This window comes from Chelonia mydas, chromosome 3 (genome assembly GCF_015237465.2).
Source record: "Chelonia mydas isolate rCheMyd1 chromosome 3, rCheMyd1.pri.v2, whole genome shotgun sequence".
NCBI classification, from domain to species: Eukaryota; Metazoa; Chordata; order Testudines; family Cheloniidae; genus Chelonia; species Chelonia mydas.
The window spans coordinates 153,213,371-153,357,549 of record NC_057851.1 but is presented as its reverse complement, the minus strand read 5'-3'; the positions used below and the strand labels follow the sequence as shown (position 1 = coordinate 153,357,549).

General features: G+C 41.9%; 4 protein-coding genes and 1 long non-coding RNA gene across 16 annotated transcripts in view; 3 read left to right on the top strand and 2 right to left on the bottom strand.

The window, feature by feature from the left end:
• The first annotated feature begins 6,704 nt into the window (after window positions 1–6,704).
• Window positions 6,705–19,273, top strand: SRP9 (signal recognition particle 9). The gene is made up of 3 exons (XM_007071711.4): window positions 6,705–6,875; window positions 13,385–13,453; window positions 17,476–19,273. Exons 1-3 carry the CDS (start codon window positions 6,804–6,806, stop codon window positions 17,593–17,595), a joined length of 261 nt encoding a protein of 86 aa, XP_007071773.1. The 5' UTR covers window positions 6,705–6,803; the 3' UTR covers window positions 17,596–19,273.
• Window positions 19,274–33,931: 14,658 nt separating this feature from the next.
• Window positions 33,932–78,702, top strand: EPHX1 (epoxide hydrolase 1). 4 transcript variants are annotated; one of them, XM_043543571.1, is made up of 11 exons: window positions 33,988–34,192; window positions 35,595–35,674; window positions 37,782–37,856; window positions 60,707–60,903; window positions 64,077–64,257; window positions 66,292–66,519; window positions 67,756–67,885; window positions 68,702–68,916; window positions 72,893–73,001; window positions 74,342–74,467; window positions 77,955–78,702. In XM_043543571.1, the coding sequence occupies exons 4-11, from the start codon at window positions 60,718–60,720 to the stop codon at window positions 78,178–78,180; spliced, it is 1,401 nt and encodes a 466-aa protein (XP_043399506.1). In that variant the 5' UTR covers window positions 33,988–34,192; window positions 35,595–35,674; window positions 37,782–37,856; window positions 60,707–60,717; the 3' UTR covers window positions 78,181–78,702. The 4 variants fall into 4 exon arrangements, with proteins under 4 accessions (XP_037751561.1, XP_043399506.1, XP_043399507.1 ...); XM_037895633.2 differs by lacking the exon at window positions 37,782–37,856 and having other exon boundaries at window positions 33,932–34,192; XM_043543572.1 differs by lacking the exons at window positions 35,595–35,674; window positions 37,782–37,856 and adding an exon at window positions 59,319–59,580.
• On the bottom strand, window positions 72,882–77,961 carry LOC122465171. The gene is made up of 2 exons (XR_006289797.1): window positions 76,668–77,961; window positions 72,882–75,914 (listed from the first exon to the last, which is right to left on the bottom strand). It is a non-coding gene; the product is annotated as an uncharacterized LOC122465171 (long non-coding RNA).
• Window positions 78,703–88,806: 10,104 nt separating the features above from the next.
• Window positions 88,807–128,174, bottom strand: TMEM63A (transmembrane protein 63A). 9 transcript variants are annotated; one of them, XM_037895630.2, is made up of 26 exons: window positions 127,869–128,012; window positions 125,808–126,052; window positions 124,607–124,699; window positions 123,699–123,977; window positions 122,682–122,876; window positions 117,148–117,227; window positions 115,708–115,768; window positions 114,130–114,167; window positions 112,559–112,701; window positions 110,780–110,831; window positions 109,298–109,406; window positions 108,795–108,865; window positions 108,225–108,305; window positions 106,941–107,064; window positions 106,443–106,576; window positions 103,732–103,869; window positions 99,674–99,827; window positions 98,520–98,626; window positions 96,996–97,082; window positions 96,232–96,294; window positions 95,127–95,289; window positions 93,961–94,066; window positions 92,669–92,836; window positions 91,054–91,169; window positions 90,572–90,631; window positions 88,807–89,891 (listed from the first exon to the last, which is right to left on the bottom strand). In XM_037895630.2, the coding sequence occupies exons 5-26, from the start codon at window positions 122,862–122,864 to the stop codon at window positions 89,739–89,741; spliced, it is 2,391 nt and encodes a 796-aa protein (XP_037751558.1). In that variant the 5' UTR covers window positions 122,865–122,876; window positions 123,699–123,977; window positions 124,607–124,699; window positions 125,808–126,052; window positions 127,869–128,012; the 3' UTR covers window positions 88,807–89,738. The 9 variants fall into 9 exon arrangements, with proteins under 9 accessions (XP_037751558.1, XP_037751556.1, XP_043399500.1 ...); XM_037895628.2 differs by lacking the exon at window positions 125,808–126,052 and having other exon boundaries at window positions 127,869–128,016; XM_043543565.1 differs by lacking the exon at window positions 124,607–124,699 and having other exon boundaries at window positions 125,796–126,052.
• Window positions 128,175–141,416: 13,242 nt separating this feature from the next.
• Window positions 141,417–144,179, top strand: part of LOC102933989 (left-right determination factor 2) — a 10,185-nt gene continuing 7,422 nt past the window's right edge. The window contains exon 1 of the mRNA XM_007071708.3: window positions 141,417–141,488. The gene's annotated coding sequence lies outside the window, so the exon portion shown is untranslated. The remainder of the gene's footprint in view (window positions 141,489–144,179) is intronic.

Here is a 144,179-nt window from a genome sequence, read left to right as displayed (position 1 = left end):
GCCTGTAACAATTCTATTACACTATGTATTTTATGTAAGAGATGGTCTATGCCAGAGGTCCCCAATCTGTGGGGCATGGCCCTCTACGAGGGCATGGAGGAATGTACAGGGGGGCATGGCTGGGGCCTGGGCCAGCCCCCACCGGGGGCGGGGAGGGAGTGCCCCCCAGCTCCAACTGCCAGCCTCGGCCCCTTTACTCCTGTCTGCGTCCCCCTTCTCCTGGAGCCATGGCCCTGCTCCTGGCCCCAGCTCTGGAGGTGTGTGTGGTGGGAGGGCATGGACCAGGGTAAGGAGGGGTGCACAAGGTAAAAAGTTTGGGGGACGGGGATCTATGCACTATGAATATGCCTACACTGGAACTGGAAAATGTGAATTCCAGCTCAAGGGGAAATACCTGCACCAGTGCTTATCGTGCTGTCACACTAAGAACAGCAGTGTAGCTGTAGTGGTGAGAGCACCAGGAGCAGCTAGCATCCCTGAGTACTATTGCAGCTGAGACCATAGCTATGTACTGGGGCAGCTATTCTCTCTTGCCAGTCACGTCATGGCAGATACACTTCTATTTTTAGCATGCTAGCTTGATCAGAGCTAGTGCTGGTATGTCTCCTTAAGCTGGAATTTACTCCTTCCAGCTTCAGTGTACACATACCTTATAAAGTGAAACAACCCCTTGAGTGGACACAGTTATACCTATATAAAGTAACTTACGCTACACCCACATAAGCATTTTTTTACTGGTATAACAGTGTCCACGCCTGGGCGTTGTGCCGCTTTACTACATCAGTTTCTAGTTTAATATAGCTCTAGTGGTACAAAGGTGTAGACCAGCCCTAAGTCACTACTGTCAAGTAAAAGCCTCTCTTCTATTTATGGAGTAATGTCAGAGATCAAAGCATCTCCCATTTACGCAAGCTGATGATCTGGCCTATCCTCTGTAAGCTCAGAAATTCCACTGAATGGTGATATGAAATCTACAAGTAATTAATACTAACGATATTGGACTGCTTGCAAAGCGGCACAATTGCTGCTTCGTGAGCTGGCAGCCAGATGCTGTTCTTTTCCCTGCAGACCAATTCTAGGACTGCTATAACACTTTCAGTCTCCATGGCCAGAGTAGTGACAATATAGATTCTGCTCCCGACCATACGTCTCCTGTATGACAGCACATTACTTTGAATAAATTATTACGCTGATGGGATTAAACTGAGCACTATCACCACTTAACAGAAAAGGACATATCTCCCTAACAGATAAACATTCAGAGTAGCGTGAAAATTTTCAGAGCAGTGCCCAGAAAGTGAAAGAGCAACTTCTGTTAACGGCAGGCTGAAATGCATTTGTGGTAATACATCCCTTGATATTTTAACGGCTATTCAAATATGTGCCTACAAATCCTTGCAATTATATTATGCAAAATCACTTCATTAAATAACAATGGTCTAGTGGTTAGAGCAAAAGGCTGGCAATCAAATCTCCAGAATTCTATTCCTTGCTCTACAGTTAACTTATTGTGTGACCTTGGGAAAGTCACTTAACCGCGCTGTGTCTTATTTTCAGCATCTGTAAAATGGCTATAGCAATACTTAATTATCTTGTAAGACCATTATGATTATTGGTGTAAAGTCCTTAGAGATCCTCAGATGAAAGGTGCTACAGAAGTGAAAATCAGTAATTTATTTATTTAATAATATAATTAATAAATGTCTCTATTTAGTAATTGCTCAGACTAAGACTGTGATTCAAGGACACAGCCACAGAAAGGTGCAGCACATACCTGTGTTCCTTCAGGAGCAGTGCAATAAAGGAATTATGGCTTGGTTGTCCATGTTATAAACCACCACAGAGCTTGGGTTGCTTGTGATTGTGGGCCAGATTTTCAAAGGTATTTAGGTGCCTAAAAGTTCATAGATGTCTTTTGAGATTTTCAAAAGTGTCTAAGCAGGTTAGCCACCTAACATGCTTAGACACTTCAAAAATCCCAGTAGGTGCTCAGCTGCATCTTTAGGCACCTAAATACCTTGAAAATCTTGCCTTGCCAGACTGATATTTAGATCAGTTCAAGCCCATGGTGCATTACAGTATACCAAATGAACAGAAGGGATGGTCACTGGCTGCTAAGACAGAGATCTCACCAAGCCCAATTTGCTCTCATTGAAATTAACAGGAGTTTTGCCATTAACTTCAATGGGAGCAGGACTGGACCTATTATGAACAAAAGTTAAAATGTCAACTTTAAACATGAACTAGTTTCTAGGCTGTAATAATCATCTTATTCTAACTTCCTTAGTAGCGCCTCATTCTACTATAGGTGTCCCAAGTCACTGGGCCTGATTCTAGTCTCTCTGCTCTTTTATACCCAGATAACTTCAGGGACTTCACATTACTCCTGATGTGAGATCAACCATGCTAGACCAAATTCTGCTCTAAGTTACAACATTATATGCACAAAATAGCGACTCCGTATTTACAACAGTGTCACTAAGAGCAGAGTTTGTCCTATTGTTTCTATTCACATCCATAATTTAACAACATAGCATACAATGAAGAGCCTGCTTGGCCTAGTAGCAGTGTTTTTGCAATGACAGAAAAGAGCATTAAGTTCTACCCCAAAGCTCCAGAAATTAATCATGTGGACTCTATCCAGGAATTAAAAATGTATTTGCACATGGAATCATGGCAGCTGCTTCTTAGTCTAGACAAAAGCATAAAATATGAAAAACAGGAAAACAAATGCCTTATCCTGAGAGATGCTGAGTATCTGTAACTCCCATTAAAGTCAGTAGGGGCTGTGGGAGCTCAGCATCTCCGAGAATCAAACTCTAAAATGTGATGATATAAGGTTTTTTCCTACTCTTTTTTCAACATTTTACTTATGACAAGGAAGGTGGTAGACATAAAACAAAGAATGCACCATGTGGAATTCAGATACAGAAATATAACTATACAGAGCTGAACTTGCAGTGGCAATGCATGTAGAAGCTTGCTCTAAGAGACATTGTTAATCATGCACATGCAGGTTAGATGAAAGGAGAAGGCCTGAGGGAAAAGCACATGTGAGATCCACTCCGCTATACCAATGCTTATGTTATGTCTTCATAGTTTCTTATGGCACAAAATCCCAGGAAGGAAAGGCATTATCTGAGGTGGTATAGGAGACTATAGCTAGAATACATTAAATGAGACTGAGAAAAGAAAGCTGAGGCTGCATATTATATACAACTTCCTAACTGTGATGGAAGAGTCATAGTCAGCAGAATAAGTTCTCAAATGGAAAGTACACAAGAACACAATTCAAGAAAGGAGCCCAAAAAAGAAAAGGAAGAAGTTCAATACCTTTGTCTTATGTTTAAATAGAGCTGCTTTTTTATTCCCAAGTACTCAAATATTATTGGCTCAACAGACATGAATGTTCAGTATACATTACATTTCACTAGACAGACAGCCTACTGAAAAATTTCTAGGATTCATATCTATCACTGTACTCACTGGAGATTACTTGGGGAGTTTTGGACATATTCAAAAATATAATTTATAAATAAATAACTATCAAGCTCAAAGTTATGACTATGTTTCAAACACAGCAAGAAAATAGTCTGGCCTCCAAACAAGTTTAAAACAACACTGTGAAGTGGCAGATTACATACTTGGAACAGGTCATTCACTAAGGCTCAAATTTTTAAAAATAACCTCTGATTTTAGGTACCCAAATAATTGAGCCTGATTTTCAGAGGAACTGAGCACTTAGAGGTTCCGTTGACTTCACCTCAGAAAATTAGACCTAAAGTGATGCACGCCGGGCACCCAAAAATTGAGGTTCACAGAATCAAGGGCCACTTTTGAAACTTTTGGCCTAAATCTGGTGGGCAGTTAAACTGCAGAATGTTACATATTTTTGGCCTTATTTTCTACTGCCTTACACCTTGTGTAATGATTACCACCTCTTTCAGTGGGCATAAAACACTACCAAATCAAAATGGTAGCATTTTTACACCCACTTTGCAGAGCTGTCAAGGACTATACAAGATGCAAGATAGTAGAGAATCAGACCATCTGGGCTGGACTGTCTAGTCTGCTGAGGCCACTCTTAGGCCCCAGCAATGCACCCACTGTGTTCAATTAAGAGTTGAGGTGGTCAGGACCTCTGAGAGTCAGACCCAAGGTGTCTGAAGTTGAGTACCTGAAAAATGAGGCAAAAGTCTGGCCACCTTTAAAAAATTAGGCTGAAGATTCTGCTGTCACTCACTGCTGCATACTCCCTCTCTCCCCACTTTCCACCAGGATTGTTGATACTACATATAATATTCACAGTAGCAATTTATTAACTTGTGGCAGCACAACTACTAAAGGCTCTTCCACAGTTGAGCTCCACAGTAACAACCAGCTAATCTGATTTAGAGGGGTAGCTGTGTTAGTCTGGATCTGTAAAAGCAGCAAAGAGTCCAGTGGCACCTTATAGACTAACAGACATAGTGGAGCATAAGCTTTCGTGGGTGAATACCCACTTCATCAGATGCAAGTCTGTTAGTCTATAAAGTGCCACAGGACTCTTTGTAGCTTTTAATCTGGTTTACTGACTCAGAGAAATATATTCCCCCTTAGTCTTCACTTCTTCCTCCTCTGGCAAGTCTCCCACTCTTTCCCTTGCAAGCCCCCTCCTCCCATTCCTTTTTTGGTCAGCAAAACCATAGCTAACATTTCCTCCTTTTATTAGTAGAGTCTGGAGCTGCTCTGCTTAATTTTTGGCTTCTCATATTGTAGACCCGCACTGCTAGCTGCTTTTCTGGTTGTTTATATGGCCATGCCATTGAGGTTTGTTCATTTCAATATAAGTAATCTGAAACAACAGCTTCCATTGTGATTCAGATCTGGAAGTTTTGGGTTTTAAGTATATCCCCCTAAGACAGATAATAGAACGCTGCTATTTTTGCTTGTTTGTTATAAAAGGGCAATTAGATGAGCTTTATAACATGGGCAGGACTAAGGGAGCAATCTGATTGGCCATGGACTCTACCTCTGCAATTATGGGTAACAATCACAGATCAGTAAGCCCAAGCAAAAATAAATTTTAAAACAATTAAACAGGGAAAAACATGCATGATTGTTCCTGCTTTTCTTTTTTAAATTAAAATTAATCAGTGTTAAATTAATTTAGAAAAAAACAGGAGTCCCTAGGAGCACTATAATTCTATAACCTGTAGTCTCTTGCTGAAATCAGTAGCTTTAATTTCAGTTTAAGCCTGAGACACAGTGTCTGTTGTGGCTGATGTGTTTCCGAGCTAAACAGAGAAACCAGTGATTTTTTTTCTTTTCCTAAAGATGTTTCTATTCTGCACATAGCCAAGTTCCAGCTTAATGAGAGGTCTTCCAACTTGGGAAAACTTGAAATACATTCAACTTTAAAAGAAATCCATTTCCCTTTCACAGGGTTTACATAACTTTTGTGATCATGTTTGCTAGTTACTACAATGTTTAAATCCAGATTTGGCTCTCTTGTGGCCCCATGTTCTCAATAGACCTTTCTCTCTCACAGCCCTTCATCTTCCCACTGGGGAGCTGGGAATGGGCGATTACCTGGACGATTACCTGTTCTGTTCATTCCCTCTGGTGCACCTGGCATTGTCCACTGTGGCCGAAGACAGGATACTGGGCTACGTGGACCTTTGATCTGAGCCAGTATGGCCTTTCTTATGTTCACTCCCCACAAGCCCACGCTCCCTCACCCCCTCTGCATCGTCTCATTTCTACGCAGTCTTGCTCCTTCACTATCTTTCTGCAAGGCCTCTCTCCTTTGAGGCCATATCTTTTTTTAATATCATCCCCTCAGGGATTTCCTCCCTGTTTGCCCCATGTTATCATTCACCCAGAGCAGAACCTAGCTTCTTTAAGGCCAGGGTTCAAATCTGAGCCAGAAACCTGAGGCAATGGGCTTTTAAACTGATATAGAGTCCAAAGGCATATGAACTTGCATAGGAGCCCAGTATTGCCAACATCAGCAAATGTTTCAAAATCATGATCCAAGCATCCCCCCCAAAACAAAACAAAACTTGGTCTGTTTCTGAGCCCTCGGGCTGCAGTGGCTTCACATTTTCAAGATTTTGTTTCCGCAGGAAGGCGGACAGAAAAGACAGTTTGATGTGATCTAGGGCAGATTCTCACACAGTCTCCTGACCCTAGCAGCTGGGGCAGCCACGATTACAAAGTTCCCCAAGGGCAGGGACTTGAAGCCACGCGTCCTGGGCCTGAGCCCCAACCCTGCAGCTGACCCGTGATCAGCCACTCACCCGGGCTGGGGCCTGCAAGAATACAGCAGCCTGGAGGCCTGGCTGAGGGATACACACACCTGAGCCCCGCAGCGGGATCCAGCCCGAGATTAGAACCAGCGACTTCGGGAGCCGCCTTCACGCCTCAGGGTTACAGCCATCGGCAGACTGGGCGGAGCAGTAGCCAATGAGTGCGCTCGCCTCCCGACAGCCGGCAAAGCGGGAGGGGCTCTTTGGGCGGAGGAGGCTGCCCGGGTAGTTCTGTCCCGCCAGGCCTGCAAGTGGCGCTGTGACACGGCTGCCTGGAGCAGCTACTCTCCACAAGCCGGATAGACCGTCCCCGTGCCCGCACTTCCGCTGTCAGGGGAGGGGACCTCTCAATAATGTGCTTTGCAATTGGACAGTCTGTTCTTGCCACCCATTAGAGAGGCGCGATACAGAGCATCGCTCCACCCCCCGCGCCATCTTGCTGCGTGTGCGCTAGGGAGGGAGTGCTGAGCTGTGAGAGCGAGTCCGAGCCGGTCCGGAGGATCTGTTCCCGCCATGCCGCACTACCAGACCTGGGAGGAGTTCAGCCGTGCCGCCGAGAAGCTCTACCTCGCCGACCCCATGAAGGTACGGGGGGCGGGCGGAGAGCGCCCAGGGGGCTGTCCCCGTCCCCTTTAGAGACCGGTCTGGGCGGGCGAGGCCCCTGCCTTGCGGGTCCTGGGCGAGCGAGCGAGCGAGCTCCCCTGGGAGTGGTCGGAGGCTGGGCTGACGGGGAGCCCAGCGATTCTGGAGATCCGTTCGGGTGACTGCGTGGGGCGCCTCCCCCAGCCAGCCGCCTGCTGCGTTCCCGAGCAGAGCACGGAGCCGGCTAGGGTGACCAGACAGCAAGCGTGAAAAATAGGAGCCTATATAAGAAAAAGCCTCAAATGTCGGGATTGTCCCGATTGTATAGGGACAGTCCCGACAGTCTGGTCACCCTAGAGCCAGCCGATGCCCGGGGTCTCCCAACACAATTGCCTGCTGCTGGGAAGAGCCTGAGTCGCTGCAGGTGGCATGGCAGGAATAGCCCACCCCCGGGGTAGCCTGGCACCCGCGTAGTGTCCATGAGACGTGAATCTGCCTGGGACGCCGATATGCCACGAAGCCATCTCTGCTCTTTGCGCTTCATACTGGTTCTTCTGGTCGGTCTTATTCCTCCAAGCACACAAATTCTTAAAGGCCTAGATCTGGTGTGTCTGCCTTTCTCCCACTCTGAGGTGAGGTGGGATTGGTTCTTCCGATATTGGAGTCACCAGTCTCGCTTCTGTTGAGCGCACAGTGCTTCATAACAATGACGCACCCATATCTCACTATCTGGAAGTTTTCTTTCAGAATCATCTTAATGCTTTTGTTTTAGTTTCACTCCATTACTACTTGTTCTATGACCTTAGACTTAACGCTGAGAAGGGAGAAATTATTTGTACTTTCAAATACTCTTGAATGGTTATCATGAGCCACCTTACACCCTGATCCTTTAATGGGGCTGTTCATAGGCAGACCTTATTGACTTTGGGCTGACACAGAATCCCACTAATGTGCTGCCTATATGGAGGATCAGGGTATTAATGATCACTCAGTCAAGCTGTATATATTTAGCTCTTGGGATATATGTCACAATATTTAAAGACTAATATTAAGATAACTTTATTTTAAAGCAAAATCTAATTTTTTAACAAACTGTAAAATGAAATGATAAAGTATTCTCTTAACTAAAACTTACTTTAATAACATTTTTACTTTAACAACACATTTAATCCATCTGATGGCAAAATGGGTTATATAGCACGCTTGGGCCTCTTAAATGTCATAGCTGTAGTCATATTTGATGTTTTGGTAATTGATCTGACAGCTGTATTTGAACATAGCATGTTCAGGATCAGTGCCATGCTATTTATGTGTTAAAGCTTTAAATACAGAATGTATGTATTGTTACTTTTGTTAAAAGCTTGTGTGAATTTCAATATGGCAGCTCCATATTTTGGCCCATTTGTTCCTTCATAGTAATGCAGAGGATGCCATTATTGTGTGCAGTATAATTAAGTTATGTAACTTTTTCAGGAAAATGAAGTGACTTCAGGAAGGAGTACTAAACTCAACAGTTTCCTAGTCAGCGCCTGCTGTGTTAGAATAGTGTGGGTCTCCCACAAGTTAATTATTAGAATAATTCCTTCTGGTGATATATTGTTCACTACACCTTGAGCAGTTGAGAATCCTTCTCTAATTCTTGAAAAGAGAGATTTTAATGTTGAGGTCCGATAACTCTGTATATCTGCTCTTTGTATTTGAAATCTGGCATTAGTACTTCAAAAAGGAAATTGTTACATTAAACTTCTTGCTATTGCCTTCTAGGAATAGGATATTTTTATTTTCTTGAGATAAGATTGATATTGCAAAGTTCTTTAATAGCAGCTGTTGTATAGGCAAGTCCTGTGCAATACTATAACCAGTTCAATAGCTTCATTTTCCACTGAAGTAATGTTCATTTTTAGGTTGGCTGCATTACATCAAATCCAGTCTATAGTTGTCTGTCACTTGACAATGACACTGCAGCAGCCTCCAATGGAGTTTTGAATAGGTGATTTGTGGAGCAGAGTGGAATCTGTGTACTGTTACTACTGTTTATTTATAAGGGAAGTGTTTCTCCATTTGGGTTACATGGAGATCTTAGTGGGAATGTCCACCTACAGTGACACTATAACTGACACAATGCAGCATGAACCATTTTAATATGACTGAATGTCACTCTGACCAGAGTTTTTCTGGTGACTGTTATGTTTTATCTAGTGTGCCCCAAGAAGAAGGGAGGCAAAGCGTGCAGTGCTGTTTCTGCTATTGCTCTTGTACTTGCTAATTTAGAGCTTAGAAAAATGTACTTGAAACCTGTTAGCCAGAGCGAACAATATATATGCTGCCTTGCTCCTGTGGCTATGACCTCCAAAGCCATATGCCCTGATGTGTATATTACAACTTGTTACATTTAAAAATGAAACATATATTTAAATGCCCTTTCTTGCTTTTGTCATATTTTGACATCATTCCAAGCTTTTTTCCTTGTTCCTTTTATTTTTTTTGCTCTTCCTGATCTTTCCCTAGATTGTGTTCTCCCTTCCCCATAGTTTCTCCTTTCTTCTGTCAAATCTTTCTATTTCCTTGCATATACGTTCACCACAGTACTCTTCCACTCATCCAAATAATACATTTGTCCCTATCCCTAAACACCTGGATTGTAATTTTGCTGGACACCAGTCTGGAGGACTAAAGGCTAGTTATACCCTGGTGACAATGGGGTTAGGGAGGAAAAGGGCTACTGTCCAGGAACAGTGCTCAGGTGAAACTAAATTCCAGTACTCTGCTTCCCTGCCCCGCCCTGGTCAGGAGGAGTGCAGTAAATCTACTGCACACCCCTCCTTGGCCAAACTTGTTTGGGTTGCTGGAAAGGAGTATTCTTCTGAGGCCTTTTCCTCTGCACTCTATCCCCTCCAGAGCTGTCTTTCACTGTGAAAGTGGGTAAGGTCTGTCCTGCTCTACCCCTTCCTCAAGCTCTTTGCTTATGTAATGGAGGAATGATCTCTATCTTACACGATTCCTCAGTTTTTTAGCTCCCAGGGGCACATCAGCCCACTACTTTGCTTCTTGTCAAGTTTCTGCTTGACTGCTCCCTCAGTGTCTGCCTCTACTCAGCTTTGCTGAGCTACAGCAGTATGAAATTGACCTGATACTTGTCAGTTTAACTGTTTCCCAAAGAGTTCTGAATAGCAGCTGCAAAGGTGATCCCTCTTTGCTTTCCCAGAGCAGCAGAGTGAAACTGTGAGCAACATGATGGGTATTGGAACTATTTTCTGCAGATATAGGAAAATAGCATTGCATTGTCTTGCATTTAGTTATCATTTGGAAGGTTCTCTAGAACTATAAGAATTAGAAATATATATAATTTTTTTTTAAATGAAAGGTTAGATTCTGTGGAAGTTGATGGCACTTGCCAGGAAAGCTTCCTATTTGCTATGGATGAGTGGATTTTTCAAGGTCTATGCTAATATTCTTTGGGGAGGGGGTTCAATGGCAGGGAGGAAAGAAAGGAGTCTTAAAAAAAAAAAAAAAAACCAAAAAAAAATCTTAGCATAAAAGCATAATGCTTTTCAGTAAGCAGGCATTGAAGACTTGATTTGGCAAATGCTGAAAGTGGTTTGTGGGAAACATTTCAAAAGTTATTTGAGCATAAGCTTTCGCGAGCTACAGCTCACTTCATCTCTTCTCTCCCCTCCTCTCCTCCCCCATGGGTATACTAAGGCCAGTATAGCTCCAGTTTATTAGATTCCTTCTCTTGAAAGGAAAAGGAGGATAGTAATTGCTAGGTTCCATTATATGCAACTGTTTTCTTGCACTAATATTGCATACTGGGTTAAATCTGTTTAAAGGATATCTTCATAAACAAGAAACTAACTGCCTTGGGTACTTGGATTATACCTATCTGGTTTTTAAGATTTTCAATGTTGATAGTCGGGATTTACAAAATTTACTGAACACCTACCAAGCCAGAGGCTGATGTGGAAGTTCCTGGTGGAGGAAAACCAGTTAGGTCCTGGTAAAAATCTGTTTATACTAGTACTTGTGAAGGAGAGGGTGCTGGAGTTCTTCTGAGATGCCATTCCTGAACCTTGCTCAGGAGTCTTTCTGTCACTGACTAGTAAGTGTCTGTCTGATAAGTTTATTTAAAACTACCCTCCTACCCACCCAGCTGTCCTTTTGGCTTCTGTAAAGAAGCAGCTGTCTTCTCCCATATATCCTAGAACCACCTGACTTCTGCAAGGATATGGGGTTTTCACTGCTTTGCTGTGTGGGGGGTGTCCTCCTCTGGCTGTTCTAATAATCTCTGCTATTCTACCCTTCCATCTCATCTAAGTAATCACATGAGACACGTCCTGTAGAATCAGAGAGCCTCAAAAGTATTTAGAAATATGATCTTTCCTTTTCCCCTCTTGTTCCAGTGGAATGTAACTGTCATAGTCAAGGGAGAGGCAATCTCTTGAGTAACTAAGGCTAGTCCTGTGAGGAGGAACTAAGAAGACAAGGACCTTGAACTGCTTTTTTTATTTAATGGGGTACCATTGCAGAGAGTGAAGCACCAGGGTTGCGTGTTAATAATGACCAGATTGCCGTGTCCTGTACCATTTGGAACTTTTTAAGCTGTATATGGCTTCATTTCTAGAAATAAGTTGAAATCAAATCTGGAGGTCATAAATGCATGGATCACCATGGGCAGTCCTACATTCAGTAGGATGGAGTACAGTCTTCTGGCCAGATGTAGATGGAAGTGGACTTCTTTTGTCAAAATGGTTTTGGGGTATTGAATACATTGAGGAATCCAAAAGGATCCAAGCCTGCAGACAGGCTTAATCAGAGGGCAGATGCCTTCAGTAGCTGGGGATATCATAGAAGGCAATTTCTTCAAAGTGCTTCCCTCTTTTCCAAGAAGCAGCTGGGTGAAATTGAGAATTCTTTCTGGTTTCATTGTTGTCCATAGGGTTCTGATTTTAGCAGATTTGAAACTGATAGCCTTATCAGTTTCTGGTTGGGAAAACTATTAACAGCAGAGGCATTGGAATAATCTGCCCACCAACTCATTAAACTCAAATAACTTCCTTGGTTGGTATTTGGAAGGATTTCTTTACCACAGTGGCTAAAACCTTTTTTAATATTAAGGTTTAGATACTGCAGAAATTAATAGCATAATGTTGAGCTGACCCCTTCCACATTTACCACAGCCAGTAGCAAAAATGAATTTTTTCAATTCATTCCAATGTGAGAATCGCTCTGAAAAGTTGAGTGGAACATTTTAAGTTAAGCATGGTTTTCTTTAGTATACGTCCCCACTAACATGGCTGTAGGGGTGGGGAGACAAGGGATGTCTCAACAGTTTTAATTGGTCTCCTCTAAAATTATTTCGCCTTTATGAAGTCCTCCTTCTTCCCTGAAGATATGACTAAGTGTATTGCAGATGCTATGGATTATGTGGGTTGCAACAAGGACCATTTGATGTTAAAACTGGTGTAGAAAGTAGTTGACCTTACGAGTCTCTTATTACAGTACCTATCAAGTCGTCTTGACCTCAGACCACTTGGAGACCTCAAAGTGGGGGAGCCTGGCAGCTTTCCTTGTATGTTAGAGTGACAGTGTATGAGACAAATCCTGACTTAGAAGAAATGTTTACCCTTAAGCATGTGATGATCATAGCATTTCTGGTCCCTTTTCTGAGCCAGTCCCGTAATGACCTCCATTCCACAAACCAAATGGGTAGCTGGATAATTCCCAGTTGTAATTAATCCTCCCCCATCCTACCTATATCTCTTGGGGAATGTCTGCACAGCAATAAAAAAAAAAAAAAACCCTATGGCTAGCCTATGCCAGCCGGCTCAGGCTGCGGAGCTGTGTCCTTGCTGTGTAGGCTTCCGGGCTTGGGCTGGAGCCTGGGCTCTAGGGTCCTGCGGGATGGGAGGGTCCCATAACCCAGAAGCCTACACAGCAAGGAAACAGCCTGAGCCTGCTGGCACAGACTAGCCACAGATTTTTCTTTGCTGTGTAGACGTATCCTTGGTATCAAACCTGTAACATTCCTTTCCCCCATGGCCTCTCTTATACCAGACCCAAAGCTCTCCTTGACTCAGTGTTGGACACCTGGGGAGCAATGTTGTAAATAAAAAGATATTTTCCCCCCAGTCTGACTTGGATCTAACCATGCTGATCTTCTACAGTAGAACCTCAGATATGAACACCAAAATTATGAAATAACCACACAAATAAAAAGCAAGTACAGTACAGTGTTAAATGTAAACTACTTTAAAAAAAAGGCGGGGGGGAGGAAACCCCCCTTTTTGTTGAAACAAAAACTTTCCTGAGCATTGAGGAATCAAACAGTAAACATTTTGATAATGCATGGGTTCTAAGTGAAATGGATCACGAATTGACAAGTAGTTTTCTTGACCAAACCGAATTAAATGTAGAATAACACCTTTTAAATATTAAGTTGTTCTATGCTAGAAAATCTTTGTGATGTGAAAACCTTGTCTATCAGTAATTCCTAAAATGTTTTCTCATTTCAGGTGCGTGTGGTTCTTAAATACCGACACTGTGATGGGAATCTGTGCATCAAAGTAACAGATGATGTAGTTGTAAGTAAAGAATGTTGTGACCGTAAAGCTTGATTCTGCAAGCTTGTATTTTAAGACCGTCTATCATTTAATTTGAGTGTAAAAATTGCTATTGAGAACTTCATATACAGATGGTTCTGTAAGCTAACTTTCTCAAACCACCAAGCTTCCTGTACTCAGAGTGTGTGTTTGAGAGCCTCGGATGCTAGCTTGGTACCCCATTCTGCACCCACTGAGTCTGAGACAAAGTTCCTAATGATTTCAAGGAGAATAGGATTGGGTCCTTATTTCCCTTTAAGGGAACTTACTGGGTTTCTTTTGAGGGATATAACTGAAAATGCTGCTATTCTTATTTTGCTTGTATAAAAGTCTTGCAGTTAAAGGTAACTCCTTTCTTTAGTTTGTGTGGTAATGAGAAAAACAAAGAACCACTACCAGAGAGAGGGGAAATGAATAAGGCTAGGTCTACACTAGAAAAGGTTTGCTGGTATAGCTATTCTGGCAAACCCTCCTAGTGTAGAGACCACTTATACCACCATAAAAGGGCTTTTGGCAGTATAACTTACACTGCTTTGAGTAAAATAAGCTCTACTGGCAAAAGCACTTTTTTATGGTGTGTTAACTCCATCTGCAGTAGGGCTTTTGCCAGCATGGAAATGCCCCCCCCCCCAAAAAACAAAACAAAACAAAACCAAAAAAACACAAACAAGCCCCATATACCTTCCTGATGTTGTATTGGCAAAAATTTCTGGTGTTGAACTGTCCTGAAAGTCTAAAATTTTTAAATTTTTAATGTACATGTTTGTTTGTTGGCATAAAATGTAAATAAGGGAGACTTTCAGTGGAGTATGTTTTATAACACAATCAAGAAACTTCACTGAAGCGAGGAAAAGACAAACTGCAAACACACACAAAATTCTAGATATTGATCCTCTCACCCAACACCCCACAGAAGCTTGGAGAAATAACCCAGGTATCTGGCTACTCCACTTTTCATAGGGGTCTCTATGAATGCAGTATTGCCAACTCTAATTATTTTATCACGACTCTAGTGATTTTTTTGGGGGGGGTGTTTTAAGTCATCTGAAAACATGATGAAAGGCTGCCAACTCACAAAATTTCCCTTATTCAAAGTGGCCCCATCTCCTGTTACTTTCAATGGGACTGAAGCTAGCAAGATAGGGAAATGGTAGCCCATATGCATGTGGAAAAGCTGCCCTTAATATAGTAGGCTGCCACTTCCCACTGTTTTCAGTTAAACTACAGCTGTGCCTGCAGGTAAAATGGCTGTCACTCTGGTTTAGGGGCTAGACAGGACACACGGATTGAAGAGCAGCAGACACATTAAAAGGTGGATGGAAAGAATGCAGTAGGAGCTGGACTCAAGAGCGGCAGGGGATATTGCAGAGGTCTGGAGCAATGGGAGGCAGGGGAGAAGTTGGGGGTAGAAAGTGTTGTCCAGTCTCAGGCTGCTCTCTAAGGAGGGGTCAATAGTTCTTTCAAATTTAAGCCTACTTCTCTCTTACTCAAATGTCCTGTATAACCCCAATAAATCAGACTGAATTCAAAAGTTGATGTTAGAGCCTGCATCTTTTATGACAATACCATATGATCAGCTATATGTTCAGTGGCATCTCTTGGGAGTATTTCTCACACATTCTTGTAACCTTTCCTCCCCTGAATTAGAATACAGCAGGGCTCTTTTTTTTTTTTAAATGGCTTTAGTGTCTCCTCTAGCTGACTTCTGTCCAAACACGCTGGAGGGATGTTTAGGAAAGGGAGGAGTGTAGGAGCAAGAGGAAAGGGCAACACACAGAACAATAAAGAAGGGCGAACAGCACGTGTAACAGTCCAATAGTTCATATTGCTAGTAGTTTGCCTTTTAAGATACTGTTTCTTCAGGGTTGAGGCAAACTAAATCCATCTAGTCTGTGCAGGCTCCTCCTAGAAGAGTTGATCAGTGTCACAGAGACCAGACTGTGGAGGAGAAATAGTCAGGCATCTGTGGATGGCTAATTACAGTACAAGGGATGGGCTCTGAAGGCTAGAGGGATGTTGAATTAGGGGCATTCTTAATTGAAAAGACAGATTTGTTAAGAGAAATCCCACAAAGTAGGAAATTTGGGGTAAGTTGAATCCTGAGCTTAATGTAGTTTAAAACAGCCCCTCTTTACTCTCATCTGCTTGTGTCACCAAATCAGTGTAGTCAACTTTACTGACAAAGGCAAGTTTTACTGCTGTTCGCTCTGCAGAGGCAGTATAGCTGTGGAGAGACTGAAGTAGGTTCTGTACTGCATGCCTTAGTTTAAAGAAGTTTTAATGTGAATTTAATGCGGGTAAAGCTGCTGTATTGACAGCCCTGGAGACTGAAGCTTTCTATTTTTATTCCTTTGCTAAATCAATCTGGACAGCTGGGTTTTGTTGTATTCATGCTATACAGACAGAGGGAACTAATCATTCTTGACAGAAATGTTGGCTATATTCCAAGTCACCTGCTGTTTCAGCTGGTATCCCCAAATCCATGAGCTGCCTCTTAGGCAAACAAAAGTATTTGTGGCCTCTAGCTGCAGTAAATTTTAAAATTCCAGTTTGTCATGCATCAGTACTAGTGTCTAGTATGTAATTATGATGATCAGACAGTGGCATCTTATTTCTGTTCATAATGTGCAATGGGGCGGGAAAACCTCACATGAAGAGAACTTCTCCTTATCTTAATCAGCCAGGTGCTTCTCTGATTCTTCAAAGCTTCTCTATAGGGAAATACCTGTTGATCATAGAGACAATGCACTATCTCCAAAGACGAAAAAATCTTGAATTTTGTTCACTTCTAAGCAATACTTAATCTAGCACTGCTAGTGACAAAATAAGTATATCCCTAAAAGTATGAAGATCTAAGCTGGGGAAATGTAAGGAAAGAATAATTTCTAGTTCAAAAAATCCGCTTTGGTGATTACAGAACACCAAAAGGAAAGAATCTGTTTCATGTGTTACCACAACAATTTCTTCCATCACAGGGCAGCTTTTGGCCTGCTGCTGAGATTGTGTGGTTTTTGTTGTTGAGAACTCCTCTCATTATGAAAAGAGACCTTAGCCTTTGCAGGAAAGCTTAGGCAAAAGAGAATAAATATAAACCCCCTTTAGTGTTTAAAATACACCATTTCTCTGAATCAAACCTCAATCTTTTGAATCCTGCTTAAGTTTTTCATTGAACAATTAGACTGTAGTTCAAGGGTTTTTGTGCTAACCACCTGGACTGTGGTCCTTTGTAGAAGATACTTGAAAGCTCAGTAGTGCTTGTGTAATCATGAGAAGTTAGACTGAGGGAAGCAAGCTCATTAAACTTGATCTGACCGCTAGAATATTCACACTTCAAATAGAATGTAAACAAGTACAGCACATTGCTAAAGGGGAAAGACAAAACTATTAATATGAGTTTAGAGTGGATGTAAACTACAGCTGTTTAATATTATCCAGAATGTTATGCATAGTGCTCTAAGGAATGTCAGTACTAAAAAGATGTTAAGTAGGCATATATTAATTTATTCCAGATTGTTTTCTCTTAGTGTTACACAGATTATAACTTCAGAATTTTATCTGTATACAACATTGAATATAATGCACTGTATTCAGTGCTAGCCTTACGGCACCCAAGATTTTTGCAAGTTACAATGAGGCTTTAGAACAGTGGACTTCTAAGTGCAAACTGTATGCTTGATTTTTTTCAAAACAGAAAGCAGTCCCTAGCATTGAGTTTGCAGTGTTAATGCAGACACTTTATATGGGGGACCCAAAGGAAGATTGATTTATTTTATATATTAAATAATTGAGTAATTTGTCAGAGTTGGAAGTTAAGGGTAGCTTTATGTTGCCCCTTCACATGTGGGACACAGTACAGATGGCATTGATCAGAGTCCTTGAAGTCTTTCACTTTGTAGTGTAATCTTTCTGGTGTCAGAAATATGTGAAATTAATATTGAAACTATAAATCACAGATTTGAATAGCTTGAAATAAAACCTGATATTCACTAACTTTCTTTTGACAGTGTCTGCTATATAGAACAGACCAGGCTCAAGATGTAAAGAAGATTGAGAAATTCCACAGTCAGCTAATGCGACTCATGGTAGCTAAGGAATCCCGCAGTGCTGCCATGGAAACAGACTGAATTGCTGAAAATAAAATGAAAGCTCCAGTCATATTTCACGGGAAGAAAATATCACTTGGATTTGAGCAAACATTTGGGACAGGAGATGTTTTATGTAATGAAGTGGACTATGAAAAGTCTGAAGCATTTTTTTCCTCGCCCTAGACTCCACTTCAGATAACTAGGAAAATAAATGCTTTCAGTGGAAAGCCTCTATTTATTTTTGAAAATTAAGCAAGAAAAATATATCCTCCATGGAAAATATTCTTACTAGTCTTGCTTAACATACTTTAACCTGTAAATATTTTCTTTTGTAAATCTACAATACCCTAATTTGAAAATGAAAGGAAACAAGTATATCCCTCTGGAAAGTGAGAGCATGTCTTGATCTTATTTGCATTCATATACCTGTGCTGGTGTATTTTCACAAATGAGAAAATGTATATTAATCTGACCCACTAATACGATAACTGTAAAACTGGATCTAATAACCTTTTACATCTAATGATATATTATAACAGAATTTAGAAATAGAACAGACATCTTCTAAATTAAAATTGCCAAAAATTTTGTGTAATACTGTGCAACTAGCAAGTTTTTATGTAAAAGGTTTCTAGCTTTTAATATTATGGCCATAAGATGTATAACACTTCTAAAAGCCTGTGCATAATGGTTCCACAGAACACATTCTAGATTGCTGGTTCAAATACAACATTGTCATTCATCAGATCCTCACCATCTGAAAACTGTTCAGTAGCCTATGTGAAGTTGGAAGGTCCCAATCCAGTTATCAGGCAAGTGTTCATATAAAAAGAATCAAGGTCACATTTAAAAGTAGTTGGCAGAGAGATTGAACTTCCTTCTTGCTGGTAGAGGTTTGACTTCCAGGGCAGAGTTGAGGCATGCTAGAGAGGACACTATGGAAGTTTCCACATGTAATGCCCAGGATGTGACCTGTTCTGTAGATAAATTACTTCAGTGTCCAAGTCTTAGTACTTGCCAATGTTACATTCACTTTAATTTAAAAAAAAAAAAAAGTAGACTGTAACAACTTGAATTCACAAATGCTAACATGTTTACCAAACTTATACCTTAAACATCAAAGCAAAAGAATGTAGTCAGTCTTGACACGCATGTGGCTTAGGAAGCAATGTTTCTTATTGCTACCTTTGTTTAATGGTAGAAGATTCTGTTTACTCTTCTCTTGAACGCTTCCTGCTTGAAGACCAAAATGTTGGAGTTGGACACTTGCTTTGAATAGATACTGTATATTGTTGTGAACTGAACTCCATTTGGTTAAATGCCAAACTGACTTCCTGTATATAACCATTCTACTACTGTAACTGAGTTTTCTCCTATGCTAATATTTTGGTCAACTCCAAACCTTTAAAAGAAAAGAGCTTGCAAACTGAGTGTAAATGCTGTACTTAAATACTAGTTATCTGCTCTATTTTTTTAATAGAAACAATTGGGTTCTCAAACTTAACTGGTAATGTTGCTACTTAGAAGGAATGGAATTCCCAGTTTTTTGCCAAAGGTTTCATAAATACCCACAAAGTTAGTTTATTCCATTAAATTATTCTTTCAGTAGAATATGTTACGTATAATTGGAAGATATTTTAGCATGTCGAACTGCCGTTTGCCATCTTGAGTTCTGGCCTGTAAGGTTTGATGTCAGCAAAATACATTCAAACCAAGACAAAGGTTCTAATGAAGTCTTATTGCTTGGATATTTTGTCATGTCAACAAGACTGAGTTTGTTTTTGTGTCCTCCCCCCACCTTCCGTCCTGTTCCCCACAAAAGCACTGGTTTCTATTTCAACTTTACTTCCTCATCCTGTTTAATGAGTGTGATGTTGAGGATGGGTGTGCATGGAGGTCTAAGATTGTGTACATATTTCTGAAGTAAAGCAAGCGTAATACTCTTACAAAACTAAGGATAGTGGCATATAAAATGTAAAACTCCTAAATCTGGACAAAAACTGACCTATACCTGCCACCATAATGCTGAGGATTTTTTTAATAGGTACTTCAAATGATCTTAAAGTTTACAAGTATTAGAACAACAGTGTTTTTAGAGTAGTTTGTGTTAAACCTACTGCACCTTTCTTAAGCATTCTTGTGCACTAAAGCACAAGGCTGTCCTCTCCTAGAGCAGCAGTTCTCAAACTGTGGGTCGGGACCCCAAAGTGGGTCATGACCCTGTTTTAATGGGGTCGCCAGGGCTGGCATTAGCTTTCCTGGGGCTGAGGCATAAGCTTAAATCCAAGCCCTGCCGCCCAGGGCCGAAGCTCGAGGGCTTCAGGTTGTAGGCCCCCTGCCTGGGACTGAAGCCCCTGAGGTTCAGCTTTGATACCACACCCCACCCCTGCCCAGGGCAGTGGGGCTTTGGCTCCCCCCCTCTTCCCCCGCCCCCCGGGTCAGCGAGGCTTGGACGGGCTTAGGCTTTGTCCCCCCTCCTGGGGTCATGTAGTAATTTTTGTTAGAAGGGGGTCATGGTACAATGAAGTTTGAGAAGCCCTGTCCTATAGGGTTATTTACATACAGGAAAAGCCTACAGTACAGAACTAAGGACAGATTTAAATATGCTCTCTGCAAGCAAAATGGATACAGGGGACAAATGAAGTACGCTAATAGTTTTCTCCAGATATTGTTCCTGGAAGCCATTATGTAGACAGGCAACATATCAGAAGGTGTATTCTCAATCTGCCTTTCAGTACTAAATTTAACAGTAGTGTTCTACTGTGGACATGATCATTAGGATGGAGTTTTACTGTAAGCTTAAGATCCCACTGTTTCTTCTAAATATGATCTTCTTTAAAGTTAGACTAAATTAGAAATGCATTTAGTCCTTGGGAGAAAAGTCCAGAGCATAATAGTCAATTTGGCAAACTAGCCATGAAATGCCAGTAACACCACGATCTGTTATCCCCCTGGTTCATTTGACTTGTGGAGACTTCCAGCAAGGGTACATACTACAGAGATGTTGGTAACAAGGCTTTTTACTGTTCATAGATTTCAATCAGTGAGTTGATCTGTGTCCTATTGCCAGTCACCTGTGTCATCCAACTTTTGTGGTCCATATTTTTCATTAAGCTGTGTTGGCCACATAGCATAGATCTTCATGGAGATTTTAATTGGACTCCCACACGGAGTCCAGTCTGTCCTTTGTTTTAGTGTTGTAATTCTCTTGATTGGTTTGTGTTTTTTTCATTAGACTATCTTCTCTTGATTGTCAAAGGAAGAGGTGAAACCCTTACTCCCACTGGTTTGGGATGTGTCTGTTCTTATGTGAAGCTATGTCCTTTCTACTTTCCTGTGGAAGTTCAAACCCTAGCTGGTGTGTGTATATCCATCAGCAATTTTTGTAAAAGTTAGACCCTTGAATGCAGGAAGGTACTTAACTGAGCTAGAAAAGTGGGAGTTTGGTCACAAATTTAATTTTATTCTTTTAAAGCTTCTAGTGGAAGAAGCCAAGTGCCTAAGTCACTTCTGCAAATAGAATTTAGCATTCTAGGGGCTTTAGGACCATTTTGAAAATGTTACTGCTGTTTTAAAAAAAAAAAGGTCTTAGTAATTTACTCCATATTATATAAAAGCATGCAGAATACTTAACACATTTTAGTTTTAGTTGAGCAGGAAGGAGACAATCTCTTGGTTTCTGGGTGAGACACCTGGGAGCACTCTCAATTTTAAGTAGAGGATTTTCAAGATTCAGAGAGTCTGATCTTTATAGGAAGACTAAGTTGTCATAAGGTTCAGTTACTCCTACAATATGAAAAAATAAGAAGACCATCCTTATCAAGCAAAGTGACAACTGAGGTGAAGGAGAGATTTGCTTCAGTAAGGTCTGCAACACAACTGTGTTGTCTCGTAGTATTCCTTCCCTCCAGTTTTCTGGTCAGTTCTTCTATTTTGCTAAAGATTTTTACCCGGTTTTTTTTAATGAGCCCATTGATTCTCATCTCAAGTCTTGTTTCTTTACAGAACTGCATTTCCTGTCTCAGCCCTTCTAAGTCTTTAAGAAGCAGTGGGTGACTTTAGAGGAAGAGAACTTAGCTAAGACTTCTGAACTCTTGTTTAGGTATTGTACTTTTGAAAATGCCTTATGTGAAGGAACCTTTTAAAAACTTTCTCTACCTTCATGGTGAAGCTATATCACTTTCCTCCTGATTAATCAAAGATGTGTCTTGTGCAGGAATGGTTAAGGTGTTTGTCATTCATGCTTTTTGAGGCTGGTGGTGTCCGTAGGGACACTTCCTTGGCATTGTCCAACAATCTTAAATCCCACTTCAAAAAACTTTAGAAGTGCAATTGCTTATATACCAGCTTTTGTTCAAGCTATTGCTCAGGATGATCTAGCTGGAAAAAGCACAGAAGCACCTGTAAATGGTAAAAAGTCTCTTCACCCTCAAACAGGTTCATGCTTGTCAGTTCAAAGAAACGATGTTATGTGACTCATCCAAACAACAAAATTGTTTAAGAACTTTATAAAAAAAAAAAAAAAAAAAAGCCTTAAAATATTCAAGTGTTGGCAGGTCTAATATACAGGTAGTGCTAGGACTAGATTCTTCTTTGAGTGGTGGTCCTTGTGTACTCCCACATGGATATGCATGTGCCTGAGCCCAGGATTTTACAAGTAGTGTCTGTTGGCCTCCATACCTTTCCTCATGCTCAAAAAAAAGGGCATAAAGGGTGGCGTGGGCTGAGCCCTCTCCAGTTCCTTCTTACTGTGGCATAATCCGAGTCAGAATCTTTGTTGTCCTGAGATCCTTTCTACTGTATCATTGCTCTAAATATACTGGCTGGGAGCGGCAAACCACGGCCACTGGGAGCTGCGGGGGGCCGTGCCTGCAGGTGATCAACATAAACAAAATGTCTCGTGGTCCGCCAGCAGATTACCCTGATGGGCCATGTGCCAAAGGTTGCCGACCCCAGTGTATAATTTCATTTTTATAGTATATTCTAGCATAGTGTAGTTAGTTTCTCCCTTTCCTGGAGAATTTCTGCTTCAGAAGTCTGGGATTTATTCCCAGGGTCCTAGCATTCCAAAACTGTTTTTCCTCAAGCAACAACCATCAATGCTGTCTCTGCTGCTTGGGTGAGATTCACATCTGCAGCAACTGCATTTCTTTTCTGCCCAGAACTTGAGGGTCAGTAACTAAAACTTAAAAAATATCTGGTGGAGAAGGTAGCGAGACCCCAATCAGGTCTGGCTTGGGAACCTCCTCCCCTGACCTGTACATCAGTCTCCGGAAGCAGGCTGCTCCTCTCCAAGCATGACTTCAGGAACGGAAGCTAAAACTGTCAAGACTAAGGAGAAGGCTTCACATTAGAGTAAGGGGCACTTTCATAGATACAAGGAAAAGTCATCTTTGTCAAAAACTGTCCTGAAGAGAGAGGATCCCTCCCTGATTCTGGCAAAGTCGTGAGAGACTGTGCACGGATGCTGTAGGATGATAAAAATTAGTTATCTTAAGTTTGGTTCAGAAAAAAAATTCACTTTACAGTTCATGGCCAGTAGAAAGATGGCTCCAATCAGCAAGTAAATGAAGGCCATGAGAATAGTAAGTAGTGTTACTTTAATGGGGGAAGGATATACAGTTCCTAAAATAAAAGCTACAGTAACATGATAAACACAAATTGTCTCAAAAGAAACAAACCCAAATCATCCCACTGTTCTGCTAGTAAGCAAGGCTGGGAAGGGGCAGGAAAAAAAGAGGCGGTCTTGGAAAAAGGAAAGAAGCACATATAAACTGCTTCAAACTAGGTTTTTGCTAAAGCTAGTTAGCTGAAGGGTATAAAGAGAGCCATGAATCCAAAGGTTTTGTCAGACCCTACCTGATCGTGCTGGAGCATGCCAGAATGAGATGGGCATCCCTAGGTCTGGCCTATTTGTAAGTATACGGATCACCTGCTTATAAATATTATTACTGTATTGGATGTAGTGACTGCTTATTTTTAGGATGTTATACATGTTTAGAGCAACTGCATAAAGTACCATTTGTCCTTCAGATTTAATTAAGGAATTCATGGTTAAATTGGTGTTTTGGTAAGTTCCCATAACATTAACAATATTTGAAATTATTAATAATTCCAACAGACACTAAGGACTACCACCAAAGTAAATCTCTGCAGGAAATGGTGGTGAGCAAGGGTAGGGATCTGACAGCTCTGATAGCAAAGACTCAGGTTAAATAGCTTGCGGTGCTCTTATCCACTTCTAGAGCCGATGTACCCGTATCAGCACGGTCCCATGTGGCTCTGACTTCCAGTGTGACTGGGGAAGCTCCAGTTCAGATGGTTTCTGCAGGTGGACCTTCCTCATACTCTAGGGTGGTCTGAGAGCTTTGATCTGACCTGGCCACATTCACCCCTCCTATCAGGATCTTCTTTATTCCAGGACACAGTTACACCAGGGGAAGAGACTATCCTGATGATTCAGAGTTGTTCTCCCTACCCACCTGTCAGTCTCAAGGCACAGCCATTGGTACCATTGGTTCTGCTGGTAGTCCAGGGTCTAGCCTCTTCTTCTGATGAGTTGGACGCTCCGCAGGAGTTTCTGCGGCTCTGAGGAGAGATGGCCTGGACAGAAGCCATAGAAGATCAGGGTTCCGGCCTCTGCCCAGACACAGTTGGCCATGAGACAGGTGGTAACCTATGCCCTGGGGGGGGTCCTCCGCTGACAATACTGGAGACCATGGGAGCCCCACCCTAGACACCCAGGATCGATGCATGAGCCCTGTTTGATATCACCTAGCCATCTATAACTTGCTCCATGGGAGCATTTGGAGGAAGGTGAGCCAGTTCCAATGGTTCCAGGAACAATGTCGTCATCTTTACCAGCTGAGACGGTTTCTTCATCTTCTCTGTCTCCACCAGATGATTTTAAACTATCAATAGCTTATTCACAGGATAGTGGCAGAACTACAGAGTCAGTTTAAGGAAATCCAGGAGCTTCAGCACAGAGTACTGGACATTCAGCAACCTTTTGATCTCAGTCGAATGTCCCCCTCACCCCACTGAGGCCATTATGGACACAGAAAAGATGGTTTGGCACATTCTTGCTACTACTACCCCTAAGACTACTTAGGTGGACTACTACCCCTAAGGGTATGTCTACACTACAAAATTAGATCGAATTTATAGAAGTCGATTTTTTTTAGAAATCGATTTTATCCAGTTGATTTTTGTGTGTCCCCCCCCAATTAAGACCATTAAGTCGGCGGAGTGCATCCACAGTACCAAGGCTAGCGTTGACTTCCAGGGTGTTGCACTGTGGGTAGGTTTCCCACAGTCTCTGCCGCCCATTGGAATTCTGGGTTGAGATCCCAATGCCTTATGGGGTAAAAATATTGTCGTGGGTGGTTCTGGGTACATGTCATCAGGCCCCCCTCTCCCCCATGAAAGCAATAGCAGATAATCGTTTCACGTCTTTTTTTCCTGGGTTACCCGTGTAGACGCCATACCATGGCAAGCATGAAGCCTGCTCAGCTCACTGTCACCATACGTGTCCTGGGTGCTGGCAGACACGGTACTGCATCGCTACACAACAGCAGCTCATTGCGTTGTGGCAGCAGACGGTGCAGTACAACTGATAGCCGTTGTCGTCTCCTGGGTGCTCTTGGCCGACTTTGGTGAGGTTGGTCGGGGGCGCCTGGGCAGACATGGGTGCTCCTGTCAGACCTCGGTGAGGTCTATCAGGGGTGCCTGGACGTAAATGGGAGTGACTCCAGGTCATTCTCTTCTTAAGTTTCGTCTCATGGAGATTCAGTCTGCCTGGAAACCATGATGGCTACAGTCGTACTACACCATCTGCTGGCGAGCACCCAGGAGACGACGACGGCTAGCAGTCATACTGCAGCATCTGCTGCCAGCTTACCCCTTGCTCCCCCCTCCCTCCCTCTGTGAAAGCAATGGTCGACAATAGTTTTGTGCCTTTTTCCATATGGGTGCCATATTGCTGTCAGCATAGTCATCCACCTGCCGCTTCCGCTGCCACTCTGCTCTCCTGCAGATGCCATACCACAGCAAGCATGGAGCCCGCTTAGATCACAGTGGCAGTTATGAACATTGTAAACATCACGCGCGTTATCCAGCAGTATATACAGAACCAGAACCCGCAAAAGCAGGCGAGGAGGTGACGGCAGCGCGGTGATGAGAGTGATGAGAACATGGACACAGACTTCTCTCAAAGTACGGGCCCCGACAATTTGGACATCATGGTGGTAACAGGGCAGGTTCATGCCGTTGAACATGGATTCTGGGCTCGGGAAACGAACACAAACTGGTGGGACCGCATAGTGTTGCTGTGATCTAAGTAGCCAATGCAGTCGCTGAACTGCTGCTATCAAGGGTAGTGACTCTGGGAAATGTGCAGGTTATAGTGGGTGGTTTTGCTGAAATAGGATTCCCTAACTGTGGTGGGCGATAGACGGAATGCATATCCCTGTCTTGGGACCAGACCACCAAGGCAGCCAGTACATAAACCGCAAGGGGTACTTTTCAATGTTGCTGCAAGCACTGGTGGATCACAAGGGATGTTTCACCAACATCGTGGGATGGCCGGGAAAGGTACGTGATGCTCGCATCTTCAGGAACTCTGGTCTGTTTCAACAGCTGCAGCAAGGGACTTTCTTCCCAGACCAGAAAATAACCATTGGGGATGTTGAAATACCTATAGTTGGGGACCCAGCCTACCTCTTGCTCCCATGGCTCATGAAGCCATATACAGGCAGCCTGGATAGTAGTCAGGAGCTGTTCAACTATAGGCTGAGCAAGTGCAGAATGGTGGTAAAGTGTGCATTTGGACGTTTGAAAGCACGCTGGCACAGTTTACTGACTCAGTTAGACCTCAGCAAAAACAATATTCCCATTTTGACAGGTTTCAGAGTAGCAGCTGTGTTAGTCTGTATCTGCAAAAAGAAAGGGAGTACTTGTGGCACCTTAGAGACTAAAAAATTTATTTGAGCGTAAGCTTTTGTGATTCCCAGCGTTATTACTGCTCGCTGTGCGCTCCACAATATCTGTGAGAGTAAGGGGGAGACGTTTATGGCAGGGTGGGAGGTTGAGGCAAATCGCCTGGCTGCTGGTTACGCGTAGCCAGACACCAGGGCGGTTAGAAGAGCACAGGAGGGCGCGGTGCGCATCAGAGAAGCTTTGAAAACCAGTTTTATGACTGGCCAGGCTAAGGTGTGAAAGTTCTGTTTGTTTCTCCTTGATGAAAACCCGCCCCCCTGGTTCACACTACTTCCCTGTAAGCCAACTGCCCTTCGATCACCGCTTGCAAAGGCAATAAAGTCATTGTTGTTTCAAAATCATGCATTCTTTATTAATTCTTCACACAAATAGGGGGATAACTGCCAAGGTAGCCCGGGAGGGAAGCGTGGGGTTGGGGAGGAGGGAAGGACAAGGCAACACTGCACTTCAAAACTTATTGAATACCAGCTTTCTGTTGCTTGGGCAGTCCTTGGCATGGAGTGCTTGGGTGCCTGGAGGCATCCCCCGCCCCCCTGCATTCTTGGGCATCTGGGTGAGGAGGCTATGGAACTTGGGGAGGAGGGTGGTTAGTTACACAGGGGCTGTAGCGGCGGTCTGTGCTCCTGCCTTTTCTGCAGCTTAACTGTACACCAGAGCATATCAGTTTGATCCTCCCGTAGCCTCAGCATTGCCTCCTGCCTTCTGTCAGCAAGAGGACGCCACCTATCATCTTCAACGCACCACCTGTCCTCATGTTCATATTGTGCTTTCCTGGACTCTGACATTGCTTACCTCCACACATTCTGCTGGGATCTTTCAGTGTGGGAGGACTGCATGAGCTCAGAACACTTCATTGTGAGTGTGTTTGGTTTTTTTCGCCTTTTAATTTTCGCTAGCCTCTGGGATGGAGATGATAGGGGGAGCGTTGAAATATTTTCAGCTGTGGGGGGGGGGGGCGGGGGAGGGAGAGTATTCGGCCTTTTGGCTAAGAACGGGGTAAAGCCTTCGAACTGACCAGCAAATGGGATGCTAGCAACCACTTCCTCGCCGGGGGCGGCTTCACCCGTTTCACCGACTGGCAGTTCATCCACCAAGCCCGGCTCAACTGCGTCCCACTCAACAGAGCCGTCCACCACGGGAACTGAGACAAGCGTCGCAGGAAGTGCGGCTACTCCAACGAGACCCTGCCCCACGTCCTGTGCAGCTGCAAGCCCCACTCCAGAGCCTAGCAGTTGCACCACAATGCCATCCAGAACCGTCTAGTGAAAGCCATCACACCGCGCCTGGGGGAGGTCGCCGTGAACTGTGCCATCCCTGGTACTGACAGCCAGTTGCGACCTGACGTGGCAGTCACCGACAAGGCCCAGAAAAAGATCTTCCTCGTTGACATCATGGTCTCCTTTGAGAACAAGACCTCGGCCTTCCGTGAATCCCAAACTCATAAGCTGGAAAAACATGCCCCCCTGGCCGACACCCTGAGAGCGAAGGGCTTCAAGGTGCAGATGGATGCCCTGATGGTCGGAGCCCTGGGCGCTTGGGACCCCTGCAACGAGCGTGTGCTGTGGACCTGTGGGATTGGTCAATGCTACGCACGGCTCATGTGGTGCCTCATGGTCTCGGACACCATCTGATGGTCCAGGGACATCTACATCGAACACATCACCAGCCACCGAGAGTACCAGGAGGTGTGAGCCGGTACGACCTCGTGCATCAACTATGGGAAAGGGACTGAGAGACTTTTCCATTGGACCATATGAACTGGAACCATAAACTCACTGAACATTAAATCCCACCAAATGAGGGTAGATCCATCCTCATCATCGTATCCGCTCATTATACTCCACACCTGAATATAGCCGTTATATGGACAACATACCCCCATATCTCAATGTCTCTACTTTGACCAGTTAAACTTTTTACCCCCAATCGGGGAGACTGCAGATTATGTATTCCTTACGCCACCCGTTCCTAAACCGAATTTCGCACCCCTTGATAATCTGTACCTTTTCCCCTGATAACCAGAAACTTCTATGCTTGAACCCTGTACCATTTTCTTTTTACTTCGTTATCTTAATAAAATTATTAAATTTGGTCTTTTGGCCTCGAGATGAAAACCTTGTCTGCGTCTCTTGGACTGTGAAGTAAAAATATTATCTAAGTTAAAAAGTCCCATTTTGGAGAACAATGGGTAGACTCTTTCACGGTGAACCTTGCTGTTAACATTACATAGCACACGTGCTTTCGGTACAAGGTCACATTTTGCCTCTTATAGTGAGGGTCTGCCGGTTTGGCGTAAGAGATAACACCCACGCAGGGCCAGGCAACAGAATTCGGCTTTCAGGCAGCCATGGTAAGCCACAGTCTTTTGGCTGCTTTAACCTTCATAACGTGGGAATGGTTTCAAACAGCAGCACCCTCATTTCCCATACCAAGCAGCCGTTGGGTTGGCCATTTAAAATGGGTTGGCATTTTAAAAGAAGGGACTGCAGTTTTTGGGTTAATGTGCAGCACAAATCCAACTAAACCCCCCCATGCACCCAATTCTCTGGGATGATCGCTTCACCCCTCAGTGCACTGCATGGATAACAGCGGGGAATATTTCTTTTCAGCCACAGTCACATAGCCCAGCAGGAACAGCCACCTCTGAATGTCCCCTTAATAAAATTACCCTATTTCAACCAGGTGACCATGAGGAGTGACCATCCAGGAGAGATTTACGGAGATGTCCCTGGAGGATTTCCGCTCCATCCCCAGACATGTTAACAGACTTTTCCAGTAGCTGTATTGGCCACGAATGCCTCTCAAGTCTTCAGGGCAAATTAATCATTAAACACGCTTGCTTTTAAACTATGTATTATATTCACAAAGGTACACTCACGAGAGGTCCCTTCTCCACCTGGCGGATCCGGGTGCCCGCTTTGGGTGAGTTCAGGGGGTACTGGCTCCAGGTCCAGGGTGAGAAACAGTTCCTGGCTCTCAGGGAAAACGGTTTCTCTGCTTGCTTGCTGTGTGCTATCTTCAACCTCCTCCTCTTCCTCGTCCCCAAAATGCACATCCCTGTTGCGTGATAGTCCATTGACGGAGTCAAAGCACAGGGGTGGGGTAGTGGTGGCTGCATTCCCTAGAATGGCATGCAGCTCATCATAGAGGCAGCATGTCTGGGGCTTTGACCCCAAGCGGCCGTTTGCCTCTCTGTGTTTTTTTAGTAGGCTTGCCTGAGCTGCTTAAGTTTCACACAGCACTGTTGCAGGTCCCTGTTCTAGCCTCTGTCCTTCATGCCCTTGGAGATTTTTTCAAATGTTTGGGCATTTTGTCTTTTGGAATGGAGTTCTGATGGCACGGATTTGTCTCCCTATACAGCGATCAGATCCCGTACCTCCCATTCAGTCCATGCTGGAGCTCTTTTGCGATTCTGGGACTCCATGATGGTCACCTCTGCTGATGAGATCTGCACTCACCTGCATCCCCTTACCCCACACCCACTGGAAGGGGTGAGGGCTCATTCCATCAGAGGGCAAGCAGCCCCTGCTACGTCTCTGAGAGACCTTCCCCTACTAGAGAGATGTAGGGGAGCTACTTGGAGCTCTTTCCATATCTTCACCAGACATTATGCTCTGGTCCAGGTTTCCACTGCACATACACCTGTTTGGGACAGCAGTATAACAGTCAGCTATCACTTCTGCGTCCTTGCACCCACCTCCTGTTTGATTGCTGTTTATCAATCTCCCACATGTGGAATACACAGAGGGACTATCACTTGAAAAAGAAATGGGAGGTTACTTCCCTGTAACTGGAGGTTCTTTGAGATGTGGGGTCCCTATCTGTATTCCACTACCCGCCGTCCATCCCCTCTGCTGCAGATTTAGACTTCAGTAAGAATAGGAACTGGAAAATCGTCGGCCCACACCAACCTTTATACCCTTGCTTTGGAGCATGAGAAAAAGTTATGGTGTATGTGCAGGCCAACAGACACTGCTTGCGAAAAAAATTCCAGACTCAATTGCATGGTGCGCATGCATACCCACATGTGGAGTACAGATAGGGACCACACATCTCAAAGAATCTCCAGTTACACATAAATAACCTCCATTATTTCTGTTGCTGGAGGCACCAGAGAAAATATCTGCCTCTTCCGTGTCTCTCACTTGTACAATAAACCCTCTCTCCACCCTAATGTTGTTCTGCCTTTAGTGAATATCTGTTCTCTGCATTAGTGTGGTCCGGGGGGGGAACTTGTTCTCCTGGTAAGGCTGCATTATTTTCCCAATAATGAGAATACCATGAGTTTTTAAAAAGTGGAGTAGTTATTTAGCAGAGTAACCAACAACAAGAGTTCACCATCCCTTGTTTATTATATACACTTCATAGCTCTCATCCCTGTGGTATTTAATGTCTTGCATTGTAATGGCCTTGTTGCTGTTCAAATGTGGATTTAAATTAGATTATCTGAAGTTAGTCTGGTGGGAGTGAAGCCAAAAATAAAGTGTAGTCACTAAATGTTTCTAGGGTTTGTTACTATGATACAAGTACAGACCCCACTGTTGCAGACATAACCATAGTCTATGCCAGAAACAAGGATTATTTTAATTTTGTGCGCCAAAATTCATTTGTTGCTTGAGCAGCATGATGATAATACATTTGCTTTTTCCCACTGTAAAAGTGTCTTGGAACTATTAAAGAAAGGTCAACTGAAAAGGCACTGAGACATGCATCTAACAGAGAGACCTGGTTTCTTATATCCATATTTTTTGCCTCTAACAGAGATTGGATTTGTGCCCAGAAGTTGTGAATTTGGGATATAGCCATGATATTTGGGCACAAATTCCTCCCTTACTGCATTTTCTCTATTACAAACGTGAAACAGCTTTGATCATTTTTATTCTGTACTGTTGTATTTATAAAAGTTAACTAGTATTTTCTATTGAAATTCAAGGCAGCCTTGAAGATGCTGTGCATTGTATGTACTACATCTGCCTGACACCTTTGATCTTGTGCTCATGTTTCCTTTTTTGAGCTGATGCTATGGTATTTTGTTCACTAGAATTTAAACAATAGTGGTAGTGACAAGTGTCTCCCTCGGGTGTGTTATCTTTTGAAGATCTAGGGCACAGTGAGTACATCTTGTGTCTAAGAGGAGCCTACAGTCAGAAGGGGACTTGTTTGTAAAGCACTGCCTACGCAAGAAGCAAGATTCCCCAGATCAGTGTGGGATGGATTTTTTTTCTTGAAGATTACTATATCAATACAAACACTGCACAGATAGTAGTTTGGCTAATATAGGCCAGGGGGCAGGGAGAGGGAAGAATTCCCTCCCCATGCTGGTTAGGGAAAACATTACCTCACCCACTTTGTTTCTCTAATATCCTGGGACTGATATGGCTACAACAGCACGGCATGCACCAAGGTTTACCAATGGCATCTCTACAGCTATCATTACAACCTTGGATCACATAGAGCCAGGGTTTGTGGAAAGGAAACTCATTCTTCCTGACTTCAACAAGAGCAGTCTGAAAGTTCTTCAAGGAACTGAACATTGAAAACATATATATTCAAAATCGTCGCTGGAGACTTGTTAGAATCCTGCAATCCATTTTTGTCTGCCCTGAGTTCCCTCCTCTTTGATGCTTTTACATGCTACATTTGCTGATTAATCTATAAATTGCTTCTCACTATGATTAGATATTGGCAGGTCTATAGCCATTTCTATCACAGACATCTGGTTTTAGATTTGTTTTATAAACCACTCTCACAATTCCCACAAGATAAAAGCAACTCTCTAACCATGTTTATAATTCCATTTCATCAGTGAATTTTTTTCTTCTGCTCTGGTTCATCAGAATCCTATGTGCTTTCACAGACAGCCCTGTTAAAGTCTCTGCTGTGGCCATATCCTCTTTCTCTGGATCTATCTCGTGTTATCACCACTCCCTGCTTAAAGTCCCTTTTTCTGACATGTAGCATCTTTTCCAGGGAGGCTGGTGTGTTTTACTACATAATCAACACAGTTTTCCCTACTTTGTTTCCTGTCCCCAAAGTCTTCCATTGTAGTTGCTCATGTTTTCTCCTTTCTTTTGTTAGCTTTTATTCCACTGACATTTGCATGGTCATATTTCCTAGTGAACTGCATGCGCCTTCACTTTCGTGCACATTTCTTCTGTTCTGGAATTATCTGATGTTATCTGTCTGATGTTATCTGCCTCATCTCTCGTGACGTATGAGAATTTACTCTGTACTCATTGCTCTTAAATGTCTATCTGTAAATAGACATGTTAAAGTATTAATATAACAGCCCTAATAATAGCACAACATTGAGACACTGTAGGGCATAAAAAACCTGTAGTTTTTTAAAGTACATTCCTTCAGAACAGTGTTTCTCAACTGTTTTATGTGGGCAACATGGGCGATGAGTTGCATAGGCTACGGGAGGGTCTGCCTCCCCAAACAGCCAGGCATGACCTCACCCCCTGCTGTGACCACTCCCTGCATGTGGCTCCAGTCTTCCAGCTCCAGCCTCCCCAGTGCCCTGGGCAGTGGGGGCTGAAACATGCAAATTAGCATCGCAGGGCCTCAGGCCATTGCCCTGCTTCCTACTCCTTAATGCGAGCCCTGTTTGTAACCCCCCTAAACCTGTCCCATGGCCCCTAGGTTGGGAAACACTGCTTTATAAGTTCTTACATCACTTTACAAACAATGTGCTAAACCTCACAACACCCCATTTTACAGATGGAGAAACTGAGCCACAGCAAGGTAAAGTGACTTATCCAAAGCCACACAATGACAGCATTTACTGCTGTGGTCCTGATTCCAAGACCTCTCAACTTGAGTTCATGCTTCCTGTTGATCAGTCTGTTGCTGTAGGTCTGTTGGGTTAAGGAAGTATCCTGAGCCATGAGTTCAGGTCCCTGCTCTGCCACAAGCTTCCTGTGTCCTTATCAAGTCAGTCAGCAGCTCTCTGTGCCTTCGCCAGCTGTGACATGGGAATAGTAATACTTCCGTCCTTCAGTGCTGGGAGGATGAATGCACTGCTGTGAAGAGCTTTAAGCTCTGCTGTTGAAAAGCCCTAGGTAAGAACCGGCGGCTACTGCAATGAGGGCTGGAGTCCCTGTTTTCAGGCCCAGGCCTGACCAGCAATCCCACTGGAGAAAACAAACTGCTCTTCCCTGGAGCCTTGCAGGGGCTTGTTCTGGACTTGGCGTTGTTGTTATTTACATTTCTAAGGGGTCTGTCCTTGCAGCATGTGGGGGCTCACTCCCCTCCACTCACCCCCCCCCCCCCGGGCACTGGGAGCTTCTCCCCCACGCGCCGTGTCCCCCCTCCCATCACTCCGGGTCCGACTCCCGCGAGGCACGGCAGGCCCAGGAGGGGCGGACTCTGCTCCCAGGGGCAGGTGCTATGACGGGCACGGACCCCAGCGGGGCCTGCACACCCAGCCTGTCGGCGGGGGGCGGGGCCGGGCCGCTGAGGCGGGGAAGCCGGTTCCCCTCGCCCCGTCAGGGCGGCTGCTCTGGGTGCCCCGACTCCCCCCGCCTCCGGGGCACATGACCCGCCCTCTCCTCTCCCCGGCGGAGCGGCGCACAGCTCGCAGGCCCAGGCCCGCGCGACAGAGGCAGGAGCGGATCCGCCCCCGCCAGGCCCGCAGGTACCTGCAGCCTCTGGGGTCGCTTTAGCGGGAGGTCGATTCCCGCCCCGAGGCTCCTGCCCCTGCTGGCACGAGGACGGCGAGCCCTTAGCCCCGGCGCGCTGAGCGGGGGTGTCCTGCCTCGCCCCGCGGGAGAGAGCTGCCGGCCCAGCGCTCCGATCCGGGGAGAGCTCGCCTGCCCTGCGCCGCCCGGCGGTGCGGCCCCGCGGCGGGAGGGGAGTGGGCCGGGGCTGGGACCTGCTGCCGCGCTCGGCTGGGAATCTGGGCACACGCGCGCTCTGACTTCAGCCTGCGGCGCGTCTCCAAGTGCCCTGTGGGTGGTTATTGCGGGGGCGGGTTAGGAGTTAAAAAATACTGTCATACCATTAAAATAAAAACATGACTCTTCAAAGCTGTTACCAGTAACTCTGTCTTACGGGGGTGTGAGTGTCAGTGTCCGTGTCGTGTTAAAACGAGCAAAGTCAAAAATGGCGAGTCAAAAATGAAACGGGATTTTTTTCCCCCAAAATTGTATTGATTTCTACATATTTTTTTAAAAAAACATTTGGAATAGGACTTTTAAAATGTAGAAATGTCCCATTTCGATGTTTTTGGAACAAAAACCATTTTTGATGTTTTTGTTTAGAAATGACACTTTGTTTAGAAATTTACTTTATGTAAAAATTACAAAGGGTTGAAGCTGAAACATTTCAGATTTGTCAGAACGAAATGTTTAGGCTGACATTAAAATATTGGCCTTTTAATTATGTGAAATTTTTTGAAACGTCGCCTTTTTATCCTGATTTGTGATGGATTTGAGTTTTTTTGAATTTTTTTGTGGGGTGAAAAATCTGTTTTCCATGAGCTCTGAGCATAATGGTTATCAAGCTGCACTCTGCTCTTGCCACTTACAGTCATTAAAACAAATAGTTTTAAACATTTAATTTACTTCTTCCCTATTTCGTCAGTTTGGACACTGAAAAAAGATGGATCGCTCTCACTTTTGTTTATTCTATTTTCTAGTCAACAGCACTTTCATGTTTTTATGCATTTAGCACAACATTCAATGTTTTGGTTGTGAATACTGCAGAGGAATGCGTTAAACTGTTTAAACTGAAGACTGATATCTAGAGAAAGATCTGATGATGATGTTTATGTTAGTCTCAAGTTTTGTAAATATTTACTTTTTTCTTTTTTCTTTTTTTTTTTTACGAGTGACATCTTGTAATCGTACTCCCATTCATGGGCATTAAAGACCAGTTTTAGCTCTCAGATATATGCATGTGTGAGCAGCTTCATTGGAAACTTCCAGGGTTTAAGATTTGGTACTTCACTACCACTAGCCACCCTCCTCACAACTGAAAAACAAATGGTTTTCCAGATTTTCTTTTACTTTCTCTTCTGTTCTGTTTTTTGTTTTGAGGGTGACAAAGAAAAAGATCCGAGCTGAATCCAGTTTCTTCTAGCCCTTGATGAGAATTACTTGAGCACACTGAGAGAGCAGTAAGTAGCAAAGTACAGTATTTTAATTGAGATTAATCCTATTTCTTTTGTGTATTGTGTGTAGATTAAGTTACAAAAGGGCCTTGCTTAGTATTGCTGGAGGTTTGCCACTTGAATATGAGCCTCCCAAAAAGCTTGGTTAACTTTTTTCTTCACTACTTACTAGCCCTTTAGTAAGTGAGAGTGGAGTCTTAAGATTCTGTTGCTGTCTCTGTGAAGAACCTCCCAGAAAAGTTCACCCTAGGTATGAAGGAAAAGCATTGTTTTCAGCCTTGATTTGAATTATAAATTAATTATATAGAGAGGGAAGGATCAGATGTGGTGGTTTGTTGTTCCACCTCCAGCCCCCACTACAGTGCTAAACTTTTGCTACTACACTAGTCCCACTATCTCCATTCCTTCCCCCTCCTCCCCCCACCCCGCAAAAAAGTCAAAATAGAGGGTGTGCACTTTAAGTCAAGCTAGGCGGCCTTAAGATCTGCTTGCCATTTGGGGTGAGGGGTGCACTTTTTTTCAATTGCCAGCGAAGGTGATGATAATGTAAATGGTTGAGGTAGAGATTGTTTGAGGCTATGTCTAAGCTACATAGTTAAGTCGACATAAATTACACCAATGATCATAACCTGCTATAATGACATCGCTTGTGCATGTTGACACAACACTCATTGTGTTGGCAGAGCTCATCCACAGTTTGTGCTCTAGCACTGACAGAGAGAGCAGTGCACTGTTGGTAGCTATCCCACTGTGCAATTTGCCATCTTCTGCAGCTAGGAGTTGTGAGAATGGGGAGTGGATCGCAGTGCATCATGGGTGTGGGCTCAACATCCCATAGCGCAGTTTTTTCTGTCCCATCATTCCATGGATTTCCGACTATGTTTTGCGCTGTTTATTAACAGCCCCTGTAAACTGTGTGCCCTCCATCTCTGCCTGAAAGCATGGATCCTCCTGCACTGCTCTCTAGTTTTGTGATCAATGTTATGAACACACCGTGGTGGATCGTACAGTATTTCATGAGCTTCGAATCTGAACAGGAATCCATGGTGCCTTTCCTGCTGTGTGCCATGGAAAGAAACCATTCCAGATTAAATTTGGCATTCATGGAGTAGTTGCAGACGGTGGACCATCGCTTTTGGGCTCACGAAACAAGCACAGGGTAGTGGGATCACATTGTTAGCAGATCTGGGATGATGAGCAGTGGCTGCAGAACTTTTGGAAGTGCATAGCCACCTTCCTGGAACTGTGTGCTGAGCTCTCCCCGCCCTGCCCGGTTGCGCAAGGACACCAGAATGAGAGCTGCCCTCTCAGTGGAGAAGTGCATGGCAGTAGGTGTGTGGAAGCTAGTAATTCCGGACTGCTTCTGGTCAGTTGCGAATCAGTTTGAAGTTGGGAAGTCCACTGTGGGGGTTGTGTTCACACAAGTGTTCAGTGCCATTAATTGCATCCTTCTATGAAGGACTGTGAAATGTACGTGAAATAGTGGGTGGCTTTGTGGCAATGAGATTCCTTAGCAGCAGCAGGGTGATAGATGATAAGCATATCCCAATTTTGGACCTGGACCATCTTGCGACAGAGAACATAAGTAGAAAGGGGTACTTTTCTATGGTATTGCAGATGCTTGTGGATCACCGAAGTCATTTCACTGATATCAATGTGGGGTGGTCAGGGATAGTGCATGGTGCATGCATCTTCAGGAACACTGGCCTATACAGAAAGCTGCAAGCAGGGATTTTCTTTCCAGACCAGAAGATTCCAATGTGGGATTATCATAAATATAAAGGGAAGGGTAAACACTTTTAAAATCCCTCCTGGCCAGAGGAAAAACCCTTTCACCTGTAAAGGGTTAAGAAGCTAGGATAACCTCGCTGGCACCTGACCAAAATGACCAATGAGGAGACAAGATACTTTCAAAGTTGGAGGGCGGGGAAAACAAAGGTTCTCTCTGTCTGTGTGATGCTTTTGCCGGGAACAGAAAAGGAATGGAGTCTTAGAACTTGGTAAGTAATCTAGTTAGATATGCGTTAGATTCTGTTTTGTTTAAATGACTGAGAAAATAAGCTGGGCTGAATGGAATGTATATTCCTGTTTTTGTGTCTTTTTGTAACTTAAGGTTTTGCCTAGAGGGATTCTCTGTGTTTTGAATCTGCTTACCCTGTAAGGTATTTACCATCCTGATTTTACAGAGGTGATTCTTTTATTTTTTCTTCAATTAAAATTCTTCTTTTAAGAACCTGATTGCTTTTTCATTGTTCTTAAGATCCAAGGGTTTGGGTCTGTGTTCACCTATGCAAATTGGTGAGGATTTTTATCAAGCCTTCCCCAGGAAAGGGGGTGTAGGGCTTGGGAGGATTTTGGGGGGAAAGACGTTTCCAAGCGGGCTCTTTCCCTGTTATATATTTGTTAGACGCTTGGTGGTGGCAGCAATAAAGTCCAAGGGCAGTAAGGTAAAATAGTTTGTACCTTGGGGAAGTTTAACCTAAACTGGTAAAAATAAGCTTAGGCGGTTTTTCATGCAGGTCCCCACATCTGTACCCTAGAGTTCAGAGTGGGGAAGGAACCTTGACAGGGATGTTGACATGCCTAAAGTGATCTTGGAAGACCCAGCCTATCTCTTACTGCCATAGCTGATGAAGCCTTACACGGGAGACCTGGACAGCAGCAAGGAGCGCTTCAACAATAGGCTGAGCAGGTGCAGAATGACCGTTGAATGTGTATTTGGCAGATTAAAAGCTCGCTGGCGCTGCCTTTATGGCAGGAGGATCGCAATGAGGAAAATATTCCCATGGTTGTAGCAGCCTGGTGTGCACTGCATAATATTTGTGAGGCTACGGGTGAAAAGTTTCCCCAGGGGTGGAGTGGGGAGGCGGATTGCTTGGTGGCTGATTTTGAGCAGCCAGATACAAGGGCTATTAGAGGGGCACAAGGGGGGCTATGAGGCACCATTCTGACAATGAGCACCAGTAACATGTTTTCCTATAAAGCATTTTGCAGTGCTTTGTTAACTGGCCACCTTGAATTAAAATTTTGATGATTGCTTCCTGAACGTGATTTGTTGTCTGCAAATGTGCAAATTGCCACTGTGTATGAATTCCAGCAGCAACCACCATGTGTAGGAGGTAAATAAAGATTTATTTTCTTTCAGAGAGTACATTTTTATTAAATAGCAATAACCAATACACAAAAAAACGCTTTCTTGATAGGGACATAACAGTAAGAGGAGCACTCTCTTGTTGGAGGCTCTCCTAGCTGTGTCTAAGGGTATGGCTACATTTGCAGATGTAGAGCGCATTGAGTTAAACCAGTCTTCATAGACTGCAGTAGAGAAAGCGCTGCAATCTGTCCACACTGACAATCTTCAAGCACACTGGTGTGGCCACATTTGCGGCACTTGCAGCGGCATTGGGTGCAATGCATTATGGGCAGCTATCCCAGCATGCAATTGACTGCAACGTGCTTTTCAAATGGGGTGGGGTGGAGTGTGACAGGGAGTGTGTTGTGTATATGTGGGGGGAGAGAGAGTGGGTTTTTTGGGAGGGGGCTGAAAGCATGTCAGCCTGCTGTCTTGTAAGTTCAGACAGCAGCAGACCTTTCCCTCCTCCCCGTCTCTTTCTCACACACACAGCATTCCACAGTAATGGCTTGCTTTGTCTCGGAGCCGGCTGTCAGAAACAGAGCTTTCAGAGGGCATATCTGCATTCCTAAGCGAGTTCAAAACAATGAGAAGAGTGGCCACTTGACTTAAGGGGATTATGGGACGTTTCCAGAGGCTGATCAGAGCGCAGTAAGGCAACACCTCGTTCACACTGATGTCCGGGCGTTTCAGCCACTACGCAACAAGCGTTAGTCTTCTGGATGAGGTGGAGTACCAGGAGCGCTCTAGCCATGGAGTCAGAGCAATCTACGTGCCTTGCCAGTGTGGACGGGGAGTGAGCTAGGGTGCCCAGGGCTGCTTTAATGTGCTCTAACTCGCAAGTGTAGCCAAGCCCTAAGTCCCGCTATCACTGGGGAACCTGTCCAAAGGAGTGGAGTGAATGGGGAATACGACAGTCTGGGAAGATGCAAGGAATGTGTGGGTGGAGTTTGGGGAGGACATAGCTAGCAGTTCTGTATGGGCTGCAGGAGGGGATGAGCTCACATATATTCTGCCTGCAGGACGATTAGGGGCTTCAGTATCTCTGTTTGGTCTCCATCACTTTTATCATCCACTCCTGGTCCTCTAAAATTCTCTCCTCACCCTGCTTCCTCTCTTGGCTATCTGTTTTTAATTTTTCATTGGTTGTCTCTCTCCATGCCCTGTGTTCTTGCTCTGCAGCGTCAAAGGATTGGAGCACCTCTCAAAACATTTGCTCCCCCATAAGGTCATTTCCTTATCTGGCAGAGGCACTCCACCAGTGTGTAGGGGGTTCTTCTCAAGGCCACATCTGCAGAAACAAAAGAAACAATAAACAGAGGCATGATAGTGAACTCACAGCATTGAATCATAATAGTAAAATACCTCTTTCTCACTGTCCCTTGGCAAGCACATAGCTCAGCGAATGCCTTAAACATGGTGAGTTTGGCTTGGGTGTGAGGGAAGTGGAGTGTAAGAGGGCGTTCAAAATGAGGCAAAGGATCAAGGTGGTTTTTTAAGGGGATCACTGCAAGTGACTAGGGACAATATTGTGACTGCCACCATTTTCCATAGGCGGGGGTCATTGAAGCTGATATCTCACTTCTGAGGGTAAGCAAGGATTCAAAGATGCATTTCCTGCATACATGCGACTTCAGACTGGGTCCCTCTGCTGCTCGCCTATGTGCCGCTTTGGTCCCTGCACCAGTGATTGCTGATTGACATGGGAAAGTTTCCTACAGCGGGGGAAGGAACAAAGCAGCTCTGCCAAGGAACCTTCCACAGAGGATTATTGAGTATCTCCATGAAAGTTTCCTAGAGATCTCTCTGGAGGATTCCTGTGAAATCTCGGTGTGCATTAACACACTTTTCCACAGGGCCGCACTGTGTAATTTCATAGGGAAAGTGAAGCAGAGGCAAACACAGCTAATCTTGTACATTTCTATCTCTTAACCCACTTCTAGCATATAACAAAGCAAAGGACAGCTCTACCTCATATAACCAAGCAGTATCAACTCAAAATGAGCACTAACCAGAGCTCCCCTCCCCTGCATCATGCACGCCACAGGTGGAGAGCTGTGACCTGCTTGAATGCCCCGGGGTTGAGAAGAGGTCCTGGCTCGTCATGGTACTGGACTACCCTGTCACCTGTCCCATCTTGTTCACTACTTCCTCCTTGGGGTTCAGTTCACTGGCCCCTGTCTCCAGGCCTCCCCCCTTGAAATATCCATGGGGCTCGTGGAGGTGGGGTCACCGCCGAGGATGGCATCCAGCTCCTTATAGAAATGTCAGGTCTTTGGCACAGAGTCAGAGTAATGGTTTGACTCCCTTGCCTCTTGGTATGCCTGCCTCAGCTCCTTGATCTTCACACCGCATTGATGTGTGTCCCATTGATAGCCCTTATCCAACATGCCACGAGAAATCCAACCATAGATATTGAAATTCCTATGCCTGGAGTGGAGCTGGAACTGCACAGCCTCTTCTCCCCACAGAGCCAGCAGATCCAACAACTCCGGTGTACTCCACACAGGAAGTTGTTTAGTGCATGGAGCCACCATGGTCAGCTGGAAAGATGCCATGTGAGCAGTCCATGCCAAGCAAACCAGAAGTGCAATTTCAAAAATTTTTGGTCCTTTAAAGGGAGAGGGGCAGAGGCCTGTGAACCTGGGTGCAGGGCAGGGAAGTTCAAATGGCTGACCAAAGCAGTCAGGATGGGTATTGTGGGACACCTCCTGGAGGCCATTTATGGCGACCTAACCAAGCACAGTGTGTACATTGACACTGCATCAATCTAACTTTGCCGCAAAAAGCTCTATGCCTCTTGTCAAAGTGGTTTTTATTTTGTTTGCATAGCAGGAGAGTTAAATCAGTGGGAGGAGCATTGTTGTGTGTATACCTTCACTGTTTTGTTGACAAAAGCTGACTTTTGTCGACAAAACTGTAGTGTAGATGAGGCCTTAGTGTGGTCTCAGGTAGCATGAACAGGAAGTTTCCCCTAAGCAGACTTTCTAAGCAGATGGAATGGGAACTACAGTTCCCAGGCAGTCTTTCTAAGTATGATCTCACTTGCCTAATTGCATGTTGCACCCAAGCTATGCGTATTCCTGATAGCATTTTATTATTGCTTGTTTGTTTTATTTGTAACAGTTATTTGGCATCCACTAAAGTTTTGTCCACATTTTTTGGTTCAGACAGAATAAAAAAGCTAGAATCCTTTGCAGGGTGCTTCACAACACATAGTCTCTGAAGTGGGGGATAGCAGAGTGGTTGTTTTTTTAAATAGACTCTAAATGGGGATATGATGTTGAACTTTTTGTCTCATGGGCCACTTGCCAATGCTGAAATCTGTGATGGGTACCCATTCAAACAAAGTATCCCTTGCTGAGCAAGCATATCGGGGTGAGGGAAGAAAATCTTTTAAGGTCTAATGACCATGTTTTATCGCATAACTGAACAAACTGAAAAGGATAAGACAGAGTCCTCAAGTCTGGCTAAGTTTATTGGAACTCAGCTTTCATTTTGACCCTGCTGCTGTTGGCATCCAATTAAAACATAATCCTAATCAGGGATGTTGTTTTGTTTAGTGGTTGTGAAATAGGCCATTCTTTCCTCCCATACTTTCATGCAGTTGAGCCTGTGAGACGAGATCACTCTTCATGGGATACTTTCTGGAATTATACTCTGTTTGGCTACAAAGGCAGTGTTAATGTATGCAGCCATATTTTGATTTGCATACCTCCCTTCCCTGACAAACATTATTCAGGCCCAAAATAGGAATAATTTGTGTGTGAGGCGGTTGTGTAGGTATTTATGCTGGGTCAGGAAGTATTCATCTACAGACATGTAAACCAAGCCCTTTAAACTGTCAGCCTCTTTTCAATAACACCACTCCCTTCCTTGGAGTGGATTTTCAGGTGTAGGGTAGAACTGGTGAAGGCAGCTTCTGTCCCATGCTGCTCCTGAACATTCAAAAAGCAAATCACTGTATTTTTTTCTTAGTGTATAATGGCTTGTCTAAATTAAAAGTTGTTGTGGGTTAACTTGAACTATTTTGTGATAAAGTGCTTTGCGTCCACACGCACACAATTTTTTGTTGCAAATCATTTGATGTTTTAAGCCATATTAATACACTCCTTTTGGAAGTGTGTATACTGAGGTGTAGGATGAGTTTACCCAGAACAAAGTAGGTGTGGCTGTGTCCCCATCCTGAAACAACTGTTTTATATCTGGCAGTCCTGTTAGTATCCCATGCTGCTTTGCTGGCTACCTGGGTCAGCTTGTCTATTTACGTGTGTGCCCTCTACTGTTCTGGAATCATCTTGACGTGACTGTCACCTCCCTGTTTAAATGGTGGCATGCAGCCATGTGTGGCTGTTCATGGTTCCAGCTCATGGAAATGATTATTCAGCAGCCATGCCTCTTGCTCCTGTTTGGTCTGGGCTGAGGTCCTGGACTTCATTGTCCAAGGTTCTGGACTTCGTTGCCCTCCGGGAGAGGTGCGAATCCCAGCCTATCTAAGAGCAGTCTCCATAATGCACATGTCTGCAAGTGTCTATCAGAACAAACAAAGGAGAGGGGGCACTTCGAGAACCTGATCTGATGCTGCCACAAGGGAAAGGAGCTCTAGCTGTGTTTTAGTAATGTCAGGGTCAATAATAAGGGGCCTGGTTGAACTCGTATGGTTTGGCAGCTATTGTGATGAACTGGATCATATTGCTTTGCACTGGACTTTTAACTTTGCATCATGTTATGTTTGTTCAATAAAGTTTTTTTTTTTTTGCTATTCACAATGTTTAACCTGATGTATTTTTTTTTATTAATCATTAATTGAAAATGTCATGACATTGTTTGTTTGAAAATTTCATAAGAGCCTTATGTGATTCAATAAAATCCCCACCTGCAGTGTACTAAACTCCATCTACCAGTAGATATAAGTGTTAAGGCACGTGCACTGATCATGATAAAAGCCTTACTCAAAGGTATATACATTGTTCACAAGTTTGTCTTGGCCTCAGAGTAGGAACATAATGCATTCCTGGCTCTGAGTCCCTGACCAGTTGCAGCATTTGGTAGATGCTGCCTCTCTGGTGTTCAGAAACTTCAGGAATTCTGCTCATGACCTCCTTCTATTCCTCAGCAAAGCTATCTCCTTCGATCTCACGTAAGTTGTGCAAAACACAGCAAGCATCTATCATCAATATCTGATGATGCAGATATTGCTCATCAGCTTTCAGCCTGGACATTAGGTACCTCCATCTACCCGTCAGTCTTCCAAATGTATGTTGCACTATCATTCTACAGCCACTTGGGATTTAGTTAAACAGGTCCTTTATCCAATCCAAGTATCCAGTAAGAGGCTTCGTAATCCAGGGAAACAGAGGGTAATCATAGGAGGAATGCCAGCACCATCAGGGTCCAGAGTGGTTCACAGAAACAAAAGTTCATTGCAGAAAACAAGCCAGAGTTTCTAAAGATCCCAGTATCATGGACCTTTGCAGACCACCCCACATTCATATTGGTGAACCTCCCATAATGTTCAGCCAGCCCTGCAGCACCATGAAGAAATATGCCTTTCTGTTGATGAACCCTGAGGCTTGATGCTGGGGGCAAAGGAGAGGCACAGGGATCCCATCAATGGCTCCAATATAATTCAGGGGCTCAAATAGTAAATTCGTGAATAACATCCTGTGTATTGCCTAGCTTTATGACCAGAGGGAACAGCACCTTCTTGATAGCCGCACACACCTCCATTACAACAACCCTGAGAGGTGATCTAACAATACCAAAATGGGCCGCTACTGACTGGTAGCAATCGTGTTGATGAGCTTCCAGATAGGTGTGTTCTGCAGATTTCTAGGAAGGTGGCCTTTGACATCCTGAAGTTCTGCTTCCAATGCTGGACATCCCAGGTCTGCATTCCTATCATGTTCCATCAGTCAGTGCTAGTACTGGAAATAAGGTGCAAAATTTTAACTGTGAGAGTAATTAACCATTGGAACAAATTACCAAGGGTCATGGTAGATTCTCCATCACTAACAATTTTTAAATCAAGATTGGATGTTTTTCTAAAAGCTGTAGGAATTGTTTTGGGGAAGTTCTATGGCCTTTGCTATACAGGAGGTCAGACTACATGATCACATTGGTCCCTTCTGGCCTTGGAAACTATTAATCTAGTTGGCTGAGCTCAAAAGTGGTGGCTAACTCGCTGAAGCCACTGCAGGAAAAGATTAAGCACTAGTATCTTCTCAATTCCGTCTTCCTCAGGGGCCTGTATCTACTTGTCTTTGAAATCATTGCACAATATGAAGCATATTTGCAGTATCTTGTTTGAATTAATCACTGTGATGATCACAATGCTCAGCAATGTTTCCTCCGTGCTACCTGACAGTGCTTTAAAAATAGCGCTGGCTCGTTACAAGATGGATGATGGAATGAAATGAGAGGAATCGTGGGAATTATTTATTTTGATCCCAAGTCCCAGAATTCAAGTGCCTTTTGGTAATTATCTCACAGTCATAGAACCATAGAAATGTAGGTCTGGAATGGACCTCAAGAGGTCATCTACTCCATCCCTGCATACTGAGACAAGACCAAGTACACCTAGATAATAGATCATATCTGACGGGTGTTTGTCTAACCTGTTCTTAAAAATCTCCAAGGATGGGGATTCTACAACCTCCCTTTGGAATTTATTCCAGTATTTAACTATGTGCCGCAAAAACAGTCCCGGAATGCGTAGAGTTTAGTGGGGAAGCAGTGTACCAGGGGCTGTCTGCCCAGAATGCTGACTGCTTGTTTTGAAACAGTGCAACGCTGTGTGCATGCAGCGATCCCAAAGGGTGCTTAGCTGGGGATTACAATGTGGTGTTGACCAACTGCTTGTGCAGCCATTGTTCTGGATCACTTAATGCAGATACGCAAAACCTGCAACAGCTTTCAAGTGCAGACAAGCTTAGTACAGAACTCTGACGCTTTAAAATGTAAATGTAATGGAGACTTGGATCCAGTTGGAACAGATTCACCCTTGCTAAATGTACGATCCAGACTTGATGTAGCTGGTGAACAGATATCTGTTGTTTAAAAACAGCATGGGAGGCCCACAATACTGCCTTTTTATAATATTTGTATATATTTCATGTTTTTGGGAATACTATATTAGGAAGAAGAGATGAAATAATCAGAACTATAGTGAGGCAGAAATGATACTGAAACGTTTTTCTTTATAGGCCATATGGATTCATATTTCAAGTTATAAAGGTAAGTATTTTGCTACATTGTTCAGGATTAGTGCAGTATATTCCAATTTAGATTTTTTTAATTTTTAATTTAGAAATTAGTTGGCTAGCAGGAATCATGCACACAAAGCTTGTTGTGGGGACACTACCCTGGTACAGAATCATAGACATGTAGGGCTGAAAGGGGCCTCAAGAAGTCATCAAGCCAGCTTCTCTGTGCTGAAGCAGGACCATGTAAACCTAGACCAGCATGTCCTCCTTTGGAAGCCTATTCCAATGCTTAACTACTCTTATAGTTAGGAAGTTTTTCCTAATATCTAACCTAAATCTCCCTTGCTGCAGATGAAGCTCATTACTTTTTGTCCGATCTTCAGTGGACATGTTGAGCAACTGATCGCCAATCCTCTTTATAACAGCCCCTAACATACTGGAAGACTGTTATCAGGTCCCCCCTCTCTTCTTTTCTCAAGACTAAACAGGTCTAATTTTTTTAACCTGTCCTCATAGGTCAGGTTTTCTAACCCTTTTATCATTTTTGTTGCTCTCCTGTGGACTCTTTCCAATTTTTCCACATCTTTCCTGAATTGTGGTGCCCAAAACTGGACATAGTGCTCCAACTGGGGCCTCACTAGTGCTGAGTAGAGCGGGACAATTACCTCCTGCGTCTTACATACAACACTCCTGTTAGTACACCTCAGAATCATATGAGCCTTTTTTGCAACCATATCACATTGACAACGCATATTCTGTTTGTAGTCCACTATAATCCCCAGATCCTTTTAAGCAAAAAGACCACATAGGCAGTTATTCCCCATTTTGTAACTCTGTTTGATTTTTCCTTCCTAAGTGAAGTACTTTGCACTTGTCTTATATGAATTTTATCTTGTTGAATTCAGACCAATTTGCCAATTTGTCAAGGTCATTTTGAATTTTAAACCTGTCTTCCAAAGGGCTTGCAACTTCTCCTTTGGTGTCGTCTGCAGATTTTATAAACATACTCTCTACTCCATTATCCAAGTCACTAATGTAACTATTGAATCGTACCAGATCCAGGACTGACCCCTACGGGATCCCACTAGATACGCCCTCCCAATTTCAGAGCAAACCACTGAGGCATAACATTTTCTCTGCTTCAGACCAGTGTAATGGAACACTTTTTTTTTTCCCCCAGAGTCCTGAGGGGCCAAGATAATGCTGCAATTTCAACTTACATAAAAATCACTATCACAGTACATGATCTGATACAAAGGTCTTGGAAGGTAATAGTAGAAAGCAAATGGTATAAGGGAACAAAAAAAAGCTTATTTTTACAGTCTGAAAGCTTTGTAAGGGCATTTTTGTTTAACCTATGAAATTGCATTTGGTTTGTAATTGAAACCATTTGCTTTAGTACTACATTTAGGTAGCAATTCTGCTATATTTACATTTTGTAGAGTGAATGTAGGAGTAAACCAGACCTTTCTATTTTAATCTCATTGATTGTTTTACAGTCATCTTTGTGTGAGATAATTTGGAGATCTTAAATATATCATAAATGCCTTGCCTGGTTTATTACTATACTAGAATACTTTTGTCTGACAGTTAAATTGCGTCTTTAGATATAAATACTTGGGGATTGAACCTGGTCTCACAAGGCTGTGCTATCAGAATCAGGCCCTTATTTTCTCCTTACTTGGCTACAGTAACAATGACCTTCATTTTCAAAGCATTCTCTGAATATTGACTAACCCTCACAAAACCTGTCAAAGAAGACCAGGTATATTGTATATTATTTACTGATGGGGAAACTGAGGTAGAGAGGCTAAATGAGGAGATTTTCAAAGGCACAAAGAGCAATTAGGCACCTAACATATCAAAAATCAATGGAAGTTAGATGCCTAACTGCCATTTGTGCCTTTGACAATCAGTCTGTGAGTGAATAGCCCCTAGGACACAGATGAAATCTAAGTCTGAGCAGGTTTTACTAAAGTTTTCTAAAGTTTCTGGCTGTAGCGTTGGGCTCATACATCTTGACTAGATGTTTTACCCAAGTAAATTTCATCAGTTAAATTTGTGTACCTCAACTTGTTTAAACCGTGGGTTTTTTAAATCAATTTGTTCTGAATTCATTAGTTTCTTCTAGCTTGGGGAGGATATAGTGCTGCAGTCAAAATCCACTACAGATATCATATAGTCAGGGAACTGTAGGTAGAAAAGTTAAGTCCTCCTAAATAGCCAAAATCCAACATAACCTTTACCTATATTAGATGCAAAAAATGTGTTTTTTGCCATAATTAGATTTAAAATGCATGCATATGATATCATCCAAGAATTTCCTCTAATTATAATCCTTCCTTAAAAGTATATGCTGTAGTATAATCTTTTCATTGTTATTATACATGTATAAAGAAATTACTTTTAGCAAAGCCCATAGACATGTAATTATCCTTTTAAGTAGCTTTGTAGCCACAAAAACTTGGTGTGAGAAGGACTGTGAAGCAAGTTATAACTCCACAGTAAAACACACACAGTCATTACACCATAGTTAATTGCAGTTGGTAAGTATACATACTTTAAGAAAGGTTGGTCTAATTAACTTCTAAAAACCAGAGTTCTCAGGAAATTTTGCCTCAGGGTAATGGTATTGTTCAGTAAGGTGCAGTTTTTGGCTCAAAAGGTAATACAATGAAATGTGGGGTAGAGGAAACTTAATGTTTAGTTGTAGGCAAAATTAATGGATTATCTCATACACATACTTCACTAGGGATTTCTTATGTTACAGATGGACATTAGAATTCCATAGTCAGGCAGACAGAAAGTAAAACCTTATCCTTACAGTTGAGGCTAAGTAGCCTATGTCCCAGAGAGCTTGTGAGAAAGCTTTTCTCTAACGACACACAGAGAAATCCAGAACAAGGACAATCTCCTTTAACTTGCATACTCAGAACACAGCAAATAGAGTTCCAATTACTGTCAGTGCCCCCAGAGAAAAGTCACTTGGAAAATAGAGTCCCATGCCACTTTCTGAAGAGCTTTTGTCTGCTCATAATTAATACTGAAGATACTTCCCTTTCTGAATACTTGTACTGAATAATTCCTGAATTCTTTTTCTCTGAATAAATTAATTAAAAGCACCATGATGTATGTGAATGGGATGTTTGCATAAATAATAGTGTGATTTATTTGTTCTATCTCTTATAACTACAAGTAATTTTTCCTTAATTTTGTTCTAGTCTGCAGCAGACTTGATTTTTTTTTTCATTTGAATTTGGTGTGAAGAAACATAAATGAGACTTCTCATTTTTCTTTATGTAGCAAGGCTGCCATTGCATCTGTGTTCTGAACACATCCCACGAAACTGATGTGAGACAGAGCTTGCTCTCAAACAGTTCATTACTATAAGGACGTGCCAAAATAAACTCTAATTGAGAACACTGTTTCCTCTCTACTTCTTCTCGTCTCTTAGTGGTAATTACTCTGATGTTGTTGTGGATACTGATATGACATTTATAAATGCAGCTTTTAAATCTAGCATAACGTAAGCGCTTCAGTCGTTGCTAACCAAAAAGATGAAATAGCAAGGAGATATGTGCCTGTTACATATTTACTTTGGCACATCCTTCTGGTGCTGCAGTGTCTAACAGAAAGTGACGATTACCATCTGTTCCCTCCTGTGTTATCATCAAAGATTCCCTTCTTCACTGAGAATCAGCTCTTCATAGGGAGATTCTATCCCTTTCTTCAAGGCACAATTCTTTTTTTTCAACAAACATTCCTGTTTTTTACTCCCAGCTTTACACTGTCATTCTCTCTGTCCCTTTCTGCTTGGAACTATCCCATTACTTTAAATCCCCCAGGCACATCCTCATCTTCACCCTCCTGCAAATATTTCCTTAAAAGTAAACCAATGTCTTTCAGTAATCCTTTCCTTATTCTCACCAATAATTTCTCCACACCTTTCCTTTGCTGAACTGTTGTCCTATGTCTTGTCTTCTCCCTGCTAATCTTAGATTATAACTCCACATGGCATGAAAAGTTATTTATTCTGCAAAACACCCTGTACATTGCTACATATTCTGCTATATAAATGATTACTAATGCATGAGCAGGTTTTACTGACTTAGTTTGCTAATGGCGGTGGGCTAAGAAGAGGTTTATAGATTCAGTGAATGAGAAATACGTTCTCACTTTCTGATCTGCTTGGAATCATCATAAAGAATTAGCAAATGAATATCACACTGTATACAGAGGACGCATACATGCACGCAATCACAACTAATACCAATTTGCATAGAATCTATCGGGAAGCTTTGGAATTGATACTACCAACACAGGGGAGAAAGAATAAGATCCTGGAAGAATATGACCCCTATTAGACACAGGACTCTGGGTTTGGGAGACCTAGATTCTATTTTCAGCTTTTCCCTCAGATTTTCTGTTAATGTTTTGGGATCACTTATTGACTTGAGTCTGAATTTTACTTTAATATCGTGCAATAGTGTTGGGCTCTATGCCTCAGTTTTCCTACTTGTAGCAGGCAGATATTAATGTACGTCAGAGTGATGTTGAGGCAAACTTCGTTAGTCTTTGTAAAGTGCTTTGAGTTCTGATGGAAGGAGCTATGGCAGTGTGGATTATTAATATTTCTTTTCATATATTAAAACCTAACAGTTAAAGTAATGATCAAGATGTGGTGGTCCTTTCTGGCCTTAAACTCTGACTTTAAAACAGTTCTTTGGGGAGTTTATTTTTGGATTATGGGGTTTTCTAGGTGAATCTTAGTTGGGTTTTATTGCTGATTTTTACATGCATATTGCATTCTTTTTTGTTTACTTGTAACTTTTGTTTTTAGTTATTACTGTTTAGGTGTCCAAAAGTGTCAGCCCTCGGCACTCACAGGCTACATCTTAGCAAAATTATTTCACATTGATTTTTGTGTACTGAATTGTATTGACTGAACTGTACTATTTTGTAAGGATCAGGAAATGTGTACTTTTAGCAATTAAAGGACCCAATCCTGCAAGCCTTCTGCATGGAACTCCCTGGAGCATCAGTGGGAGGTCACGTATGGGGGACTTGCAGGACTGAACCCAAATTGATGTAATTGTGTAAAGTTATATGCCTGAGTTGAGACCATATAATACATCTTGTTTACTTATATGGCTGAAATGTTGAAATTGGAGTTAAAGGTAGCTGTGTTAATTAAAAGCACCCATAACTGGATTACACTGAAGAGTATATGACAGCAATTTATTATGAAGTTGTATAAAAGTAGCATGTGAAAGACAAGAAATTAATAATTGAATACTGGATGATCTACTGGAAAATGTTATACAATAGTGAATTTTCCTGGGAAATAGAGTAGGGGTAAAACTGTTGGAGATGACTCATGAAACCCCTATTCCTGATTAAAAACCCTGGTGTGTGTATGTGCATGCACTCCTGTGTATATGTGGTGCCAGATTCTGTCCTTCATGGAGTCTGTGGGGATTGGGAAAGTAATGTAACTGAGAGGAAACTTTTGTCTGTATTATTTGTTAAATAAAGGGGGTGTCAATAGTATTTTGTGCCAGACTATTTTACTAGAGTAATTCCATAGAGGCGCTTTTCTATGTGGGTGTGAGAAACTGTATGCGTTTGCTCTTTTTGGGGTTACAGTCAGAAGTTTATTAGTGGGATAATGGAAATTAAAATCCTACTCGATCCAGCCCGTGTTGTTGGGTATAAAACCGATTACTGTAGAGTCATGACAAATTCCAAATAAATTTTCCACCCTGGTGGATTGTGCCAAAAACTGTTTGACTGAACTCTGGCACTGCAGAAATCCTCCAGTAGCTGCTGTGTGTATGTTGTCCCAAATAGAAATGTTTGAAAATAGAGAAATGTATACATATTTCAAAGACAAGGCTTGATCTTGATCCTTGGATCACTGTTATACATGTGCAGAGATGGTAGGTCAGATTTTGCCCTCTGACTCCATGTAGCCCCACAGACTTTTATTGGATTCAGTGGGGTTGCAGAGGTATAATCAAGGGCACAACCACAAGTACAGCGTTTTAAGCACAGATGCAAAATGCCAACTAATGTTTGGATACAAATGTTTAAATTTGTAACTCTGCATTTGGAACACATCAATAATAACTTTTAAAATCACATGTGCTGTTGTTTTTTGGTTTTGGTTTTTACTTAAGACTGAAAAATACACCTGTAATTTTGTTGCTTTTATAATTAGAAGGTTGTCAGATAATAGTAATGTATTAAACTCAACCCTGCTCACGGATTTGTGGTTTGTTTTTTTCCCCCCCACTTTTTTCTCCTGGATGGTCCTCTGAATTCCTGAGACCCAGGTATTGGAAAACCATTCCCAGAGAGTAGTTATCAGTGGTTCAGAGTCATGCTGGAAGAGCATAACAAGTGGGGTCCCATAGGGATCAGTCCTGGGTCCGGTTCTATTCAGTATCTTCATCAGTGATTTAGATAATGGCATACAGAGTACACTTATAAAGTATCAGGGGGTAGCCATGTTAGTCTGTAGCCACAAAAACAACGAGGAGTCTGGTGGCGCCTTAAAGACTAACAGATTTATTTGGGCATAAGTTTTCATGAGTAAAAAAACCCACTTCTTCAGATGAATGGAGACTTATAAAGTTTATAAGCTTATAAAGTTTGTAGACGATCCCAAGCTGGGATGGGTTGCAAGTGCTTTGGAGGATAGGTTCAAAATTCAAAATGATCTGGACAAACTGGAGAAATGGTCTGAAGTAAATAGGATGAAATTCAATAAGGACAACTGCAAAGTACTCCATTTAGGAAGGAACAATCAGTTGCACACATACAAAATGGGAAATGACTGCCTAGGAAGGAGTACTGTGGAAATGATCTGCGGGTCATAGTGGACCACAAGGTAACTATAAGTCAACAGTGTAACTCTGTTGCAAAAAAAGCAAACATCTTTCTGGGATGTATTAGCAGGAGTGTTGTAAGCAAGACACGAGAAGTATTTCTTCTGCTCTACTCTGCGCTGATTAGGCCTCAACTGGAGTATTATGTCCAGTTCTGGGCACCACATTTCAGAAAGGATGTGGACAAATTGGAGAGAGTCCAGCGAAGAGCAACAAAAATGATTAAAGGTCTAGAAAACATGACCTGTGAGGAAGATTGAAAAAATTGGGTTTGTTTAGTTTGGAAAAGAGAAGACTGATAGAGGACATGATAATAGTTTTCAAGTATGTAAAAGGTTGTTACAAGGAGGAGAAAGAAAAATTGTTTTTCTTAACCTCTGAGGATAGGACAAGAAGCAATGGGCTTAAATTGCAGCAAGGGAGGTTTAGGTTGGACATTAGGAAAAACTTCCTAACTGTCAGGGTGGTTAAGCACTGGAATAAATTGCCTAGAGAGGTTGTGGAATCTCCATCATTGGGGATTGTTAAGAACAGGTGTCAAGGCTGATTCCCCACTTTGGCACTTCGAGTGCAGAAGGTGGGGGCCTGCAAGGATTCTAAAAATTAATACTTGCCACTCCAGGCTTGTATTAAACTCCCAAAGTTACAGCTTTTCTCTGACCTTGGATTGGTAGATGCTGCCACCACCCAAGTGCAGAACCCCTTTGAGAGACCAGGAAGGCTCACTTGGGAATTCCTGTGGGGTACCCTCAAGTCCTTTCACCCCCGCTCCCCTCTGGAGAATAGCTGAGAAAAGAGGAAAAAAATAAATCAGCTGTTGCCACCAGCTAATTAAACAACATGTGCACAAACCTCTTAAGACACAAAAATCCAATTATGTTCTTAAAAAAGGTAAATTTTATTAATTAATAAAAATATACATCAGGGAACTTAGGCAAAAAAGCACTACAAGGATTAAGCATCAAGAATAGCTTTCTTTAAAGGTTACAAGTAAAACAAAAAGCACCTGGGAGTAGCACAGAGGAATCCACAAGCCACAACGAAATAAAAGGGAATAAACCTAATCGCATCTTCCTAGACATTTCCTGATCTACTTACATATCTGGGATTTTTAAATGAGTAGTTTCTAGGTATGATACTGATGATTTTTTCATACCTAGCCCAAGCTCTTACAGCATAGGTCTGTCCTGTCTGCCTCTCCCTGGAAAACAACCACAGACAGACAAAATGGGAGTCTTGTTTCAATTTTAAAAAGTTCTAGCCTTCCCACTGGCTCTCTTGGCCAGGTGCCCACTCACTTCCTTTTACCTATGCATAGCAGTGAGACTTTTTAACCCTTTACAGGTAGAGCAATTAAAGAACAGCTACTAAGAGGGATTTTATAGCTACTGGCTGGCTGTGTGTCTATAAAAGGGAGCTACTCCCCCCCTCCCCTCCTTTCATTTATCACAACAGATTAGACAAATACCTGTCAGGAATGGTAGATAATACTTAGTCCTGCAATAAGTGTAGGGGACTGGTCTAGATGACCTCTCGAGGTCCCTTCCAGTTCTGTGATTCCCCCACTTTTGTGCTGCTTGTTCCTTCAAGGATCCACATTGTGACGAAACTAGTTCCAGTCAAATAGGGGCCCCTTCTGGAGCAAAAAAATAGCACTTCTGAATCAGGCAGCAGATTACAATTTAGCATCAGAAGAGCACACTGGAAAATAAGATACCTGCCCTGCTCCTGACTTGTTATAGCTGCAGAACATTGTCAAGCACTCGCAGCGATTTAGTTGAGCAAGTTCAAGCTGATGTATACCTTTACGTTTTTAAACCCTGTAATAAGATTTTTGTCCCATTAGATATATTGGCAAAGAGCGATCTGTCTGGAGAGGTACTAGTGTAAGGGCTTGTTGTAAATACAGGGACTGAATGAAAGTGTGTTATTAATAAAACATAAGGAGTGTTTATATAACAGCATGAAAATACATTGAAACTTAAATAACTTCCAAATTGAATTATTTTTCCAGCACAGCAGTTACAGACCAATCAATGCAACTTGCATTTAACAGAGTCATGATGCTATGTGTGCTTGCAGTAACCTCACGGTCTGCTGGTAAATAAAAACTAGTGACAACAAAACATATTAAATCAGTGTCATCATCAATCTCAGATATCTGATTGAAAGTAGCGAGCTCTGTCTTAAGGCTAATGCTCCATCCATATAGTAGTTTACATTCTTGGGCGAGTGTGATTAACAGCACCTCTCAGAACCATATGTGTTGCATATTATATGTGCTGCAATATCTGGGCGAAGTAGGGTGAAGTAATCCTTTATATTTTTAGATTGGCATTCTGTTGTGGGGGGGGGGGGGGAAGAGCTTTAGCTCTGAGACTCACTAACATGAATTTTAAAGTCCTGCTGGTCACTTATCCACCCTGTTGTAAATTTTCTGCAAAGGCAGGCTGTTTGTCTTTCTTTTTCCCTTAACGTTATTTTATCTGATTTTTAAAAATAACTTGTTGGCTTTTTGTTGTTGCTAAGAATAGCAGTGTTACCTTTAGGAACCTCCATTTCAGTCCAGGCTTGACCAAATCTATGGCAGTTTGAGGTGCAGCAGGGTACATTTCACTATGCTCTCAGAACTCTGCACCTTGGTGGGACAGGGTCCCAGCAGTAAGCATTGGAAGTACAATCCATCATTCTGCCTTTCTTTCTCCAACTTAATCTAACTCTAAGAATTATTTTAATAATCTGAGATTCATCAGATAAAGAAAAATGACTTATTTCAAGGGTGCATATGGAGAAGACCATTTTGTTTTGTAATGTACCCAGGAAAGTTCAGCTCAGATGCAACATCTGGCTGTCAGCTTACTTTCTAGCCCGCTTGATTGAAGCACAAAGAATTGAAATGATTTCTCCTTGGCTAACACAGTGAGACAATGGTTCAGTTAATATTATAAACCAAGACTTTCTTTGCTTCCTGATCTCTGCAAGGGCCACTAGAAACCATTTGGTTGTCTTAATCATGAATGCTTAATATTAATGCTTCCCACCATGCCCACTGAATGAAGAAAGAATTGGATAAGGATGGGTAGAGCAGAATGTGTCTAATTCAGTGTTCGGATATGATTTGTAGGAACACTACCAAAACAAAAGCACCAAAAAAAAAAAAAAAGAAAAAAAAAAGTTGTGGAACTAATATGATGTTTGTAACCATCACATTATTCACTCTACTTGTGTGGTTGATCCCTTTCCTCTGTCCTTTGTCTGTTTAAATGTTCATTTCTTTAGGGAAATGACTGTCACTTATTCTATGTATGTACAGTAAGCTAGGACAGTAGAGCCCTGTTCTTGACTGGCCCTTGTGCACTACTGCAATAAACATAAGTAACAGAAGTTGGGTGCTGTTGAGTAATTCTCTGAATTGAAAATGGATCCTAACAATGTAGTGCTTTAACTTTCCTTGATCTATATGCATGCTGAATTTGTTTTATTGAAAGTTTTACAAAGCCTAGTGTTGTTAAAAGAAACCCCTGGTATGAATATTAAAAAATAGAGGGTTTTTTTAATTGTGACTTAAACATTCCTGTGCAGCGTCTGCAGATATTTCAGTATTGGAGTAGTGCACTGGATTCAAAATGTGAAACTGACCATAAACAAAAATGAATGTGAACAAGAGTTCATTCAATGAAAATAAAGGTAACAAACTTAAAACCGTTAAAAGGAAATACTCCCCCCCCCCCCCCCCACAAAGCACAGTAAAACTTTGGAACTAATTGCCACTAGGCATCATTGAAGCCAACAGCTTAACAGGGTTTAAAAAAGGATGAGACACTTGTATGGATAATGAGAACATCCACAGTTACATTTATATTTATTGTAAGAGACAAACTCTTCCAGGCTTAAGGCACTAACTGATGGGAGTTAGGAGGAAAGTCCCCCTGTGGGTAAGGGGGTGCTTATGGTGCTGGCTGCTGTTGGAGACAGGATATCAGAGTAGATGTAATCTGATGTCATATGTCAATTCCTATGTTCCCATGACACTGTTCAGTCTATTTTTACTGTACAAATGGAGTGAAATGGAAACCAAAGTGAGAATATGGTGAAAAATAAACTAGATTTTAATATTCACTTTTAATCATTTCAAGTGTTGTAAGGAAATGTTTTTTTAAAATAGGATTTTTAAGCAGACAATATCCGTTTTCAAATGGATGAGTTTTTATAAAAATTTAAAAAAACAAAAAAAAATGTACTGTCTTTGTTACTTTATTTAGCTATTAAGAATGTGTCTTAAAATGTGTTTTTGAAAGGAGCAAAACAAAAACATAATTTTTTGCTAGACTGCTCAGAAGAAGGTACCATCTAGGATATTTATTTAAACAATATCCACGAAGGGTCATTCATTCTGAGGAACAGTTAATTTCCAGACTGTAAATACATTACTGGAGGATGAATGGAAAGATCTCTTTCTAAGATCTGGCATTGAGCCACTACAAAAAATAAATAATGTTAGCTCGCTTTGAAGTTGTAATGTCAAAGGCAACATGCCAACAATGCCACATGAAGAGATCTTCAAGAGTAAAAACACTAACAGTTTATTGTTTACATCTCTGAAAAATGCAAGAACATTAATATAGCATCAGAAAAGTTAAAGAAGAAATAAGTGCAATGAATCCTTCCCTTACCAAGAGAGAACTAGAACAAGTATAAAGGGGTTTTAACTTTTATCTCTGGGGAAAGCACTGTCTAGCTGTTAGAGGAAAAGATTCTGGCCCAGATTCTCAGCCTTGCCGAAGATGCTTTGCACTGCTCCAGTAGCACAAAGCGTTTTAAAGAACTGGCCTGAGTAGCAAACTGGGGAATCTGCAAGGGCTGTAAAGCTGGTTTAGTTGGCTCTATACCATCTCCTTCTGGCTCCCGCCACCCAGCACAGGGAGCATGAGGTGGCAGGGGGCATATGCTGTGCTCTAGCAATCTGTCACTAACATAATGGTTTTTTTTGGAGGCCATTACAAGCCAGTGCAGGTTAGAGCAGCTCTGTGTCACTTTGCCCTATCTCAATCTAGCAAAGTTCAGGATTGGGGCCTCTTTGTTCTTATATACCACAGTGATTGGGAGTTTTATACGTACTTCCAAGAGGACTGAGAGGTGGACACTGAATACAGAGAGCAACTTAAGGTCTGTGTCTTGATATGCAAACCCCTCCATTTGGTTGGTCTTTGCTACCTTAGAGATTACTTCTCCCTTTATAACCAGTACCTCCCATGACAGCTACATTTAACTGACACCATGACCCTTTTGACCAATAGGGGAAGACCTGTGTAGTGAACAGAACTTTCACAGGTGCTGAATGTGCTTTATGGAACTAACTACCAGATAAGACCAGAATAACCTCTTACCTCAGTGTGTTTGGAATGAAGTGCAAAACAAATGTCTTTGAATTGGCTTTTTGGTAGCAAGTTCTTCATGTACTCTTGCACAGACACAGAATACACCCACACAATTTTAAAAAGTCTGACTATTTAAGGTTTTTAGCCCCACAGGTGGAGATTGGAGAGGAGAAGAGAGTTTATTTTGTTTTAAACTTTTGTGAGGCATTTGGTTACTATTGTGATGGGGCCATATAGATTCCTAGACAGTCCAGAATAGAACCCATATCTGAGTTGTGGTGTGACCTGGGGTAAGTCACTTCATTTCTCTGTGTCTCAATTTCACCATCTATTAAATAGTGATGATATTTACAAGCCTCTGCCAAATTCTTTACTATTTTTAAATGGCCCTTCAGTTCTGACATGCAGCACCACTGCTATCCTAGAATAGAATATCAGAGTTGGAAGGGACCTCAGGAGGTCATCTAATCTAACCCCCTTCTCAAAGCAGGACCAGTCCCCGATTTTTGCCCCAGATCCTTAAATGGCCCCCTCAAAGATTGAACTCACAACCCTAGGTTTAGCAGGCCAGTGCTCAAACCACTGAGCTATCCCTCCCTCCTAAAATGAATGCTCTTGAAGAAAGGCTACTAAAATGTTTTGTATTGGATGATTTTTATGGGGACTAACTTCCTGTCTGAAATGCTGAAACTGGCATGTAATCCAGGGTTTGTGTGCAAACCTGGGGAGAATCTGGGTTAGGACTCTGAATACTGTGGCTAAGAGAAATTAGCACTTCCTCAAAGGATACAGAGGTATTTATAGGTTTCAGAGTAACAGCCGTGTTAGTCTTTATTCGCAAAAAGAAAAGGAGTACTTGTGGCACCTTAGAGACTAACCAATTTATTTGAGCATAAGCTTTCGTGAGCTACAGCTGACTTCATCGGATGAAGTGAGCTGTAGATCACGAAAGCTTATGCTCAAATAAAGAGGTATTTATGGAATTTTGGCTGAAACTGGTCAGCTGATTCAATCCTTAACTTGCCTTTAATTTCCATTTTCTAGGCTGAGAGGGTTTCTGAGGAATTTGAGGTCAATTTGAAAAGTTGCAACATTTGCATGTGAAGCTCATGCATCCTTAAAACTTATGAATGTATGCACACAAGTATCTGATTTTTCTCCAAATGCTGTTTTTATGGGTGCTAATTATGCCAACACAATCTATATGCCAGTCTTTGCAAAGTTGACCCCAAAGGTTTTAACAACATCTCCTGCCTTACAAGAATTTTAAATTGATTGATCAACATTGATCAACTTTAGCCCTCAGGTAACTGGGTGAACTCCCTTAAGTTAGATGCTACAGTTCTTGTTTAGCTTCAGGGATGAATTTGGCCCAGCATTTTCAGTGAATATTTTATTTATCCCCTAGAGCAATTTCAAAGCATCAAATCACTGTGTGCAACAACAGCAACAACTACAACAAAAACCCTTCCAGCGCTGGAGAGAGTATGGAATAGTATGTGTCATAAACAATGTCTGCCATACAGAACAGTTTTGAAATAATTAATATTTCAAGAATAATTCCTCAAGCATGATGGGTCTTTCAAATGTGACATACTTTAAAAACAAAAAAACAAAAGCCCAAACCGCCGCACACACATTTCTTGTATTTAAAAGGCTGCTCAGAAATATTAATATTAAAGAGAAACTGGTTTGGGTTTTTTTTTTTTTTTTTTTTTTACTTGAGGCACTAAACAGTTTAAAGATGTTCCAAATGGAATTGTTTAATATTTTAAGTATTCTATATCTAGTGCTCTTAAAAAAGTACAACCAGCCTGAAGCCAGAATTATGGAATTAAGAAAGGGTGAAACCAGGGCAGCTTTGGTTTGACAAAATTTCATCACTTGGGGAGGTGTTTTGCATCCTGGAGTCTATGTACATTTTTTCTTTTGGAGGGTCCACAAAAAAGCAAAGGTGGGGACGCCTTCTGAACACTTCAACCTCAGTCTACCTTTTACATTGTTGAAGTCTGGGAGGTAGTATAGTAAATGTAGAATATCTTTTCTCCCAGCAGCATTCAAGGATGCAAGATTGTCTGCTTCCGTGTTCTTCACTAGTTTAGTGTGCTAAAATGAGGTATGGGTCTGTGCAAGGATCTGAAGCCTTGATGTATGTATTCTGTGAATTTTCAGGGATAAGCTGAGAGGTTCAAGTGACTAATAATATTTTTGTACAGGTCGGTAGTGACCAAAAGTTACAGCAATATGATAATATAGCCACCGTATCTACCATGTTATAATATGATTGTGCCACAGCATAGATGGGCTTCTAGCTACTTACATTAATTTTGAAAGTGGGACTTAGGCTCCTAAATTTTGTAAGCTCTTTTGAAAATTGTATGTGACATGCCTCAATCAGTTAACAACAGGGTTGTGCAAATTTTCTCTTGCAGTTGCAGTCATTATGTTCCTTGAAATATTCCTGACACTGGCCTTGGGGGGGACCATCGTCTATCTGTTCCTTTCCAGAAAGAAGGAGGAGACGCTACCCATTGAAGAGGAATGGTGGGGCAAAGGGCAGAAACCTGACTCAGAAGAAGATACAACTGTTCGTCCATTTAAGGTGGAAACCACAGAAGCAGAGCTGAATGTAAGGAAACATTTCTTCTGGGGAGAGGAGAGTATGGAATGGCAGAATAAATGCATGTTTTGTTTTGGAGTGATTTTAAATTAAACCAGTAACTAACTTTATAGAAGTGAAATAGAGCTATTGAAATTGAGGCCTGATGCACAAATCTTAATAGCAAGGGACTTTCCCTTGCTCTCAAAAAAGTAGTAGTGATAAATAGACTTCTGTATCCCAATGTTTTGTTTTGTTCCCAGCTGGCTGCTAACATGTTAGTGTATGAACCTAGTTTGTGGAGTCTGATCATTCTAGAAAATGTAGCACAGAAAAGTGGAATTTGGTTTTAGTGATCATTCAACTCTGTGCTGCTGTACTTGCCCCTCCCTCAGAGTGATTATTCAGGCTTTAGATCAGTGGTTTTCAAACTGCGGGTCGCGACCCAGCACTGAGTTGCGGCATGTCAGGCACTGGGTCGCAGCAGCTTGGTCAGCACCGCCGACCGGGACGTTAGAAGTCCCGCTGGTGGTGCTGCCCGGCTAAGGCAGGCTAGTCCCTACCTGTTCTGACACCGCGCTGTGCCCCGGGAGCGGCCAGCAGCAGGTCTGGCTCCTAGGCAGGGGGGCCACGGGGCTCTGTGGGCTGCCCCTGCCCCAAGCACCGGCTCCGCACTCCCATTGGCTGGGTGGGGGGGTGCCTGCAGGTGACAGCCGCACGGAGCTGCTTGCGCGCCTGCACGTAGGAGCTAGATCTGCTGCTGGCTGCTTCTGGGGTGCAGCACAGTCTGCGGTGCCAGGACAGGCAGGAAGTCTGCCTTAGCCTCCCCCCCTCTGTGCCGCTGACCTGGAGCCGCCCAAGGTAAGCTTACGCCCCAATCCCCTGCCCCAGCCCTGAGTCCCCCCCCCCGAAACCCAGAGCCCCTTCCTGCACCCCAAACCACTCATCCCCAGCCCCATCCCAGAGCCTGCACCCCCAGCCCAGAGCCCTAACACCCTCCCGCACCCCAACCCCTTGCCCCAGCCCAGAGCCCCCTCCTACACCCTGATCCCTCATTCCTGGCCCCAGCCACAGCCCTCACCCCAATCCCTCTGCCCTAGTCCTGAGCCCCCCCACATCCCAAACCCCTCATCCCCAGCTCCATTAGGTCGTGGGCATCAACAATTTTCTTCAACTGGGTCGCCAGAAAAAAAGTTTGAAAACCACTGATCTAGATAATAAAAGACAGATTGGGCAAATGTCTTTAATTTACTCATTTCAGAAGCAGATAAGAGTGCCACTTGGCTGCAAGTAAAGAACAGCAACAGCACAGCTCTTGAAAATGTTAGTTAAAGACTTTTATAGGATGACTGACCCGCCTTGGCATTAAAACACTGATACCATGGTAATGAGTACAGTGAAAATATGTAGGTGGTGGAATCTTGCAAGTGATAGAGATTTTGCTTTTACATGTACATGTTTGTACATATTTGGGAAACTTGCAGATTTATAGAGCTGCTTGGTGTAATTATTCAAATATTATACAAAAAATGGGGTTGTCCCTATTGTTCCTTATAACAGGTTTCCATTTCTTTTATTTGTCGTGGCTTCTATAACTCTTACCTTCTTCCACTTCTGGGTTTAAATAGAAGGTGGCCTCTTAAATGTTCTCTTCCATTGCATGGTATAATTGTGGATAGCTGCTTACTTGAGGGTTGCCTCTAAATTAAATACAGTTTTGTCTTATGTAAAAGCTATTGTAAAATAACAACCCAGCAGCAATAAATGATATTGGTTGGGCATAAATAAGGCCTTGTCTAGACTAGGATGTAAAGTTGTGATGTTAGCACGTTAGCTAACACATTTTATATAAATCTAGGTTAGACAAGTCACTTTACCTTCAACACCTGTTAAAGCCTGGAGAACACCTCCTGAGGTCCCTTCCAACCCTGATATTCTATTCTATGAGTTAAAACCTAGAGAAAGCCTGGACTTATACTTGGCCAGTTTAGTACATGCTAAAGTATACACTGCCTTGTCTACCCTAGACTTTTAAAAAACATTTTAGCTAACATCACAACTTCAAATCCTTGTCTACGCAAAGCCTAACCTTTCTGTGAATGTGTGCGTATAATTCCTGTTAGCGACAATAGGAGTTATCCACGTACATTGACATCAGAAAATACTTCCCAACCCCCCCATAATTGCAAGTATGAGAAGTCTCTTGCTACATACAGGCTGCTTGTCTCTATTGAGTGATTATTAGCTGATTGTACCATATCTGCAGCATTCCACATGAGCCCTGAATCCACATTAGGAGGGTCACTTTTGTAGACTCGACAAATCCACCAAAATAAATTTTCAGGGAAAATATCCAGCTCACTGACTCAAGGGAGCAAAGGAAAGGGATTTGTTGGAGTTCCATGTGTGGTGGGATTGCAGGACTGAGCTCCAACGGCAGGATTTTCCAAAGTACCTAAGTAATATGGAGCACAAGTACCATAGGAAGGAAATGGAATTTGTATTCCTAAATCACTTTAGGTTTTGAAAATCCCACCCTAAAGCACCTTATTCAGTACCCAAATACATGGAAAAGGGAAGGAATCAGTGTGACAGAATGGGAGCGAGCACTGTAAAGAAGACTCTTTGATCTCCTGCCCACTAGATGCTCGAAAAAGACTGTTCTCTTCCCCTGTGGTCTGACTGAACAAGGACAGCCAAGACAGTGTGACAGGTATGCTACAGTCAGGAGAGAAAGGGAAGGGCTTTAGCAAGGGGAGAGGGCATTGACGGGGGCTCTATAAGTACATCAGCAAAGCAGTAAATTACACAAGTATCACAGGTTTCAGAGTAGCCGCCGTGTTAGTCTGTATTCGCAAAAACAAAAGAAGTACTTGTGGCACCTTAGAGATTAACAAATTTATTTGAGCATAAGCTTTTGTGAGCTACAGCTCACTTCATCTGAATGCATCCGATGAAGTGAACTGTAGCTCACGAAAGCTTATGCTCAAATAAATTTGTTTGTCTCTAAGGTGCCACAAGTCCTTCTTTTCTTTTTACAAGTATCACAGGAGGTTTTATTTTCACTTCAGTTACTATTTTGCATGACAATAAATTAGGACATGTGCCAAGTAAAACACATAAGAGGATCTATAGTACCTTTATCTTATCATCCTTCCTCTTCTCTTTTCCCTTCAACCTATTTCTCTTCTTGTTTACTTTAGGATTTATTTAGAAGACTTGATCAGGCTCGATTCACTGAGCCCCTGGAGAACAGTTGCTTCCAATATGGATTTAACTCCGTTTATCTCCGAAAAGTCGTCTCCTACTGGAGAAATCAGTTCAACTGGAAGAAGCAAGTGGAAGTTCTCAACAAATTCCCGCAATTCAAAACTAAGATTGAGGGTGTGTGGCTTTGCCCTGAAAAGAGCATGTGATAAAATTTAAAGATCACATCTAGCCTGTTGGAATCATTCCAGTGCCATTTAAAACTGGCCAGTTATAACGCCTATTTCTGAGAGGTTTAAAATGAAAATTCTAGCAGATACTGATGCATAGTGGTGCTGATTGGTGCTGTTGTTAACATATCTTTGCTGAGGGGAGGTTCTAATGCCATGAAATAAAGATACTTGAGCAGTCCCGTTAAGATCGGAATGCTGCACGTGAGTAAGGTTTGCAGGATCAGGCTTTGCACTTCAGTGCACGACTGCTATAAACTACTTAGTACCAGTAGTTTGGTGCATCCATTACCATTAGAAGGAGTGACACCAAGAAACCCAAATCTTGGTGCTAAGGTTAAACCCCAAGAGTGGCTGCATCTGCAGTGAGAAATATAGGGATGTCTCCCACCATGGTGGTAGCATTGGTACTAGCTGTGGTGGGAGCAATAGTGTTGACTGACTGCTCAGAGGTTTACCACTGTGTCATGTAACCTTACCTCTGAGTAGGTCTGGGTGCCACAGTGGTAAAAATGCTAGTGGCCAGGTTATACAAACTCGCCCTCCATAGCTAGTATCAGTGAAACTGCACCACTGCTACAGCAATGTGAGAAATTTCCCTAAATGTCTCAGTTTAAACAAGGCCAAAGAGTGCCAAATGGAGTCCTCTGAGGCATGCACAGATTTTCTATTGAGGTCACTGGGAGCCTAGTACAAGTGTCTTAAGGCAGAATTTGGCCTTAAGACTTTAAAATACCAATTTGTTCTCAAGCCTGCAAAATATCAAAATCATCCTTTGTATCATCCACAGATTCCTTACCTTCGTTCCCTGTCCTATTTTATCTTATGTACTTGCCCAGCCACCATCAGTACCCATAGGTTCTATATCTCAGTAACCCTCCCTAGGACTAAGGTCTAGATGTAGCTCCCTATGGTGGATCCCATCAGATTTTCTGCGGTGCAAATTCAGGTGATCGCTGCCCCATAACAACTGCTCGGGCTCCCTCCACTGCACTCTCTGTCAGCCCAGGAACACAGAACCATTTTTCCCTTTGTAGCAATTTAATGTGCTTCTGGCACTTGGTGACTGGGCTAGCTTATTCTGTTTATTTATTTAAATACATCAAAGGGACCTCTTGAAAGTGACTGGGGAGATTTTGAAATTTACCAGTCATTGCCTAATGGAAGCTTTGAAATGCTTGGAGCAGAGTAATGCTTTATATGTGTGTGTGCTTTTTGGGTACATGGTGTAGCTTCAGGTCAAAGCAGACAATTGTCCCATATTAAGAAATCTATGAAAGCAAAATTCAAGCTTAAGATGATGCCTTTTTTTATTTGAACCTATAAATACATGTTGTTAGAAATGGAGCAACTGACTCTAAGAGGCATTCCGGGTTTGTCACACTGAGACAGTGGTGTTTAGTGGTTAGAACTTGGCGCCTTTATTTAAGTACTGACGGTGTACTTTTATCTTGTGTAGCATCCAGCAAAGAGACGCTGCCTTAAAAAAGACTTACAGGTAAAAGGTAGACTTGAAGAAGACCAGGACAGGATATCCTGGGCAATGCACTGGAAGGAATAATTTTCATATTAATAATTGTTATTAAGATGGGCAGGAGAGCATGATAAAAGACAAGTTCAAATGTGCAGAAATTCAGACTCCTGGGTTCCATTCCTGCCACTGACTCATTGTCTGACTTTTGATGAATTACTTAACTTCTGTGCTTCATTTTGCTAATCTGTTGGAAATAATATTTGCCTTCCTCAGTTGGCTGTTGAGACTTAACTGGCATTTGTAAAGCACTTTGAGATCCTTAGATAAAAGGGTCCATAGCTGTGCAGAGTGTTGTTTATAATAATTATGGTTTTTGCAGTCACCAGAAATATTTAATGAACAGATTTATTCATAACCCTCAGTTCTCTATGATTGGCCTCAGAAGCCTTTGTGTGTATGTGTGTGTGTGTTTGCATATTTTATTTATTTATTCATTTATTTTTACAGGCCTTGATGTCCATTTTGTTCATGTAAAGCCTCCCAGCTTGCCTGAGGGCCGCTCTGCAAAGCCATTATTAATGGTTCATGGTTGGCCTGGCTCAGTCTATGAGTTTTACAAAATTATCCCTCTCTTGACGGACCCTGCTAGCCATGGCCTGAGTGATGAACATATTTTTGAGGTCATTTGCCCATCAATCCCTGGCTATGGCTTCTCGGAAGCATCACACAAAAAAGGTATATTGTGAGTGGAGTAGAAACTATATCAATACAGCAGATAGCATCCTTGTGGTAAAGTAATCCTTAGTGGCTCATGCATTTTCTTTAAGAATTTGATGCTCTATGCAGAGTAGGAGATCATATGTTAATAATCAAGTTAAATAATTTATTGTACAGATATAAGGTACTTTTATGTGATGTGGCGAAATCGGTGTGATTTTAAAATGACTTAATTTTAGGGCCAATGTATAGATATTTATTTAAAACAGAAAGGGGTTTATAAAAGTTAATATGAAGAGAAACCTCATAAAGTAAATGAAAAACACAAACAATACCTCCCCCCACAAATGGTGGGTTTTTTTAGTTGTAACTGTTCCATCTAGTATCTTTAGTCAAGCTGAGTTCAGAACAAAAAGTAAGCAAACAGCATAAATGGTGAAAAATAAACCTAAGGCAGTTAAAGAATAATGCAGCTAAGAAATTATTTTTAAATATGATATTTTGTTAACGTCACTTCAAACAAATGTGGAAACAAGATACTATTTTTAACGTGCTTTCATATCCTAAAGATCAGAAAAACACTTGGATGAGGAAAGCAGAGTTAAGTGACTGCATATTAGGTCAGGGCCATGAAGCCTCTGAGGAGGGGAATAAGGACAGAAAGGCCAGTCCTTATCAGTTCTATCTGTTGAAGCTGCTTGTCTGCTGTGCTCTGTAACATGGGGTGCTGTTATTTATCAAATAGAGTGCACAGTGTTAATTCATCTAGTGGTCTTGGGGAGGAGGCAAGAGGAAAGAGAAGTTTGTTTGGTCTTCCAAAGCTGGGCAGCTTCTCCAATAATGTATGTGTGGTTTATGTTTGCACCAAGTTTATGGACTGACACAGAGTGTGTGTATTCTGGAAATGACCCAAGGCATGGCAGTGGACCATTGTATCACAGTTGAGGCTTGAAGTTTCCAGCTCTGGCTAACCTGAAGTTTTCTCCTCCTTGTGGGAATACGCTGCAGTCGCAGTGCTCAAGAATACCCACTAGGGTCTAGTTTAGAGCAGCGTTATAGTCTCCAGGGAGACCACTAACCCTGTGGTAGAGCATGTGCATGAGTGTGGAGCGTGGGGGGGGGGGAGAGTTCGGCAAGGGAAAACTGCTGTTCGCCTCGTAGGGCTTTGACAGCACCACTAAAAAATACTGTCTGTACAGTGTGGTAGTTGGTAACTGTTAGTCAATAACACTTGGTGCCTTTTGCTCTTCACAGGCTTTAATTCTGTGAGTGCCGCCTGCATATTTTATAAATTGATGTGCAGGCTTGGATTCCATGAATTCTATGCTCAAGGTGGTGACTGGGGCTGGCTGATCTGTACCAACCTGGCCCAGATAGCTCCCAAGTGAGTATTCTTTAAATCGTAAATTTAATGCTCATGCACGTGAGGGTCTCCTGACTTGCCTTTACCAGGGAAGCGTGTAATTTTCCCCTTTGGATTGCTCTGCACGCAGTCCTGACCTGGATCACCATTTCCGCTCAGGTCCTGGGCTTCTCTCAAATAGAGATGGCCCATTGTGTGGTGCTTTTGGCATGGCCACAAGTCAGGTCTAGCAAGGGACCCAGTATGTGCATTTGAACCCTTTTCTCTGGAATTGAGTCTAGTGGACTGTGCAATAAACATTGTCCTACTAAACTGTGAAACTGATCAAGCTGTGTACTCATCTTGCAGCTTGAACCTGAGAGGCTGGGATGGGGGTGCCAGTGCTTTGAGCTACAACAGAACCCTTTGGTTGGAACTAGATAAAATGCATCTAGTGCAGGGGTCGGCAACCTATGGCACGCGTGCCAAAAGCAGCACGCGAGCTGATTTTCAGTGGCTCTCACACTGCCCGGGTCCTGGCCACTGGTCCGGGGGGCTCTGCATTTTAATTTAATTTTAAATGAAGCTTCTTAAACATTTTAAAAACCTTATTTACTCTACATACAACAGTAGTTTAGTTATATATTATAGACTTATAGAAAGAGACCTTCTAAAAACGTTAAAATGTATTACTGGCACGCGAAACCTTAAATTAGAGTGAATAAATGAAGACTCGGCACACCACTTCTGAAAGGTTGTCAACCCCTGTTCTAGTGCATTAAATTTATGGATTAAAAATACTTGTAATTTAGTTTCCAAATACTATTTTTGTTAATTTGTATTTTTTATTGTGTTTAGCCACGTGAAAGGCCTTCACTTAAATATGGTTTCAGTTACGAGCATGAGATTTACCCAGCTGCTGTCCATTCTGTTGGGACGTTATTTCCCAGGACTCTTTGGTTTCCAGGATGAAGATGTCAGACGGATGTTTCCTTTCCTGAAAAAGGGACTCTATAGGATCTTGGTGGAGGCTGGCTATGCTCACATACAGGCTACAAAGCCTGACACTGTTGGTAAAAAGACTTATTACTGTAAAACTCCACAGAAGAGCCCTGCAGCAGGACTGGGATCCCATGGGTCCTGCAGGACTCGCTGCCATAATAGTGGGAGTGGGTAAAATATACTTTATTGCAGGTGGGATTGGGTGGACAAAAAAACCAGATTGCAGTAATTTGCAGGAAAACACTTTTAAACTTTTAATACTTAAATTTAAGCGAGGGGTAGAAAGAGATTTGATGTCTATTATAACAGGAGTTAAAGTATTTTTTTACATGGTTTAAGAGAGGTTTGTTTTATTCTTTTAGTGGTAAAAATTGTATCTGAATTCTATTTATATATATATATATATATATATATATATATATATATATATATATATATATATATATATATATATATATATATATATAGTAGCTTAACCAACCATGTTTTGTTTTGTTTTTTAAGTAGCGTAGGGGAATCTGTCTCATGGGATTTGCGGGATCTAAGGTTTTTGCGGGTGGGAGCAGGATAAAAATACAAGAAACAATACGGGAGCGGGTGGGAGTGGGTGGTGCAGGGCGGGACAGGACAGGACTGGGATTAAAAGAATAATCCCATGCCGGGCTCTGCTCCACAGCACTGTGCACTCATCCTGTGATCACAGGGAAAACTACACTTGGAGCTATTCAATTTTTTTCTTAAATACAGAGTACATTTCAGAAAATGTGTAGAAAATCAGTGTTTGCAGGGGGAAAAAAATACTGGAGGTTTGTGTTTTCAAAAGGTATGCACCTATTCTGTGCATGCAGATAGCAGGGTTGTGCATGCATATCAAGTATTTTGGTGCATATGTGGCCAGCTGTGCAGCTAACTGGCCCTTTGAATGCACAAATAAGTAACTTGCAAGTAAAAACTGGGCATGCAGTTGTGTGCCTGACCCTCTGTAAATGGTGTTGGCATGTTTTTTAGTTTATATAACTAATGTATTCATACATATCCATTAAGACTTGTCCACTTCTATTATGATGTTATGGGGTTGCAAAGTCCATTCCTACCACCACATTCCCGCTAAGGAGTGTAGTCGCTCAACAGAGAATGCATCAGATATTAAACTGATGCTACATTGGATACTGAAAACAGCCACATTTATTATTATACCAATGGGTTGTTCCTCATAAACTATCTAATTCATTCAGATCGCTAGGCCACTCTGGTAACTGTCCAGGTGAGACTTAAAAGTGGGAGACTTAAGAGCTGCAGTGCTCACCCACAGTGGTACAGGTCTGAACTGGAGAGATTGAGACACCTACCCAGAATAGGGTAGGTGTCTCCCCTGCCAGCCAAGTAGTTAGAGTGTTCTCCTTGGAGATGAGGAACCCAAGTCCTTGTTCCACATCAGGCAGATGAATCCAGGTCTCCCACATCCTGAATGAATGCTCTAACTACTGGGCTAAATGTGATATGCGGGGCAGGGGGCAGTGTCTCCTCCTCCTCTTGTATCTTTTGTGTGGATTAAAAATGTGCTCAAATCACATCTACAGGATCAGGCCCCAGAGGCAAGGTAAGTGGGGAATGCTTAGTTTGTGAACCCTGCTTGGGTTTAGTCATGAGTTAGGTGCTGAGCTGCTGGGCACTTTCAAGACTTAGGCAGCTGAGCACATGCTGAAATTTAGGCTCTTCGGTGACCTTAGTGGTGGAATATTAGGAGCCTACAGGGTTGGGCAGGAGCAGAACAGGGATTTTGTGGATGTCAGTGGACTAAATGTTGGACTTAGGTTCCTGAAGTGGCAGTTAGATGCTTAAGTCTCCCTTGTGAATCCCACTCCAAGTGCTTCCATTTAAAAGCACCTTTTGTAACTGAATAGGACAACTGACTCTAGAAGGTGGAATAAGACACTTAGTTTCCTTAGCTGTATTCAGTTAAATTACATGAGATTGAGTGAAATATTGCTGCGCTAAAAGAATTGTGCTGTAATGCTTTTTTATAAAATATAGCCACAGAAATTATATTGGAGAATAATAGCTGTTTTTTAAGAATGCTGCAGTATATAATCAAAATGGTTACCTCAGACTAAAAGTCCACAGTGCCTGGAAAAAGTTCTGGCTTACTTTCAGAGATTTTTTTTTTTTTTAGAAAGTTACTAGTCACTAATTAAATTATTTTGTCCAATTAACTTTTTAATTTAAATTTAATTAATTTTTTAAAAAAAATTTACAGAAAAAAGAAACAACGATCTATGCATAAACTTCTCATAATACATAGACTTCTCATAACACATTAACTATTTGCAACTATACCTTAGTTATACTTAAGTCACTAATTAAATTATGGTTAAGGATAGCTGATGGACTGACAGGTGACTGCAGCTGGCAGCTCTGCTTCTCCTGCTGTGGAGTTTGCTGGCTGAGAGTCTTGATCCTACAAATCGTCTGTGATTTGTCAGAGTGGAACTTTCAGGCTGTGAATCATTGGTAATTTGGTGACTCAGGAGTTGCAGAGCTGGAGCCAGGGGCACTACTGGAATTGTGGTGGTAGGGGAATATTGAGGGGAGGGGAGGGCATGGCAGAGGCTAGATTGCCCGCTGAGCACCTGTGGAGTTGTGGTAGGGAACATTCCCAGGGGGAAGGATAATGTGTGTGCTGAATGGGGCTTGGTCAAGTGGGGGAAACCAGTGCTCAGTGGGATGTCCGATGAAAAGGGTATGCTACTGGGAGGGCATGACGGGCAGAGCAGGGATTCTCAGCCAGTGAACTATGGAGCTTTGCTAGCTGAGTAAGCTGTCATCTGACTATCAGTTGACAGTGCACCATTTGTGCCATTGTATTTTATCCACATTGGCACTTAATTGAGTTTATGCCTACAAATTCTTGGGGAAACGTGCACTGATTGTTGGTTCACTGCAGTTGACTGAAGCATTTTGGGATGTGCATGGAAGTTGCATTTCAAGTGAGCATCAGAGAACAATGGTCCTTTACTCCTGCAGATGTCTCTAGTGGAGACAATGCCTCAGTTTTTCCCATTTGGAAAACGGAGGCACTGATCTACTCCGCCCACTTCACTATGGTGTTACAAGGATCACTGCATGCCTATGCAGTGCAATTGGAAAGTATGATATTCAGGCTAAAAACTATTATGACAACATTTGGTAGCTTGCTTTTTAAGCCTCAGCCACCAGATGGTTAAAACTTTGCTAGCATTATCCATGTTTAAGTAAAAGCTGTTGCTAACATAATTTCATCCATGAACCTTAAATGCACCCCGTAAGCATGGATGGGGTTTTAAAGATGCTCGTTCCTCATTTCAGTATCATCCTTTAGAAGCCAGAATTAGACATATGTGAAGCTGCGAAATGTCAGGATCCCAAAATCACTGAAAAGTAGGAGAAACCCTTATGGCACCCAATGTTAACATATTCTGACTTGGGAGCAAAAACCTAGAAGTAGGTGTAAGTTCACTGTCGAAGCTGAGTGCAGAAAATAAAGAGCAGAAATGGTGAAAAGCAAACTCTATAAAGCAATGGGTATTTGTAATATAGGACAAGATGGAATTCCCCAAAAAGAGTTTGTTCTGTTTGATACGATGTGCTAAATCCTGCTTGTCTTCTCTTCATACAAGTAGCCCCTATGGCAAGCAGAATTTGTCCCAGTAATACTCTTAGTATTTGACAGTAGCTTCCACTTAATAACAGAGGCAAATCTTACGTGGCACATAAAGCTTAATCTTATTAGTTGGCAGAAAAAGCCATTAGAAATATGACTCTTACATTTAATTTTAAATACATACGGTATCCGAGTAATGCTGAGTCTATTACCATGTTTAATGATTAGACAATAATAGGTTCTGACTTGTTCTCTTTATGATAGCTTAAAACGCCCTCCCCCCGACCCTCACAAAGCTGTTCCAACAGCTGTAACTGTTCTGTACTATAATGGGAAGCTTCTAATGCAATTGGAGATTAATAGCAGGGTACGCCAGACTTATTTTTAATTTTTCTCCTCCTTTTCAGGCTGTGGCCTGAATGACTCTCCAGTGGGGCTGGCTGCATACATCTTGGAGAAGTTTTCTACGTGGACTGATCTTGAATTCCGGAAACTAGAGGATGGCGGTCTAGAAAGGTGGGAACAACCTCTTCCTCTGACTCACCATCGGCCTCTTGCCCTATTCTAGAGGAGGTCACTCAGCCCAGACTTATGTTTAGATCACATTAGTCTCTCAAAGCTCTGTTGCGGTAATTTGGTTTACCTGCCATCCTGCAAGGAAACTGTGTGGCCACAATAGAACAAAATTACACTTGTGTTGGCAATCATAGAAAAGAGGCCAAAAGTGAATGGGCCTTGAAGACTCATCTACACCCTCACACCTATCTGTGATCCCTCCAGGCCATGGTAGAGGTACACTGGCAGTGTATGGAAGAAACTTGCCCTGCCACTGCCCATGTGGTGTCTGTTTTATGGATAAGCAGAGGACTTTTCGTTTCTACGGTTGTCATTCTGGCACCTCTCACTAGAACTAATATCATATTTAAAAAACAGCAGAGAAAATGTCAGGGAAGGTGGAGGGAGGAGGAATCTGGTTTATACCAAACACCAAAGATTTTTTGCTCACAAAATACCATTTCTGATTCAATCTAATGCAAATCTTTATCTCTTCACAGATTTATTTACTTTAAGATAACCATTGTCATAAAAATGTATACTTACAGTTTGCTACTAATGGGTCAGTCTTGGCTTGGGGTAGAAATCTGTGTGTGAGACTCTAAAGAAGCCCTAAAACTTGCTGAGCTACCTGGCTGAAGCTGAGCCAGACTGCACATTAGAAAAAGGCCAGTGAAAATTATTTGAATATAATGTCTCCCCTGACAGGTTTACTGTGGGGTATGAAACCTATATTCATAGCAAAGACTGGCCAAGTTTCTGTAGTTTTTTTAATTTAGTCTTTTATTGAAAACGTATGTTAGTGTTTAGGTTTATGAAAATAAATTACACAAGCTGCCCAACATGCTCTTCTGGTCTCCCCCTTCACTGAAGGGACGATATAGGTGGTGCTAGTTCGTGGCCTCTTTTGACAGTATTATTGGAGCTGGGATATTTTTTGGAGTCTGTCTCCCTTGTAAGGATGTTGAAGTGTTAGGCTTTACATGTCTATATGAGTGCTAAATACTCAGCACTCCCCCTTCCTGCTAGCCTAAAATGTTTGGGCTTGCAGGAATGGGCAATGCTAAAATAGTTGGGGTAGCTCTGAAATACCTGAGCTGTAGGAATGGAGGGTTGGGGTGAGAAATTGTGTCAAGTCCTTTCTGAATTAGTGCGCTAGTACTATTTTTTGTTAGCCATTTTTGCTTTAATTTTTATAATTTAACCAAAGTAAACAGCCATAAAGATTTGAAATGATTATTCTACCATAAACTAAACTACATTCAACTCTCCTGAGGCCATTTCTGTGCTGACCTTTTCAGGAAGTACTCTCTGGATGACCTTCTCACTAACGTCATGCTCTATTGGGTGCCAGGCTGCATGGTTTCTGCAATGCGTTTCTACAAGGAGAATTTCGGGAAGGGGATTGGTACGCAGAAACATGAGAAGTAAGAGGCTTTCTTTACGTGCTCCTCCTTGAATTTGCACATACATGTGTGCTAGTGACATGGTGTGGGTTAGTGAATATTGTGGGGGAGAAGCTGCATCACAGTATGTATTTTGTGCATTGATTGGACAAGTCTATTTCTTGACTTTTGCTGTATTTTCCAAATGTGCTGCAGTATGTTGCTCAGCAATAAGAGACTTCACTACAGCAACTCTGCTGTTAAACTTCTGGTGAGAATTACCATGTTTACACCTTAGTGAAGTGAGAGAGAGAGTGTGCAAACAATTTGAGACCTTAGTTCAGGTAATGAATTAAACTGTATTTGCCATCTTGACTGAATCTTGTAGTCAGCGTTCACTTACATAGCTTACACCCTTGGTCATCTGGTTTTGTTATCCTGCTTATCTTGATTTGGGGTGAAGTTTTCAAAAGGGCTTAAATCCCACTTTCAAAATTGACTTAAGCATATAGAAGCCTTTGTCTCATTGAAAGTCAATGGTACTTAGGCGCTAAAGGGGAAGAGTTTCAAAGACCCGAATGGGAGTTAGGCATCTCATTCCCATTGATTTTCAATGGGGGTTAGATGCCTAACTGACCTTTGTACCTTTGGCTACATATTCAGTAGAAATGGTACAGCTGTGCCGTGGTGGTGCTTCAGTGTAGATGCTCACTACAGTGATAGGAGGGGGATTCTCATTGCAGTAGTTAATCCACTTCCCTGATAGGCAATAGCTAGGTCAAGGGGAGAATTACTGTATTGGCCTAACGCTGTCTACACCAGGTGTTAGGTTGGTTTAACTATATTGCTCAGGTATGTGGAGTTTTCACACCCCTGAGCAACATTGCTGGGTCGACCTAACTTTTTACTGTAGACCTGGCTTTAGAAAAAAACCCTCTTTAAGTCACTGTTGAAAATGGGACTTAGGTTCCTAAGTCACTTAGGGCCAGATTTGCAAAGATATTTGGGCACCTAAAGATGCAAATAGGTCAATAGTGTGATTTACAAAAATACCTGAGCCCTATCGAAATCAGTGGGAATTAGATGTCTATAGGGCTTAGGAATGTCTGAAAATCCCAGTAGGTGCCCGTTTGCATCTTTAGCACCTTAAATACCTTGAAAATCTGGCCCTTACATCCTTGTGAGAATTCTACTCTTGGTTTACAACAAATGCAATAAAATCCTAGAAATTGGACCCTTGAGGTCATAACCATTTGCTTCCACTCCACCTGCCTCTGCAGAATTGTTCTTTACAGTATATTCTTGTGTGCTTTGTGCAGTCCAGTTTTAAATGGCATAGATGGGAGAGTTTCATCCACGGGAGACTATTCCACAGGCTGAGCGACCTCAGTGCTATGAAATATTTCCTGATATCCAGCCTAAATTTACCTTTGTTCAACTTCATCCCATCATCCCTACCGAAAGCCCCTTGGAGCATTCTAAACGATTCCTTTCTATCACTGCTGTTTACACCCTTCAGATACATAGACTCTTAATACATTTCCCACCCTTCAGTTGTCTTGGCAAGTTCCCCATATTTAGTTCTAATCTTCCTTCCCGCATAAATAACCCATCCAGTTCCCTCATAGTTTTTGTTGCAGTCCTTTGAATTCCTGTCAAACGCATGATCCTTGGTGTAGTTTGATCAGACTTCCATTCAGTGGTTACTTCCCCCCTTCCCCTTCCTCTGGAAAGAACCTCCGAGGAACCTCATCTAATCATATAAGCCAACCTCTTGTAATGAGGTGGGACCAAGTAAACTTAGACCATCCGTGACAGGTATTTGTCCAACCTGTTCTTAAAAACCTCATGATAGGGATTCCACAACCTCCCTTGAAAACCCATTCCGGAGCTTAACTAACCTTATAGTTAGAAAGTGTTTCCTAATATTTAACCTAAATTGCCCATTACTTCTTGTCCTACCTTGAAATGGAAATGGAGAACAATTGATTACCTTCCTCTTAATAACAGCCCTTAACATATTTGAAGACTGGTATTTGCTCCTCCCTCAGTCTTCTCTTCTCAAGACTAAACATGCCCAGTTGTTTGAACGTTTCCTTATAGGCCAGGTTTTTCTAAACCTTTTATTTGCTCTCCTCAGGACTCTCTCCCATTTATCCACATCTGTCCTAAAGTGTGGTGCCCAGAATAGGACACAGTACAATTACGTTCCGCATCTTACATACGACAGTCTTGGTAATACACCCCAGAACATTAGCCCTTTTTGCAGCTGCATCATTTTGATTCATATTCAGTTTGTGATCCACTATAATCCCAGATCCTCTCCAGTAGTACTACCACTTAGCTATTTATTCCCCATTTTGTAGTTGTACATTTGATTTTTCCTTCCCAAGTGTAGTACTTTGCACTTGTCCTAGCTTGGTGTCATCCATAGATTTTATAAGCATACTCTACACTCTATTACCCAAGTTATTAATGAAAACATTGTGTAGTACTAGATCCAAGGCAAACCCCTGCAGTACCCCACTAGATATGCTCTCCCCAGTTTGACAGTAAACCATTGATAACTACTCTTTGCATGTGGTCTTTCACCCAGTTGTGCACCCACCTTACAGTAATATCAGCTAGATTATGTTTCCCTAGTTTGCTTATGAGAATGTCACGTGGGACTGCGTTGAAAGCCTTACTAAAATAAGATACATCATGTTGATAGCTCCCCCACCCTTCCACTTGGCCAGTAACACTGTCAAAGTAGGAGGTGAGGTTGGTTTGTCATGATTTGTTCTTGACAAATCCATGCTGGCTATTCCTTATAACACTATTATCCTCTGATGCTTACCACTTGATTGTTTAATAATTGTACCAATATCTTTCCAGGTATTGAAGTAGGGCTGGCTGGTCTGTAATTCCTTGTGTGCTCTTTGTTCCCCATTTTAAAGACAGGTTCTGTGTGTGCCCTTCTCCAGTCCTCTGGGACCTCACCTGTCATCCAGGAGTTCTTGTAGATAATTGCTAACAGTTCAGTGATTGCTTTAGCTAGTTTCTGAAGTATCCTGCGAGCTATTTCATCAGGTCCTGCTGACTTGAATACATCCATCTTCTCTAAATATTCTTTAACCTGCTCTTTCCCTGTTTTGGTTTGCATTCCTTCCCCCTTGCTCTTAACGTTAATTGTGTTGAGTATCTGTGCCCCTTCTGAGGGTACTTCACAAATTGTACGAAGTCAGTTCCTATATTTACATAAAATTTGAAGCCACGTCCTTTTAAAGTCTTTTCAGGTATTGGAGGTGATGGTGTCTAGTGGTTAGAGCCAGGGATTGGGAGTCAGTTGGATTATATTCTTAGCTCTATCACTACCCTGTCGTCACTTAACTTCTGTCTTAGTTTCTCCATCTGTAGAAGGGGAATATAATTCCTATTTCAGCAGGGTTCTGAATCTTGCTAACCTGTTTATAAAGCACTTTCATTCGCTATTGAAAAGTGTTCTAGAAGGACAAAGTTGTTTTCTCTTCTCTCTATCCCCTTTCAGGCTCCCTGTGCGAGTGCCTACAGGTATTGCTTCCTTCCCCAATGAAGTCCTGCACACTCCTCGGTCCTGGGCGCAGCAGAAGTACATCAATATCATCTCCTTCAATTTCATGCCACGAGGTGGCCACTTCGCAGCCTTTGAAGAACCGGAACTTCTTGCCGCAGATATTCAGCAATTTGTGGGGAGAGTGGAAAAGGAGGAACTCTGGCGGGAGAAGGGAAAATAACTCCCCTGTGTGAGGTGCCTTTAACTTCAGGCACTTGTAACCTCAGTATGGCCTGTGTTATGATATGCAAGCTTGCCTTGAACAAGATATAATAGAAAATAAAATAGAGCAGCTGTTTATTCAGATGTAGTATTCTTAGGGTGTAATAGTTACTCTTCACCAGCAGGCTGAACTGAAACAGTATAAGAATGTAAGATGAAAATGTGTCTTTTCACATGCAGAACTCTGAATGTCAGCATTGACACCTGTTAATTCTCTTTGCTTTGGAGATGCAGCGGGGAGTAGATCTTGTTTGATTTAGATGTGTCTTTGGAGGAGTAAATTTCCTTGAGTTACTACAACCATGTGGCATCTTGAGATTTTCAGCTGATGATAATCTATATTCAGGGGTTATGGTGTCACTTCTCTGCTAATAGTATGCATTAGATTTCTGTACTGAAAGGTGGGAAATGTAGCATTTTAATGCATAACTAACTGAACTACTGCAGCAGTTAATCATTCAATAAAGAAAAGCCTATTAAACTTCTGTGGTGAATTTTTAAGCTCTGTTCTGAGCAAAAGGAAAAACCTGACCTGGAAGGTTTTTGCTTACTTCCTCCCTTGCTAATATCTCAGTACGTTTCATGCTGTGGCATCTGATTGTAATGAGATTTCTGCTAGGCATGATGGGATGACTTAACCACTAACAGGAGGATTTGGGAGTCCGGGATGGAAGGGAAATTTTAAAAAAAGTTCAGCTCAAACTTCTCCAAATGCTGACTGTCCCCCAGCTCAGTAGGGACGTGAGCAACAAAATCTGCACGTGCTTTACCTCTGTTTTCATTAGTAAAATATTCTGTTATGTTCTCACTCTATTCTCTGTTGCTTGCAGGCACAGGATGTAAATGAAGAATCATCCTCTTGTTCCTAGAAAGAATTTGCCATAGGGAGGGGCCTTTTTTGAGTTATTCGAGGTACACTGTGGTGAAAGTGCTTTCCCATGGGGATGAGAGGGTGTTTGCAGGCCCTGATATGTTCCTTTTTTGATTAAGTCCTTGGCTTCTGGACACTCATATTTGTCTTCCTTCCCTCATACCCCCACGTGTGGTCTTACATTTCAGGGCAATAGGTCACCCTGTCACATCTTTACTGCTTATGCAGACATCTGCTACAATATCAGGAAACATTGCTGTATACTAATATAAATGAATATTTCCCCAGGGACTGATCAGTCACAGCACAGACAAAATAAGTGGAAGTGAAGTTTGTTATATGATGCCTGCCAGATCAGTTTTCTAATGTGAGTAAGTCGAAAGCTCAGAAGCAGTTTCATCTTCTTTCTGGTGTAGCTCTACTTTTAGGGGCCAGGTCTGAACAAAAGGAGGTAGAGGAAAGTAAATGAGTCTGTTCCAACTTCTTAGGTTACAGCAGCCCTCCCAGGCCCCGTCTTTAACAAGACAGTTGTTTTTTTCTTTTAAATGTTCCTGCTGATGGTTCAGCATTTGTTGCACTGAGTAATTTGAGACACCGATGATAAAGCCCACCAGCCACTGAGAGAAAATGAGTGAGCACCACATTCTGTACAACAAAGGAAACAGAATTTTATATCAGTTTTGTCAATTTTCCATGTTAAAATTTTTTCTTTTACAGAAAGACACTGTAAAGGCTACAAGAAAATGGAATTGACTGACCAGATCTGGACATAAAAATTAGGTTTTTCAAAGATCAGTAGAAATATCTGTCATTAATTTTTTATTTTTAATTAAGTTTGACTCAAATGTTCCCGTTGTCTCTTATTCAAGTTTCTAAAATACAGAAATCCAATTGCAGCAGGAGCTAATACTCTTTTCTTCATCTAGGAAGAGTGAAATGCAAACCTTACCAACATATATGGTGAAAACAACATTTTTTTAAAGTTACATTTTTAGTCAATCACACCTGCTAATAACACAGTTAAAGTAGTATGTCTAAAACTTTAACCTGTGTCCTGTCACTATCATGATCACGTGCATACTCAGTTTATTTAAAAAACGGAACAACGCACCCTGCTGTCCACTTCTTGCTTTATTTATAACAACACCTAATATAGAAAACTTGAAACAACCCCAGTGTCTGAATTGCAGGTTATGACATTATCCAAATGTGGTGATGGAGAAGATCTGTTTGCATCGCCTCTTTTATGGACAAAACTCTGGTGTGACCTTAACAGCTGGTTTTGATATCTGGCTACCACAGCTTTGAGCAAATTATACCCGAGTGTTGGATGGAGGACTTATTATCGGGAGCGTATGGTAATTGGTCATATTCTTCTAAAGGGTTCAAAAGAAGAGCCAGTCAACATTTTTTTGAATTTTCATGTTCTCCATTAGCTAATGATTGTGATGCAGCGATGATGAATAATGCTAATAAGAATGACGAATAGCTCCTTTCACAAAGAATGGGATTTGTTCCTAAGCCAGCTGGGCATCTTGGCATTCATCAGAGTAGCAGCTGATTTGTTGTAGATTCTGTTCTTTGTGAAACTTTTCACCCAGCAAAAGAGCTTGTCTCAGGATAGAAATTATTCAGCCAGGTGCTAAGCTGTTCCAAAAAGGATCCTCAAAGCAGTAGCCATGGCTTTCACAAACACAGACTGCTTCTCTGATCCAGGAGCAGAGCTCTTTAGCCGCTGAAAAGTTTCATTAACATAATTCCTTTCCTCCACCTCATTTTCTGTAAAACAAAGTCTTACAGCGGTGTTTGGTGAAGATACTAGGCTGGTCAGCCAGTTCTGATGTAAAGACAACCTTGGACTTTGAAAAAGTAGTTTTTACTTATAGAAGGTGCAATATACAAAGTGCATTCAGTGAAGATAAATCTTTGCTTGGAAGAGTTTGGATAGGAAAGGCTCTGGTGGGTACAGTCAAAGGAGACAAGGCATAAATCCATATTGATTTCAGGCCAGTTGATGTAAACACGGAAAATGATGCCCTTCATTTCACTTGCTATGACATGATTCTTATAACTGAAGTCTAAAACTCCTCCCTTACAGTAAATTTTCCACTCACAGTGAATATGTAATGCCAGGAGCATTGATAGGGTTTATGCTGATGCTTATAGGAGAATTAGGCCCATTCAGGCTTTGTTGGTTGTTTTCCAGCTAGTTATATTTATACACAGACAAGTGCTGAATGATCCCTTTTTACCCATAGGCGAGTTGTGCACAGCATGAGCTCCTCTTTCTTAAATTCCCGTCAGGAAGGGGACACCAGTTCCAGCACCAAAGTGCACTGTAGAGCTTACCAGGCTCCAACTGTGCCTAGGCCCTTCCACGAACAGGGACCATATTCATGCAAAGCACCCCATCTTAAGGGAGCAAATGAAAACTACATTTCAGGTAACCCTGCCTTTCTTCCCAAAGCTGACTGCATGAAGCATAGTCCCATAAAGAAAATTCTCTCTCTCTCGTGAGTTCTAATTAGAGCTTTGAAGACAGCAAATCACAATGTATTATTCCTGGCTAGTTAAATAGGTCAACAGTTCCACCTCAAAATAAAAGAATCCACTTCTACAGCCGCTGTTTCAAACTGCCATAGGTGATGGTCACAGAAGGGCCTCATTATTTCCATTTTACAGAGTGGCAAACTGAGGCGTAAATGGAGGCAGTGACTCTCCCAGCAGGTGAATGGAAGGTATAGAAAAAGAACACTGCCATGCTTATCCAAAGTGATAACTGATCATGGCCCAACTTGTAACACCTTAACGAGGCGTGACTTGCAGATGGTACTGAGCACCCACCTGGTTACAATCAGGCCCCTTTAAAGTGTCACATATGTCAAAAAGTGAGGCACCCCAAAGCACTGGTCACTTTGGAAAATCTTGGCCTTGGGCACCTGCTTCCCTCTCCCAGGCATGAGCCCCTGCACTATGCGCCGTCCTTTAGTTCAGTTTTTTTAAAACATTTTTTTAAGCTCATCACTTACTACCACATCTGTTAAGCTGAAAAATATGCCAGCTAGTCTGTATTTTCATGCTTAGTTGTCAGGAATGGAATATTAACAGGGAACTGTTTATAGGGCCATTGGGCTCACCACTGAGCCCACCTCCTTCGGTCATTGCCTCCAACAACAAGGACATTGTACAAACTCCACTCTGGGAAGAGCACTACTTGTTCGTGTGCACTGTCAGAGGTCAGGTAAGCGGAGGCTGAGTGAAGAACAAGCAAGACAGGAGGTGGCACTTAGATAAATGATAGAAACAGGGAGCGGCTTTGCTGTCAGCATTTCTCCAGTGAAATCTGAAGAAGGTGTGCTGCTGCTAAGATTTGCCTTTCCTCGCATGGTAGCTCTGGTTCAGTCCAACTTAGTGCGGGCAAGGGTTCACCCTGCTTACAGTCCTTCGCATTGTACTAATTCCCCTCCAGCTGAGCCCAGTCACATTTCCGTCCTAGTCTAGGGTAGACTCTGCAACAGCAGATGTAGACTGTGCTTTGACAGCATGTATTAACCTTTCATCTACCAGGGGTCTGAGTGACACTTCTATGAGCTTCTCTCGGCTGAGCAGATGGGAACCTGTTTTAGAAATAGACTGACGTGGCTGGGGTTTTTTCCTCTAAAAATAGATTTGTGCCTATTGTGCTCTAGCATTGCTCTTGCCTGGACGTAGGGGCTGAAAGGAAATCTGTCCCTGCACTCTCTCACACTGTAACAGTAATACTTTGATATTAACCTAGTTAGCGTATGCTGGCAGAAGGTTGAACAAAGGTATGGAAAGGTTCTTTCCCCATCTGAAAAATGGGGTAACTTAGATAAAGAAAAATTAAGCAACTTGCCCAACACTTCTCACTAACTTCCTGGAACTCAGATATAATGCTGGCCCCTGCTCTAACCCCTAGACAGCACTGTCATCTCCACTTTTTTTTTTTTTTTTTTTTAAATTGGGAAGTGGAAGGTATTTGCTTAATGACTCCTATTTGTCCCCGACACACAGCTCATTTTACTTCTCAGAATTCTTGAATGTTTCTCTAGAGAAGCAGATTTTGATTGTATGCTGTTTGGGGTTGAGCCACCTGAAGCACCTGGGACACTACACAGAAGCAAAAGAATCAGAGAAACCTGACTAAAGCTTAAACTACCTCCAACAGAAAACTCCCTTAGAGCTGCCACAGGCAGGTTGAGACACACCAAATCTTAAAACCAAGGCCTTATGGCTTCATAGAAAAGATGTCGCTCTAAGACACGTACAGAAACCTGGTTTTACAGTCAGAAGGATGAAATAGTACCAATACATTTGAGAATCTCTCAAGTATTATGCAGTAAAATCTGTAAGATATACAGAGTAGAGGATGGTGTGGTAGGAAGGTTGTACTGGCACTTATTTAGGGTGATCAGTACAACTCAGTTATGGCTTCACCATGAATAAGGCAGCCATCCTAAACTCTCAGTGATCAAACCTTGATACCCTAGCACACCCTCATGCACAGGGCTGTGATTTTGTCACAGAGGTCTTGGTAATCGTGAACTTGAATAAAGTCCATGAAATCTTGGAAAGGACTGTAAAAACACATTTGATGTAGCCCCCAAACTGAGTGGCATTGCAGCCTGTGCAGGAGATTGCAGTGCTACTCAGGGTTAGCCCATCAGCTCCTCATGGAGATGGAAGGCCAGACAGGTGTGCACCAGCTTGCAACGCCCAGAGTGGGGAGTCTGCCTCAGCCTTGGGGGAAGGAACTGCTGCTGGAGGGTGAGTTTGCTCTCCACCCTGGCCACGCCGCTATACTCTTGTGTATGTTGATGAAGCAAACACATTGGGTGATCTTTCTATGACTTAGCATTTTTCCCCCCCTTGTAGAATAGATCAGAAAGGGATTCCTTTTCCAGCAGCTGTGGCAGGGGAGCTTGTCTGGTGGTTAGAACAAGGGGACAGTGAGGCCGGAGAGCTAGGTTCTTGTCACAGCTTTGCCACTGACTCGGGTTCAGATCAAATTTCACAAAATGTTTAACTAAAGTGAGCACCTCTGACAGGCAGGCCTGAGCACCCGAAAAATCCAACTGAAGTTAAATGGGACCTACAGGTATTCAACACCTTTGAAAAAAATCAATAGCTGGATTTTCAGAGGCATAGGCACTAACAGCTCCCCCTGAAGCCTAACTTTAGCCATCCAGAACAGTCAATCATTGCTTCCTCAGTTCATTCTCAGGGCTCTTCTCTGAACCATTTTTCAACATCCTTTTTTAAGTGTTAACACGGCATTCCAGTATGGTCTGACCAATCCCCGAGAGAGTCCCATATTTTCTCCCCCAGCAACTCTTTTTAGGTTGGGGTAAGCTGCTGTACATGTGTATGGGGGAGAATATAGTGCTCTAGATCGTCATTTAGAAACCATGTTGACTCAGTAACCCCGCTCACAAGCCTCAGGGAAAAGTGACTGCAGCTAAAGTGAGAGTGGCCACGATTAAGTTGCTGTTCTCAGTACAGCTTTCAAACGTAGATACACAATGTGTAAAAAAGAAGGAAATTCTAAACTTAATTGCCAGAGTTGAGGCAAAATTGCATTGCTGCTTTTGCCATTTCCAAACAGGACTTATAGCACTCAATCCAAAATGGACATTGCAAATATATATTTAGCTTCCTTAAGTCAGTGAAATCCATATTTAATACTACAGAAGAGCAACATACTATCCTCTAGTCATAAAACCTGGTCTCCAGGAGGGAATTTCAGTGCATTCAGGTCTGTGAAGATCAATTTTATGCTGTACCAGAGCTTCTTCAGGAAAGAAGGGAATAAGCAACCACAGAAGAAAACTAATCCTACCCACCCCCAGGAGAGGGGACAGCTTATGGTGTCACCAGGAATCCAGATTCATTGAACGGGGGATTGCAAGTTCCAAATTGGAAGAGATTAGTAATGGAGACACATTGGATGTGGAAGGGTAGTTTCACATACTGGGCCAGCTAATTCACAGAGCCCAATTCTCTATGTTCTGTCAGAAGGATTAGAAGTTAAGGCCTTGTGTAGACAGCAGAAACACAGCTGGCCCCCATTCATGCCCTTCCCAAAGGGCAACTACTTATAGACTGTACTAACAAAGACCAATTTGAGGTCATCCAGAAATTCTGTACTTGAGAGAACAAAATTGGGGTGTCATACTTGCTGCAACTGAGATCTGAGAGCTCTGCACACAGACCTGACCAGTTTGATGTCAGATGTTAGCAAGAGCCAGGAGATATATCAGCAAGCCAGAGACTTGACCCCATGGGTCAATTTTCAGTGCATCTGCCTTTATTGGTTTGTTCATTGTTATGACCTGGGGAACAGCTGCCCTCAGGGTACAAAATACCTAAGCTTTGCTAGCTTTAAACTATCTGAAGCAGAGACACTTGCAGCTGTTAGATGCAGAGTACGAGCACAGCTGCCTGTTAAGTCCCTTTGGGATCTAGCAGAAATATTTGTGTGGCCATCAGGGCACAATAGGAAAATGGACATTGTGTTTGTTAATAGAGAGGGTTATAGATCGTTAAAAGAAAAATATTCTCCCTAGCAGAGGGAATCCATCCAGTAGAGATAAAAATCTGTTTGTTTCCAAGTATTGTTCCATCAAAGAGTAGGCATTGCATAGACCGTACTTCATAGCCTTTGGTGTGATCAGGTTAGTGATGACAGGTAGGCAGGAGAAAAATCTTTCACAAAGATCCTACTATCCTACCCACCACACTTCAACTATGGCTGAGAAAACTTCCCCCTCCACTTCTCCAAGGATGACTCCATCTTTTTGTAATACATTAGGTTGTCAGTGCTTGTGCTTCACTTTTTTCTTTTCTAACCTGAATTCAGTCCTTGCACAACTGCAAGGAGATGAACAGAAATGCACCCCGGTACAGAGACACCAAAACAGGCTCCATACTCCACTCTGGATAATGTGTTTTTTTGCTATGTGTACAGTATGTAGTATCTCTCGCTTTTAGTCACACTTGAATGTTAGGCCTCCCTAAAATTCAAGTTCCATAGAAACACCAAGTTCCAGGACACAGCTGCTGCTCAGAAAGCAAGTAATGACTTAGCAAGAAGTTGGAAGGTGAGGCAGTTGTTCTTTCTGAGGTATACCAGGCAGATTTGCAGGCCTCGAATCTTAGGAAATATGGCTTCTGATAGTTAGGATCAGCAACTCCAGCTGGGTCATTTGCTTATGTTGCTTGCCAAAGGATTTATAAGAGGTTCAGTAAAGAACGCACAATGCCTTTAAATATGAATTTCACATATGGTACAGTCCAATATCCACATTTGCTGAAGTTTCCATCCCTTACTGTGAAATGCTTTTTCTCTAAGGCTCAGCAAGGAATGTGGGGAGTTCCTATTACTGATCTAATTTTATTCTCTTGGAAACTTTCACCAGCACAAAAGAATGAACTAACAATCAGTGCAGTTTCTGAATTTCTTCCAGCTCTGAAATAGACCCAAAGGACAACATAGCAAACTTAGGTCAGAGCAGCCTTTATTCTGTGCTGCTAGGCAGAGGTCTTGTAATTTACTAGTGGATGCTTCCATCCCCCAGCCAAACTGAGAAAGTGAGTGCACTAGGTCATGCTACAGTTCAGTTATAATACCGTGGATACAAAAATGGAAAGGGACTGGATGCCTCAGGGAACTGGTAATGGATACAGAGCCTCTCACAGGTACAGTTTGTGAGTTCAACATTATCATAGGTTGATGGTGACCAAGAGTGGTTGCTACATGATGGTTTGTTGGCCTAGGTAAAATAAGCTTCTGCATCAGACCCCTTGCTAGCACTCAGCAGAGGCCATATAATGACTACTCAGTGAGATGGAAATTCCTCCCCGCTTCAGCTCGTTTTTGATCTAGAATCTAGAGCAGGGCTGCATGTGGAAGCTGGCACTATTATTGCCACTGTCCATGATGAATCTGTCCTGAGGATGAGAAGATTCATTGTCAAGGACTGTCAGCCTTCTGCCTTTCACGAGTGCAGAGAGGACAGACACCAAAGGAAATTAAATACTAAGCTCACTCTTGTCCTAGATATCAGACCCAGGACCTCAGTCAGTAGATCAGTGGCAACAAACGTTAAAGAACTGAGTTCTACTGTGGAAGACAACGATTCCTGACTGGTGTCCAGCCACAGCTAACAGGACAAGTGTGGGAGTCAAACCCTTCAGCATCATGATTACCAGTGAAGGTGCCTAACAAAAGGGGTGAGAACTGCTTACATAGATGCATGTGAAGAGGATGTTAAAGTTTAACTTGAACTGAACAACTGAAAAGTGGGATGGCAGAATTACCAGGCTTCCTTCTGGTATTGCCTCTAATATGGCCATGAATAGCAGGATTTTCAAAACTAGGGCCCTACCAAATTCATGGCCATGAAAAACATGTCATGGGGCGCAAAATCCGGTCTTCTGTGTGCTTTTACCTTATACTATACAGATTTCACAGGGGAGACCAGCGTTTCTCAAACTGGGGGTCCTGACCCAAAAGGGAGTTGGGGGGTGAGAGCGTCAAGATTTTTTTTAAGGGGGTCATGGTATTGCCACCCTTCCTTCTGCACTGCCTTCAGTGCGGGGCAGCTGGAGAGTGGCGGCTGTTAGCTGGGCGCCCAGCTCTGAAGGCAGCGCAGAAGGAAGGATGCAATACCATACCATGCCACCCTTATTTCTGAGCTGCTGCTCTCCAGCTGCTTAGCTCTGAAGGCAGCTCCGCCACCAGCAGCAGTGCAGACATAAGGGTAGGAGTACCGTAACCCCCCTAATAATAACCTTGTGACACCCCCCCCACACACCTTCTTTTTGGGTCAGGACCCCTACAATTACAACACCATGAAATTTCAGATTTAAACAGCTGAAATCATGAAATTTACAATTTTTTAAATCCTATGACCATGAACTTGACCAAAATGGACTGTGAATTTGGTAAGGCTCTACTCATAACCACATGTAATACCTGTACAAGTCAGAATGTGGAGTAGAAGCTGTAGCTCAGAATATCCTTTTTTACTTGGTTTCAGTCCAAACCTTCAAGTAGTGGTTTGCATCCAATGCATATTTCACTTCTGGCAATTCTATCGGTTTTAAAAAGGAAAGGGACAACATATAAGTGACTTAAGGCAGAAGAGTCTGGCACAAATGCAGCCCTTTTTAATAGGAGGGATCCCCTCACTTACGTCATTAGAACCAGGTGTTTTTATGTATCCTCTGACTCGCAGGATAGGACTCCTCTCCAAAACTCTGCCAATTTGTTCCTTCCATCATCTCCTCTGACATTCTCAGCACTAGTCCAGCAAGAGAGCAGGAAAACAGATTTTTGGGAACATAGGGCTAATCCTACAAGACACTGAATACCTTTATTTGTGGTACCACTCAAGACATGTTAGTCAGTCATTTTTCAGACAATCAAGAAACAGTAGTCCTGGCCTGAGGAGTTCACAGGAGAGAAGTAGAAAACTCCTAACAAGAACAAAAGGATTTTCTATACAAATCAACAAGATTCACTGCAGGAATGTCAAGGGTACTCACTTTCTCGGCAGCCACTTAGCATGTTGCAGCATTTGGCCCCAGAGGCCCACTCACTTATTAGTATCTTAATATTGGTAGGTCTCTGAGGTGGCACATGAGTGTTTAATATGCAAAGAATGATAGTCAATAAAGACAGCTCTAGAATTTCGCTGAACTCAGTGTTTTATTGTTATGTGATTATTGCTTAGTTATGCTTTGACACAATGTAGCTTTAGGATAAATTGGCTCCTACTACATACTTAAAAACGGTGTAACATCTTACAGTTCATACGATTGGCACTTACCAGAAATTGGCAGAAATTTGTCACGGTAACCAGATTAAAAAAAGAAAAAGATAAAATGTTTACATCCTTTATTGTTGGCAGGTGAATATTTCTTGTGCAAGGAACAGAAAGTAACTAATGCATCCCCTGCAAAAATATATAAAAGTTATAGCAGATCAATCCCTTATTCACAAAAGTCCTCTGGATTTGGAACATTCACAATCAAAGTGCACAATAAAGCCCTCGTCTCCTTCATCAAAGTAACGTTGTGTGGACTGGGTATTTTGGGGTGGGGGAGAGGAGACACCACAAGCCTTTTTCCTGGCTCTCACCAGTAGGGGTAGTATTTGCTTTCAAATTTTCATCAAAACTGACAGTTTCTGGATTTATCAATCCCAGTGATTAATAAATCCTTGGCGCTGATTAAAATTCAAGGGGAGTCATTTCAAATAAATTGACACCTACAGTTGTGGGGCTGCTTTGCTTCAGTGACCTTTTATCTGTGAAGAGTGAAATCTCTCCATAAGGTAAGTGATTCAACAGTAAACCCAAAGTAGCAGTCCCTGAGGATTGTCTCCTTCATATCATTCAGCAGACTTGTTTCACAATGTGTGTAGATGGCCTGTAAAACAATCGGTCCCAAGGTGGCTGCCTTTTAATCTCCCAAGTAGAGCTGCAGATCACGCGCTGAATTATTTCTGTTCCTCTTCTGCAGACAGGGTAAATAAATCAGAATGCTTGAGGGATCAGTTCTGTTAAAGCTGGACCAAGTGCACCACCTTGTGTTAGTCCTGGAGATCAGCAGAAATACTTCTATGCCTCTTCAATTACTGCAGGTGCCCCAAAGTAGGCTATGCTGTCTTCTGTCAGTGCATCAGTACCCATGGTGCCATATGACTGCTGCTCTTTCTGAGCCAGTGCTGTCCTTTCTGTAGGATGACTAAGCAAGACCCGTGGGAGATACACCTGAAATTGCAAACATTTGGAGTTTTATTATTTAGTCTCTAGTATACTTTTAAAATATTGGGATAATTTATTATTTAAAATCTTTCCCCCCAAAATGCCTCCTTTTTACTTTTATGTTCCCCCAACTCTGTCCCCTTCATCTTAAAATTGCCCTTTGTCCCTCAAAATAAATTCCCTAGTGCAAAACTCAAGTGTGCCTGCATATCACATGGGCTCTCGCACACTGAGGTATCTGTATTCACCCAAACAGTATTTCAAAACCCAGTGCAAATAAAGTCTTGTGGTCATGTTTTGGTGACGTGGCACTGAAACTCTGCTGTGCACATCACACCTCTCAGTCTCCAAGCAGTGTGATTGCACAGTCAGCATTCAAATGCAACTAATCTTCTAGTGTTTGGTGTGAGACCCAGCTAATCAGAACACAACACAGTAGCTATTGGAAGTAAAGGGTATTTAAAATCTCTCTCCCTTATTCTTATCAGGCTTAAGTCAGAAGGTATATTTAGAGCAACCCTTTCAAATAGGTAAGCGCAGTGTTCTGATCATCTGACCCTCGAGTCAGCTAATACCTACCCTGACACCATTCAGACTAGTAATCTCCTACACAAGCCCTCTTCTGGGCAGGGTCAGGAGTTTGTTTTCCTTGAAAGGGTAAAAAATACTTTTTGCTAAGGGCTTACAGCAGATCTTGGAGCTGCTTCTGCATCAGCGTCACTTCCTCTTCCACTTGGCAATTCTATCTATATAAAGACAGTAAGGAGAAAGTATTAACCTGGTAAATCAATCAGTTACATGGAACTGATCATAAACATCAGGTTATTAGTGAACAGATTTAGCACAATGTCCCATTATATATTACACTGAAACCTCAGCTGCTGCCTGTGCTCCTCCAAAGCTTCCCACTTCGTACCTGCCTCCCATACTGCTCTTCATTCCTCCAGCGCTCCCCTCTCTCCCTCCCCTTGTGTGCAAAACAACCTGCCTCTTTACTTAGCAGCATGTTTTCATCATCTTATAGGACTGAACCCCTTGTGGACAGATCCTGCTCCTACTGAAGTAAACAGGAATTTTGCCATTTGCTTCCCTGGGATTAGTTTGTGAAGTGCCAAGCACAGTACAAATGCTAGTGGTTATTTCCCCAATACATTCAATAGGAGTTTACCTTGTAATTCAGTGGGCTCAGGTACTTGAAGCAGACAAAACAACTATAAGCGAAACAAACAACAATTGTGATGCTGACAACTAGGAACGTAAAGAGGGTCGTGGGAGCTTTAAAACCTTAAAAAACAAACAGAATACAAAATGGAATGTCATAAGTGGTTCAAGTAGGTAAAAGCAACAAAAACAAATCACACTGATCACAAATAGCATATCTGAGAAGAACGCTCACTCTCTGGAGAATGGAACAAAATAGAAGAAAAACCCTACAGAGGAAAAAAAAAATAGCTAATAAAGCACCATGTGGGACACACTGATTTCATGACCTACTCATTACATACAGCACAATAGAAGGATCTTTTCCTGACCCTTATATAGAGGAGCTCTCTAAGTCCACGTCTTAACCTGTAAGACCTTCCCCGCTTTCTCTCTCCCATCCTCAGAAGCCCCATATTTCAGGCATAATCCTTAGGGTACTAGACAGCTGCTTTCAGTGCCAGTCAATACCATCTGAGCATTCACAGCAACCGTTGTGGAGTGATACAAACCACTCTCCTGAGCCACATGAGCTGCTGTCACTGCACTCTCAGCTACTGCTGCACTAGAGATCAAAACTCCAAGACTAAGAATGTGAGCAATCTGGAGCAGGGACCATCCTTCTAAGAAAGTGCTTAGCTCACAGTGGGTGCAATCCTAAGTCAACAAACAGGATCAAACTCAGGTACCCTGCATGGCAGGGCAGATCATCACACCAACAGATAATTTGATCAATCAGCATTTAGCTTCCGAGTTGCAAAACAAGACAATCATATATTTTTAACTATTAGCCAGTGCATATTGTGGGCATTTGCCTTCCTCTGAAACATCAGGAATAGGCCTTTGCTAGAAGCAGGATACTGGCCCTTTAACAGATACACTACTTTAACAGTAATTACAGTGTCATAAGTGGTTATGTCAAGGGAATGGAATCTCACAATATTTTCTATCCCCAACCCAAAGGGAGAAGTTGGGGGAAGAAAAAAGATGCTGAATCTTCTCCACAGCACCAAAAGCTTCAAGTGCATCATGAGTAACAAAACCCCCAAACAACCTCCAATAATGTTCTAGGTGCCCAAAACTCAAGCCACCAACTTCCCCCAGCAACTCTGTTAATAAAACAAGTTTGTGGCACAATGAACATTTATAATTTGAGGCCAATGTGAGTGGGGATCAGTGAGAGAATGTGTCAGCTAACAGCTTAAAAGTTAAATGTAATAGAATCGTAGGACTGGAAGGGACCTTGAGAGGTCATCTAGTCCAGTCCCCTGCACTCAGGACTAAGTATTATCTAGACCATTCTTGACAGGTGTTCGTCTACCTTGCCCTCCGCTATTACCTCCTGTTAGAGGATCTCAAAGTACTGTGAAGACGGTAAGCCTTGCAATATCCCCACGAAGCAGGTAAGGATTATTATCCCTGTCTTAAAAATGCACAGCTAGAGGCTCAGAGAGGTTAAGAAACTTCCCACATGACTTTAGACAAGTTAGTGACAGAGCTGGGAGCAGAATCCTGGTCCCTCTGCTTTAACCACAAGATCATAGAGCCATATTTCAAGCTTATCACTGATAGATAACCCTTACCTAGTCGCAAAAATGAAAAAAAATAGAGCCAAAACAGACAGAGGATCGGAGCTGCAAGGGCCTGATTCACAGCTGCAAAGTGGATCTTCTTCTCCAGTTTAGCAGGGAGAAATGCATAGTAAAGATTGTGGCGATCAACCATATGCTTCAGCAGTATATATATTAAACCTGAAGAAGAGGATAGAGCCAGAGACAGGTTACTGAAAACTGTGATTAAAAAAAAAAAAAAAAAAATCACAAATTGGCAGGAAGACCCAGACATATGTGATACCCAAAACTACTTTTAATTTTTTTAAATGACTATTTCAAGTCAACTGTGTCCCTATACAAGTCAAGACGTTCCAAGTTCCAGTGGCAACTAAGAATTGCAACACTGTATGCAGTAGTCCCCTCGCATCTCTGCAATATGGAGCACAGAGAATTCAGAGACAAAACTGTCTTAAATCTATTTTTGTGGGTTTAGGCCAGATCTTACATTTCCCACTGCCATTTAATAGATCTGAAGTTTATTTCACAAACTTTCCCCTGAGAAAATAGCTTTACTTTTATGTTAATTTGTGACCTAGAGTAATGACATGTTTGTGTAGCTGTATTTGTTCTGTTCCTATCAGCATTCTGCTGGTGTGGGCTTCAGAATTCCATCTAGCCTTTTTTTTCCTTTTATTATTCATCTAGGACATAAAAACATTCATAGATGCCAGGGCCAGAAGGTGCAACTTTGTGATCTGGTTGGAACTGTGTTTATTTTTATGTTGTATTTTATCTGTTTTGATGGAACTCTGGGGTGAGATTTTCGTAAGTGCCTAAGGGATTTAGCAGCACAAATCCCATTGAAAGTTTGGCTACTTTGCTGAACTGCTTTGGCTGAAAGTCACACGTAGACATCCTCTCCGAGAGCCTGGGAGCACAGCGGCAAGCAGGAATGAAAGCTAAGCTAATACGGTTGCAAAGCATGGTGCTCAACCTTTTCAATTGAAAATTCCATCCTTAACTGTTAAAGCTGTACAGAAGTCAGAGTTAATGTATTAACTCAAGCTGTAGAAATATAATTACCATCATATATCGTAGTGCTTTTCAGCTTCCAAACACCGTACAGACATTAATTCACCCCAACACCACATTGTGAGGTTGCATATTGCCCTATTTTTCACATGGCAGAGCAGGTGTGTGTTTTGGTCCAAAGACACAGAAAGTCACTATCAGAGCTAAGAACTCAGGAATTTCTGTTTCCTGGTCACTTGTTCAGCCCAAACCTCTCCCTTCCCTGGGCACACAACTCATTGGCAACTTACCAAATGGGACAATAATGGGGCATGTAATGCTATAGGCCATGATGACGGTGAATACACACAACATCCAGGCATACATTGCTCCAAACTCATACTCAAATGCTTGATGCTAGGGAAAAAACAAACATAAATGTTAGCTTTCCAAGGATTAAACTAGAGTCACAAAGGGAACAATTAAGTTTGCCCCTTCCTTATTCTCTCCTCACAACAGAGGGACGAGTTTGTTTTTTTCTGAGACACCCAGACAAACTAGTTACAGATGCACAAGTGATATATAAAATTAATTACATGCTTTCAGCATTGTTGTATGCAGTGTTGTAGCCACGTTGGACCCAGGATACAAGAGAAAGAAGTTGAAAGCTTACACAGGACACGCTTGCAGCAAACTGATATTTCTGTCAAGAGAATTCCTCAAGGAGCCTGCCTTCAGTCTCCTCCTTAAATTCAGCTACAGGGAAAAGCTATGTCCAACCACAGGGCAAAAAATCATTGAGCCTGTGCTGCCAGAACTTTGATCTCTATAGCGATGATCGTTTAACCTCTGTGGTGCTGTGTGTGTTGGCTTTCAGAGCAGGCAGCGCTCGAGAGGTTCAGAGGTTGCAGTTTGGCTTGGTAAATATCCCCAGTGTTTGAGTGGTTAGCTGAACCTCTCAGGCTGGAACCCTAGTACAGAGAGCCCCTCTCACACCCTCAGAGCACAGCAGAGATTAACAGAAGTGAAAGTTAACGAGCTAACCTTTTTCAAACCTCCAAAGAGATCAATTTCATATGAAGTTTTGAGGAAATAGGGAAGAAAGTGGTGGTTAAGGGTGAGTTTAAACTAAGCCTGTTTGCCAACTCCCTAATTAAAGTTCTCATTTTGAGGTGGTGTGGAGACTGAGGACCTGATTTTCAGTCCCCAGGTAAGGACGAATGGGCCCTGAATGGCTTGTTTTAATCAGGGATGGGCTCAAGCTGTACAGTCTCCTAAATATCCACACTGTGCTGCTCAGAGAGGGGACATGTACCTGTTAGTTTGAGCAAAAGAAAGGCCACAAGGAATGACCATAGATGATAATTAGCAGCTGTGAAGGAAGAGGGCACATACTGTTCCTGGGTAAGGACTTGTTGTTTCTTATAGGCTTCTTAGGATTTTATTGCCCCTATGCTATTGAGAGGAGCTCTTATACCTGTTTAATGTTTTTCCTTTCAGCAGGGGACTTGGCCATTATCATGCGTATGGTGTAGAGGATGAGGCCAGGCAAGCGCAGTAGCTCCATCCCATTGCCAATGAAAGCTGAGGCAATCACATAGTTCACAAAGAAGGCTCCCTGGTCAGGCAAGAAGACACATCTACAAGGAAACAGAGTCAGTGACTGGAAGGCAGAGGGTTTGCAATGGGAACAGGTTACATTTGGAAATAGCTCTTCTTCAGAACAAACACTGCAAAGCTTTACAAAAGATGGTTGCAAAATCTTTGATGCAGTGGTTTAATTACAAGTGCCAACTGCTGAATTCTCTACATGCCGTAGTAAGGGCATATTTTGTAGGATGCCATCAAACATGAATCCATAAGAATATAAACAGCATCTGAAATTACACTAAGTTGAAAAGACAATACAGTAGAATCTGGTAGGTGGCTTATATTGGATGAGGGAGTCATTTGATACCTTAAGTTACTGTTGGCGGCACGAGGTTAGACTAGTGGTTTCTTTCAGCAGAGAAGCCTTAAATATTTGTTTTGCAAACGTGCCTACGAGCCCTAGTCATTGACCAGGATCCCATTGTGCTAGGCACTATACAAAAACGGAACCAAAAAAACAGCCACTGCCCAACATCTGCAAATGTTGATCTTCGATACCACTATGCCAAACAACAACATGAAGATTTCTTCTCTTCTAAATCAATTTCTGTAACAACAAGATCTTAGTGCGGTTCTAGGGAAGATGCCTGTTCCAATGATATGGCACAACCTTCAACGTATTGTCTCACTGTGCTCTCTCCCTGTCCCCATCTGTTTGTTGCATCCATCTTCTGTCTTATACTTCGATTGTAAGCTTCTCGGGGTGGGGACTCTCTCTTTGTTACGTGTTTCTCCACAGTGCCCAGTACAAAGGGGCTCTGATCCATGACTCCTCTTCCTAATTATCTAGAAGGAGCTCACATCCCACCATTCATTCTGAATCCCCACATTATACTATAGAGCATCCATAATGACGCCCATTCATTATGCACTAAAAAAGGTTAGTTGGCAAAAAGACTACACTGAAATATCAGAGGGTAGCTAATACTTACTCCAACCTGACTGTAGAATCAGCCGACTCTCTGTCAAACAGCCAACGGAAGAAAAAATCAAGACTGGAAGAAAGATAGTTAATATCATTCACTCTCCATAGTTCAGCACAGTGGTAACAAAAACCAACCAAACAAGCTCTTCTAAAATGGAGAGACTTTTAACTATATAAACTGCAGTTTACTCTAACCTATTGTAATGACTGAACATTATTCGGTCAAAGGTGAGAAGGGAGACTTGGAATCCAATAAAATGGAAGTGTTTCATTTAATGTTCATGTTACTAAGTTTTATCTTCAGCAGACACTGTGTCGGAGGCAGACATCCACAGCGCCCAGGGATACAGCCAGATGGGTGTTACAGGAGCAAAGGTGGTGGGGAACGAAAAAGATAATTTTGTGGCTAAAGCACAAGAGTGGGAGTCAGGAGGTCTGGATTCTTAGCTCTGCCACTGACTTTCTATGTGACCCTCAGTGCCTTAACCATTTAATCTCTCAATGCCTTATATTTCTTATCTACGGAAAGCAGCTGGAAATACTTTCCAACCTCACAGGGGATTTGTGAGGCCTAATTCCCTACGTGCTTGTCAGTGCTTTGAGATCCTCATATGAAAGGCAATTTAGGGTATTATGGCTACAAAACACAGATTAAAAAAACAACAACAAAAAGCAGTTACACATCTCTAGGGGAGCTGTTTAAAAAAACAGAGCAGACCAACTCCAATTATAAAATATTCAAACTTTAAGATACAAGAACAAGGTCAATACCTGGTCAGACCAAGGGAAGGCAAAATCAACACCATGAAGATCAAAAAAATGTATACTTTATGCATCATTATTCTGTTTTCTCCAGACCTACCAAAGAGGAAAAGGTTATTGAATAAGAGACCGTTATTGCTAAACACAAGCTTTCATCCTCTTCCAACTCCACTAGTTCTTCTGTCATAAGCGGAGGAATCTATAATGTTTTCTGAACACAAACTAGTTTAGTTATTTTTGAATTTCCCTCCAACTCTTAGTTCAGCTAAGTGAAGTCTCCAAGTATTTTCCCCTTCTCACCTCCAATAAATATATCTTTACATGGACTATAACACTATTTCTTAAGGACCTTGGCTGTAAAATGTCAGCTGCTGTGAGAAGTCTGAGTGCCCTTCACTGAGAGAAGAGTGTCCAAGGGCCACCAATGTATCTATAAACCTGACCCAAGCAGGCCCATGTCTCTCTTTATGGAGACATGGAAGTTGTTTCTGATCATTGATCCAGATCATAGCTGGATTAGTGATACCACAGACCTCCACCACAGGTATGTAGACTTGAGACACCTGTCATCTGGATATTCAAGGCTAGTCTCCAAACACATGTGATGCTCACAGCCTCTTGGTTGCTCATATTCAATCTCGTGTTTCAGACAGCATTGTGCCAGTTTCACTAGGGCACTGTGCCAAAACATCACAGATTTAGATGGGCTGCTTGACCAAAACAGTTAGTGTCATCTCTTCTGAGACAACATGGTTTTTATCTAAGAAACATCAGTTACAAATGTTATGGGCAAAGGCAGAACAGGAGATTGTTAACTTTGCTCCTATCCATGACAAGCCTCAGATGCAAGTACATCAAGAAATCTGGTGGGCCCAGGTCCATTAGAGCTCCATCTACCAAAAGCAAGAACCCTGCATTTCCCTTAGTACCACTGCAGCCCAGTATGTGTAATCTTAGTGTTCTACGTCAATGTCCCCAAGAACGCTCATTTAAGACAAATATATGTGACACTCAGTAAGGATGATTTTTCACATACAGATCTAGGGGAAGGTAGTACATTTGTAATTCAGACTAGTCTGTGACAGGTCACCAGTGTCTGTACTCAGAGGTCCAAACAAGCTGTATAGAGTTTGCTTCTGAATGACAGAGATTCTGCCAGTCAAGCACTGAGTTTCTCTGTTAAATAGAGGCCTTGCCAAAAAAAGAAAGAGGGGGGCCCCCCGACAGGGGACAAAAAAAACCAAAACAAACAAACAAGACAAGGCTGGGTGCTATTCATTGGATCTACTACAAAACAGGGAAAATTCCTTGACTGTTTATCAAGAAGACCTATTAGACTGTGGAATAATCTGCCAATGGCTAAAGCTCTCGACAGAGGATAGACTTCCCTGTACTGGGCAAGGAATGGACTAGACAGGGCTTAATAGGTCTTTTCCAGCTATAATTTTTATGAATTTTACCCATTTTCTCCAGTTTTCCCAGCGACTCACTTTATGGGACAAGGTTAAAAAGAAAGGAAAATCGATTGCTTACTTTGTCCAGTGGGATTCCAATAACGTTGAGTAGTACACAATTGTTGGTAGCAGAGATGAAAAGGACCACAGGAGGAGCGTTGGGAAGAACTGACTAACAATAGGATTCTTTATAAAAAAAAAAAAAAAAAAAATTAAAAAAAAGTAAAGACAGGTGCAAATATTCTAATACCATTGTGGCTGAAGAATAGATGCTGCAGAAATTAGTTTTTATAGGTAAGCAAACCATTTATATTAGAGCTGGACTTAGGAAACTATGTTCTGATACAGATTAGGGTTCAGTTAGCATTCAGAGTTTGGGTACAAGGCAAAACCAGAGCTAGTGTTTGAGGTTAGATTCCAAGATACTGAAATCTCACAGTTCATGTGAAATTTCAGCTGGAACTGAACTGGAACCAGATGTAGATACCTTCCTGGTTTTGGATCCAACTTGAACCAAAACGTAAGACTGAAGTTTTATTTTAGAGTTTCAGATTGGAGTTGTCATCCCCACACACACATAATTCTAAACTTTAAAAGGAGTTTGGATTGGAGGTTCTGTTTTTTGGTCCAAGTTACTATATTTTAAGTTATATAGTTCATGTAAAATAAAAATGTATCTTAAGTAATTAAAATTTATGATCACAAAGTTTCAAGTGAACAGATTTCAGGCTAAGCCTTATCAAGAAACATCAACAACAACAAAAACAAATTATGAGGACATAGTTTTTTAAAATCTGCATCAGTTTCAGCCCTTGCTGGGGATTTGAACTGGTTGAGATCGACTAACACATAGACATGGATGCTTCTCAATTGGTGTAAATTGGTGTAACTCCACTGGCTTCAGCTTACACCAGCTGATAATGTTGTCCATACGGTCTTAGTGTAAGGACACATCATCCTTGCCAGCTCACTTCCTTGTTCACTTTCTAACACATTTTGATATTGGTAAAAAGAAAAGGAGTACTTGTGGCACCTTAGAGACTAACAAATTTATTTGAGCGTAAGCTTTCGTGAGCGGCTGTAGCTCACGAAAGCTTATGCTCAAATAAATTTGTTAGTCTCTAAGGTGCCACAAGTACTCCTTTTCTTTTTGCGAATACAGACTAACACGGCTGCGACTCTAAAACCTTTGATATTGGTGTAATGCTAAACTCAAAAACAAGTGATACTCACATTAAGGTAATGAATAGGTTTGGTGACATTGAACTTGTCCATGGTGGAGATGATTATGGAAGGAGTAGTCAGAAAAAACAGCACAATAAAAAGGAGCAAATTAATGCAAAACCATCTAAACCACCACCTTAGCCCATGCACTGAAAAATTGTTCCTGTCAAGCAAAAGGACAGAAAAGAAAACAAAACAATCAGTAAGTCTTTTGCTGGTGCACAGATATTCAAACTGTCAAGTGACAGGTGATTTTTTTAAAAAAATTGGGCTTTTCATAGAACTAGAAATCATAGTACAAAAACACAGAAATTCACTAACCAAGCCCAAATTGCCACCAGTTATTAATTAGTAAATGAAAAATTAGCATAATTGCATGGGCTGGACTGCTGGAGAGTCACTTTTTATCCCTATGTAATCAATAAAATGAAGCCAAATTAAAAACCTTTTCCAGTTTGGGCTTTCTTTGGGGTGTTTTAATAGATGGAATTTTCTCCAGGTTTTATAAAACCAAATTGATATCACTGAAAGATCAGTTCCTTACAACAATTTGCAACAGAACATCTAGCTGAAGACAATAAATGAGGTATTCATGTTTGAAGTATTGCGGAGTTTTTAGGAATTCTAAACAGCAGGCCCAGTGGGACCACCGGTCAAGTACCAATAGCGATGTCTAAGTGTCTTTAAGATGCTCAGCTGCTATGGTGATGGGGCCATATCAGCAACTAAGTAGATAATTGGTAATGTCTTAAATGTCCTAAGTTTTTCTATTTTATAGCATGAACACCAACTAAAAGTAAAATCCATTCTTGCCCTATGGTCTCTCCAAATGTCATTTCTTTCCTTGCCATAAGATATAGCTTTTGTAGTTTGACTTATGTTCATATTTTAAACAACAGAAAAGTAAACATGGCATCATAAGAAAAGCCTAAAGTGTTAAAGAAACATAATTGGTAATGTGGTGGAGGAATGGAGGTGGGAAGGAAAAACGGTAGCCCCTTTTCCTTGGATGATGAAGTAAAGTGCACTTTCACCAAAATAAAACAGAATTAGAAAGCCTTTCAGCACTTGAGAATCACTTAGCCCACCACTAAAATGCAGCCACCTCTGGGATGAAATGGTATTGCTGTTTGCCAGAACACAGCTACAATACACAGGGAGTTTAACACAGGAAGTGATATTCTGCCTACTCAAATTCCTCCTGGCGTTTAATTCTGGAATCTGATCTAGAAATTGTGGATCTGTAACGACTATAAAAGTTGAGAGCTTAGTTTTATGTATTACCTAACATGGCACATGCAACACCATGTCTGAAGTCAGTCACAGTAGCATTGTCTAGTGGTTAGAGGTGGTGGAATCTCCTTCCTTAGAAAGTTTTTAAGGTCAGGCTTGACAAAACCCTGGCTGGGATGATTTAATTGGGGATCGGTCCTGCTTTCAGCAGGGGGTTGGACTAGATGACCTCCTGAGGTCCCTTCCAACCCTGATATTCTATGATTCTAGAACAGAGGTCTGGGAGACTGGAACACCCGAGTTCTAGTCTCAGCTCCAACAATGACTCACTGTACAGACATGAGTAAGTACTTGACCTCTGTGCCTCATCCTGTCCTTCTAGGAAAATACCTCCCTACCTCACAATGGTGTTAGGGGTTTTCTTTCTGAAATGCTAGGTGTAGGGCCCTACCAAATTCACGGCCCATTTTGGTCAATATCACAGTCACAGGATTTGTAAAATCTTAAATTTCATGATTTCAGTTGTTTAAATCTGAAATTTCACAGTGTTGTAACTGTAGGAATCCTGACCCAAAAGGAGTTGTTGGGGGGGGGGGGGGGGGGGTCATGGTACTGCTACCCTTACTTCTGAGCTGCTGCTGCTGGTGATGCTGGGCAGCTGGAGAGCGGTGGCTGCTGGCCAGGAGCCCAGCTCTGAAGGCAGAGCCACTGCCAGCAGCAGCAGCAGCACAGAAATAAGGATGGCCTGGTATGGTATTGCCACCCTTACTTCTGCGCTGCTGCCTTCAGAGCTTGGCCCTCAGTCAACAGCTGCCACTCTCCAGCCACCCAGCTCTGATGGCAGCAGCGCAGGAGTAAGGGTATTGCCATCCTTACTTCTGTGCTGCTGCTTGTGGGGTGCTGCTTTCAGAGCTGGGCACCAGGCCACCAGCTGCTGCTCTCCAGCTACCCAGCTCTGAAGTCAGCACAGAATTAAGAGTGGCAATACTGCGACCCCCCCTAAAATAACCTTGCAACCCCCATGCAACTCCCTTTTGGGTCAGACCCCAATTTGAGAAATGCTGGTCTCCCCCCGTGAAATCTGGTCTTTTGTGTGCTTTTACCCTGTATTATACAGATTTCACGGGGGAGAGACCAGATTTCATAGTTCATCATGCGTTTTTCATGGCCGTGAATTTGGTAGGGCCCTAGCTACATGAGTGCTTCCCACCAACATCACCACTGCTGACTCAGAGGGAAGAATATCACCTACTTAACCAGCAGTGTAACTATCTGCAGTACTGAGGCATTCCTTGGGGGTCTCCAATCCGAGTACTGACTAAACCTGACCCTGCTCACTGTAGCTTACCAGAATTGCGTAATTCACAGGTCAAGGTACCATGGTTTCAAAAATAAAAGGTAAAAACTACACCGTTAAATTATAAGAAGCTAGAATCTGTATTTTATCCTGATGGTAGAATTGCAGTTATGGAGAAAATAAACCTCTGGAGTACCAAAAGTCAGATGGAACAACACTGCATTTTTAAATGGATGCTCCAATATTAAAGAGGATTCTAACATTGAAAAGAATCACAAGTTAAAAGGGAGCAGACTACTGTATTTAATAAGGATATTTTGCAATAAATCATGGTTCAACACTTCTACGGTATTATGAATAAATATGTTATCGAAAACTCCCTGTGATTTTGTGGTGGACAGTGAGGAAGTCACAAAAAATCAGTGTCTCATAATTAAAGTTAAGATTTTGTCAAGGATATTTTTAGTTAAAGCCACGGACAATAAAGAAAAATCCAGGGAAGCCCTTGACCTGTCCGTGGCTTTTACTAAAAATATCCTTGACAAAATGGGGAGCTCAACTGTGGGGTCCCCACACCCCTCAGACAGCTGTGGGGTCCCCATACTGCCTGCAGAGGCTGGGCAGGGGTTCTCCTGCTGCCTGCAGCGGCCGGGAGCTTCAGGGGGACCCACGCTGCCACTCCTGAGCTGCAGCCAGAAGCTGGGGGGTACCCCCCTGCCGCCCATGAGCTGGGGCTGAATTCACAGAGGTCACTGGAAGTCACGGATTCCACGACCTCCATGAAAAAATCTGTAACCTGCATTATGAGTAAGGCTACATCACATGCAAGCCACTTGCACGGTAACTGGAAAGATTTCACTGATCTTTGGTGTACCGCTCTAGCTTTTGAATATGACAGGAAGGGAAGAAAAAGCAATTCAGCACCATTTGCTTATTTTCAACTCCCCCCCTCCCCACAAGTGGCACATAATGCTGGAAAATTTACTGATAGCAATAAGATTCTAAAAGAATGTTTCAGTGTACAGTGGGTTCAGCTATTGCTAAAATGTGGCAGCTAATACTAGAAGTCAGATACTTTTATAATACTCAGCACTAATACAGGGCTTTTTCATCCACACATCTCACAAAAACAAGTATGTATTATCCCCATTTTCCATATGAAAAAGCTGAGGCACAGGTGTTAAGGGGACGATTTTCAGAGATGCTGAGTGACCACAGCTCTCATTGATTTCAATTGTCCCTGAAGTCAATAGAAGATATGAGTACACACAACCTCTGAAAAATATCAGGTCATAAATGGACTTGCCTAGGTCAACTAAGCATTTCAGTGTTAGAGCTGGCAACAGGACCCAGATATCCCGACTCCCAGGGTTGTGTTCAATCCACGAAACCACAAGTGTTCAGTGTGACAATGGTTCAAATTCTCAATATCTGGGCAAAAAATAATTTTCTTCTGGGGAGAAAAATAACCCAACCCCTCTAACTCCAAATTTATGTTCTGGATTATAAATTGATGTAAAGTGATCAAGAATTTTACCAACAAATATTCTCTGGATAGGTGGCATATGTAACATTCCAGTTTAAAGTGCAGAGTTCTTTGCTGTAGGCTGATGGTTGAGGTTCCCCTTTACATTTAAAACTCTGGCATTTGCAGGCATTGAAGTCTTTCAGAATACTGCAATAAAGAAAAAACAATGTAGTTTTACAGCTGGAAATGTCACATGTTTAAGCAGGGAGATTGCCACTAAAGGGAAAGGCTTTTATCACACCCTCTTGAGACAGTATTTTGGACTTCACCATCATGTCACACATACATATAATAGTCATCATTTAAACAAAAAGAAAAGGAGTACTTGTGGCACCTTAGAGACTAACAAATTTATTAGAGCATAAGCTTTCCTGGGCTACAGCCCACTTCATCGGATGCATAGAATGGAACATCTAGTAAGAAAATATCTATATCTATACACACACACACAGATAAGTTGGAAGTTGCCATACAAACTGTGAGCGTCTAATTAGTTAAGATGAGCTATTATCAGCAGGAGAAAAAACCTTTTGTAGTGATAATCAAGATGGCCCATTTAGACAGTTCACAAGAAGGTGTGAGGATACTTAATTTAGGGAAATAGATTCAATATGTGGAATGACCCAACTGTCTAAATGGGCCATCTTGATTATCACTACAAAAGGTTTTTTCTCCTGCTGATAATAGCTCATCTTAACTAATTAGATGCTCACAGTTTGTATGGCAACTTCCAACTTATCTGTGTGTGTGTGTGTGTGTATATACACACACACACACCACACACACCTTCTTACTAGATGTTCCATTCTATGCATCCGATGAAGTGGGCTGTAGCCCACGAAAGCTTATGCTCTAATAAATTTGATAGTCTCTAAGGTGCCACAAGTACTCCTGTTCTTTTTGCGGATACAGACTAACATGGCTGCTACTCTGAAACATATACAAATATCAACTAGGGAAAGAGGGATTTTTTCCTTACGGCAATAATAGTATTGCCATAAAACTTCCACATCCTGCAGCAAAAGATATTTAATTAGTGACTGCTCTTGTTCTCGTTTTAACAATGCAAGCATCATCTGAAGTAAAATTTAGTATCCTCAGTATGTGATGCCCAAGCATCATGATGAGGAAGCTTCCACATTAAAATGAATCAAAGCATCTTAATCCTGGCTTGCAACACCTTTGCTATTCCACTACTGTTTTCTCTGGAGCAGTGACTGCCATTGGTACTCAACTGCCTGGTCATTTGATGTGGAACTCTTATTCACATATAATATAACCCAGGTTCCAGAAGAAAAAGTCCATTGCATCGACTCAAAACTAAATGAAACCACCAAACAGACTGCAACATCTTTTTCAGTTCCTCTTGGTAGCGCTAATCAGAAATTCAAGTACAAGCTCCCTGACACCTCAAATTCCCACAAGAAACCCCACATCCTACACCTCTTCAAACCCACATTCAAGACCAGCTTTACAGCATGACCTGAAAGTCAAGAGATTATGGATATTTTGACAAAAGGGGGCATGAATGTCAAAGCTGAGGGGCCTACAGAGAATGCTTTGTGGTCCTATAGGAACCACATTTTTATAAAATAAAGACCTTGATCTCCTTCCTTAATCCTCTTCAAGAGCCTTTAATAAGAGACAGGCAGACAGCTAATAGCCCACTAAGAACAATGGGACTAAATAAATTTTCCCTACCAATGACCCAATTCAGCAATGCTGAGCATGATCACTCCCACTGAACTCAATGGGAGTTGAGGGTGCTTAGCAACTTCCAGGATCAGGTCAATAAATATCTATAGCTATAGTAAACGTCAAGCATATATTGAGTTAGAAAATGTAAGTTGCAGAGCTGAACTATGAGGGTTGAGCAGTGTGCTGCAAACAGAAGGGATTTTGAAAGAACACGAAGTTGTGTCAAGTAACCCTCTCTCCTTTCATCACAGATAGTAGTAACATCGTTACTTAACAGTATCATATTCAGCCTTTTGCCTAACACCGGCCATTGTACGTTTCTGTATCTTTAGGGCTCTCTGAATTGAGTTTATTCATCATCCCAGTAATCTAGATATTAATAACTAAAAAGAAAGCAAAGTTGCTATGTATGTAAATTTATACAAATATATACTTTAGCACCCTGCATTGGTGCAAAGTTCACTGAAGTCCTATTTATCTACAGAACAGATGTAAGACAGCCAGCACAAAAATCTCCATGCTACCCTATCAATGTTCCACACCCCTAGTGTGCAGGGTGTACCTACAAAAGACAGGATAGTTTGGTGTCTATGGCCAATTCAATTGCTGACTTCTCCTTTGTTGAAGCTACTAACAAGGGTGCTAGTTTGCACTACTGTGATGGTGGTTTGGTGACTGGGTCATCTGCTTACTAGAAAATGAACGGAGATCAGTAACTTATTTCTCATAAACCACCTATTTGGGTCCAAAATTCACTTAGATTGGAATTCAGATTAGATGAAAGGCTCTTTATCCCATGAAGTCCCAGACCCATCCAGTTCCTTGCTAGGCTGATTTCTAATTCAAAGTCTGGGGACTATGTGCATCTCTGGGAAAGCATACAAGTTAGCAAAATAAACCAAATTGAGAAAGTGGATGAAGAAAGAGAAACTGACTTAGGTGTACAAGTTACACAAGTAAGGGCTTGCTCAATCATAACTATGGTGTTCACAAAACAAAAAGATATACTACACAAAACTTACTATGTTGCCATGGATTTCTCCTGGAACGTTACGAAAGCCATTCCCAGTGGGCTATCATGAACAGTTTGTTCCTCTTTCAAGTACTCCTCCAGCAGCTTATTTGTCACTTGGGTATAGTAATCTATAGCATCTACCTGTTGGAAAATTGATTCCTGTTACATATCTATACCAAATGGCTCATACATTCATCAAACACAAGCTCCACAAACTGCAGTCCCTCCTCCCATTCCATGGATTACAAATCACATTGTGGTGTGGAATAAAAACAGGAAGTTTTTCTTGCACTATAGTGAGGTACCAGCAAGACCACACTTCAAATGTTCTTGGCAATTCTAGTTGCCACTTGCCAGGACGGATGTTGCAGAAATTGAAACATGCAACAAAGACGATGATAAATTCTTTGCACAAATCAGGAAGTTTCCTGTAAGCTTTGCCATGTTTTTGTTGCAGTTTTACATTGTTCTGGCTAATAACTCAGTGATAGAAACTATCCCTTACCCTTTCACATCCTCTGATTTCACAACAGCAGAACTGACCAAATGGCTTTGGGTTGATTCGGACCTGCCTGCCATTCTTCTCATGCAGGTGCGTAAAATACATCAGACTTTTTTCTGCCTTTTTTCTGGATTAAAAAAATACATATATAAGATTTTGCAATGGAACAGTAGATTCATAATAACAAACCTAAGGAGAGTATAATCCTGGGAGAAACAAAGTTAGCCCAAGGATTGATAAAGAAACGTCGTATGAATAGATGAGACAAGGAATAAACCTACACTCCCTTCTTCCTTCTCCCACCCCCCAAAAATAAATAAAATCTCCACATAAAACATTCTGGCTGCTGCTTTTACGTCGTTTGTACAAACAACAGGGTTCTCTTCAGTTCTTTATTTTCACTAAAATAAGAGCGTCTTCTGTAATACTAGTTCTTATTTTCAGAATTATTTCAGAATTACGGTTAATTTAGAATGCCAGACCAGATCTAATCTAGAACTGCCTGCACTGCACTCAGGACATTCACTATAGATTACCCTGGGTTCACTGTATTTAACAAATTCCTTCTTAAAATACTAAGTACCAAGGAATAGAATTTTGTGGTGCAGGGCAAGAGTCAAAGTCTCGCCTTGAACTATGTGCCAGATTTTGGAAAGATACTTCAAGGATGTAGCTATTTTTTCCCCCCCCCTTTTGCTTTATTTATTTATTTATTTATTTATTTTTTAAAAAAACAGTATGACTTCTGTTCTAGTTTTCTCACCCAGCTACAAGTTTCAATGGATTCAGCACTGCTTATCCATTGAAAGTGCTGGATCCATTGAGTTTTCAGTATACACAAGTTTAAATAAAGTTACACTCTTCCAGACCAGGGCTACCTCAGCGAACCTTTCCACAAAACCAAGGTGTCTGGAGGACAATCTGGCTTTTGTTACTGAGTGTAACCCCTTCTGCGTGTGCGTAGCCTCACTGTGCTGGGAACCAGAGTCCCAAAGTTAATAATTCAAAACTAAGGTTTCGTATCTTGACAATCACTATACTGCTGTGTCAAATCACCAAGTCAGCACAACTCATTCATGTGAGGCATGTAGCACCTACTGGATAGGCAAAACCAGAAGCAAAACCCCCAGTTCTGAATGCCCCCGAGCAGTCTTTAAATTCAGATCTGAATTCACCTGGTCAGGTTCATCTCTGGCATCTACAAGCTTTCTGGTATATTTTCAATAAAGCTTAGCATTGTTTCTATAGAACTATAATAAACATAGCTAGAATATAAACACAGGTAACCTTTCATTGTGCAAACTGGTAAGCCTAGCTACATCATAACACAGCTGGACCTCTAGCACTTTACAGGTCGGATACGCAGCTCTGAAAAGGAAGAGAGACATGTTAGAAGAGAGTGGACTCTATGGAGAATGTCTCATAAGGTTATCACTGATTTCTAATTAACGTCAGAATCAATCATTTAGCTTCCAACACAAACTCCAGACAAACAGATATGGGAGAACTGGAAACAGTTGCTGTAATTTAATTTACAGTGATTATGATTAACAGGACACAAACTGCTCTGCTTTCAAGCAAAGGCCAGATGAAAGCATGAAAAAAATTAGTGTGAATATGCAGCCACTTCCTTGGCATTAAAATTAAAAACAACTAACTTTTCTTTTCCCTTTGAAAAGCTGACAATTTGCATTCTATCCTCTGAATCTGAAAAAAACAGATTAATAAAATTTTTCCAGAGATGGAAATTCAGGTTTTAAATAGCTTAAAAACAAGGAGAGGTCTAGTTTGGATAGTTAAAACTGCCATGACATTGCTTTAAATCCCTTTCCCTACACACACTAGTTCTTGCCTTACATGAAGTGGTTTTCTATAGCCTCCTTCTCTGCATTTTTGGGAAGGCCAGTTATAAACAGTGTGCGCCTGACCTGTAGAAGAAAAAAACTCTCAGTTTCTCACAACAACCAGAAGGAAGAGAGCCCAAAGGAACATGGGCTGGGGGCGGAAACTATGACACAGCACATCAAAATATCTTTACTAAATAAACAAACAGAATGGAAAACAGAAGACCAACTTCTGACTTCAGTGGGTGTTGCATCCACTTATAACAGCTCTGAATTTGGCCCTATATTGGCAACAGGCCAAAACAAAATCTCAGGTGTGTTTTTATTCCTCTTGTGATTTACTCTACCTGGTCTTTCTGGCTGTGATTAGAACCTATTATATTAGAGCGTTTACCTTTTATGGATTCATTCACATCTATTGACATTTTGGCAGAGTGGGAAAGTATTTTTGTATTTGATTTTTCAGCATTTTCCCCTTCAAACGTGCTGCATATTTCTCTGAGTAAATGAACTTACTGTGTTTTCCTCTTTATACTTGATGTACATGGTGTGATGTCTCATGAAGACAAGAGTCAAAATCAGGTAAACAACAGCAAAAACAGTGTGCAACCAAAGAAGATTGTTGCTGTGGAACATAACATTTAAGAATATTAGAAGTGAATAGAATTTAGAGCCACATTTGCATGGGTAACTATTAAAATGCTATTAAGAATACAACAGTTCATCAGGCATTAGGGTAGGAAAACTGGTCTCTGATTGGCTGATGGGTGGTTTTGCCTATGCAGGTATCTGATCTAACCATGTGACTTACCAGCCCATTATTTAGAAACAGCAGCTCTCCAAAGAATGCAACTATTCTAGGAGCTCCACATTTTTTGGGTAGCCTTTGAGCATATGCTTTCTTGTCCAGCTGTGTTTTTGCACACTTTAACATACATCTGATTTATAGATAACTTTTCTGTAGATATTATAATTCACTGCATTAAGTAACTAGCTGAATTCTCCATGGCCCCAATTCTTACCCAAATCTAAAACATGATTTTGGTTGACCAGAAGAATTGAGAGAAACAGAATGACTTATGGTCTGTATTAGGTTAATAACTGACCATTTGAGGAAAGATGAGTGAAATGGAATGAAGTGAAAAAATAATACACATAATAATATACGTATCTAACGTAACAGCATATGCCACCTTAACTCTGCTGAACTCCCTTACCGTCTGTGTTTGTCAGCCTCTCTTTCAAAACTTACATAACAAAATGTGTATTGTCAACAATCTGCTTATCTGTAATAGGATCAGTAATTAAAATATGGTTTCAAAGCCTCTATTTGAAGACGGATAAGACAGATTTCTATACTTTAAACTTTTTTAAATACCCATTTATAAGTATTATGTTGCTTAAAAAATATAACAAGTTGTCAATTACCCTAGCTGGACATTTTAGGAATGGGATTTTTTTTTTAAGATGAGATTAATACATAATAGAATTATGTATGTGTTTAGTCATCCAACTATTTTTATGGCATTTCTGCAAATGCATGACTGATTTTAATAGTCTTCTCAAGAGAGACAGGCACATAAGTTTGGGGTAAGAAAGAATTTTAATTAATTAAACCATACATTCTATTAAAACTGTGAGATCAAAACAATACTGACAAGTATAGTCTCTTCTAGTGTGGAAATTTCTGCCAACAACATTGCTACATCAACATCTATTATTCAAGGGAAGTATATGGTCTAGTAAAAGCAGATTGTAGAAACCAGGACTCCAGGTTTCTCTTTCCCGCACCTTAACTGTCTTGCTATGTAGCCTCAAGTGAGTCGCATAACTTCTGTTTCAGTTTATACACCCATAATATAGCAATAAATAATAATACCATCACCATGCATGTTGTAAAACGTAATTAATATTTTTAGGACCAAGGAAAGCCTCAGAAAGGCATAATATTTCTAGCAAATATAAAATATAATCTAATACTTTCCAACATTTACTTACCCAGTTTGTAAATTTGCTATAGTTGTTCTCCCAAAACTATAAGGATCTTTATCTAAAAAAAGGACAACACATGGTATATTTATCTGGTGCAGCATTCATATGAAAAGTGTAAGGAAATAAAATAAACTTCAAAAAGAAATGTATTTATGTTTATTGTTAATGTTCATCACATTTAATGTTAATAAATATTCAAAATAAGACAGATACTTAATGCTGGCCTAACCATGGTTTTATTTTAAAATGGAGTAAAAGAAGAAGAGATATTGCATTCAGCCTGCAAAGGGAAACAGCAGCTAATTTTTTAACATTTGGACGTTGGATATCTACAGGTTTGCAAAAAAAAAAAAAAAAATCTGTTGGGGACTAGTCCAATTTCCCACCTTTACTGATGTTTTACCTCAAATATTTGTTCAAATTACAGAAACTTATTATTTCTACAACTGTACTGACAGCATCGCTAATCATGATAACAAGGAAGTAGACAATCCAAAGAAACTCTCATTTGTCAGGGAAAAGAAAGAAAAAAAGAGTAATAGCATTTCTGGAATACAAAAAATACAACCCCATGACTAAGGCTCCGTGTTTGTCACAGAAATCATGGATTCTGTGACATTCCGTGACCTCCATGGACTTCTGTAGCAGCCTGATGTGGCTGGCCCAGGAGCTGCCTGAGCAGCTCAGGCAGCCCCTAAGCCAGTTGCAATGGCTGCTGCTGGGACAGTCTCGGGCCACTCAGCCCTCCAGTAGCAGGAGTTTGGGTGTGGGGGAAGGCTCAGGGCTGGGGACTGGGGTACAGGGCAGGGGAGAGCTCCCTGGAAGGACAACAGGAACTCCCCTTCCCCTAGCTCCATGTGCTGCCTCCACCCGCAGGCACCACCCCCCCAGCTCCCATTGGCCACGGTTCCCAATCAATGGGAGCTGAAGAACCGGGATTTGGGGCCGAGTGGAGACATGTGGAGGTAGGAGCTGGGTATGGAGCCTGCCTCAGCCCCATCAACCTGCACCCACGGTGTCGCCCACCCAGGCCATGACTTCGTACCCACCCCCCTAAGCACCCACGGCGCCCCCAGGTCTCCCCCGCTCCAAGTTTTAGTCAGGAGTATATAGTAAAAGTCATAGACAAAAATTCACAGCCCGTGAATTTTTGTTCACTGCCTGTGACCTGTCCATGACTTTTACTAAAAATACCTGTGACTAAAACGTAGCTTTACCCATGACCTTCCACCACAGGTTGGATAAAGTACTTAATCACATCACAAGGTTAGCTACTCTCTAAACCACCAGAGCAAAAAGCACCAGGAACATACAAAAGTGACAAATTTTTGTCCACCTAGTATGCTACACATTGTGGCTACTCAGAACTTAATGTAGCAGCATGACCAGAACTTGATCCTCCTATTCCAAAAAGGACAGGCCCCCTGCCACTTGAGCTAAAAGAGAATCTCTGTCAGCAGTAGAGGGCCTGACACAGTTGAGCAGTTCCAACTCCACCCAATGGAGGGCAGTAGTGTGCATGCACATACACAAACACACCCATATTACAACATGTTTGTTGAGGCATACAAACATAGAATTGCTACACAAGAACAGGGAAATAAACCATGTCGGCTGTCATCCTATTTCTGACAGTGGCCTTTGCCAGATGCATCTAGCTGCATAGTATTACACTGCAGACTGGTGGACTACGTTTATCCAGTTTATCACAATAGGAGGTATCCTGAGAGCTCTGACAGTAACACAGAATACACCCGTCTTCAGGAGATGAAAAGATTTTCTTACCAAGTAAGTCACCTGAAAGATTGACAGGCAATATGATACAAACAGACAAAATGCTGACAGCAACCAGCAGGCAAATGATGTGGCGCTGAAAGGCGAGGTAGTGCATGGCATCATCACCACACTTCTCACGAATCTCTTCGTCGCTACACCATGGACAAAAAGGCAGCAGGTCAGTCCGGATACTTTACCAGTTGGATTGTGCTTATAAATACTGACTTCTAAATATGCTCTATAACCTCTACCTTCTACTAAACTCTGAGAACCGAAAGACCAAGATGGGGTGGTTTATTGTAAATGTGAGAAACAAGGTAGGTGAGGTAATATCTTATAGCACATACCTTCCACCAATAAAAGTTGGTCCAATACAAGATATTACCTCACCTACCTTGTCTGTCTCATATCATGGGACCAACACATCTACAACAATACTGCAAACAAATAAAAGAAATGTAACATTTTAGTATTAAAAGGATCTTTAATAATCTGCTGATATTAATACATAATCACTAATGACAGGTTATTCTGAAATCCAAATAGGTATTTACAGCAACATTCACATGTATATCTTCAACTGAATACACAGCAAAAGACACAGAGAACTAGAAAAACGCTTTGTGCCACCAAAGGGGAAGAAGGGATTTTATTTTGATTGCCTTCTACTGACCCATCTGGGATATGGAATACACAAAGAATGAAACTAGGTCAGCAAAATTCTGTTCCTTCAGGCTGGCAATATTTTTGACAAGTAAAATTCTCATTATCAGCCTGGAAAAAGATGGATAAACATATTTTGCACCTACGTTGCTTTTCCATGCCAGTTTTGCAAGACTGAATTCAACTTAGACCTTAATATCTGGGACGGGGCTCCTACAGCAGAAGTATACTCTGCCCCAGGGAAGACTGAGGAGGAAGGTGACTACAGGTTAGTCTTAGACCCACTCCCAACCAATTAAAGAAAGGCACGGAAGGGCTTTGCAAGGAACCACATTTACTGTCAGGAGGACAAAAATCAGTCCAACATGGGTTCTTGGGAGGGGGAGAATAAATGAGAAAGATGGAGGACAACATGGAAAAGGAGCCCCAGAGAATTCCCTATTACCCACCCTCAACAATTTCCTTAAAAAGATCTGTTTACTCAAATAGGACCCCCCCAAAAAAGTTATGATTTCCTAGGCAAATAGGTATGAAGAACCAATATCAAATCTTTAATATTCAAGTACTGAGAAACTGCTCCGGGGATAGACCCATTCCCTCTTTACTGAAGCACCAGTTCTGTAAGGAGAACCTCGTGGGCAGACCTCTGTGCCTGCTTAGAGCCCCACTGGCTTTACTGGGGGTCTGCTTACATGGTTCTCTTTGAAGAATGGGACCTTACAATCCTAGACCTACCTCATGCTCCCAGACTTCAATGGGAGCCAGTTTGGGCTCATATACTGTCAGTTCTATCCCTACGTATTATGCCTTGATACAGTCTATCACTTTCCATCTTTGAAACTGTCTCCCTATTTTAAAATTATGTACACATCAGAAAAAGTAAACCATGGCTTACTGTTTCTGCTTCATGTACTTACTGCATTCGAAAGGCAGATGTCATCCAGGAACAAAACCCCTAGAAAAAAAGAGAAAGTATGTTAGCTTCTAAACGTTGATTGCTTCCAAGAGACAATAGTATCTGTAATCTTTACAATTAATAGGAGTGTTTAATATAAACTAATCTCTTACTAGGTTAAAAAAAAGCTGCTAAATTGGTCTTGATAATTTCAGGGCATCATATGCCATTTATAGTCTATAAACACAGAGAACATATGCTGTAAACTCATCCCAAAAATCAGTTTACAATTAGCAAAACATTAGAAAGTCCAAGGGATGAATATTCAAATAAGTAAACAAGTACAAAATCTTAGATATGATTTTAAGACAAATATATAGGTATTAGTCCCAATCCTGTTCCCATTAAATTCAATTCAGGATCAAGCCCCATAAGTAGAACTGGATTTAACTAGTAGTTTCAGAACAAAACAAAAAAAAAATGTAAAGACCTTTCAAAGGTCCCTTACAATTTTAAATAAAATCCACATGGAAGAGTCCTATATAATTTAATAGGGATGAAGCCAGTCTTTTGAAGACATCAATCTTAACCATCTATGAAGAAGGTAAAAGAAAATTACATCTTATTCATATAAGATTTTGAACCATCCTTTAGAATTTTATAGAAGAGATATAATTCTCTATTAAATTCCATATTAGGGTTCAAAAAGCTACAGAAAAGAACTTCTTTTCTATTACGTTCCCTAGGCCTTTTCCATAATAGAATACTCCCAAGCTAGAGAAATATGTCTTTATTTAACAATTTAAAAGATAAAGTTCCTCCAGAGCGGAAGAAAGATTTAAAATAAAACATATTAAAGAGCAATCTTCAGTTAATAGCAAGATGCTCAGACAGTGATTTAGTTTCAGGGATTTTTTTTTTTTTTTTAATTAAGCAGATGCATCTTTAAAACAACATTAAAACAGTAACATTGCTTGGACAGCACCCAAACATAGGAGGACTGAGGCACTTTGAATCATAGCTGTTTAAAGAGTCCCTCAAAATCAACGGCCATAGATGAGGCCAAACTAAAATTTGGCCTAAGAGTTGTTTTCCTTCTCTGTCCAGCTTGGCCGCCAACTATATATGGCCTTATTACATGATTTTCCCATATGTGCCCCAATTTCCCATTCTGTAAAACGTGGATAACACCACCAGGTATGTTGAGAGGATTAGTAAGCAACATTTGCCAAGTGCTTTGAACATAAAAAATACGGTGTAAGTGTAAATTAGTATTTTATTTCTTCAAAATATTAAGACTATTATTCCTCTCTCAAAAATAAAAAAAATATTTTTAAGTGACAACAGGATGTTGGTTTATAACAGTGTTTATAGAGGGCTGGAAACAAGATGCCATAAAGCCATCAAAGGTTCCAGTATAAGCACACCTTTCATAATGTGTTACTGCGTCCTAAATTGGAGTTGTAGAGATTGCCCCTGAGCAGAGTCTGGTTATCTATGCTAGGTGTAAGACTGAATTATGGCAGATTCCATTGTACCTGCACATTTTTACATACATACATACACCAAAATGCTTCATGTGTCTAATTCAAATACTGACACTGTCATATTCAGGATCATGTACCGACGAGGAAAGAGACAATGGGCGGTATCTTGATTCACTAAAACAGAAAGAAACATTTAAGTGACTATGGAAATGCTGCAGTTATTCACTAGCTCTTAAACCAGCTTTTACAATTCTCAAGTCATTATGTGAGGCAACTTGAACAGAAAGTTATTTTTTCCAATATTGTAGTATATAGAATTATACTTAATTACAAAAGCTTGTCCTTTTATTCAGTGTTCAAAAAGGAGGAAGTATGAGCTTTGTAAGAAAAAGAGCATGTAACTGAACAAAAAAAAAAAAAGGATGGAATACTTCATGGGACACTAACGTTAATACAATTTAAAAAAACAGGTAGTCTGGAACCTGGTAGGACCAATTCTGCAGGCTTCATCCCTGCACAAACTCAGGCTTCAGCTTTACCGGAGTTCCTCCTGCATTCTTCTCCTCAGCTCAGACCTGTACTGCAACATTACAAAAGCTGATCTTCTCTCCCTATCTCCTCTCCTTTACCCCACAACAGTTTCAGCCTCTTAGCTCAGATTCCCCCTACAGCATTACAATAATTCCTCTGGTTCACCTCTCCCAGGGCTCTACCACCCAGCTCACTTCTGTCCTGTAGCATTGCAAAGAGCCATTAGAGAGTCTGGTGTCTTCAATAAAATAGGAAGTTACTGTTTTCAGTTTGTTCTTGAAAAACAAAATTATTTCATAACTAAAACACACAAAATGCACATGCCCTTCCTACAGATTCATTTGGGGGTATGTTACATTATGCTACCACTGCTTTCAAGGACAAATGCAAGTGCTCAAGTTTAACCCCACTTTCCAAGAATAGTTAGATCACTAGTTTCTAAGTGTCCTAAAATGACATCAAGAAATTTAAAATCATAAGATCAATACAGCTTCCATTAAAATCAATGCCAAAGCTCTCACTGACTTCAAAGAATACAGAATCAGGTCCTTTGAGCCAGGACAAGTTCTGTCAAGAGCTGCATCCTTTATGTCAGCATGGGAAGATCTTGGGTTTGAACCCAGCTAAAAGTAATAGCTCGCATTCTTATTAGTGCTTCTGCTACAGAAATACAGTGTAAGTGTGCAGATGACATGTTAACAGACTTGAGCAGCCTATTGCTTTTTCTTCTTCCTGCCACTTCCTTCACCCATGAGAAGTGAGAAAGACTCTTAATGACAACTGTAAACACACAGCTTTATTTACTGAGAGTGTCCTACAGTGAGAAACTGTTGGAAGGAGAGGTGTGTTTCACATAGTGAAGTCAGGAGAGAATTTTAAACAGGAAAGTAAGTAAAGAAAAATACATGATTACAGTAACACCTTATTTACGCAAAGTTCAGTTACCTAAAATCCCATTTATCTTACTTAATTCTATATCCAACAGGTTTCAACAAAGAGGACTTGGCTGTGCATCATTTTACCTTTCAGTTTCCGACATCAAGGCAAGGCGACCATAGTCCCAGAATCTCTTCCTTATAATGGAAAACGCTAATATTAAAATCTAGAAAATAGAAATAAAAATCCTTGATTTCAATTTTGAAACTGAAAATACCTTTCTTAGAAACAAACTTTACTGTATCAGATTAAGCCAGTGGTCCATCAAAGCTGGTATCCCATCTCTGGGACGTACTGGGTAAGAGATCCAGTGGCCACAGTGCCACAAACCAATTTGTTTGGGACTACAGAGTCAGCAGGCCTAGAACTCCAGTCCTCCTGCTCTCTTAACACAGGCCTGAAGTTTTAGCTAAAGAAAAATCTCTTAACTAGACTTGTATTAATGTTTATGTCAGACTAGGAACAGTTCTGATACAATCCAGTGGCAGGCAGTAGCATACATGCACATTAATCAGTATGTTACAACTAAATGTTTCAGAAGAAGCTAAAACTTTCATAATGGACCATTACTATTATTTAACAGTGCCCAAACGTATGATGAACGCTTCATACTGGCAAGTTTTATAGTGATGCAGATAGTTGTGGTGGGAGCAAGTCCATATGCAGGTAAAGCCTGAAATCTGCTTACATCCCCCTCAGTGTAGATAATTACAATCATTATTATGGCTCATAAATGCCATCACCAAGGCCCTTTTTAAATCCTGCCCTTAAATTAACTCCTTTGTAGCAAGACAAACAATTAGGACCATGCAAGTTAGAAAACAAGCCATATTTCATAGATTTACAGAGAACTTTTGAACGAAAAATTGAGAGGCAATCAGATAGGAGATGGAGTCCTTATTAAAAGAAGTCTGCAAACATCTCTTTGTCACAAACAGAGGAACACAGGAGTTGTCAGATGAATTCAGGCCATTCAAGTCTGGCACCCAGAGGCAAATAAGTGATAGCTGGATAAAAGCAAAAATGCTCCACAATGTGCCTGGCTCACAGTGCAATGCTGTTCATGGAGGGAGAAGATACCTCCCTGTCCTCTATGGAAAGCAGCCCAAAAGCAAACACTCAACATTTTAAAAGTCAAGTGTCAGTATGAAGTACAACTGTACCCAAAAAATGGCCAGCACAGAATTCTACAGTGTGGCTCACAGTCACCTTCCCTTTTAATAAGGACAAGTCCAGGATTAAGTACTTCACATTCAAACTGGCACCCAGGCACAGCATTGCACATTGGACTGTGTCTCCATATTGAAAATGAAGATGGCCACTAGTTGTTCCATTGTGTTTTATTTTATTTTAAACAAGTTAGGGGTGTCCTCTGGGTTCCTAAACAATTGCCAGCATGGCCTTCAGATGAGCAAATTTTGGACTACTCTTCAGTACAGTTTCCTAAACTCAGTAATTGGATGATTCCTTGACTCTCACTTTACTACTAGGAACCTCAATAACCAAGTCTGTTTGCTGGTTTTAAATTTCTTTTCCTAGTGGCTTAAAACTGTTTATTTAAGATATTTTAGCCAAATTCATCCCTGGTGTATATCCTTAGCCTTCGCTGGAGATTCATCAGAGATGCATTTGATCCTCTGTGTTCAACACACTGGCTGTTAACTTTCACTGGAAAACTTGTTCCCAAACAAACCTCCAGAAATAATAGAGTTAAAATCCCTTACAATTCTGCTTATTTCTTATCAGAGGCTCTTAAATGAAACTCAGCATGCAGTCAACAAAAGTTATGCTCCTACTTTGGAGGAGGTGAAAGGACAACAGTGTTTTAGATCAATCCTAGGGAGCTCTTCATTGATGTTCTAATCTACTTTGCCACTTTCCAAAGCAGATCTGGAGCTCTCCTTCTTGGTTGGGGATAGGCTAGTGTTGTGTCTTTTCAAGCAGCAATGATCTTAGCTTGGGGGTGGGGGGGGTGGAGTATGCAAGTCAAGCATTAAGAACTGTAGCCTCTGCCCCCCATTATCCTTGACCAGATTATCCCAACAGGAACATGGTGAGGATAAAGGAGGTAGCAGCTTTTGGTCAGTGGACAGGGATGCTAGAGTGTGGAACTTGCACCCACAAGTTTCTACCTCAGCCCATCCTCCTCTACTTCCAATAGTCATCACCTGGGAAACATTTATAAATATTAAACATGCCATTACAAGTGACAAATGAAAGGAGTCACAGCCAGTGTGGAGTGATATAAATCACTTTATTATTTTTAATCCACTTATTTAAATCAGGGTGAGGTTTTTTAAGACTAAATTTGGAAATTTTTGCCATCGCAATTTTAGATTAAAATGCAGAATAAATTGAATTGTAACACTGGTTGGTTTGTTTTAAAAATGCTACTGCTGGTAGGGTATCATATTTGAGTTCTACAAAACTTCTATAAACAAAAAACAAAATATTGAAAGTTAAGGCCCAGATTCTGCAAATATTTAAGTGGGAACATAATTTTACTCATACGAATTAGTCTCACTGATTTCCAGTCGAATTATTCGTGTGCTTAAGGTTAAGCATGTACATAAGTGTTTGTGGCATAAGGAGCTAACATTTTATTTTTATTAAAAACTTTTTAGTGGCATAACATCAAGCACTTCAAAACTCCTTCAGCGTTAACACTAAAAAGTTATTTAGACTTCTAATCCATTCAAAATGTTATTGTGAAAAATACATCAAAATTTTCAAAAATATTTTGGCACCTATGGGCGGCATTTTCAAAAGCAACCAAGTGACTTAGGAGCACAAGTCCCAATGACTTCACACTGCAAACCCTAATGGAGAAGTGCAGCCTGGTCAAAGCATTTAAGCTTTCTTGACTAGAGGAAGCTCAATAGATTGGAAGATGGTGCTGGTCAGCAAATAGCCTACAGCAGTGGTCTCCAACCTTTTTATGCCCAAGATCACTATTTTAATTTAAGGGTAACTCAGGATCTACCCCACCCCTTCCCTGAGGCCCCGCCCCACTCACTCCATCATCCCGCCCCCTGTTGCTCGCTCTCCCCCACCCTCACTCACTTTCACCAGGCTGGGGTAGGGGGTTGGGGAGGGGGTGTGGGCTCAGGCAGGGGGCTGGAGGGCAAGCTCTAGGAGGGAGTTTGGGTGCAGGAGAGGGTTCCTGGCTGCGGCAGAGTGTTGGGGTATAGAAGGGGGTACAGGGTGCTGGCTCAGAGGGGGGTCAGGGCTGGGGCAGAATGTGGGTGCAGGAGAGTTTGTGGGGTGCTGGCTCAAAGAGGGGGCTCAGGGCTGGGGCAAGGGGTTGGGGTGCAGGAGAGGGTTTGGGGTGCTGGCTCTGGGAGGGGCCTGGGGTGCGGCCTCCCGCCAGGCAGCACTTACCTTGGGTGGTTCCCGGTCGGCAATGCAGCAAGGCTAAAGCAGGCTCCCTGCCTGCCCCAGCCCCACGCCGCTCCCAGAAGGGAGCAACATGGCCCTGCAGCCCCCGGGGGGGGGGGGGGGGGGGGGAAGGGGGATGGACGGACGTGGCTTCACACAGCCACAGCTCCCCATTGCCAGCCAATGGGAGCTGCGGGGGCAGTGCTTGCAGGCAGGAGCAGCACGCAGAGGGAGACCCCTGCCCCCCCCCGGCCCCAGGGCCGCACTGGCCGCTTCTGGGAGTGGCATGGGACCAGGGCAGGCAGGAAGCCTGCCTTTGCGGCAGCCATGCTGCACCCCCAGAGATCATGATCAGCTGGGAGATCCTCTAGGATCGACCAGTCAATCGTGATCGACCAGTTGATGACCACTGGCCTACAAGGTATCGCAATCAACTGTAGTTTCAATTATGTGTTGTTCTCATAGTAAGGATGCCAATGAGCCCTGGGTGTCACTTTTTCAGCATAGATAAGCATTTTAAGTATATTTCTTAACAGAAAAAGAAAATTAGGTAAAATCTGAAATTCTACTAACAATTAGGAAACTAGTTAAACAGGGACAAAATATCTACTTTAGCAATCTGGCTAGTGAATCTTGCCCATATGCTCACGGTTTAGCTGATCGTCATATTTGGGGTCGGGAAGGAATTTTCCTCCAGGGCAGATTGGAAGAGGCCCTGGAGGTTTTTCACCTTCCTCTGTAGCATGGGGCACGGGTCACTTGCTGGAGGATTCTCTGCTCCTTGAAGTCTTTAAACCATGATCTGAGGACTTCAATAGCTCAGACATAGGTGAGAAGTTTTTTGCAGGAGTGGTGGGTGAAATTCTGTGGCCTGCGTTGTGCAGGAGGTCAGACTAGATGATCATAATGGTCCCTTCTGACCTAAATATCTATGAATCTATGAATTTAAAAGCTATAAAATAGGAAGAAAGTAAAAAACTAGCTATCAGTAAATAAATTATGATTTAAATTAAAAAAAACTGATTTTTTTTTTTTTTAAAGAAAAACCCCAGACATGATTTTTAAATCATCTCTGGTCCCAGCATTGGAGACAGTGGCCTTCATTCATCAGGGGCACAGCAGTGACAAACCTCACAATGAGAACACCCATTAATTTTTTTCTAAGTTCCTAATCCATAATGCACAGAATATAGTTATTATTAATTCCTCTGAATGAATCTGAGTTGTTCAGGCTCAAGATCATTGAACAAAACTAAAGACATGTACAGAATACAAATTAACAACTTAGTCCCTGTAAAATAGGAAGAGGTGCTTCCTGAGTTCTGGCTATGGCAGAGGCCATTTAGTCAGTCTAATGTCATAGTCATATGAGATTAAATGAGCTATTGGGCCAACTTTTTAGTAGGTAGAGGTCTATTTGCATGTACAAAGCTGTGAACATCTGTACACCTACACTTGAGTGCAGACTGAATAGTTGTGTGCAGTAAATCATACGTAGATGTTCAAGGAAATTTCTTCCCAATTGTATTTTAGGCCTCTCTTTGAAATTCTAGCCCCGTGCCTTGTCATCTTGTTCCTCCTTCTTCTAGTCTAGATTGTTCTGTACGTTATTTTCTCTGCTGCTTTGTACACTCTAATTTGAAGGGTCTAAAGTGATAGTTTCCTAAAGGAACCAGAAGGTGGAAATTCTATTTCATCATCTAATAGATCTCACCATTAGGAAGTTTTTCCTCAATTCAGTAACCGTATTCAGCATTAGCTTTTCTTTCTTGAGAAATCTTCAAACGCCAGCTGACCCTCATATCACATAAGAATGACCAATAGGGAGGAAGGATGCTCTTGTGGCTAAGGCACAGAACCAGTAGCCTACAGTGTTATTCCTGGTACTACCATTGACTCAGTGCATAACCGTGGCAAGTCCCTTAGCCCCTCTGTGCCTACCGATCAGAATCCCATCACATGGCTATTGTGAAGCTTAATTCATTAATATTTGTGAAGTGCTTTGGAGTTCCCTGATGAAAGGTGGTTCAGAAGAGCAACAAGCAGGACAACTGAAACTTAGGAGGTTGCTAGAGAGACAGGACTGCAAGCTGGCCTCATAAAATATTTCTGTTCTAAAGATTCTGGGAAACAAATTCCTCTTTACTAAATTCCCATCAGACAGCGAGAGTATTCTAGACAACACTGAGCTTCTGGACAGGCCAGAAGTATTACAGCTGCAAGAGTTAAAAAGAAAGCTTACCAAAAAGCAAGTAACATCAAGCAGCAGGACAGTAGGGATTCCACCAAAAGTTATTCCTTGGAGCACGGTACTGCCCTGTGCAGTGCTGTAGCAGTAAGTCTTATCCGGCGAGACAGAACTATTGCTACTCCGGAAGTAGACTAGATGGGAATGTCCAACATCCAGAAATAGGAAAGGAAACATCTCGTGTCTCCCCTGAAAAAGGAAGTGAGCAGTCACATTAACAGCTTGCCTAATGGGTCAGGAGACCCATATTAGCAAAATGTATAAACACAACAAGCATCCAAATCAGGAACATCCCAGTGCAGAAAGATTCAAAAGGAAGTGTCCTCATACAGAATGAATATTTTACCATCATCCCCAACCACCACTGAGAAAAGATTTCACAATATCTCCACTGAGCAGCATCTGTTACCAAAATATTCTTTGGTGCAGGATTTCTATCCATGTACTCTAAACATCTAACAAAACATAAGCCTCTTAGAGACCAGGCATCAAAGCTCAAATGCTTAAAATACAAGTGCAATCTAAGGAAGGTTTCATGAGTCCAATGTGTAAATTTTGCTATTCTCCCATCTAGAATATTAAAACTACTAAGTATTTGAGCTCCGATTCCTGGAATGACATAGGAAGTTAGCTATTCCAATGATCACTGATGGTTTGAAGGACTTTGTCTTCTATTGAGGACTCATGGACATATGAGATTGTGAATTTTAGACTTATCAAATGTAAATGCCTTGGAACTTAATAAAACTGACTATAAATTCCACAACAATACACAAAACAAACCTACAACAGACATCAGTCTTTTAAAAGAAGTTAGAGATTGTTGGCTGACAGGGTAAAGTGTTAGATATTCAATATCTAATAAGAAAGAACTGAGCATGTTTCCTAGTTCTCTACTTTTGTTCAATTATGAATTAAACTGCTCAGTTAACTTAGCAACATATGGAAAATGGCAAAATTATTCCAGTCATACAAAGGTGTCTTTACAAGCGGAAGAAATTGCTCACTTACTTCTGGGTTTGCTGTTTTTAAAGTTTATTTTCAAATCTTCTAAACCTGACTCCCAGTAGCTCTCAATTACTTGGAATAAAAGATCATCATATGGAAGGTGTCTGTAAATGACAAATTCATAGGGAGAATACACCCTAGAGAGCTCAATTGCTTGGGAGCAAAGATTACAAGTCTCTGAACCCGTGCTGAGGACGATGACATCCAGTACATCCAATTGCAAGCATATACTTCTCACAAAAGTACTTCCCAGATTTGACAAAGAAAACACTGCTCTGGATGCTGAAAGAAACAAACAGAAATTATTCCTTTCCCCCCCCCGACTTCCTTTTCTTTGTTTAGTGCTGGTGAAAGGTCCTGGCTTAACAACCCTGGAGAAGACTTCAGTCTTCTCTATAGAGCAAATACAGCATGAGCAGAGGCAATGCAAGCTTCCTCCTCTGTCTTAGCTATATACTCCACCCTGGCCTGAAGGGAACATTCTTTGGGATGTTACCCGTTATTCTGATTTTTCTTTTTAAATGTGCATCTGTGTCCACTAGGTCCTTGATGGGGACCTCCAAATTCATTGCATACAGTCCCTTTAACAACATTCAACTTGTAATGATTTTTAGGTCATTACAAACTGGTATGAATTTATACTGGTGGCCAAAAGGTTAAAGTCTCTATAGCACAATATCAATACTCAGAGCCTCCCAGTACCACCTTATTATAACTTTAAACATTAGTACTATCGCCTGACCCATGAGCTACAGATGGTCTGCAAGATACTGTCATGCAGACAGTAAAATGTACAGCATTTCAGAACAAGTGACTTTTAGGTCCTATTTCTAGTAATTCTCTATTGGAGTTTGTAGGCCCTCAGTCCATCACAGTACAGTGGTGTCTTCAACATGGAGAGACGTGATTACCTCTGTTCCGGATCGTCAAATACATAAATGTGGTCTTGAGTAGCCTTAAGAATTCAAGTCAGAGTGTAACACTGTCATGGCACAGGAGACAGGCTGGATTGATTTAAGAGATCAAAGTGATTTACATCACTAATTTTAATCATGAAATAAATCAGCAAGCCAGAAACCTTGATTTAAATAATGAGTTTTAACACTGTTTTGCATTTGTACTTTTTAGTTATTTTTCTAAAGTAAGGCTGATTTTAATTGGTTGGTAACCATTAAATCTAGTTGATTTGCAACTAAATATAGCCTTTACACCACATTACATTCCACTTTTTTTTACTAACCAGGAAGATACACTATATCTATATACATTTATTTAAGCTTATAGCTTAACGCATTTATTCAGATTTTTACTTTTTACATTATTTTACATTTTAAATTACGTTAAAAAATTGTAAGGTAGCCATCTAGCTGCTCTCATCACAGGAAACATGAGTTTTCTGCCATGAGATTGTCCATGCTCCTGCAAATTGAGATTTGATGCTTGACAGAAGGAAGTTAGAGCATTTTTTAAATTTATTTTGGGAATGAGTGCTACGGCAACTGTGAAGAGTACCTGTCTAAACTAAAATATGATAGTAGGTCTCATCACAGATCGCAACCACACTAGAAAACTTGCCTGTTTGGAAACAGTAGCTAGAAGGAAGACCAATGGAGATGACAAATATAATGGCACCTCCCACAGGGATTCCACTGGGGGTACTGCTGCAAAGATCAGAATGAGGTTTGTGACCTTGTATGGGGAATGTGATTGCTAGTGGAGGTTTAGGCACCATCTCTTATTTTCACTGGGAATCTCTGCTGGGTCTGCTGATCTGTCAGACCCTGAGTCCACTGGGTTCTAGAGAGAGGGGGCTGGCAGCAGCGGCTCTGAAATATTTCTCTGGAGAGCTGCAGTTTCTGCACCTTTTGCTAGCTTCTCCAGTCTTGCCTGCCTCCTTTGCTGCCCGGGCAAGGCAATCCCATCGGGAATGGGCTACTGAGATGGTGCCTGCACCTTGCCCAGCAAAATCAGTCTCTCCTTTCCTACCCCAGGAAGTGGGGGCTGAGACAACCCCACACAACCTGCACTGTGAGGGGAAAACTGCCCTCTGTCCATGGAGCTGGGCGAGCTCCAAAGGGGTAGAGAGCAGGAGACACAGACCTTTCCTTTTACCTCTGGCTTTCTCGGCCTAGCTCTCTGCCCGGAGCCTGTCGGGGCACCAGCCACTCCAACACCTCAGCAGGGAAAGCAAAGTCGAAGGGACAATCTCCCCAAAAGGCAAACACAGCCCCGGTTGTGGCTGGGGATTTGATGGACAGTTCCGGATACAAATGGCTCGCCAGCAATTAGAAATAGAAGGCTGGAGACTTCCTCTGAAAACCTGGGGCAGGGCAGGCTGGAGAGGCTCCTGCCAAGCTCTGTGGAGACAGAAAACTGGAGGGAACTGCAGGGGGCGGGGCATTCCCCTGCAGCTGGTGACTGACAGGGCTGGCTCTGCCCCAAGCTGCAAGTAGGCCTAAGCACCTCAGCCCCAGTGAATTGTGGTAAACTTGTCTGTCCTTTCTGGGCACTGGGGAACTAGGGGGGAGCTAGCCTGGGTCCACACTACAGAGTGGTCATGTTAGCAGCTGACAAATTGCACTAACTTGAACATTAGCCTATGCCCTCTGCTAGGCCAGTCAACTTTAGTCAAAAGCACCACTATATTCAAGGTAAAGGTTTTTGTGTGGCTGGGCCTCGAGCTGGGGCCACTGCAACGCCTATCAATTTTGCAACGAAGACAAGCCCACTGAGACTATCTCCTGCAGAGGGCAGTAGGGAGCCAGATTTGTAGCCAGTCAGTCAAGTCCAATGATGCAGTGTTTTTACCAGGAGAGCCCAAGTTTTCTGCCATGATGAGTGGCTGCATAAGCAACTAAAAGTATGTATATTTGCATACATTTTTCTGTGTGTCAAAAAAACAAACACATTGCTAATATTTCCTTATGCTTTTACCTGCCCTAGAGAGACAAAGTGGGTGAGGTAATATCTTATATTGGACCAACTTCTGTTGGTGAGATAGATAAGCTTTCAAGCCACACAGAGTTGACCTGAGGAAGAGCTTTGTGTGGTTTGAAAGTTTGTCTCTCTCACCAAGAGAAGTTGGCCCAATAAAAGATATTACCTCACTCACCTGGTGTCTCTAACATCCTGAGACTAATACAGCTACCTTTACCTGCCTTGCCAGATGACCTGGAGCTGGTTGTTGGTGGAGTTCAGCAGCAATGGAAAAACACAAAACTCCCCAATGCATGCCCAGAAGCAGCAGAGGAAGAACAGCAAATTTGGTATCTGCCCAGCTAGAAGTATTTGTAGTTTCCAGGTGCTTTATTTCCTATATAGGAAATAGGACTATACCCAGAGACTGACTTCTACAAAAATGGCTCATTGTACATACACTACTTGAGATCCACAGAATTTCACAAAAAAAGCTTGTTAAAATGGTGTGAACACACGCACACACAGAGTATATACTGATAAATACTAAAGAGCTTCTCCAAAGTGCTGTATGTTGACCAGTTAATCTACACAACACTCCTGGGAGGTAAGGACATATTACTGTCCCCATTTTACAGATGGGAAAACAGAGGCTGCAGAGAGGTGAAAGGTCTTGCTCAAGATCACAAAGCAGGTCAATGGCAGAGCCAGATTAGTGCTCAGGGATTCCTAGCCCCTAACCCCATACTCTGTCCACAGGCCCCTTTGCTCCTGATCCGCACAATAGAGTGGAGAGAGGGCCACCGTCCTCCACCAGCTCCCCGTGGGCCGGAGAGAGGGTCCAAGCAAGGCATGGAGGTGGGCTGGGCTCTCAGCACACGTAATGGGTGGCTGGTAACAACCAGGAACGGGGCCTGGGGAGCGGCTGGCCCTGGGTCTCAAGCAGGAACTTCCTGCAGGAAAACTCTTCTTCTGGCTTCGATCAGCCACCGCCACCACGCGCCAGCCTGCACGGACACCGCACCGCACCGCAGCCAGGCCCGCAAGTGGTTCGGGGCCTGGAGGGCGCGGGGTTGTAGGTAGGCGCTCAGTGGGTCTCCCGCCCGTAAGCTGGGGCCGGGGGGGGCGCCTCGTAAGGCCGGAAGCCGGCCGGCCCGTCCGGGACTGGACCGTCCCCAACTGGAGCTGGGCTCCTGCTGGCAGCTCCCAGCACGGGACGTGGCAGCCCCGGGAGCTTCCCAGCCGCCTCCCCATTACCTGCAGCGGCGCCTGGCTGCCCGCCCGCTGTCTCCGGCCGCTCTGGCGAGTTTCTCCTGCCCCGGGCAGGGGCGGCGTCCGGGGCCCAAAAGTAACAAAGTCAAAGCAACAAGTACCGGGAGCCGCGCATGCGCCCCCGCCCACAGCAGCAGCGCCGAGCCCGGCCATTGCCCGCCCCTGTGGCCGTGCCGGGTGCCTGCCTGCCTGCCCCGCTTAGAGCCCGTCCTGCACCGCCCCCCGTCTCCGCGCTGTGCTCATCTGAGCGCTCCCCACGGACCGCTTCTTAGTGCCCTCCCAGACCTCGCTGTCCGCTCGGAGCCCCTCTGCCCTTCCCGTCCCCACGGGCCATTTGGTGCTCGCTCCCCCCGTGCCCCACAGTCTGCCCTGGGCCCCCCCCGGCGCCTGCCTTGCTGCTGTGCTGCCCGCTCACTGCCCTGTCTGTGTCCCTCTGTGGCCCCCTGCCACTCCTTCTGTGTCTTCCCTTGTGATGAGGGACCCTCTCTGTCTCCCCCTCATGCATTTCTTGTTACTTGTTGTTTTCACAAAGCTGAAATGGTAGCATTGTCGAGAATACTGCAGAAGAGGCAAAAGTAATCAATAAATATTTCTGTTTCATATTAGGGAGAAAAACAGGATGTCCAGTTTTACTATGGTGATTAAGCACTTTCCACTCCAACAGTAACTCAAGAGGATTTTCGACAGCAGCGGCTATTAAAGTTGGACATACTTAAATCAGGAGATCCTGGTAACTTGCACCATGAGTTTTAGAAGAGCTGACTGAAACGCTGGCTGGACCAATACAGTTCATTTTCAATAACTCTTGGAACACTGGGGAAGTTTGAGAACACTAAAAGAAAACTAATGTTATGCCAGTATTTTAAAAAGGTAAATGGGATGACCTGGGTAATTTATAGGCCTGTCAGCCTGACATTAGTCCTAGACAAAATAATGGAGTGGCTAATATGGGACTAGATTAATAAAGAATTAAAGCCAGTCAACATGGGTTTGTAGAAAATACATCTTCCCAAACTAGGTATCATTTTTTTACGAGATTAGAATTTTGGTTGATAAAAATCATAAAAGTAATAATGTTGATATAATACTCTTAGACGTCTGTAAGGCATTTGACTTGGTTGGTACAGTATGATGTTTTGATGAAGAAACTTGAATGATACAGAATAATAGGCAAACATTAAAAATTGGCTGAGGGACAGGTCACAAAATGTAATTGTAAACGGGAAATCATCATCAATGGTGTCTGTTTCTAGTAGGGTCCTGCAGGGATTCGTTCTTGGCTGTACGCTGAAAAAAATATAAAATCATCACTGATAAAGTTTGCAGATGACACAAAGATTGGGGTTGTGTGTAAGTAAACTGGAAGGTCAGTGATAAAGAATAATTTGGTTTGGTTCGTAAAATGGACACAAGCAAATAAGATGCATTTTAATAGCACCAAATGTGAAATCATACACGACGTAGGAACAAAGAATGTAGGCCACACTTAGTAGATGAGGGATTCTAAGCTGGAAGCAGTGAATCTGAAAAAGATTTGGGGGTCATAGTGGATAATCAGCTGAACATGAGCTCCCAATGCCACACGCTGGCCAAAAGGACTAATACTATCTTTGGGTACATAAACAGGGGACTCTACCTCTGTATTTGGCACTGGTGCAACTGCAACTGGAATATTGTGTCCAGTGCTGGTGTCCCCAGTTCAAGAAGGATGTTGATACAATTGAGCAGGTTCAGAGAAGAGCCACAAAAATGATTATGGGACTAGAAAACATGCCTTAGATGAAAGACGCAAGGAGCACAATCTATTTAGCGTAACAAATAGAAGGTTAAGGGATGACTTGATCATATTTTGTAAGTACCTACATGAGGAACAAACATTTGATAATGGGCTCTTCCATCTAACAGACAAATATATATAGTAATACAATCCAATATCCGGAAGTTGAAGCAAGGTAAATTCACACTGGAAATAAAGTGTAAATTTTTAACAGTTAGAGTAATTAACCATTTGAACAATTTACCAAGTGTTGTGATTCATCCATCACTGGCAATTTTTAAATCAATTGTGGATGTTTTTCTAAAAGGTATGGTGAAGTTCAAACAGGAATTATTTTGGAGAAGTTTTATGGCCTGTGTTACACAGGAGGTCAGACTAAATGATCACAATGATCCTTTCTGGCCTTGGAATGTATTAGTCTATGAGACAGTTGCAGTCTTCCTCCAAATTTCTTAAGATTTCCCCACCAGGATTATCACATCTGCAGACACAGCCCTTAGGAACCAGATTCATAAGGCATTTGCTTCCTGAGAGCTTACTTCAAAGCCACCTCTCTCTGCCACTGAGAGTGCTCAGGATTCTGATGCCACAGGCAAACCTGCTGTGGCCGAGAGCTGCAGCTCTCACGGTAAAGCACAACCTGGGGCCTACTCCAATTAGCGCATTTTGGCATCTCCAAACAGTCATGGGACCACAGAAAACCAGCCAAGCTGGAAGCAGGAGTGCTTGCAAGTCAGTAGGGGGCACTCTTCCCTCTGAGGCTGTGTTCAGTGAATGTCCTGCTGGTGTCAAGGGATGCGGTGCTGCTAGAAGGGCTGCGTTTTCCAGACTGAGGCAGAAAATCAAAGTTCGGATAACTGGCAGTTCTTACAGACCCCGCATGGTGCTTGTTATTAGGATTCCATGACACATGGGCTGGCCACTTTCTAATTCAGGAAGTTACATTTTGCTTACGGGTGTCAGCTCAAGATTTGCCTCTGATGTTTATCATTGTGCCCCTGCTTAGCTGTACTTCTCATTGAAGAAGGGCACTTTAACAAATGCCCCTCAGTCTTTTGCTGTGGCTGCTGGGTCGTTTGATGAAGCATGAGTGGCCTCTCTGAAGTCCTGCTCCTGCTTTGAAGCTCCCTAGTGAACACAGTTGCAGCTTTTCCCACATGGATTTATCATCTGGAAGATGTCCATACTAGTTAAAATAACAGCTCAGAATGGTACATACATAGTAATCTATATTGGGAAGGGGTGGATGAATTTTATTCTTTTCTGTGTATTTTTGTGTGGAAGGGGAACATGTTCCTAATTGTCTGGGGCAGTCCACAATTAAACACGTTGTCCCATGGTGTGAAAGCACTGTTTTCTGAATCCAGCACCCTGGCTCTGACCAGACTAGAGCACATGGGTGTAGTTAGGAGCCTGATAGTGGGGATAGCTCTCCTGGTCAGAGCTCTGGGCCCCACTTTACCCACATACTTCAAGAATAGAGAATGCTGATCAAAGGTGCAGCAGGAGCAGCCCTCAGTTGTTAGAGCACAATGGGACACTGTCAGTCTAGCTTGGGAGGAGACAAACTAAGGGCTAACCAGGAGGAGGATAAACCAAAATGGAAAGGAAGAGAGATATGGAGACAAAACTGGGAAGCACAGGGGAGTGAATGTGATACAGAGGCTGGATCTCCTGAACCACCACTGCAGTGTACATAGGGATTAATTCTGCTCCCAGCTACTTAGTGGTTAAAATAGATTGAAACAAGATGGGGAGCTCTCTTTGCTCCAGCCAAGGAGGAGGAGCTGTGGGGGACCTCTTCTCAAGTCAGGGAGAAGAGGGAGGACTACACTCCACTTTTAGCAGAGGAAGGAAGGCTGTTCCCCCACCTCTAACTCTTATGGTAATTGCTGAATATACATATGTGTTTGCCACATGCCTTCCACATAAGTTTAATCACTGTACGTGAGCTAAAATAAAGTTAAGTAAATAAAGGTGCAGTTATGTAATCATTACACTGTACACTGATATCTGTAGATTTAAGATATATTTAAAGGGACACACACATGGATTTTAGGCACTAAATTTAATGTGTGTTGAAAGAGGTCTAGCAATTAAAGCAGAAAATGGAGTCAGGAGACTTGGGTTCTATCTTGGTTCTTTACTGACTGCATAATCTGCATATGTAATCTGCATAAATCCCTTAATTAGAGATGGTCCCAAGCCAAAGCTTGGATCCAGACACCCCTTAATTTTGGGGCAGCGTGGATCCAAACTGTCCATTATCTCTTTAATGGGGACATCGCTCCCCACAACTTATATGTTCTTGTTTTTCCTCAGTAACATCGGGGTGATCATGATTAATTGAGAGGAAAGTCCTATATAATAGTACCTTTGGGACATGTTGCTATTATTTATCCTTCACTACATCTTCCCTTTTCATAATGGTGCACATTAGCACTGCTATCATGGCCGCCAGGAGACTGTCATCTTATAGCAGCAGAATGCTAAGTGGCTTTATTCTTTGAGTAACCATGGGTTGCGTGAGGAGTTGTATTTTTCCAATTTGTCTTGGGTAGCAAAATGCTTTGAGTGGGAGTTGGGAGTCTACCAGCATTTGCTTTAAAACACCTTGAACCAATTTTACCCCTTGTATAGCATCAGTGAAGTCAATAGCATTACACCAATAAGAGCTTAGGTCTCTTTATTTTAGCCATTTATAGCTTAGCTGTAAAAACTTTACACTGTGCTGAATCTTGGTTACAAGATCTCAGATAAGGAATGAAAAGGAATGGAAGTTTTTCTAACCACTTGGCCATTTATAAATTATAGCATGATAACAGTATAACTCAACATTTACTAGTTATTTCACTGTTTTGTGCTTCCATAATTCACAATAAAAGCCAACCTTTCTCCTCCCACCCCTCAAAAAATAATAATAATAAAAAAAAAACCCAGAAGAGCTTTCTACTACTGTAAAGGAAGAAGAGGCCAGAGAGTCCATGAAGGCCACTAAAGACTTTACAATTTCCAATCTAATTAAGTGGAAACTGCTCAGATACTATGGGCATGGTTAACTGTGCAAAACTCTAAAATAGATCAATCAAGAATAAGTTAGATATTGATAGTAATTAATTACATTAATTAAACTTATATTAATAAGTTACGTCTTATAGCATTGTTATATCCAAGGCTCTCAAAGCACTTTGCACATGTTAATGAATTTAGTCTCACCACACAGCTCTAAGGTAGAGAAGTATCATTCCAATTTTGCAAATGGGGAAAACGAGGCATAGAGAGTTTAACTGACTTGCAAAAAATTACTTAGGCTGTCTGTGACAGAATTGGGGATGGAACCCAGAACTCTCGACTCTCAGTCATCTGTCATCCAGAAGAACCTCCTCCCTCTTTTGAAAACAAATTCTTGCCAGACAATAGGCCAGAAGCCAGAGGCCATAGTGCATATGTTCTATGAGTTCACCTAATGTTCTATGGTTCCCCTCCCCCCGCCCCCCCCCGATCTCCTTCTCCCTTCCTCCACAAAAAGCACGAAATCATCTGCAGTAACAAGACACATGGCAGGGAAATTTTGAAATAGAGCTTCAGCATTAAGTCAGCCAGGGTCTCCATTGTAAATGGTTGTTCTAGGGGATTTAGAAATTGGCCATAAACATTTATACAAATTTAAAACTCAGCCCCAAGACAAGTGAGTCAAATTCATTGCTCAAGTGAACAGGTACAATTCTATTCTAAACCACTAATGCCAATGGTGAATTTACCTGAATCTATGTATTGTCTTTTAATTAGGTTCCCACACCTTAACCATAGCTATGGTATCTAAGGTCTTGGCTACACGGGGACATTGACTGGCAGAGCTACAGTTCTGGAATAATTCCCCTGTATGGACACTCTATTTCAAAATAAAAGTGAATTTATTCTGGAATAATCACTCTGCTTTGGAAAAGGAGTAATTATTCTGAAATAATATTATTCCAGAATAGAGTATCCATATGAAGGAGTTATTCTGAAATAGCTAAATTATATTGGACTAGCTATAGCAGAATAGATATTCCTCTATAGCTATTCTAGGAAATTATACCCAAGTAGGTAAGGCCTTAGTTATGTATTTTACATAGTCTAAAAACCAAGACCAATTTGGTTGGTTGTTTTACTGGTTTCATAAACTATTTGTGCTCTTCTTTCTTGTCTTTTTTAGGATTAAGAAAATTTGACCCCCGTAACCTCACTTTGGCTAGAACATCTGATTTTGTGGTGTAATACAGGTGATGTTCAGTTATCTTGACATTGAACTGGATCTTGCTGCTAGTGCCTTTTGCTTATGTGTAACATAGCTTTTTTTCTCTTTCACAATGGTTGGTAACTTACAGCCTTTGCATTTGCTTCTTTCTTTCCCTGTCTAGACAGGCTTTTTAGCTAAGTAGTGTGATTTTGTTTATCTCTGATTTCAACAGCAGCACCACATTTCACCACATTTCACAAGAAGCAGCATTCTTGTAAACAGTTTTTTGTTTGACACTGTCTGTTCTTCTGGTGACAAAAGCCACATCCTTCCACTAGTTAACAAACATTAAATTTCACTGCTGGGGACATATGGAATCCCAGTGTAGGACCTGGGGAGCAGGTCAACAAAATTTGAAATCCTTCCACATTAACTTTATTTTGGATGTTCTCCATCCACTTTGACAGCTCTTTAGCACCCAGTTCAACAAGTGTGCGAGTATTTACAGTTACATGTGTGACTCTCTTCCTATGTGGCTTCTATCCTTGATCAAGGCCACTCTCTATACAACTGCCTTCTGGCTCAACTTCAGCTCTCACTTGTGGCTTTATCCTTCACAGCAGGATTTTCCTCGATGGGTGAACTCCCAACACGAACACAGATATGCTCAGGACCTTGGGCAGCAGGTGGTCTGAGGTTTTACCATGCATGGCACCTCTCCCTGTGGTTTTGGAGTTTTCATTACTGCTGCTCTCTGACTGAAGAGACCCATATGCCTGGACTGCTGTTACTTACACATCTGCCTATTCAAGTCTATCTTAATGGATCTAATTCAGGTTTCTAGCCTGACGGCCCATTGCTACCTCTTAATCCTTGCTTTCATCTAGGAATCTGTTTTACAAGCCTCTCAATACGCTAAAGGATTTGATGTAGCCATTATGGCTATGTCTACACTACACTTCCTATGCCAGCTTAGCTATGTATTCTTCCATTTAAAGACCCAAACAGTTATATGTAACAAAAAACAAAACAAAACAAAAACTTACCTAAACAAAAATTAAGAGTGATTTTGCTACTCTTCCTTGGTTATGGAGCGGGAAGAAACTTGTTGGGTACAGACTGGATTTCACAGAACTTTGATTTGAATTTCAACTTAATACGAACCAAAGGAGAAAAGGCAATACTCAAAATGAAACTGCTACATTTCGTTAAGTTCTGTGCATTGCTTATGGATTTGTAAAAGATAGTATCTGTGAGATTTCATTATTTAACTTAGAGTCCTACCATGTGGCCATTAGAAATGGGCTTGAACTGTAAAATTCTGATTTTGATTGTACAAAAGCCAGGAAATTCAGTGTTATGGTTCCCACAGCAACAGGAACTCTTTGCTGCTTTGCGCATATGCATTACTTCAGGAAGGTGGTATGAGATCTCCACTAATGACAGCAGGATGATCCTACTGAGCATACCCAGGGAGCTGAGTGCCAGGAACACATGCCAGGAGTGTCACAGGCAGATTGGCAGCAGGCTTCCTGGTGACAGGATGAAGAATGCCTTACATATGAAAACATAGTGTAGTTGTAAAAGCAGACAGCTCTGAGTGAGAGCATTGTGCCTTCATCAGGAGCAGAATGTTCCCCACCCCCAGAACAGGAGATCTGGTTTTATTAAAGAATGAGCAAAATGTTTGGGGCCCAGGCATCAAGCCACCAGTTGCATAGACCACTCCCATTTAAGTCAACTGACAGGATGCTCAGGCCCCTGGTGGGCACTCACTAACACCTTCACTTCCTTAGAAAGGAGGAAGAGAAACACAGAATGAAGAAAGAAGGAAAGACAACAAAGACTGTCCAATGATTCTCATACCCACATACAGCTTTAAAAAATACATGTCATTACCTAGCATAAATTGAATTGTTTTTCAATAGATTTTTTTTCTCTGTAGTGTTCTGCTTTCTGTCAGTACCTCCACTTTCTCTCTCCCCCCTTTTCTTTTTGTATATATCTCTCCTTCTCTCTTTTCAATGTTCTCTCCTTTTTCGTCTTTTTTGTTACTTCCCTTCTGTTCCCTCATTCCTGCTGTCAATTTTATAGTATTCTCTCCTTCTGTTTCATTCTTCCTTTCTCATGCCTGTTCTTTCCCTTTACTGTGATCCTTATTTCTCTGGATCTCTCTCTTTTCTGTTCCCTCCTCCCACATCTGAACATAAAGGAAGGGTGCATACATGTTTGATGCATCTCCTCCAGCCATAGGCAGCATAATTCACCAGATTGCGAGCCATGTCTGGCTTGGGAGCAGTAGTATGGTCTGCTCTGTATAAAGGGAAAGAAAATGGAATGCAGTAATTGCAAGCTGAGCTCAAGCATCTCACTGGTCATCTGTGAATTCATGGAGGGGAATAATATCTTTTTCATAAATAAGCAATAGCAGCTTGCAAGGTGCACATTGCTTAGCTTACCAGGATGCTTTGTGTGCTGTACCTTTTTAGAGTTCATTGCTTAAGAGAGCTTTGTCAACAAAAGCTGAGTTTGTTCAGCAACTTTGAAAATCAGGTTGCTCGTGTAGGTGTCTAAATAAGGACTTAATTTTGGCCTGTATGATTTGCTCAAGGTCTTTTCCTGACAGAGCTGGGAACAGTGGCCACGTCTTCTAGACTCCCCATTCCCAACGCTACACAACTCTGCTTCAGAAGAGCAGATGGTACTAGAGGATGCTAACTGGTTATAATTAAATTTACCTAATCAGGAAGACTTCAAGCAAATTGTGAAAACACCCACAGTGTGATTCTGATAGCCATCCTGGGGGAGAGAGTTTCATGAGTGAGCTAGGCCCTAACAGTGAGAAGGCCTTGTCTCTAACTGGTTAACTAGTTGTCCCTTATACTTGGGAATGGCAAGAAAGGGTAAACCAGTCGATCTGAATTGCTTTGGGGGTACCTTAGGGTGATAGATGGGTTCACAAAATCTTTCTCCTAGATTAGGGTTTTATATATCAATAATAAGCTTGTGGCAGCCAGTGCATTTCATAGAGGGCAGTTGCCACACCCAGGCACTTATATTAAGGAGTAAGCGGGCAACTGCATTCTGCAACTACTGCTGTTTCTGGATCAATTTCAAGGGAAGCCCAGGAAGTAGAGAATTTAATAATCTAGTATGATGACTATGAGCCTTGATACAAGTAATTGTCCCTATGTGCAATATACCAACATGTACTAAAGTACCTTCCTGACCCAGGCCCATAATGAGATCACAACTGAGCTGGCACTGTCTTGAAGGGCTGAGAGTGAATCAAGCTGTGAAAAGATTGAAGAAGACTTTCGGGGCCTAATCTCGCAAACCAGATGCATGTGGAATTCCTGCTGAAGTCAACTGAAATTTTATACGTATTGGCTTTGCCGGATCTGGATCTTATTGAAGTCACTATCTCCTGGTAGCCTGTTTCACAGGTGAAACTATAGGTCACAGCAAAAAATGGATAATGAATTTCCAGCTCTAACAAAGCTGTTCCGGTCTTTGGGAGCAGTGAGCTATTACTACTTGTTTTGCAATTTTAGGGGGAGATTTAAAAAGCAAAAGGGGATTTAGGTACCCAACTCTCATTGACAGTCAGTGGGAATTGCGCACCTAACTCCCCTTTGTGCCTTTGAAAATCTCCCCCATACATATGACTTGCTACAGGAGCACCTTTACTCAAGACTGGATTGGCAGTTGACCAGAAACCTGAGGGCCACAACAAGTTTGCATAAAGTGGAGTAGATTACTGCCACAGTATCTTTGTTATAGAGGTGCTGCATGGGAAGCTCACAGGTTCCAGTATTGGATGGATGATATTTCCTGCATGGACCTATAGTTTCCATGGGCTGAACATCAAGACTAAGCATCAGGACAGCAGTCAGCTTCACTGTAGAACTCTCTGCTTTCAGGCTGCACTTTGGCCACTGCTGATTTAATACATTTGTATAAGCAGATGGTCAGGTAAGAAAATATTAGCAGACGTGCTTGCATGTTTGTGTTTCACACATCAAAGGACCTGACAAAGCCTGGGTAGCTCTTCCTTTAAAAATCAATTGAGTAAGATGCATGTCCCTGGGCTCTATAGTATGGATGTTAAATGGATTAAGTCTAATGTGGGTTGCACAGCTTTATTTTTTGGCCTTGCAAGGCCCATGTTAAATCCAGGGGTTTAGTCCCTTTGTTTTCACCGATGTAGGTACATGGCAGGAAATTGCACAATTTAACCTATGTCCTGAAATAAAATATTCTTTTGTGTTCTGGTTTAGAATCAAACGCATAAAGAATTTTAATTCTTTCTTTGTGATTTTCCTTTTAAGTAGTAGAACAGAAAAAGGCTATAGGGACGCCAAAATGCAGGATTCATCAAAAAGATTTATAAAGTTACTAGAAATATTGTCATGAGTTTTTTATTAATTTGTTTTATTTTTATTTCAATGAAAAATGTTTCAGTTGTTGTTATTTGTTGGATATAAACACTCTCCTGAAACTTCTGCAGCCTAAACATTGCAGCATTGTTCTAGGACATGAGAACCAGAGAATAAAACTTCATATTAGGATTTCATTTTATTACTTATTTTTGTACAAGGCCCAAAAGTAGGTGCCTTACAGAACAAAGGGAAAAGAAACTAGATATGGACAAAAGGGAAACAGGCCAAGCAGTTGTCATTGTCCAAGATGTGTAAAAAGTATAATGGAAACAATCAGCATACATAGTAAAAAGTACATTAGATTTTTACACATTGGTTTAGTTTTAATAATTTGAAATGTTATTAACAGACTTAAGGTATTTTTAAAAAATACTGACTTTTTAACCGGACAGCATCCTTTCAAGTTCATGGCATAGAAAAGTTGTCTCTAAAATAAGAAAAATAAACCACTGACCAATGCACAAGTTAATATAGTATGACTCAGATCATCTTATTAGAGGACTATTTCACCTCTCTTTAACCCTATCCATTCTGAAAGCCTTTCAAGCATTCCTCCTCTGTATTACTCTGTCTGTCCAGGGCTCAGACGTGTAGGTTTGGCACTGTTGCTGGATCCATTCAGAACTCCACTTCATCATTCTTTTGATTATGGAGCTAATGTTAAGAGTTATGTTATGGAGTTAATGTTAAGAACAGGAAAAGAAGCCACGCACAAGTAATTATTTTGGTATTGAATCAGTCTGGGTCCCACAATGTAAAACCTATTGACACATAGTCACGTAAGTTACTATAGCCACATATGTCAGAGAAAAGATGTATAAGCATAATTTAGCTCACCTTCCTGCCAATGTAGGTTTGTTTTCTCCAGTGTACTTTCTAGTGCTTTGCCCAGAAAGTCTTAAATATCTCAAGTAGTGGGACTTCTTCCATTATTTCCCTTGGACAACTAATCCACAGTCTAACAGATGTTACCATTAGTAATGTATAGCCACAGGTATGTCTCAGTTCTTCTTCTCTCTCTCTCTCTCTCTCTCTCTCTCTCTCTCTCTCTCTCTCTATATATATTATAGTCTTACATCATCCTCTGCATTATTCTTGATCTGACTTTTGCAGTTATCACCACAAAGAACTGCTTCTTTCCTTATTTACACTCTACCAAAGAATGCAAGTTATTTGCACATGAATCCTCACGGATGTTTAGCAGAAGACTTAAAATTTCCTTCAGTTTGGCCTTTAATATGTATTTTTTGCTTACTGAGAAGACAGCTCCTAGTAAATTTGGTAATGTAAATTATTCACTGTTCATTAGCACGTGCTTTGTAAAAGTTCTGCCATTGCAGGCTCTGTATTAATGGAACTAAATGACACCTAGCAGAGAGTCGTGTGTTATACCAGTGTAGAAGTGCTTATACTGGTATAGCTTATTCCAGGCCTTTTCTACACTTAAAAGGGTTTGTCAGTATAAATATACTGGAAGAACTATACCAGCAAACTCCTCTAGGAGATGCAGCTTATATTGGCAAAAGAGTTTTTTAGATGGTATAGCTTAAACTAGTTCCCCAGATGGAATAAACTATTCTGGCAAAAGGACTTTTTTTACTGGTATAACTGTGTCTATATGAGGGCTTTTGCTGGCTTACCTGTGTCTGTTAGGGGTGTGTTTTTTTCACACTCCTAACCAACATAGCTTTGCTGGTAAAATTTTCTAGTGTAGACCAGGCCCCAATTTGGGAACCAAAATAAGTTATACCAGTAGAAAGCACCTTTGTATTAGTTCAACTGCATCTATGCTAGAGTTTTTACTGGCATAACTACGCCAGCAAAACAAATTACATTCCTAATTGACAGTTATACTATAAGGCCTTGTCTACACTGCCAATTTACAGCGCTGTAACTGTCTCGCTTAGGGGTGTGAAAAAACACCCCTCTGCGTGCTGCATGTTTCAGCGCTGTAAAGTGGCAGTGTAGACAGTGCACCAGCGCTGGGAGCTACTCCTCTTGTGAAGGTGGTTTTAGTGCCGCGACTACACAGCCCCATTAAAGTGCTGCCGCAGCCCGCTGCTTGACATTGGCTAGTGAAGACGTGCCCTGAAACTTTTAAAGTGTAGACCAGCCTTGCGGTCTTTCGAAAAAAACAAAGTGGATCCCCATTGTTAAGATATAGGCAATTAACCGTGTGCTTAGTAGACAAGTAAGTGGCTCCTGCAAACCAGTCCCTCTACACAGGTAACAATTAGGGCCAGTATTGCAGTTCTTATGCAGCCTTTCTGCTCAGCAAAACTCCCATTGTCATAAGAACTGCAAAACTGAATCCTCAGAAAGAGTTCCCAAGTCACAGAGCAGTTAGTGACATAAAACAATGTGTAATATTGTGGTATGCTGCAGACTGTTTAAGGTCATATGACTGAGAAATTACATGTATTTGATTTGACAGCATTCACCAGTATTTTGGCCTAACACAGTACCAAACACAACTTCTCCAGCTACCGACTGGCGGGGAATGGCTGGAGACAGGGACACTGAAGTAAGAGAAAAAGCTGTGTATTTAAACAGTTGTGTTTGTTATTGCTGAAAAAATAACATAGAGAGACTTTTGTGCCAGGACTGTGGCACTTTGCAAAATGCTGATAACACAAATAATGTGAGCAAGCCATCTGACCTGGCTGGCATCACCTGATCTGTGTGGCACATTAAGAGGCCAAACATTTCTGTCCATTCCGACCATAACAGTTAACCTCTTGTCTGAGTTATTTGACTGGAGAAAGTCCATAAGGAAAAGCAGAACTCTTTTGAGTATAGAAGCAGAGAATTCAGAGAGTCTGAATGTCAGAGTAATCTGGACTGCACAGTTAAAGGGTGACTGCCTTCATCATGGTAGTGCTTATGATATCCTGGAGTTCAAGGTCAGATGAGTTGTAGAGCCTTTTTTACACTGAAATGTGGCTCTTGTTACATTAGTTAAATATACATTTTTTTTACTTTGTGGGACAGATGCAACCCTGGTCTCTGGCATAAGTGAGCACAACTTCCATTGATTTCAGGGGCTTCACTGACTGAATGTGGTGTTTTGTCTATAAGGAGGACTTGATGGATTATGAGACTGGCCTGGGCTACAAGACTTTCTCTGATGTAGATTGCTGGGACCAATCCAGCCCAGGCTGATAGTAAGTAAAGGCTATTATTCTCTAATGGCTCTTTGGTAGCCTAGAATAAATGATTTGGGTGATTTTGATCCAGTTGCTAGCAGACAAGTGTCCACGTCACAAAACCTGACACCAAAATTGGCTCCCTTTCTGGCCGTCACAGCAGACAGGCAAAGGACTGGGTGGACCATGGAGACTGATGAACGCTTCTCTCAAGTCTAGAATGAATCCTTCCAGGGCAGGGTTGAAGCACACTGGGGAGGCTCACCCTGCTACTAACAAGCTTTACCTGTCCCTTGGACATATAGAAGTCTTGAGGACTGCTAGTTTGTCACTTTTCACCAGCAAGTTATTCATATCTGAATGAAAGAGCAGTTGCTTGCAGATATAGCTATGGAGGGAAGGCCACCACCAAGTAAAGATTTCTTTGCAATATCTTGAAATGGGCTAAGTGCCGTTTTAATGAACTGTGTGTGGTAGTTTTTGGAACATAGTCTAGACTGGAGGGTGCTGTTACAGGAGGGTACTCGGGGCTAAAGTGGCAAACAAGTGTGATAGTGACCCTGTGTCCTCCTGCTTACTCATCCTTAGCAGTGAGGGAATTTCTCAAAGGAAGAACCTCAATGGAAAAAACTACTTAGGAACCAGTAACCTAGAGATTTACACTGCCATGTTGAAGAACTGGATTTGACAGTGGGACCCAGGTTCCTGTCCCAAGGAGAGGGTTTGCAGAACCATAGCAAAGGATATGGAGATTTTCTTTTCTTGGTCACCATTTTGAATTTGGCCCAGATCCTTAATGACCAAAAGTTTCTGTTAGGTGGTCTTTGTGAAATAAGCTTGATCGTTTCCCTTCAGTTCTTAGGAGCCGATTCTGGGCCCATTGAATTAAATGTCCAAATTCCCATTGACTTGCATGGTACTTTTTCTTAGTGGAAAAGCGTCATAGACAGCATTCCCAGAACTAATACTAATTGGCAGTCACAAGAGACAGGCCAAAGACTGAATGCAAATGCAACTCTGAGTCAGAATGTGAGGAGCTATCTTGACTAAAAATTAGGGATAAAATAGTGAATTGCCCCATCTTCCCCCCACAGGTCAGGGATGAGATCCATTGATGAGATGAGGGGAAGGGGGCAATTTACACAGCTGCTACATGTACTGTACCTGTTCTGTGGATAAAAAGAGGTTGTCAGTTTTCAAAGATGTAGGCCCAGCACTTACCTTGAACATTACATTCTGTGGGTTTACTTGAAAAATGTGTAACACTCAATTTGCTTTAAATTAAACAGAGAAGAATCAGAAAATATTAGAGATGGGGATCAAACCTGAAGCCCCAAACTGAGCACTTCTGAAATGTGGGGAAGTTTGTATATGGGCCTGAATATCACAGCTCCAGATCCATAGACCCAAACACCATATCCCGATATCATGTTGCACAGCTGCAGCCTGGGCCCACCTCTGTACAATACACATGATGCACAAACCACAGTTGGTGTTTTTCCTAACATGCAGAAACTGTCATATTAACATTTTCTCAAGCAGGAGCTGTTCAAACATGGGTCTGGTTATGACACAAAATAGTTGTGTACATGGAAATATAAATCTCAAAAAAATAAGGACACAAATCTTCACCCACACTCAGCAAATACACTTTCCTGCTGGGCACAACAAATCTGTTTGAAATGTCCATGTTGCTTAGGTTAAATCTGTACAATTAAGTCTAAGTCTTTCACACTTTCTCTTTTAGCCCATTAGATTTATTTACCAAAAGGCTTGTAAACATTGTGCAGATCTGCCCAGCCAACAAAGCAGCCATGTCTGAGAGCTGCTTTGGAATGAAACTAAAATCTTGCATTTATTGACCTCCCTCCCACCAACTGTTGACTTGTATTGAAACTGTCAGTCCCTCATATTTCATTCCTTGCAGCCACCTTAAATCCCCTGTCTGACATTTTAACTGCACCATGTAGGTTCCAATACACATTGCACAGAAAGAGCTATTATAAAATTCCTGACTTTTCTTGTTTGCATGACAAAGAGAGAATGGCAAATCCTGCAATTGGAGCAGATAATCACTATCCCGTGAAAAGCCTGCAATCCACATCCTTTTTTTTAAAGCTGAGCTTCAACTGTGTTTGCTCAATAATTTTATTTTACATGTTGAGCCTATAAATCTGCTTCCAATACACATTTGACAATGAAGAGTCTTCAACCTAATAGGCTGGACACCAGCCATGAGAGAAATCACTTTCTGATGAGAAGATTTTTGCTGCTGAAGGATCTACCCAGTAGCTTTCACTTTCCATAATAGTACTTTTTTGAATAGCTCTTACTAGTGACTACTGACATGAATAAGGACTGTGTGGGTTGCTAAGGTTCCAGGATCAGGCCCTCTGTCTGGTTCAAAGAAAAATCAGAATGCATGAACTATAACTATTTTACAACTGGTGACTCTTCTCACTCCCCAAACTTCTCCAAATTCAAGGTTATGAGTTCGTCACTGGAAATGATTTGTTGGGAAATCTGTGTCTTAGGGAAGATTTTGTCAGCTACAGTCTTGCCACTGTCTTTCATTCCGATGCAACTCATTGCCAATGCTATATCTGCCCATGCTACCATTATGTAACTCGGTGGCTCTCAGCCTTTCCAGACTACTGTACCCCTTTCAAGAATCTGATTTGTCTTGCGTACCGCCAAGTTTCACGTCAC

Excerpts from the sequence above, each read along its gene's own strand:
- EPHX1 (XM_043543569.1), top strand. The coding sequence starts at position 34,092 with ATGACCCGCCCTCTCCTCTCCCCGGCGGAGCGGCGCACAGCTCGCAGG. Across the intron at positions 34,185-60,699 it reads AGCGGATCCGCCCCCGCCAG|CTTGCAGTTGCAGTCATTAT; the intron begins GCCCGCAGGTAC and ends TGCAAATTTTCT. Across the intron at positions 66,520-67,755 it reads GGAAGCATCACACAAAAAAG|GCTTTAATTCTGTGAGTGCC; the intron begins GTATATTGTGAG and ends TGCTCTTCACAG.
- SRP9 (XM_007071711.4), top strand. The coding sequence starts at position 6,804 with ATGCCGCACTACCAGACCTGGGAGGAGTTCAGCCGTGCCGCCGAGAAG. Across the intron at positions 6,876-13,384 it reads ACCTCGCCGACCCCATGAAG|GTGCGTGTGGTTCTTAAATA; the intron begins GTACGGGGGGCG and ends TTCTCATTTCAG. Across the intron at positions 13,454-17,475 it reads AAGTAACAGATGATGTAGTT|TGTCTGCTATATAGAACAGA; the intron begins GTAAGTAAAGAA and ends TTCTTTTGACAG.
- TMEM63A (XM_037895631.2), bottom strand. The coding sequence starts at position 122,864 with ATGTTTCCTTTCCTATTTCTGGATGTTGGACATTCCCATCTAGTCTAC. Across the intron at positions 115,769-117,147 it reads TTGATGTCGGAAACTGAAAG|TGAATCAAGATACCGCCCAT; the intron begins GTAAAATGATGC and ends TTTCTGTTTTAG. Across the intron at positions 112,702-114,129 it reads ACATCTGCCTTTCGAATGCA|CGACGAAGAGATTCGTGAGA; the intron begins GTAAGTACATGA and ends TCCATGGTGTAG.